Below are 142,603 nucleotides of genomic sequence, written 5' to 3'. Positions count from 1 at the left end.
TGGTTTTAGCTTTGGCCAGGGTAGCCCCAGGGATCTCAGAAACCCAGCTACTGATCCAACAGGATTTTCCAGGACTATCTGGGTTCTAAAGTTTCCTTCATTCAACTAAGGCTGCCGAGTGCCCTCCCTGTGCTGGGCACTGTGTGGGGAGAGTAGTGAACGGACAGACACAGACCCACAGCCCAGACTCATCAGCGAGTAGTGCAGGCCCCATCTCTGGGCCCTGAAACATCCAAGGGTCTAATTTAGAGGGGGGCTTTCTCGTAACATCATGGTCAAGGTGGCCTTCGAGCCAGCCCTTGCAGAACGCAAGAGGGGATGGACCAAGCAGACACACAGCATGAACAAAGACAGGGAAGCTGGGAAGCTGGGGATTCTGGGAAGTAGCACTACACAGGGGTGTGGGCAGCCCAGCTTCACTGCTCACTGTCTTCGGGCTTGGGCAAGTCACTTAACATCTCTGAACTTCCTCATCTGTGGAATGGGGACAATGGTTGAAGCACCAGAGAAGGGCTATCCATTCACTCAACCGAGACTGAGCAGGCACTTTGTGCCCGGCACTGTTCTAGGCACCGTTCTAGGCACCAAAGGTTGATGTGAAAACAGAGGAGACGACAAGTGTCAGCTCTTGAGGCCATGTCTACACACACTGGACACTGGCCTGGCAGGGCCCCCAGGGACTCAGAGTGGAGGGAGCGGAAGGTCCCTTCAACTGAATGTCAGCGGAAGACTGCGCTCTGGAATGAATTGGGGACGGGGGAGCCTCTGGTGCTCGGGAGCACGGGGCCAGGAGAGAGCTGATGGAGGAGGATGGCAGGAGCTGGGAGGCCAGCTCGAAGGGGATCATGGAGCATGGCTGGTGATGTAGTCCCCAGCCCCAAGCTGCATCTCCAGGTAAGAGACACTGCCTTAGCCCTCCAAGCCCTTCCCCCACCCCCCATTCCAGGGCAGGGGCCTGGCTTCCCTTGCAGTTTGCACAGCCAGGCCAGGGTGGTGATGAGGGCACATTCCCCCCCTCCCTCGGACAGGGCGGACGCTCTCGGCATCTCATGCTTTCTGTTGAGCTCATCTCCCTGTCTCTGTTTTCATGTTTTCCTCTCTCACGCTGGCTGTGTGGAGCACATCTCTCAGAAAATACTTGCTTTTGAAAGTTGTTGCCATAACAACCACTTCATTACACGCCAGGCCCAGTATCTCAGAAATGCAGAATCTTTCCTTAAAAGCGTGCGCTGCACATCAAAGGGGAATAGGAGCTCATTATTTTTACATTATTTTGCAGGCAAATAGATATTTTCCAATACACATTTCTTTTCTAAGTTGATTTTCTTGTTCAGTGGAAATGCACATTTCTTTCTTAACGCTTTCCTGCCTGCAGGGTTCGGGGCCTAGAAATCGAAGTTCCTCAAAGCAGGAGGGAGAAGGCATTTCTTTGCTGGGCTATGTATACCTCCCTCTGCCCCCAACGCTGTAGCTCATGAAGGATGGTTTGGTCTAATTCACAATTCAACCGCATCCAGAAATTCTAGAAAAGTCAGAAATTAGTATAGCATACATACACCTTCATTGGTCTGACTTGGTTCAAGCCAAGCTTTCATAACAAGTGAAGCAAATTATTTAAGGAGCCAAATCAAAACCAAACCAAACCAACAAAAATCTTAACCATGTGGGATGGAGATGTGTTCTAAGATTTTATTTTCTAAACCAGAGGACATTGTAGAATGTAATGAGCCCCTTCAAGTGAATGCCTTGCATGTGTCTCCCCGTCACTAGCATGGAAGTCCCATGATTATTGTCTGTTTGGCTTACTGCTTATCACCAGGCCCGAGAACAGTGTCTGGGCACACAGGCATTCAGTAAATATTTTCTGGGACCAATGAATGAATGTGCTGTAAATACTACATCTTATAACAATTCTTCAAAGAAGGGATTATCATCCCCATTGTACAGATGAAGAACTTGAGGTTCAACAAGGTTAGTACAATAACATTAATAATCATAATCCCAGGGGCGCCTGAGTGGCACAGTCAGTTGAGCGAATGACTCCTGGTTTTGGGTCAGGTCATGATCTCACAGTCATGAGACAGCACAGAGTCGGCTTGGGATTCTCTCTCTCCTTCTGCCCCTCCCACTCATTTTCTCTCTCTCTCTCAAATAAATAACAAGTAATAATCAAAATCACAATTAGAGTTAATACCTTACACTTTCTATAAGAGCATACTATGCCTGCAGAAAAGGGCACACATCTCCCTGACTTCATAAACTGAACAGCCCTGAGGAACCAACACCTAAACCGAGAAGCAAAACATTTGGCAGGAGGAAGACTTTCACAGCAGCCTCTCAGGTGGATTTATCACAAACCACTAAGCTGTTTGTTTTATGCGGACTTCTGCATCTGTTCTATTTTACAAAAAAGGCTCTACGCGTCATAGCCACTATTGTGACCTCTAATATCACAGATTAGTTTTGCCTGTTTTTGTGATTTCTGTAGCTGGAACCATGCAGTGGTCCCCTTCAGTGCCTGGCTTCCTTCCCTTATCACAATGTTTTTGCGATTCACCCATGCTGTGGTCTGCATTTACTTCTCTGCTAATAGCAGCGGATGTGTAACGAGCATTTACCATGCGCCCTGTAAGCTCAGGTGATCCTCTCATCACTCTTAAGATGAAGGCTTTATTATAAGTGACTTGTCTGGAACCCCACAAATAGTGAGTGGAGATTTGAATCCAGAACTTTATGGTCCCAAACTCCTGCTGTCGTCAAGAACCTCTTTCCCTGGATGACTCAAGTCTCTTGCTAAGAACAGCACAGTCAATAATGAGCTAGCCAGGGGCACGTGGAGAGCCTTTTGCTCCCACAATGAATGGTCCAGCATGCTATGTCCAGCCTCTTGTGACTGCTTTTATGCTTCTCCAGCCCCTGACCCATGAAGCTCTCAGCTCTTCCCATTCGCTGGTGCCAACAACAGGCATACCAATGGCTCTTCTGTTATTTCTAATTCACCATGACCAGGAAGCCAGAAATATTAAGGTTACTAGAATTATGTGTAAGACAAGAGATAGTGGCTATGAACAAGGACATACTGTGCATGAGTTCACAGACAAGAATATCTGGATGCTGGGGACACTAACACAAGCAGGATGGCACCACCCAGCCTCATCCCCTGGCAGCCTCCTACTCCTTGTGTGCAGCTCTCCAGAATGCCCAGGCCTGGAGAGCGTGGCCCCGCTCTAGTTCCTCATCCCAGCCTGTCTACCCCACCCCCCACCAGGGCCCTCGCTTACCTCCACTGGGCACTTGCTGACTCTCAATACTTATTTTTTTTTTAAGATTTTATTTATTTATTTGACAGAGATCACAAGTAGACAGAGAGGTGGGCAGCTTTTAATACCTTTCTCGTTCCTTCAGAAATTAATAGGTTAAAAAAATCCTTGACATGGGCTAGAAGCAGCAGAAGAAGGAGGAGGAGGAAGAGAAGGAGAACTCTTCCTTTGGGGTTTCACCGTGAGTGTGAACTCAAGTTTTCCTGGTTTCACACTCCCCTAAAACCAGGCTCTGACACCAGAGTGTCTCCCTTCCTGGAAAGAACAGCCATTTTCTTGTTTCCTGACACTTTCCGCAGAAGCCCTGATGGCTGTGCTGTAAAAAGCCACTCCACCCTGAGCCCCTAGCTCACATTTGGCAACTGTGTCCCTTTAATGGATGCGCACGTGTCTATTGTGAGTACAAACATAATGGTTTCCATGGCAACATGGTCACAATGACTAATTAGACAAAAGAGGGTGTTTTTCAAAGCCTTGAAAGACATCATGGATGTAATAAACGAACATCATCTTATTCAATTCATGTATTCCTTCTCATTTCTCCCTAGAAACATCAATAAATGGTCCCTGGTGACTTGACCTTAGATTGGAGTTGGACTCTTCAGCCACTGGTCAGAGCCTGCCAGATTCTCCACTGCATGATCCTGATCCTGGCAAGCATTAAAGAAGCAGCCACAGGGCCACTCATCCAATGCCAGAACTTCCAGACTGGGCCACCCCACTCCTGTCCTACCAACTCACTCTCATGATGGCCACTAAGGGGACCAGGAATGGGCTCTGGGGACCTCATCCTATCCCCTCATAACACCTGCCTGAGTCCTCCACCAGCTGCCCCACGGGGTTCTCCCTACCACCTTCATTTATTCATTTCAGGATGTTGGGTGGGACTCTTATTGCTGCCCCTCCCCCAGCTTTGCAGGGGCAGGGGAGGGGGAAGTTGAGTATTAACTGTCCCACATTCCCAAAGAGAAGCAATCCTTCTCCCTAGGGAGGTGTACGTTAGCATAACGTAATAACACAGTCTCCTGAGTGAGAGAGAGAACAACCCCAGGTATTTTTTTTTTCCAAAGATTGTACACAAACCTGTCTCAGATAATGCTGAGAAATAAGTCAAGAAGTCACACTATACAACAGCAAAAGGAATACCTAGATAGAAATGCCTGGGCACAAGAAACAGATGGCAACTATACAAACATACACTGACCAAGATGCCAAGAAAAAGAATCACCCAAAGGTGAAGAATCCAGTGTAGAAGAAAACATAATCCCAAATCCAGAAGAAAATTTCATGCAAGTGTTCTCTGCTACAAAACTATATAGTAAGAATACAAATATTTGGGGTACCTGGGTGGCTCAGATGGTTAGGCACCTGCCTTCGGCTCAGGTCATGATCCCAGGGTCCTGGGATGGAGTCCCGCATCGGGCTCCCGGCAGGGAGTTTGCTTCTCCCTCTCTCTACCCACCATCCCTGCTGCTTGTGCTCTCTCGCTCTGTCAAGTAAATTTAAAAAAAAAAAAAAAAAAAGAATACAAATATTTTAGGGACACCTGGGTGGCTCAGTTATTAAGCGTCTGCCTTCAGCTCAGGTCATGATCCCAGGGTCCTGGGATCAAGCCCCACATCGGTGTCCCTGCTCAGCGGGGAGCCTGCTTCTTCCTCTCCCACTTCTCTTGCTTGTGTTCCCTCTCTCACTGTCTCTTTCTCTGTCAAATAAATAAAAGCTTTAAAAAAAAATACAAATATTTTAGAGGCATAAATTCTCAAGACCAAATATAACAGAAGATATGACAGCAGAGGAGATGTCATCAATATTTGGAAGATAAAACATGAACAGGTAAGTAGTAATTGACCTAGGAAAAGAAAAAAACTGAGACCTATATGTGGGGTCTACAGGATGGAGAACCTGCAAAGAGAAAAGGAACTTGAGCCCCAGAACTCTGAATCAAGCAGAACACCACTGAAGCCGGACATACAAGAGATGCTGAAACGGGAGTGATCAAGAGTCTGTACAATGAGCATCTCGGACACCAGCTTCCTTCCCTGATCTGCAAAGCCAAGAGATGGTGCCTCCACCCAGCAGAAAGAAGTGGGGAGTTTACTCCCTTGGGAAGGTTGAAGCCAGAGGCTCAAAAATAAACATCAGTCACTGCTCATGGAGGGTATGAGGTGCTGTAATGGCAACAACAGAGTGAAGTGTAAGTGTGCACACTGAAGAGTGGGAGACAGAAGCCCTTTCCCTACTCAGACCCAAAATAGGCTGGTGCCCTGAGGCAGGAGAGCGAACAACTTCTCTAGCCCAGAAGAACTAGCCCAAGAGAAAGGACTTGAAGATATCAACATTTGAGGTCTCCTAGTGACACACCTTGACTCCTGCCCTTTTACCCCAAAGTAGAGCCCATCATCCAGTGAGCACCTTTCCCCAAGGGAAGGCGTCAGGGCCTCCAGAATGTAACCGTTATTTAGAAATACAAACCTAAAGCTAAAAGAAATAGTTTCAAGGGTTGGAAGAAGTTGGTGAGAATGAAGAAAGGCAAGAGGAGAGAGCTGATTTTCCTGGGAAGTACAATTTGACTTTTTAATTCTATGTGCATCTATTCTTTCTTAAAATAGAAATTATTTTTAGAAAAAGGAAAATAAACTTTGAGTAATATATCTTTCGGCATTCTAGCAGAAAAAGCTAATCATCTACAAAGGAGAAGCAGCATCAGCCTGGATTCAGCTTCTCCTCAGTGCTAGTCAAAGTCAGATCTTGGGAAAATGGTGTTTTCTATTAAAACGTGTGAGCTAAGGGGCACCTGAGTGACTCAGTGGGTTAAGCGTGGGTCATGATCTCGGATGGAGTCATGGGATTGAGTCCCACAACTGGCTCTGCTCTCAGCCCAGAGTCTGCTTGTCCCTTTCCCTCTGCTCCTCCCCACTTTCACTCTCTCCCTCTCTCAAATAAATAGTCTTTTTTAAAATTTTATTTTAAATCAATCAATCCTGTGAGCCAAGATCATTCTATCCTGCGTAGATGCTGTTCAAATACAAAGGCAACAGATATTCACAAACATTAGCTAACTCAGAGTGTACCCTGCTTATTAACCTTTCTTGCAAAAACTACTTGATAATAAAATCCAGCAAATGAAAAAATAAATAAAAAGTAGAAGACTCAGGGAGGGAGAGGGAGGCATTGTGGCAAAGGGCCGAGCATACCAATGTTCAGACTGTGATTTCAGAGAAATAACAAATGTTTTAAAACTTAGCAATATAAAAAATGGAGACTAGGAATGAGGTAGGAGGAAGCAGAAGGTTAGTGACCTATTCTTTATTACAAGGAGTCCACGCATCTATCCATACTAACAGGTCACATGATTCTCAGTTTGGAGCCAGTGGCACAATGGATAATGCATCTGACCACAGATCAGAAGATTCCAAGAACATGTGGTTCTTCTCAGGAAAATACAAATTAAAACCACAATGAAATGCTGCTACCTATCTATTAAAATGATCAGATTTTGTAACCTGGCAATGCCAACTGCTGGAAAGGACACAGAGCCCCTGGACCTCTCGCACATTGCTGGTAGGAATGCAAAATGGTACGGCCTCCTAGGAAGACAGTTTGACAGTTTCCTATCCAGTCAAACACTTACCTTACAACCTGACAATCTCATCCCCAGTGGTATTTTCCCAAGACAAAGGAAAGTTTATGTCCACAGAAAACCCAGTATGTAACTGTTTTGCAGCTTTACTCAAGTTGCCCCAAACTGGAAACAACCCAAACGTCCTTTAACTGGTGAGCAAACTGTGGTACATCTATACGATGGACTCCGCAATAAAAAGGAGGGAATTACTGCAACACCCAACATGGTTCATCTCAAATGCACTGTGCCAGGTGAAAAAAAAAGTCAAAGGCTAGCTTCTGTATGAATTTTGTGATTTTCTGGAAAAGGTGAAACTGTAGGCACAGAAAACAGATCAGTGGTTGCCAATGTCCAGATGGGGAAGGAGGGGCTGACCGCAAAGGGACCCAGAAATTTGCGGGGGCAGGGGGCGCATTCTGCATCTTGATTACATGAGTGTGCATTTGTCAAAGCTCACAGGACAGGACTGGCTCTACAGTGCTCTGTGAAAAATGGATTAGGGAACGATTGGAAACGTTAGTCACAGACTTTTCACAGACTATGACCATGTCGTTTGATTTAATGGGTAATTTTATGTGGCTTGCTCAAAAATTCTGCCATTGGATTAATTGGAAGTATTTTATCTGGGAAGAATACCATTGCTAATTGTGCTTATGATAAAATATATGTATTTTTAAAACCATAGGACTCTAACCACCGTATTTTTCCTCATCTCTTGTTAAACTTGGTGGGATCTTTTAGGAAACAACTCCACTTGTGATGAAATACTTGTTCGAGGTTCAGAAATTCCTTTCGTTTCACTTCTTTCCTTTTCTTCTGTTAATGTCAAATGAAATTACATTTAAAGATTTTATTTTCAAAAGTCTCCCATTTTACGAAAAGTATTTCTATCTGCCTCTCCATCTAGAAACTCCACACAGAATCAGTCTGAATGGTAGTTTTTGAGCGCATAAGGGGAAGGTCTTTTATTTATTATCTCTTTCCTTATTTTTTCCATTTTAATGTGAATGCATTTTTATGAAAAATACACATCATTCCCTGACCCCTCCCTAGCTACAATCACAGCTCTGTTGCTTCTCTCTCCTGGCATGCATGTCACTCTCTTACTCTGGAAATGTGGCCACATCTGTCCCACTCCCTTCTGGACTGCACATTCTTGAGGGGCAAGAGCTCTGACTCGCTCATTCCTGGGACTCATGGAGGGCCATGCTCCACACAATAGGTCCTCAGGGCTGGAAGCCAGAATAGAGGAGATCACAGGTAAAGGAAGCTGGGGGAGGAATCCCTCATGACTGTGAAACATAAAAAAACGGTTTTCGGTCCTGACCGCAGGTGATAGTTTCCGACTGTCTACACACAAGAAGAGATATAAAGGGCAAAAGGTGACATGGCTAAAAGCCTAGCTCACAAGAACACTAGGGGACCAGACACAGCCATCTCACTGTCTGACATCTAGTGACATGTCTCTCTTCCCAGTGAAAGACTAAGGCTTTGAGAGAAACCTGGTCGTTGGGATTCTAGATCTCTGCCTAAACAAAGAGAACTTAGAATGAGAAGAGACACAGAAGTCTGGAAGACACCAAGGTCTCTCAAGCAGAGACTGAAAAACCCAATAGACTCCTAGGCATTCATGAAGTCAACAGTAACGATTTGTAAGCCATCCTCAAACACCAGAACATGAGATCGCTTGTTACCTCACTGAGGAATGAATTCAAATGATGCGTACTACAGAACTATGTGCAGAAGGTACTGAAGATAAGAGAAGGTATTGGCTAAGGTATCACTCGTAGCCAATGAGTGAGCCAAGTCCACCACCCACTGCATCTCAACAGGGCCCTGTTGTTCTGTCTTGGTCCTTCTGTGTCCCCAACCACCCCCAAGAAGTGATGAAACTTTGCTTTTGGGTGAAAAAAATAGCACTGAAAATAAATCCAACTGCTTATGTTGGTAATGAGAGTGAAGAGGAAGTGAGGTACCCAAGAAAGTGATATAGACTCTACAATGAAAAGGAATGTCATGCAATGACATGGATGGAACTAGAGGGTATCATGCTGAGCGAAGTAAGTCAAGCGGAGAAAGACAACTATCATATGATCTTCCTGATATGAGGAAGTGGTGATGCAACGTTGGGAGTTTGGGGGGCAGGAAAAGACTAAATGAAACAAGATGGGAGCGGGAGGGAGACAAACCATAAGAGGCTCTTAATGTCGCAAAACAAACTGACGGGTGTTGGGGGGTGGGGGGCAGGGAGAGGGTGATAGAGTTATGGACATTGGGGAGGGTATGTGCTATGGTGAGTGCTGTGAAGTATGTAAACCTGGTGATTCACAGACCTGTACCCCTGGAACTAATAATACATTATATGTTTATTAAAAAATAAAAAATAAAATTTAAAAAAAGAAAGGAATGTCAAATTATACTGTAGGTCGAATCTACCATGTGAATAACTTCAAAACATACTTAACATAGAAACCATGATATGTGACTCAGGAAACTCTCAGCAAGGGTTCCTGGCATGGGCAAAAATGCGTATCAAATGAAAACTCAGTTCATTCCTTCATCCAATCCTTCATTTGAGGTACCTGCCTGGCTCAGCTGGTAGAGCATGTGACTCTTGATCTCAAGGTTGTGAGGTTAAGGCCTTCGTTTCAGGTCGTGATCTCGGGGTCCTGGGATCAAGCCCTGTGTCAGGCTCTCTGCTCAGTGGGGAGCCTGCTTCCCCTTCTCTCTCAGCCTGCCTCTCTGCCTACTTGTGATCTCTCTCTCTGTCCAATAAATAAATAAAATCTAAAAAAAAAAAAAAATCCTCCAATTCAGCCAATATAATAGGTGCCCGGCCACTGGTCTTGGCCTTAAGGATCTAACAGTAAGCAGAGCAAGGTCTCAGGGCAAAGTTCCATGATCACACCATCAATAAATATTATACAGCAGTAAACTGGAAAGGTCCTTAACGAACATCTGGTCTGGGCCTTCTTTTTCCAGATGGGAACATTAAGCCCCAAAGAAAGGAGGAAGTTAGCCAAGACCACATGGTCACCAAGTGGCAAAACCATAGCTAGGGCTCAGGGTCCCTCCAGACCCAATACAAGCTCTCACTTTCTTACCCTTTATGATTTGGCAGAGAGCCCCCCAGGCACTGTCCTGAGCTGCCCCAAGAAGCTTTTAGAGCTCCTGCAAAACGTTTTGTTTTGTATCACACCTGTGGTGACAGCTGAGTTAAACTGAATGTTCACAGTCATTACACACAGAAACCTCACACGAGTCCCATCTACAAGGTTTCAGAATGAATCCAGTTTCCAAACTCTCCTCTCTCCCACTCCTCATGTCTGTATATGGTAACCTTTAGAAAAGGAGTCTAATAATTAGTCATCTTGGCTTAGTTAAAGACAACAGTATGTTCTCCAATTTCACTTTGTTTTTAACGAGAATAATGCCAACGGTAATTTTCACCATGGTTAAAATATGCTTCTCAGTTGGGTCTCTGCAGTTAACTGAGACAGCTCTGCTCCCTGCACCTGCCTGGTACTTCCCCACGGCTTACTCTTCAACCTGGCTGGGCCCCCACCCAGCTACCCTCTCCCTGCTCTCATTCACATCTCACACCATTTGTGTACTGGGCACTAGACTCGATGTTTTGTACTTATCATTACCCTTAATCATCTTTGCAACGTAAACTTTACTGCCTCATTCTGAAGATGGGAAATCTGAGAACCTGAGGGTACTGGTCCCCGTCTACTGCCTAAACCCCACGTCCAGCCACCCTCCCCTTGCACGCCAGCCATGCCAAGTTCTTGAAATTCCTCAAAGGCAGTGGTTCTCACCTCAGGCCCTTTGCACATGCAGTCTCCTCCCACCTGAGACACCCTTCCCCCTGACTCTTCACTTTGTTACTCCTACCTACCCCTCAGATTTCAATTCAAACATAATTTCCTAAGGGAGGAATCCCTTGCGCCCTCCAGCGTTAGTTCTTTATTCACGTAACACCCTAAACTCCTCTTCGCTCAAAGCAGCAATTACAATTTGTAATTTCATATTTGTGGGATTATTTGCCATTTTCTGACTCCCCCACAAAAGCACGAACTCCAGAATGGGGAGGATAGTGTCGGTCTTGTCTACCAACCTCTGTATCCCCACACCTGGAAAGCACATAAAATAGGAGTTTAGTTACTATATTGGACGGATGTTGAACAATGGATGGTTGAGAAATGCTAAACAAAACCCTAAAACAAAACAAAGCAAAATCCAAAACCTTGTTCCCCACCCAGGTAAGAGATGAGGCTAAAATGCAAGCCCTTCTACCCTCCATCCTACTTATTCTGTGTGATAATCCTGTGCTCCCCACTGTGACATGCCACACATATACACCACCCCCAAACTCTGACCCTGGAAGACTTGGCCCACTTCCCTGGAACAGAAGCTCGCAAAACTCTCCAGGCCTCCTAACCTTGCTGTCTGAACCCTCACATTCCCCATCCCACACACCTGGAGCTTCAGAGGTACTAATTCAATGGGTCCAGAAGGGCCCCCATATCTGATAGCAAATCTGATAGTAACTTTGAAGGGAGTGTGTCCCAGACCTCCATTTGAGGGTCCCTAGACTAAGGTGAATCCAGAAGATCCCGTGATTCGGAGGAGGGAACCCTGTCAAGGCCTCCATCCCCAAGGCCGCCAGACTGCTGGAGAAGCTGCCGCTGAAGCTGGAGCCGTGCTGCCCTCTGGCGGTTGTGGTGGCGCTGCAGCCGCTGGGCTTCCCAGAGGAGGCTGGCCACGGGTGTGCCCCTGGGCCACTGTCTCCCTCCCAGGCCTGTCCAGCACCTCCGGCCAGTCATTGACACTCAAAGACCTCTCGGGGACTAATTTTTCTCTTCATAAATGGAACATGGTGTTTCCCAAACGTCAGTTCTTTGGGTAACATCTCTTCAGCATTTTGCACATCTCATATACCTCATTACTTTTACATTTTTCTTCATAATTTTTTTTGAGAGAAAGAGAGAGTGAGCAAGCAAGGAAGGGGGCGCTGTAGGTGGGGAGGGGCAGAGGAAGAGGGAGAGAGAAAGAATCTTAAGCAGGCTGCCCACCCAGTCGGAGCCCCATGTGCAGCTTGATCCTATGACCCTGAGATCATGACCTGAGCCAAAATCAGGAGTGGGATGCTTAACCAACTGAGCCACTCGGGTGCCACCGGAGTTCCTCTTTTTAATTAACTTATCTTACATACATACATTTAAAGAAAAAATTAAAGGGGGCGCCTGGGTGGCTCAGGGATCAAGCCCTCCACGCCTGCTGGCTGTGGAGCCTACTTAAGAAACTCTCCTTCTGGGGTGCCTGGGTGGCTCAGTGGGTTAAGCCTCTGCCTTCAGCTCAGGTCATGATCTCAGGGTCCTGGGATCGAGTCCCACATCGGGCTCTCGGCTAGGCAGGGAGCCTGCTTCCTCCCCTCTCTCTCTGCCTGTCTCTCTGCCTACTTGTGACCTCTGTCAAATAAATAAAATCTTAAAAAAAAAAAAAACAAAAAAAACCACCTCTCCTTCTCCTTCCAGCCTTCCCCATATCCCTCTCACACACACACTCTCAAAAAAAAGGAAGACCAAACATAACAGGTGTCACAATAAATGTGCACAGATTAAATTCAAGACTCAGGATGAATCCAAAACCAAAATCCAAATCTTTAACCAAAAAAAAAAATGAGATTTTCCTGGTGTTTCATGGTAGTGTGCTAGAGGACCCAGAAACATCAAATCCTGCCCCACTATCTTCCCTTCCTTAGGAAGTGCCCAAGGGACACATGCTCCAAATACTAAAGGAAATGGAAAACAAGTTTCCACATTACTGTGATTGGGCTTGAGCCTTAACCAGAGGCTCCATGAAAACCCAAATCCAGAACAAAGTCACCAGTATCTAGGCCGCCAGATACAGCAAGCAAAACAATGCAAGATTGTTGGAGCGCCTAGGTGGCTCAGTGGGTTGGGCCTCTGCCTTTGGCTCAGGTCATGATCTCAGGATCTCAAGGTCCTGGGATCGAGCCCCACATCAGGCTCCCTGCTCAGCAGGAAGCCTGCTCCACCCCCCTCGCCTGCCTCTCTGTCTACTTGTGATTTCTGTCTGTCAAACAAATAAATCTTTTTTTAAAATGCAAGATTGTCCATTTTTTTTAAAGATTGTCCATTTAAATGTGAATTTCAGATAAACACCAAGTAATTTTTTTAACATAAATATGTCCCATGCAATATGTAAATTATACTTGCACTAATAAAGTTTCATTGTTCATCTGAAATTCAAGTTCAACTGGGCATCCTGTATTTTCTTTCACAACCCAGCCCACCATAACAGGTAAATGAGAAAATGAGAGCCAAAGAAGGGGAAGATGGCACACAACCTGCAGCCTGCCACACGATAGCGGATATAGAAGACAAGTCAAGTGGATTTCTCAATCGGCAATCTAGCCGATGCAGTCAGGACCGCCTCCTGGGGAGATGTCAGTGCAAGCAAAGGGCAGCAGCTTTCCCTCCCCGTACTCACATAAATGCTGTTTACGAAAAGCCCACATGCAGTGAAATGCCACATAAAGGTTAAAAGTGAAAGGATTTCCAGATGACTGACAGTGGTATACACTCAACTGCTTTTTGCCAGATGCCAGCTGAAATGGTCAAAAGAAAAACACAGAAAAGTCTGTATTAGTGTATAAACCTTGGAGAAACCCAGACCACATGCTAGAAACCTTCAAGTGAGATATAATACAAGGACAGGCCAAGCGGCAAAGGACTGATAGGGGGTGTGCTGGGGGAGAGCTGGATTTTGCCAGCTCCTTGTGAAACTATTGGTAGCTTGAAATTGGCCACAGTGGGAGTGTTTATACCATGGAAATTGGCAGATGCTACAAATCAGGGAGTTTCTGTTGTTGTTGTTGTTAAGAACTGGCTGTTAAACATTTGTTGGACTTCCCATGAGTACCAAATAAGAAGAAATAGATCTGTGAGTAAGCTAATAGGACTCTTGGGGCAGAAGCCGTCAATGCCCCACCTATATCCTTGGGAACTTTCAGTGAGTTCTCACTAACCTCCAGTCACATTTGTCCATGGCTCCGTAACTGCCCATGTTAGCAGATTAGAAGTACCAAGGAACTCACAAACCCCCTGAAATAGTCCCCCAAGATGAGTCTCTTGGAAGTTGGTATAAACATGCTCCAGTTCCCTGACCCCTTGGGTGGGGCCATTCTGAGCTGTGTGCCTTTTTCCCTATTATTTCCCCAAAGGCCTCCAGATGACCACTGAGGTAGCTAGATTAACCACATACACTTTAACCTTTGTAAATCTTTACTGGTTTCCATATATATTCTTCTAAATATAATTCTTGATTTTTCTTATTATGGAAAAATATATACACTGACAGCATAGAAAGCATAGAAGATATACCATTACAGGGTTTGTCTCACTCTTTTTAAATATTCGTCCCTGCATAGAGACGTGTATCTCACTTCCCTACTCTCTATAGGCTTACCTGCACTTCCTGAAGAAACCACTTGCATCTGAATCCTTGCCTCAGGCTCTGCTTCTGGGAGAAGCCAAGTAAAGACAGAGCCACATCCCCAGCAAGCCTCCATGAAATGGACACGTTCAAAGCAGTAAGGAGTATGGAAACTAATGCTACAGGGAAGCTGTAGGGGACCAATGCTTGGTACTGATGTTACCTCTGAAGCACAGGAGGGCTAGCTCATGGCACTGCAGGCTACAGCCCCACTTCATACCCCCAGCTCTGGCATTAGCATGAGATATGGGTTGTTCCTGTGGGTAGATGCACAAGGAGGGCCCTGCTAACTTAGGCCACCAAGGCAAACTGAGAAACGTTAAGCACAACAGTGAAGTCACTGCCATGTAGCCTCACCCCTCCACTTGGTTCTTCAGACAATGGGGCCTCCAAGGTAACAAAGCAAAAGGACAGCAAACAGTCCAAAAGGACTGGCTGCACTAAGACTGGTACGGCATCCTACAGAGGCACACAGACATTCCCCCATGCCACAACGTCTCTTTCTCTAAAAATGAACAGAGAAGCAACTCAGGACTCATGATGAGCTCAGAGGTCCGAAGGGAGGGGCCTGAGGAAGGAATGAGTACTATGACCTTTCATAAATAACTGTCCCTCAAGAATAAGAGTAAACCTTAAAAACAGAATTCTCTGAAATGTGTTCTATGGAAAACTGGCTGCTCCAGATGGTAAGAGGTGCTAAGAGAAACTGAGGCTTGGTAACACTGAGGTAAGTGATGGTACGCAAGGAGTTTCCCCAAGGACTTCCTGGATCATGCTGACAGACACTGCGACATCCCACAACGAGGACACAATATGCCAGTTCCCTGAGTGATGTGAAGGACTCATGTTCCAGCTTCATCTAATAAATACAAACAGAAAAGATATTTAATTCAAACATCTGCAAGGAAGTGACTGAAACCGATGACATTCTAGGCCACAGGGAAAACCTCAGAGATCCTAATAAGCAATCCTCTTTGGTCACATTTTCTGACCACAATGCAACAAAAGCAGAAATTAAACAAAAAGGATTAATGAAAGAAATTAAATCACTTGAAAACTTATTCCTAAATAAGCCAAGGTAGGGAACAAAACTGCAATGAAGGCCATTCAAATGTAACGACAACTGGATCTCCCCATAGCAAAATTCGTGGAATGTAACCAGACACTGCCTGCAGCTCTAAATGTTTTTGTTGTAAAACAAGGAAAACTGAAAGTAAATGAAGCATCCAACTCAAGAAACTAGAAAAAAAGCAACAAGATAAACTCAGAGAGAGGATTAAAAGTTAAGCCTGGGTGGCTCAGTTGGTTAAGCCTCTGCCTTCGGCTCAGGTCATGATCTCAGGGTCCTGGGATCGAGCCCCACATCGGGCTCTCTGCTCGGCAGGGAGCCCGTTCTTCCTCTCTCTCTCTCTCTCTCTCTGCCTGCCTCTCTGCCTACTTGTGATCTCCCTGTCAAATAAATAAATAAAATCTTGAAAAAAAAGTTAAGGTAAAAGTTAATGAACTAGACAACATAAAAATCAGTAGAACTGCTCAATGCAAGACTCAGCTCCTTGTAAAGATCTGAGGTAGCTAGACTTGTAAAAGCCCAACAAAGGGAGGGAGCAGGAACTGCATGAGAGAGAGAATACAAAAAAAAAATTAGATAAAAATTAGAAAAGTAAAGGAAACTTAACCAGAGAGGAGTTTTCAAATTATAAGAGAATACTAATTGCACACAGTACGCTAGTTTATCTAGAATGTTCAATGGGGAATACATGTGTATTTGTCTGCTTGGACTATGTAATAAAATACCAAAGACTAGGTGGCTTAAACTACAAAAGTTCATTTTCTCACCATTCTGGAGGCTGGAAGTGCTGACAGGATTGGTTTCTGGTGGACCTCTCTTCCTGGCTTGCCGATGGTCCTTTTCTCGCTGTGCCCTCACATGGCCTCTCCTCTGTGCCCCTGTGGAGAGATATCTCTGGGGCCTCATTCTCTTGTTATAAGGACACCAGTCCTACTGGATGAGGGCCCCATCCTGTGATTTCACTTAACTTCCCTAAAGGCCCCTCCGAATATCATCCCATTGATGTTAGGGCTTCCACATATGAATTTAGAGGCGGTAGGGGGACACAAGTCTGGCCGTAACAGCATGATTTTCTAGAAAAATGACAATTACCAAGAGAAGTAGAAAACCACAGAACCAAATTGAACATGGACAAAGAACAATGTCCCAAAAAGGTGAGTCAGAGTTTAGCAGACAAGTTCTTTCAAACTTTCCAAGAATGTTCCTACGCTATTTAACTACCCAGAAAGCAGAAAAAGATGCGTTCCAACTCATGTTTACAAATCCAGCGCAGCCGTGGCACATAATACCAACAGACATAACCAAAACTTCACTTTTTCAAAATCAAGTCTTCAACTCAAAGAGGCTAGCGGGAGCCCAGTGGGCTGAGACCCAGGCAGCCTTGAGCAAGGAGCAGCCCACAGAGGGTGGCGTGGGGGAAGCCCGGGTCTGAGCTCAAGCGTTCAGGGCGTTTACCCAGGCTATCCACACCTGTCTGCTGGACGTGAAGAGAGACACTAGGAGCCAGAAATAGAGTGGCCCGCCCACCCCAGTGCCAATACACACGACATGAGTTTGGCCTATGTGGGATATCCCCCGTCTTGGAGGACAGTGCCAGATCAGAGGACACAGAGGTTACAATGACTGCTAAGGGGTATGAGGAGCAGTTCAACTTGGCTCAGTATAAGAAATCTATAGCAGAACTCTGTAGGGGGTAGAGAGCTCCCTGTCATCATATCACCACCCTCCAGGGATGTTCCAGAAGAGATGCCAGCCCTGAGAGAAGCCATTCTTGATGTCAGGTATCTCTCTAACAAGTTTGTGACTCTAATCTTTTAATGGCTCTATCCCACTCCCTAATGACAACTGCTGACTTAGCTGGCCAAGATATACAATTGTTCATTTTTAGAAACATTGTTGCTGCACGCTCTGAGACCTCCTCCATGCCTGCATTACCATCTGTCTGCTGCATGTCTCAAGATGCTAAGTGTGGGAGGGGAAGGAGCAGACTCTGACCTCACTTGCTTTACTGGTCAGGTAAGTGCATACAGGCCTGGAACGTGCCAGTAAGATAGGTATTTCTGCATCCCTCACTCCTCTTAAGTTGCCATAGTGAGCGACCTGTCAGGTCCCAGGCTCAAGAGCAGGAGCTGGGAGAAGGCTGCAGGCTTGAGGACCATTCAAGACATCCATTAGAAGCATTAGAAGCCCGGCCTTCCCTCTCTCCATAATGGACTAAATATTGGCCTGCCACACTAATGGGCAGTTGGCCACAAAGAAGCTATAAGAGCTAAAGCCTTGTTCCTTATTATGTGGATTTCAATGACTGGTGAAGTGCTTTTATCATCTCCATTTGCACACTTACACATGCCTGAATTACTCAGTGCCTGGGTCAGCCCTGGTCATGAGCATGAAAAAGGCTATGGGACTAAGAACTGAAAAAGCACTGTCAGCATCACCCACACACACTGTGCCAGGCTTTGGGGTTATGGAAAAGCAGATGCCAAATCACCTGTTGACTCCTAGCAGGTCCAATGTCATACCTCATCCAATACTGGGTTGCAGCTTGGAGAAAATAGGCACTCCATCCCATAAATTGTATGGAAGTTACAATTTACCAAGGATACTTTCCCAGCAAAGTATATCAGGATTTATCCCTGGGAGGGATGGGGAATAGGGGGTAGAGGGAGCATGACTCTATGAGTCCCTCATTCCTCACAGCAACAGGTTGGTTGGAGACATTAGAAGGCCTAGAGTAGTAGGCTCCTGCCAGAAGTCAAGAAGCCCCCAGTGAGCACTGACCAAGTTGTTTATCTCCCCAGTCTAAGCTAGGGCTTTGGGCTTTCTCTCTTTGGTGGAGGGGGGAGTATGTTCTGTATGTGTAAAGAAAAGGAAAACAAACACTGGTGACAGGAGAGAAAAGACACTCTTAGGACCTTCTTTTTTTAAGATTTTGAGTAATCTGTACACCCAATGTGGGACTTAAACCTACAACCCCGAGATCAAGAGTCCCACATTCCACCAACTGAGCCAGCCAGGTACCCCTTTTTGGACTCTGGACAAAGTTCCTATTCTCCTCTTTGTGACTACACAATAGGACTGTGCCTCTTTGACCCTGCACCTTAGGTGTGGCCCTAAGACTTGCTTTAGACAGTGAGATGTCGGTGGAAGTGACATGTATCATTTCAGTGGAAGTATGAGAATAAGGTAGAAGCAATATTTGAAGAGACAACGACTGAACATTTTCCAAAACTAATGAAAGACACTAATCCACAGATTCCAGAGGGCTAAAAGTAAAACAAAGAAAGAATAAATAAAGAGACCCGCATGTCAACATCATAGTAAAACTACAGAAAAACCAAAGATAAATAAAAACTCTTTAAAACAGACATATTGGGGCACCTGAGTGGCTCAGTGGGTTAGAGCCTCTACCTTCGGCTCGGGTCATGATCCCAGAGTCCTTGGATAGAGCCCCACATCAGGCTCTCTGCTCGGCGGGGAGCCTACTTCTCCTCTCTCTCTGCCCACCTCTCTGCCTACTTGTGATCTCTGTCTGTCAAATAAATAAGCAAAATCTTAAAATAAAATAGATATGAAAAGAAACAGATTACCTTCAAAAGAAGTTAGGTGATGATGGAATTCTGAATTCTCAACCACAGCGGGAACTGGAAGAAACTGAACTCTGCTTCAGTGGAAAGAAAGGAAAAAGCACAAGTGTACACCATTAAGTCATCCTTCAAGAATGAGGATGAGATAAACACATTTTCAGATAAAACTGAAAGGGCTCATCGTGAAAACGTTCTAAAAAGTAAATTTCTAATGAAAACATAGTGATCCCATGTGGCAGGTCTTAAAACACATGCAGCAGAGAGGAGTCAACATGAGGACAGTTGTCCACCAATTTGGACCATGTCAAATGATAACAGCAATGTAGTCTTAGGAGCTTCTTAAAAATTAGGCTTATGGGGCATCTGAGCGGTTCAGTGGGTTAAGTGTCTGCCTTCAGTTCAAGTCATGATCCCAGGGTCCTGGGATAGAGCCCCACATCAAGTCCCATATTGGGCTCCCTGCCTAATAGGGGGCCTGCTCTCCCTCTCCCTCTGCCCATCCCCCCCCCAGCTTCTGCTCCCTCTCTCTCACATGCTCTCTCTCAAATAAATAAGTAAACTCTTTTTAAAAAATAAAAATAAATAAAATTAGGCTTAATAATAAGTTAAGAGGGAAGAAAATGTAGAAAAAATCCTGTATTATTTGGAAAAAGGATGAAACTATTATGAACTCTAAACCTTGATAAGTTATTTATGAATGTCTTAATTTGTAATCACTAAATGATTAGAGAATGTAGAACTTACAAAATCATGGGGGAAAGGGATTTTTAAAAATTATCTATTTAAAATCAGGGAGGAAAAGAATAAAAATAAAACCAAAGCATTGATTAGGAAGCACAAAATAATATAGTAGATTCAACCCCAAATACATAGGGAATTATATTAAACATATAAGTTTAGAAACAGTTAAATGACAACAGACATGCCACAATTTTGAATGGCCGCTTTTCCCAAAGCCAACCTGCCCCTTGAAAGCAACGGACTAGGAGCCTTTTGCTGATGACTCAAGCTGCCCATTGTGACCTTTCATGACTGCTCCTTGACATCACACAGCATAGCTCTCAGACTCAAGGGCAGCAGGCTTGTACCTTCTTTACCTTCCTGTGGGGCAGCTGTGGTTTTCTGGCTCTTGCTTTATAAGGTTCTTCTGTCTCACCTGCCATTTTTAACCCGGTCTCTGTGCAGCTGCCCCCGACAGTTCCTGTCCTTTTCCTAACCCACCACTCGTGGTCGCAGAGCACAGGAAGCATGAGTTGTTAAGAACGTGGCTGACAGAGCTCTAAGGGCCAGTTCTGAGCAGAGGACAGCTCCATCCTTCTTACCGAAGCATTTTTCCACGAAGGGCATTGCATTTGGACTCTGGTAAGTGAGCTCGTCTGCTTCAAGAACAATTTCTCATGGAACCCGAAGCCTTAGAAATCTGCCCTTACAACCCTCACCACCGAGTCCCACTCAGCAGATTTCAGTACCACCTGGCTTCGTGCAGGAGGAAGAACCCCAAGAAGGCCAAAAAGATGGCCAGCTGCAAATACAATGCCTGCCACGTGGTCCCCATCAAGAAGCTGGAGGAACACGAGGCGGCCTGCGTCAACAGAAGCTCCGTGGAGGAGGAGTTCGGCTTGCGCCCCTTGAAAGCTAGCCTTCCAAGTTCAGAGCAGAATGGAAATGCCCTTCCAGGGCCCCCCTGGCTCCCCAGTTCTGATGTCTGGAATGTCGACGGCACTAATCGCCATCCCATGTTTGTCCTTAAGACTTTTGTTCCCCAAAAGCTTGTCTGTGAAAGCGATACAAGAGAGTCAGAGAGAGAAGCCCACCCCCCGCCCCTGACCACCCCCCAGAAGACCCTCAGACCAGGAGAGTAAACCACCAGCAGCAGAAAGGAGACACTCGCCTTTTAAGTGCCTAAAAGAAGATGCAACTCACCCAAATAAAAGCATGCAAAGTGAACCACCTGGGCTACCTTTTTTTTTTTTTTTTTTTTCCATGTAGCAATTGGTAGAGATTTAAAGGCTGGCAGTACATTCTGCTGGCAAAGACGTGGCAAACAGGCACTTTCATAACACCACGAGAATGTAAGCTGGTAAACCTCTGTGGGGGGCGGTTTGGCATTAGCTGTAAAAATCACCAGTGCGCTCTGCTTCCATGAACTATGCCACTTCTAGGAATTCATCCTGTGAATACGGTCACACTTGTGGAAAATGAGGTAAGTACAAGGTTACCCACTGCCATGTTATTTGTAGCAGTAAGGGTCAAAGAGTCAGAAATGGTCTAAATATCCCTTAGGGGAGGGTCTGATTAAATGAATGATGGTCCAGCCATACAAAGACGTAGTATGCTGCCATGAGAAAGGGTAGGGAGGCTCTTTCCGGACTAGCTTGGGAGGGCTAAAACACAGTGTTTAACTCAGACATCAGCAAACTTTTTCTCTAAAAGGCCAGAGAGTAAATATTTTAGGCTTCACAAGCCAAATGTTCTCTGTCACAACTCTTCAGCTCTGTTTTGGTGGCATGGAAGCAGCCATAGACAGCATGCAGACACATGAACGTAGCTTCCAGTAGAACCATTTATAGAAACTGGTAACAGGCCTGAAGTGGCCTAGCAGGAGCATAGTTTGCCACCCCCTGGTTTAAATGAGAAAAGCCAAGTCTTGAATACTCTGTATATTATGCTAAAATTTTTGCAGAATTGTGAGAGAGAACGTGTATACGTATGTGCTTGTATTTCTATAAAATTTCTCTCAGGGACACACTAGAACAGGTGTCTGCCCACAAAGCCTACAATGTCTCCTATCTGATCCCTTATAGAAAAAGTTGGCTGGTCTCTTCCCTAACAACTTATCATCTCTCCCCAGGGATGAGAACTAGGAGAAAGAGAATTTACTATAAGCTCTTGAGTATCTGGTATTTATTTTATCCACAGGAGACAAAAAAAGAAAAATGTTTAATCCTATGGTTTATGTTACACCTCACTGTGTCTCATGAACATTGGAAACCCTGCCTGCTTTTGTTTTGGAACCTTCCCCTCAGAAAACCACACACCAACACAATGCTATCTGGAATTCTAAGAGGATTCACAGACCAAATTCATCTGTCATTTCACATGTAAGAAACTCAAGACTAAAAATGGAAGGTCCCAAAATGGTAGTGGTATTAACTGTTGAGAAAGATTAAGATGAAATGGTGATGCCTCAGAAGGCTGGTGAGTTCGTGACGGTTGGCCCTCATGACTCTTCCCTCCCTCATGACCCTCAACAAAGGCATACCTCAACCGCACTTTAGCCAACAGTCTGTGTAACAGTTGGGTTCTCAGAGGAGAAAACACTGGAATAGGTTAGATCTTCTTGCTCATATTGTGTCAGACAATTTCGATCATCTGCCACAGAGTGGGGTCTGCAGCCCTTCAGTGCCTTTTACATAGGAATACATATTCTGGCCAAAAAATTAAAATACACTTTCTTAAACAGCAAGAGACTAGCTCTTTTGAAAGCTTTTCAGGATGAAATTTTAACTAAGTTATTTTTAAGTAATCATTACTTTGCCACTTCTGGGCCCTTCAATTCTTTCTACAAAATGTGAAATAAAGATTTGTTCTTGCAAAAAAAAAAAAAAGAAGAAGAAGAAGTTCTAGGTGTTGGCTTTAGAAACACCATATTAATAAAGTACATGAACTAGAAAACTGCCATATAGGAAGCAGGTGAAATAAAGTGATCTGTAGGACGCACATTTGTAAACTACAGACCACCAGGACCAGGAAAAAGAAAAAAGTAACTCGGTTTGGGGCATGAATGAAACAAATTGGTCATGAGTTAATCATTGATGAAGCTGAGTGATAAATTTTACTATTGTCTCCATTTTTATATAACTCTGAAGTCTTCTATACTAAAAGGTCTTTTAGGAGTGCCTGGGTGGCTCAGTAGGTTAAGCCTCTGCCTTTGGTTTGGGTCATGGTCTCAGGGTCCTGGGACTGAGTCCCGAATCAGGCTCTCTGCTCAGCAGGGAGCCTGCTTCTCTCTCTCTCTGCCTGCCTCTCTGCCTACTTGTGATCTCTCTCTCTCTGTCATATAAATAAATAAAATCTTTAAAAATAAATAAATAAATGGTCTTTTTTAAAATGCATGTATATGTATTAAATGCAATGTGGGATCCCAGATTGGATCCTGGAACAGAAAAAGACATGAGTGGAAAAACTGGTGAATCCAAATAAAGTCCATAGTTTAGTTACTGGCATTTTACCAATAGAAACTTCTCCTGTTAAGTGCACAATGTTTTTGTAAGATGTTAACATTAGGGAAAGCCAGGTGGAAAGTATATGGGAACTCTTTGTACTATCTTTGCAAGTTTTCTGTAAACCTAAAATGATTTCAAAACAAAAAATTTAAACACACAGATTTAAACAAATTTTACACAAACAAATTAAACACACACAATATTTAAACAAAATAGCCAGGACTGAGGCCCAGCTCCACCTCTTCCTAATGCTCCATCTCCAGCACAAGCCAACCTTTGTGCGATTGTTTCCTCATCCACAAGGTGGGGATGACAAACTCCCAGGACTATGTGGAGGATTAAGGGATTTAACACATGATAAAATCAGGACAACTGTCTAGCACACAGGAAGCTGTCAACTAATGCTACCTACTAGTAGCAGAAATGGAGGTGGTATTAGCGAAAAGAAAATGTAATGAGGTGTGAGAAATGATGAGTAAGTGAATATTTAAAATATGTACACAGGGGCGCCTGGGTGGCTCAGTGGGTTAAGCCTCTGCCTTCAGCTCAGGTCATGGTCTCAGGGTCCTAGGATGGAGCCCTGCATCAGGTTCTCTGCTCGGCAGGGAACCTGCTTCCCCCCCCTCTCTGCCTGCCTCTCTGCCTACTTGTGATCTCTCTCTGTCAAATAAATAAATAAAATATTTTAAAAAAATAAAATAAAATATGTACACAAAGTTAATCAATGAGAAAATCATCAATTTTTCATTTAAAATTATAAAACAAAAACTCAATGAAAATAGGCCAGGAAAGGGCATCATTCAGAAGAACAGAAACAGTGACAAATATGTATACTGAAAAGTTTTAAATAGCCTCTAAAATCAGAGAAATATTTTTTATGTAATTCAAACCAGGCAAAAGGAGAAAACAGACCAGATTACAGATAACTATAAATTCAATTAAGAAAAAAAGGGGGAAACACAAAATGGTAGAAATCAGTCCAAATATGTCAATAGGTCATATAAATGAAAGCACACTTAGCCCACCTATTAAAAAAACATTCATTTACCTCTCTAAACCAAATACATGTCTATTCTGAGCAGTATCAACCAATAACTTCAAGCCAAAGATAAAGGTAAACACATGAAATGTGCCGCTGCCACCACCTCCCATGCATATAACAGACATAACTAATCAATCACAGCACTTTCCTAAGCCTGGATAATACCTTCTGAATCTTTCCCAACACAATGCTCCAGGATGCCATTATGCATCTCTATCTTGACAGAGCCCTCTGTAGGCAAGTTTTCCACTTGGCCCACTATCCCACATGGCCTGACCTGAGGTGTTTCAGGAAAAATAAGGAATAAAAGAGCTTAAGAAAAACTCCTGCCTGGACATCAGGGAAGAAAGACCACGCAAGAAAGGAATGTCTGTTATAAATTCCTGGACTGGATCTCAACAGCTGTTCCCTCTCCTCAGTCCTCATTCCTTGCCTCTCCTGGGCCAGTCTCCAGAGAACATTGGCTACAAGCCACACACTTACTGAGAGCATCACAGAAACATTTGTTAGCAGTGACGGTGATCACGGCAAGCTAGTGCTGGGCTGGGCACCAGTGGCTGAATCACAAAGGAGATCCCACGACCAGGGAAAAGCGCCCACCAGCCCTGGGCACCAGGCAAGCTTTCCAGGTTCACGTTGAGGAGTCCTGGCAAAGAGGAAGTCTAGTAGAAGAGTTGTGTCCTAGGGCAGAGGGGGCTCTGGCATGACAGAGGAAGGAGGAAAGAAAGAGGAGCTACACTGGGACCAGGTCCCTTGTGGATATTGTTTTATTAAGATCTGTAACAACAGGGATGCCTGGGTGGCTCAGTCATTAAGTGTCTGCCTTTGGCTCGGGTCATGATCCCAAGACCCCGGGATCAAGCTCTGTGTCAGGCTCCAAGAAGCCCCTTCCTCCCTCCCTGTCTATCCCCCGACCCCCTGCTCCTGCTCTCTCAGATAATTAAAAAAATTTTTTAAAGATCTTTGACCAAAAAAAAAAAAAAAGAATAAAAGATCTGTGACAACAGAAAGTGGCAACTATTTTTATTTCCAATATACAAACAAGAAAGTGAGTCTCAGAGAAGCTACATAACATGATTTGGTTCACAAAGCAAGTGATGTAATGAATTTGAACCCATCCCTAGAAATTCCATACTGAATATGTATAAACCAGAAATGTGTAGATGAGCTCACCAAAAGATTAGGACAAGCTGTTTACAACGGCTCTATTTACAATTGCCAATCCAGAAACTTTCCCTATGTCCTTCAGGAGAATGGGTAAATTCTGCAAAAATCCTATCATGGAATTCTATATACTCATGAGGTTAAAAAGCTGTAACTACCCAAATCAACATGGGTAAATCTTATGTAATATGAAAGTCCATTTACACAATGATTTTTTGTTTCTTGTTTGTTTGTTTGTTTGTTTTAAAAGGCAAAACAGGTGCCTGGCTGACTTGGTCAGTAGAGCACAGGACTCTTGATTTAGGGGTTGTAAGTTTGAGGCTCATGCTGGGTGTAGAGATTACTTACAAGTAATCTTTTAAAAATTAATAAAAACTAAAATTAAAAAAAGGTAAACCAAATCTACATGTTTGAGGTGAGGAGGGGGTTTCTGGGGTGCTGGTCATGTACTATTTCTTGATGTGGGTGCTGGTTACATGACTGTGTTCACTCTGTGAAAATTCAACCAGCTCTGCACTTGGGATTTATGATTTTGCTCTCTGTATGTTGAACTTTTACAAAAAAATCTTTAAAAACTGAACCTATGCTAGGGAACCTGGTTGTCTCAGTCCTTTAAGCATCCGTCCAACCCTGGGTTTCAACTCAGGTCACGGTCTCAGGGTTGTGAAGATCAAGCCCCATGCCAGGATCCCCACTCGGCGAGGACATCTGCTTCTCTCCTCCTCCCTCTGCCCTTCCTCCCTCTGCTTGCACACACACTTGCTGTCTCACTCTAAAATCAATCTTAATGCGGTGCTTGGGTGGCTCAGTGGGTTAAAGCCCCTGCCTTCGGCTCAGGTCATGATCCCGGGGTCCTGGGATCAAGTCCCACATCGGGCTCTCTGCTCAGCAGGGAGCCTACTTCCTCCTCTCTCTCTGCCTACTTCTGATCGCTGTCAAATAAATAAATAAAATCTTTAAATAAATAAATAAAATAAATCTTAAAAAAAAAAAAAACTGAACCCATACCTAATGCCTATACTGTTCTGCCCCACACCGCTTCCCCAGCCGGTAACTACGAAGCGGATGGTGACACAGAACAGGACAGACTGAAGTGCAAACCTGCAGGTCAAGACGGGCTAATGCCCTGTCCCCAGCCCTACCTGGGACCTTCCCCTTGGAGCACTCCCCGGAAGCAAGGAACTCCAGGTGACCTCCTCCTATACACGGTTTCTAGAGCATAAGAAAGGGATGACAAAGCATTTTGTCGTAACATCTTAAGAGCCTTAGTTCCTAATCCCAAGGTGTGCCAGTGTTCACTCCAGCCCCTCAGCAACTCTGACAGGTTAAGGATTCTCCCCATTTTATCATGAGGACTCCAAGGCTCAGAGGAAGGAAGAGACATAGCCAGTACCAGCTGGGCTGGGATTCACATCCAGGTCTGTCTGATCCAAAGTCAAAAGAGCCTGGAAGAGCTAGCCTGGTGTCCTGGGGAACACTTAAGACACAGGCAGAGTCGCATGGCTCTGGATTCCAGAACCCTCCCATCGCACTCATTTCCAGCCCCATTCTGGGAACTCCAGGTCTCCTAAGTTCTTCCACCCAGTTGAGGCCAGGGTGCACTATCCATTATCCAGGGCTTTCAAGTGAACACAAGTCTACCAGCTAATTATTTTTTTTAAGATTTTATTTATTTGACAGAGAGACAGTGACAGAGGGAACACAAGCAAGGGGAGCAGGAGAGGGAGAAGCAGATTTTCTGCCGAGCAGGGAGCCTGATGTGGGGCTCGATCCCAGGACCCCGGGATCACGACCCAAGCAGAAGGCAGACACCCAACAGCTGAGCCACCCAGGTGTCCCTGTATCAGCTAATTACCATAATAATGCTGAGTAACAAATCACCCCAGTGTTCAGTGGCTTAGAACAACATTCTTACCATGCATCATTTGGAGGTTGACTAATCCAGGTCTACAAAAAGCTAACAAAAAACCAGGATAGGGATGCCTGGGTGGCTCAGTGGGATAAGCTGCTGCCTTCAGCTCGGGTCATGATCTCAGGGTCCTGGGATCGAGTCCCGCACTGGGCTCTGTGCTCAGCAGGGAGCCTGCTTCCTCCTCTCTCTCTCTCTCTCTGCCTGCCTCTCTGCCTACCTGTAATCTTTCTCTGTCAAATAAATAAATAAAATCTTAAAAAAAAAAAAAAAAAACCCAGGATAGGGATGTCTGGGTGGCTCAGTCAGTTAAGCATCTGCCTCTAGCTCAGATCATGATCCTAGGGTCCTGGGATCAAGTCCCACATGGAGCTTCCTGCCCATCTGCTTCTCCCTCTGCCTGCCACTCCCCCTGCTTGTGTTCGCACGTGAGCACTCTCTCTCTGACAAATAAATAAATAAAATCTTTTAAAAAACAGGCCATTGAATATTTAGTCCACAGGATTAGCATATGACAAAAATAAGACACTGCCCCCAATGCCTGCAGACTATAGATCCTTCCAGATGCATGACAAATTATAAAATTGATCATATGCTTGACCATAAAGCAAGTTTTGACAAATTTTGAAGACATGAAACCACACAGACTATGTTCCCTGACCACAGGGAACACAATTAAGATAAAAAATCAACACAGACACACAAAATGATAACACTTCCCCCACCTCTCTGGTCCCAGCTGCCCAAGGCTTTTCTCACTACCACATCACATCAAGGCAGAATGAGACATTTGCTGAGCACCCACAGGATACTAAGGTGGGCTGCGCTCTGGGCAGGGCACAGGGACTCTTTCCCACAGAGGGGTGACATATTCTCAGCTGTGCCTTTCTAAAGGGCATTTATGACTAAAGCTTTGCTCCTGTCCTAGTCAGACTGTCGCATTCAATGTGTACTTTAGCCTAGATACCTACCAGGAAGCCCTAGTTAACATACAGGTAAAACACCTTCATCCTGCCCAGCTGAGATCACTGGTCTACATCAGTGAAAAGTCTGATCCTTAATTTGTACCAAAACTCGGCTTTAATTACCTTAAAACACACACAGCCAAAGGTGGAAACATAAAACCCATTTAGAGAGGGTTGAATCACTATCTTCACTAAATCTGAAACTTGGTGACCTGTGGGAACAGGACAGATTCGATTCATGCTAGGATCTGCTGAGACAGTGGCTAATTCTGGCAGTCAAGGCTCCCCAGGTAATACTGGCCTATCAGCCACCTGTCCTGAGACCTTGATTTCCCCACAGACCAGCTTCCCATGCACCCTAGTCATCCCTACTTTGGAATTACAAAGGACAGGGGATTTTTCCCTTCAAATAAAGTTTTCTTCCCAACTGCTGTCCAACAATGGAGCTGGCTGCTGAGTAGTAAAGTCACCTCTCGCAGTCAGAGGAAGTGTTCAAGCAAGGGTCAGACAACTACTTGGTGATGATGCCAAAGAGAAGGCCTGAAAACTGAAAAATGCTTCAGGGACTTTTCCAAGACCCCCAATAAACTGCTATGGCTCCCTTTACATGCTGCTGCAAACATACCAGTGGCCACCAGGTGGTGACAGAGTCACACCATGGCTGCAAAAGATTTAGTAACCAGAGCACAACTTCAGGAAATACCAAAAACCTGACTGAAACAAAATTAAAACAACTAAAATTAAAAATGGGATTACCGGGGCACCTGGGTGGCTCAGTGGGCTAAAGCCTCTGCCTTCAGCTCAGGTCATGATCTCAGGGTCCTGGGATTGAGTCCCGCATTAGGCTCTCTGCTCAGCAGGAGCCTGCTTCCCTCTTTCTGCCTGCCTCTCTTGTCTGCTTGTGATCTCTTTGTCAAATAAATAAATAAAATCTCTTTTAAAATTTTTTTTTTAAAAATTGGATTACCTTGTTAGTGTATAGGAAAGCAACTGATTTCGGTGTTGATTTTGTATCCTGCCACATTAAAAAATTGCTATATGAGTTCTAGTAATTTGGGCATGGAGCCTTTTGGGTTTTCCACATAAAGTATCATGTCATCTGCAAAGAGAGAGAGTTTGACTTCTTCTTTGCCAATTTTAATACCTTTTATTTCTTTTTGTTGTCTAACTGCTGTTGCTCGGACTTCTAGCACTATGTTGAACAACAGCAGCAAGAGTGGGCATCTTTGTCGTGTTCCTGATCTTAAGGGAAAGGCTCTCAGCCTTTCCCCATTGAAAGCGATATTCACTGTGGGCGTTCATAGATGGATTTTATGAAATTGAGGAATGTTCCCTCTATCCCTGCACTCCGAAGAGTCTGAACAGGAAAGGATGTTGTATTTTCTCAAATGCTTTTTCTGCATCAATTGAGAGGACCACATGGTTCTTCTCTCTCTTATTAATGTGTTCTATCACACTGATTGATTGCGAATGCTGAACTACCCTGCATCACAGGGATCAATCCCACCTGGTCATACGGTTTCACTTACTTGTGGAACATAAGAAGTAGCAAGGAGGACATTGGAAGAAGGCGGGGGAAATGAAGGGGAGGAAGTCAGAGGAAGAGATGAACCATGAGAGACTATGAACTCCGGGAAAACAAACGGGGTTTCAGAGGGGAGGGAGGTGGGGCAATGGGTTGGCCCCGTGATGATTAAGGAGGGCACGGATTGCCTGGACCACTGGGTGCTACACACAAACAATGAATCTTAGAGCACTACATCAAAAACAAATGATGTACTACTGTATGGTGACTGACATAACACACGCACGATATTATGAAAGCCAAAAAAATATAGCATTACCATGAGTATACAGCCAAAGGGACTGAAAGCAGTATCTCAAGCTACATGTATAGCCATGTTGACAACAGCATTATTCACAAGACAAGAGGTGGAAGCAACCCTAGGGTCCGTCCGCAGAAAGATGAATGTGTAACTAAAACGTGGTCTTTCTGTGCAGTAGAATATTATTCAGCCCTAAAAAGATAGGAAATTCCGACCCAACCTCCAAGAGGGATGAACCTTGAGGATATTATGCTAAGTTAAATCAGCTGTCACAAAATGACAATACTGTATGATTCCACTTTATACGAGATATTTAGAGTAGTCCAATTCATAGAAACAGAAGGTAGAATGGCAGTTGCCAGAGGCTGAGGGAGGGGGAAATGAGTTGTTTAATGAGTACATTACAATTTCGGAAGCTGAAAAAATTCTAGAGATCTGTTGCATGACAATGTGCATAGAGTTAACATGGCTGAATTGTACACTTAGAAAAGATTAAGACAGCCCTGATATGAGGAATTTGAGAGGCAATGTGGGGGATTTGGGGGGTAAGGAAGGAAAAAATGAAACAAGATGGGATCGGGAGGGAGACAAACCATAAGAGACTCTTAATCTCACAAAATAAACTGAGGGTTGCTGGGGAGGGAGGATAGGGAGAGGGTGGTTGGATTATGGACACTGGGGAAGGTATGGGCTATGGTGAGTGCTGTGAAGTGTGCAAACCTGGCGATGCACAGACCTGTACCCCTGGGGCTAATAATACATTATATGTTAACAAAAAATAAAACAATTTTTTAAAAGGTTAAGATGGTAAACTTTGTTATGTATTTAACCACAATCAAAAAAAAAAAAAAAAAAACTGAGTCTGGCATGTAGGGACCTAGGATTATCAATGTTCTGTAAACAGACACTAGGGTTGCTTCCACCTCTTGTCTGTTGTGAATAATGCTGCTGTCAATATGGGTATAAGCTAGAAGCGGAGACTGGGAATCAGGCCTTCGGAATCACTTTAATCTCCGAGCATCCCAGCACAGATGAGTACTGATGGAGGAAGGCCTGCATCTGGGAAGCAGTGGCATGACTCTGGGAAGGGTCTCTGTCTGGGTGGGTGGGATGGAAGAAGCCGTGGTCTGTCAAGATGCACATACAAATCTTGGATCATGGATGCTTTTTGGTCAGTCCCTGCAGACACACAGCAAAAATTCAGGTCTTCCTTTGGTCTTGGCAAGAGGACAACTCCATCTTGATCAGGGCATCTGCGTGGCTCAATGAGTTAAGCATCTGCCTTCAGCTCAGGTCATGATCTCAGGGTCCTGGAATGAAGCCTCACATGGAGCCTTCTGTTCATCAGGGATTCTGCTTCTCCCTCTCCCAACTGCTTGCACTCTCTCAAAATAAATAAATAAAGAGATAGATAGATAAAAGAGGACACCTCCACCTTGAATAGTCCAACAAGAGATCCTTAGCTCGTGAATGCTCAACAATGGCCAGAGCATCACTGATCCCTCTTGGTTTTCATATTCATCCAAGAAATATTTGTTGAGCACCTACTATGTGCCAGGAACCTATGAGTGCTGGGGAACAAGCCATGCACATGGCAGGTATCATCGCTGCTCTCTCGGAAATTATAGGCAAACAGGAGTCATACAATAAGCCAGTACAACACAGGTGTAACTGCAACCAGACAGGCCCTTCCCAAGCGGATGTCCCACTGCCTGAGAAACGCAGGCAGGTGGAGGGGACCCAGGTGGCTCTCACCAGAGAAACCACATGGCACAGACTGCCCTGCATCTGCCAGGACTGAGTTCTTTGCGTGAGTGAAAGGGAGATGCTGTGCACCCTGAGGAAGAAAAGATAGCAATGGCCCCAGACATCTCATTGATTTTGATCAATGGAACGATTAGTACCGCTAATCTCTGCTTCTCCAAGTGCAGCTCCCCGACTCTGCATCACCTGGAAAACTTGTTAGAAAGGCAGCGCGTGGGGGGCGCCTGGGTGGCTCAGTGGGTTAAGCCACTGCCTTCAGCTCAGGTCATGATCTCAGGGTCCTGGGATAGAGTCCCACATTGGGCTCTCTGCTCAGCAGGGAGCCTGCTTCCTCCTCTCTGCCTGCTTGTGATCTCTGTCAAATAAATAAATAAAATCTTAAAAAAAAAAAAAAAAGAAAGAAAGAAAGAAAGAAAGGCAGCGCGTGGAGCCCCACCTGAGAGCCTTCCAGACCAAAGTCTGCATCGTAACTGGATCCCAGTGCGATTCAGGAGGCTCCGGGAAGTACTTTATTGGACCCTGAGTGGTGGTCACCTCCGAGGAAAATGGGGGTGGACGGACGGTCTGCATTTTAATCCGTCCACTTCTGCATCACTTGAATTTCAGGCCGAGGCTTTTACATTTTAAACAGAGACAAAAAGGTATTCAAAGCATCTTAGGAGACGATTCCCTTTATTAAAGGGGAGATATAAGATGCAAATAAATACTAAGTATCTCAAACATCACACAGACGCTCTGTACCTAAACCTAGGTCCGCATCGCTTCCCACGACGTCCACCCACCCCACTCCTCCCCCGGGGAGCCTGGCCTGCCTCCCACCCCCAGCAACAACCTGGAGCTGAGAGCACCTCTGTCCCATTCGGAATGCTTCACGACCCGGGAGAGCGCTGCTCAGGGCCATGCCCTGTGCCTCCAGCCTCGTGCGTGCGGGTCCAGCCCAGGCTCCAACCCTCGGCGGCGGCCTCCCGCTCCCTGAGGGCCGCACACCGGTGTCCCAACCATACAAGTATCCACACGCCCTGGTTCCCTGTGACAGCATCTCCATCAACAAACCACCCCCACCCTGAAATGGGACTTAAAACAAGACCGAGTTCCTATTGCTCCTGAGTCTGTGCTCAGGCGGGCAGTTCTTCTGGACTGAGCCAGATCCGGGCAGGCTGGATGGCTCAGGATGGCCCGGCTCGCGCGACCAGACTCATTAAAGCAGCTGGTCATTCCCGCCTCTCTCGGCAGGCTCTCCCACAATCCCTCGCGGGGCACTGAGGAGGTTCCCATTGGCCAGAATAAGTCACGTGACCTCCCCACGCGGGCGTGGCTTCCAGGAGTAGCTGTCCTTTCGTGGTCGTTACGGGAGCCCTCTCTGCAGACTCTGTGCCTCGGACCCTCTCTCCTTCGCTTCCAGGCCGTGTTGGCCACCGTCCGGGTCTTCTCAGAACGCTCAGCTTTGCCATCCTAGCTGAACTCCACCCTTCCCTCCTGCTATCGTCCCCCCGTACTCCCTCCCTGAACTCGGGTGCTAGGCATCAGCGCACCTACCTCCGTCTTCCTTGTCACCCTGGCCTAGGAAACACTGGGCCCTGGATCATCCCGGATGACCCACGTTCCTGAGGCCAGCCACGGGCTGCAGAACCCACTGGAGCATTCCGTGCCCCCGTACTCTCAGTCAAACCGCAGAGGGGCTGTCAGCGCCGGTTCTGGCAACCAGTACCCCTGCCCCTGTGGATTCTACCTCCTGGTCCCCATGGTGGCCAGACGCTGCAGCCAGCCTTCTCACTCAAGCCTCCCTTTCCTCTTAGCAGGCGGCCTGGCGCCCAGGCCACTCATTATTCCTCTGCGTTCTCTCTTAAAAGCCTCTCTTAACTTCTGGCATGTTGTGCATGGGTGCTGGCTGGCTTATAGCTTGTCCATCCTCTCTAGAATCTAAACCCTGTGAGAATAAGGTTGTTTGGGAGAATCTCGGGGTTAATTCTTGTATCCTCAGCACCAGAACGATGCCAGGTACAGAGGGACCCTGAGAACAGCTCCAGTGCAGAGTTCACTGGAGGTGGCAAGTTAACGGGTTTGCAGTTAACAGGTGCACAGGAAAGAGCCTCAGGACAAGCCATGGGCTGTGGTGGGAGAGGCACCCAGGAGCAGGCACTGGCGGAAAGCCCCTGGTGGGTTGTAGGCGAGCTCACTGAGGTGCAACCACCCATCACCTGCCTAGGAATCACCCCTGGGAGCCTCTGATCAACTCCAGGGTGCAAGGTCTGGAGGGCAGGTTGTCCCAGAGACTTGCTGTGTCTGACTTTAATGTAGGTGTTCTACAGACTGAGTTCCCTGTGAACTCTTGGGATAAAGATCCCCAGTTCCCCACCCTCACTAGAGTCACGCATCAATGCTGATAGCCCTGCAGGAACAGAGATAGAGCCTGGGCCCTGCATGTCCCCAGAGGGCTGGGGGTGGGGGACAGAGGACAGAAGTCTAGGCCAGGAAATCAGCAAAGGCACAGGGCCATGTGGCAGCTGTGTCCTAGCCATGAACTGACGGGAGCGTCTGGCTCAGCCACAGGATCTCCAGGAAGGAGAGTGAAGCCCTCGTCCCTGGTCTCATTCCCAGGCCTTGGCTCTGGAGCAGGAACCAGCACTCAACCAGGCTCAAATGGGGCACAACTGTGTGTGACTGGGTCGAGGGCCACTTGGGGAGGGCTGTGCCACACTGACAGGACCCAGTGTGCAACTTCAGCTGGGCAGGGTTGTGTCAGATTTGAACCCTGGTGTCCTACCTCCCAGTCCTCTATAGAGGGGGGTCCCCAGCAAGAGGATCTGTCCCCAAGTCTCCCTTAGAAATCAGAGGCACTGCAGCAAGAGTCTAGAAATGGGTCCCAGGCAGGTACCCATCCTGTGATGGACTGAGACCTCAGCCCCCGAATGGTTGCGTGCCAAATCCCATGAACTCTACTGCTGAACATCTCACTCCCTAGGCCAGACCTTGTCAAACCTGGCACCCATTCGGCTTCAATCCCCAGCTTCCAGCCAAGTGCCAGGTCAGCCCACGGCACCATGATCCGGGTGGACCGCAGCGCAGGCTCTGACTGCTGCCATGGCCTTGGCAAGCTGAGGCCACTATGGCCAGAAGTTCTGCTCGGCTGCTGGTCCCTCCTTGTTTACCGGTCTCACCTGGCGGCTGGGCTCATGGCAGGCCAGGTCCACCAGCCTTAGTAAGGCCAAACAGGGTCCTGATGCACGTTTCCCTCCCCGCTAACAGCCAAGAATCCTCGGAGCTTTGAGACGGCCATTGGGTGCACATGAAACTGCCTGCAGCACCCCGGGCTGCCGGGGGAAGGCATCCAGAGACCGAGACCTGGACTGTACAGACAAGGCTGTGCTCTAAGGAGGAAGGCCCAGGTCTCCATATCCCTAAGGCCCCAAGGACAGTCACCAGGGTGTCAACCCCTGACCAAGAAGCCACAAGCAGGGGACAGGAGAAAAGTGGAGTCTACAAGAGCATATGGAAAAAGGGAATTTTATTTTTTTCAAGAAAACGTACTAACAGGTTGAGGGAAGGAGCACACTGGCCACTCCCCTGTTCTAAGCAGGGGTCTGAGATGAGGCCAGACCTGACCAGGGCTTGAGAGGAGCTAATGGGACTCCCTGCGGCTCTGGGGAGAGGACCAGGCAGGCCCAGGGGTGGGACTTTGTTCCGTTAGCACCAGGAACCGCCTGCGCCCATCACTGGACTCAGAGGACAGCGGGAGGCCCCGCTCTGCCTCCACCTGAGCAGTCTGGGGAGGGGCTGGTGGCAGAAGGCTCCCTGCAGGTGGTCATCTGAGTGTGATGCTCAGACTCACAGACCAACCTCGGTCCCCCCAGCCCCCTGTAAACATAAGAATGAACTCGTAACCACCAAGCCCCTCAGGACAAGATGAGGGTCCGAGACGTGTGGCTGGGCTTCAAGCGTCCCAGGAGCTGCCGGGCTTTCTCTTGCATGAAGAGCTGGTCCCTGGTCCCCCCGCAGGCCACTGTCTTCCAGGCGCTGGTCATCTGGGAGGAGGCAAGAAAGTTACCATCCAGGCAAGGGCAGCACTCCCCCAGCAAACGCTGTGAGCATGGCCAGGAGGAGAGGGGAGCGTTTCTACGACACTCCTCCCTTTTGAAGCCACAAGCCTTCTTGCGCTCCCTCCACCTTCCCAGCAGCCCTGGAGAAGCTGCTCCTGTTTCTGGGCTTCCTCAGATGTAGAGCAAGGAGGCTGGACCAGGCGACATGGCCGTGCCCATGTGGCACCAGCCTCCTCATGGGGAAATATTACAGCCAAGCAGGCTGGTGGGAAGGAGCAGCAAGAAATTCAGACCGACAGACAGTGAGGTGTGAGCAGCCAGGGCAGCCCCTAACCCTGAAGACAGACACAGGCTAAGCAACTAAATACAGAGACAGTAATTAATTACAGTAAGACCACGCCATGTAAGAGGGGCTCGTGGGGGGGATGCTTTCCAGCACATGGGCTCCCTCCTCGAGGGAGTGGTGTCCAGACAGAGATCTGAAGCGTCTGCTAATCAGGCGAACAGAGCCTGAGAAGGGCATTCAGGCAGAGGCAACAGCCCGTGCCCAGTCCCCACAGGTAACACCACGCTGGTGGCTGGCACTCACAGGGGCAGGTGTTGGGAAGTGGCTTCGGGGCTTCGGGGCTGCCACCGGCTTCTCAGGCTTCGCCTGCAGGAAGCCCTCGTTGAGGAGGCTGGTGTCCTCTTTGATGCCCGGCACCATGAAGCTGGAAGAGCTTGACAGGACATTTGTCGGCTGAAATGAAAACGGAGGCAGACTCACTCTTCTGCCACAGGCGTGGTGGGAAAGAAGGAAACCAGTCGCAGCCCAGCAGCTGCACCTCCGGCCTACTGGATCTTGGGTGGACATGGACTTCTCTGTCAAGTGCCTGTTTCAGAGCCTGGCACCTAAGAGATGCCCAGTAATGCCAGTCCCTTTTCCATGGAGCTGGGTCAGCGCCCCCAGCCTCTGGCAAGTCCAGCTTCTCCTGGGACCAGAAATCTCCACAAGCAGCCACAGATGCCAGCATCAACCGGCACACACAGAGCTGCACAAAGTACATACAGCCCGGCCAGCCTCCCAGTTCTGCTCGACCTTTATTCTCCTAATAGTATGCGGGGCTCAGTGCTCTGATAGGCAAGAACCTGAGGCTTGGGACAACTAAGAGATCCCAGAGAGCATGGGCTAGTGTCGGAACTCCACCAGGCTCACCCCACCCCAAATCCCATGTTCTAAACTACTTAACCACACACCTTTATTGTTTGGCAAATATTTTATGTGCCCAAGACAAGGCCTGTTGCAGGTCTGGCTGCACGGTACTAAGTCCCCAGCCTCGTGGGGCTCCCTGCCCAGTGCTTCTCTGCAGCAGTCCTAAGTCCCCAGATCTGCAGGATCTTATCAGGCAATCCTTTGTCTCTCCCCCCTTTCCCCCACTCCTCTGGCTGCCTCCCACTGGCTGAGGCACCCCCCTGCCAGCTGCACGAGATCCACAGTGTGGCATGCTTTCTGAGCACAGGCTCTGTGTTGACAACAGCACCCTTCCCAAGCTCAGCCTGGAACCGACAGCATCCTTCCCAGGGCTGATGTGGCCCAACCACCTGCCTGTGCTTCACTGAGGCACGTCACCAACCCTCTCCACATCACCCCAATAAGTAGAGTATGAGAGAAGGTGCTGGGGACCCAGATTCATGGTTTTCAAACATGTTCTAGCAATGCAACTCTGGCAACGCAATAAACCCTTCTGTGAAAGACATGTGCAGAGCTGCCCCGACTGGAAAGCCCCACTTTTTCCATCAACCCCTTATGGCTGAGCCTGACACCCAGAGCCCAGACACCAAGAAGCACCAGGCAGGTCTACTGCCAGGGTCCCCTCATAGCTTAAGTGTTCTAAAAGCAGAGGGCCTCCAGGAAGACTCCCTTCTCCCTGCAGCAGAGGAGCCTTCTGCAGTTCTGGGCAGGGGGAGCAGGTAAAGGGGCGGCTTCTCTCTGACCCCTTACCAAGGACAGCACCTTGGGCAGCGTGGACATCACCAGCTTCACGTCCTCATCCACAATGTCAAGAGCCAGGGACTTGCGGACCTTCTTGATGGGGCTCCGCCGCAGCTAGGGGTAGGGAGGAGGGAGATAGAGCAGACGTTTGGGACTCCCCTGAGTCACCAGCAGCAATTTGGAGACACTTGCCCCAACACCCTGGTCCCACACCACACCCTGATGCAGTGGGGCCTTCAAGCCAGGTCCCCAGCTGTCAAGGATTGGGGTGGGGGTTGCAGATAGACCAGGAGAACTTGGCACCATCACAGACTCCATGCCCAGGGCAGACCATCCTGCCCTAGGCAACCACAGGGAGCTGAGACACAAACACCTCCACCCAGAGACCCATCCGTCATCCCCAAATGGACCATGCACAGCTCCCAGACCTCTACCACGCCAAACACACCCCTAAACAGGCCCCAAAGAGAGTCATCCAAGTTACACCTCAAATACTCACCTGCAGATGAGAAACAAAGACACTTAAAACCGAGGGATATAGGCCTGTTACAGGAACACCCAGCCCCACACCTGCGCCTCTCAGCAGCAGGCCAGGGGTCAGCTCTGGGACTAACTAACTCAACCCCCAACCCAGCAGTATGCTCATATTGTACCACCAAGGCTCAGAACCACCATCTGACATGGAGAAGCCAGGGAGGACCCTGGGTCAAGTTCTCTAAACCCATGTACCCAGGGACCCCTGCTCCATGGGCCCCTCCCAGACTGACTGCCCACCTCCCCCACACACCTGTCTGGCACATTCCCATCTTCCCACCTCTCCCCAGAAGAAAGCATCTGCAAAAAAAGGGGGACACGGAATCCATCTACTTTTAGGAAACCACACATGTGATGTAGCAGGGGTGTGGCTTCTGGGCCGGCTTGGGACAACCCCAGCCCTGCCCTCTGCACCCAGGTGTCCCTGACCTGTGTCCCCGCCAGCTCTCTACCTCACCTGAAGCAAATGTCCCCCACCTGGCTCACACAGCCCAGATGCATGGCTGAAGTCGTTTGAGGATGTCCCTTTAAATCCTCTCTTTGTGCCCCTTTCTACTTACTCCCTTACTGCCATGTGCGTCGGAGGGTCACTGCTGTGTTTGCCTAGTATCTGCCTCTGCCCCCTAAACTCCAGGAGGAAGTGACCATGTCTGGGTCTGTGTCACCATCTTATCCACTGCACCCAGCCCAGAGCCTACTTTAGAAGGTCCAAACACAATGCTGCTTAAGGGCCTAACTCAGAGGAAGTAAAGGGAGGGTTGCGAGCACCAGGAGCCCGCTTCGGTGGGTTTTGCATGGGCTGCAGCTCCACCCCCTCTGCACGATCTCCCCCTCCGCATGGCTCCGCCTCCCCCGGCCCAGTCTGCCCAGCCTGGCAGGAAGGGGATCTCCAGCCCCACTGGCCACTCACCCCAGCCTTCCTCTTCTGCTTCTCAGGCCTCGCCTCGTCCTCAATGATGAGCTCGATGCCGGCCTCTGAGCGCAGCACCTCTTTCAAGTCCTCCTCCAGGTGCGGGGTCTGGGGCTGAGGGTGGGGTGGGGCAGCCCAGGTGAGGCTCCACAGCCGGGCTCTAGGAGCCCGCCACACCCCGGCCGTCCTAGGCAGTGCAGGAAGGAGGCCTGGCGCCAGGATGCAGACCTCACGCTCAGTCCCGCCTTGCAGGACAGACCAGCAGACACTGACCTCAACTCACTGAGGGCTGTCATGAGCCAGGAGTATTCCCACATCACCACAGCGACCCTCACACAACCCCGTGCAACAGCTGCCATCTTCCACAGGGGAGAAATGGGAGGCTCAGAGAGAGCAAGCGCCTGGCCCAAGGCCCAAGGTCAGAGAGCTGTGGGGTCAGAACCTGCACACGTTCGAGTGCTAACCCCCTCCCTCTTGGTTCCACACTAATGGGGACTCTTGGTTCCATTTCCCACTCTATGGGTCTGTGGAGTTCCAGGAGACCTCTCTGGCCTCAGGGGTAGTGGACAGCAACCCAGCAAAGACACTCAAAAAGCCCCTACAGGCTTTAAATTCAGTTGCCAAGGCCAGATGTGCGCTCTCACCATTGCCTGGAAAGCACACCAGTGTCTCAGTGTCTGCGACCCATATCCCCACCTGAACTAGAGAGAGCAGCGCTAACTAGTGCTTCACTGGGCTCAGGAACCCCATTAGCTCATCAGCTCTGTCCCAGGGCCAGCGAGACCACAGCCAAGAGAACCCCACACTGTGGCAGCAATGGCAGGAGGAGAGACACACCACAGACCCGGTTTACAGGCCAAATGCCTCTTGACAACCTTTCTCTCACCTTCAAGTCATTTCTAGAACTCCTGCCTCTGTTTCAGAAAGCCCACTGTGCCAGCTCTGTTTCCACCGGGGAGAGCATGAGCATCCCACTGCGAGGAGTGGGGAGAAGGGCAGTCTGCCCACTGTTGGAAGCCGCCTCCTCACTGGCCCCTCAGGCCCCCCCACAAGGAGGCTTTCCCGTGTGTGAGAGAAAGCACCAGCCGCTGGTCAAAGGCTTCAGTGTGCGGAGCCTTCAGCCACTGCCTCCGAGCCAGGCCTTCTCCATTACAGCCCCTGCCCATCTGCCCCCTGGCACGGACAGCGCACCGGAAGCGCTGAGCTCTCCGGGCACCAGCGTGTCATGTCGCCCCCCGACCCACCACACGGAGCTTCAGCAGGATGCCACTGCATCTCAGCACCAGCCAGTGCCCACCCAGCACGTCGCAGGTACTCAGGAAAGGTCTGTTGAATTGGCGCCTCGGCCTCGGATCCCCCACTTATAAAATGGCATGTTTGCAACTCCTCAGAGCTGTCGGGAGAGTCCCGTGAGGTCTCAGAGGGGAAGGGCTGTGTGAGCTGTGCACGGCATGGCTCCGCGGGTCCGAGGGAGCCCACGTGCACACCCGCCCGGCTGCACCACGTACCAGGGGCTTTAGTGGTCCGTACTTCTCCAGGGCATTCTTGAACGGGGTTGGCGTGTGGGGCGTGTTGTCCATGGAGTACTTCTGGTCTGGGGTTACAAACCTGTCAGGCAGAGGAGCCAGAGCGATGGGCTAGGCGACAGATACCAGCCACTCTGCCACAGGGTGCCCAGGACTCCCACCGACCCTCCACCTGACCTCTGGCCTCTGCAGCAAGGAGGAAACCCCGGGCATATGGTCTCTACCCATGGCACTTCCCTTCCCATCTTTATACACCTGAGGGTCGCCATCGGGCGCTTAGAGGAGGGGCCAGCCTCAGAAAAGGGAAAGAACAGGACATAGACTAAGAGGGCCCTGGAGCCCCAGCCAGGTGGCAGAATGTTTGAGGATGTTGTTAAGTCGTTAGCTGATCGATGACGGGTCTTCATAAACGAGGTAGGCCCACAGCCACACTGCAGGCACAGCAAGAGAAGGGTAGGGGAGCAAGGAGAGACTCCAGGAAGACCAAGTCCCTTCCCCAAGCTCTCTCCAGACAGCATGTGCCACAGGGCGAGCATGTGGCAGCAGCTTTAAGGGAAGACATGTGATGCGAGATGGTGAGGCCAACACATGTACTTAGCATACCGGAGTCCCCTCATAATGACCGCAGCGGGGACACAAACTGGGGAGGGAAAACTTTAGCAGACAGAAACCTGGAAAGGGTCTGGTCCATAAGCAGAGATACTAAAAAGCTTCTATCTGACTGTGATGGGGAAGCCTGCTGGGGAAGGCCCAGAAGGGCACCCCCCCCCCCCCCCCCCCCCCACACACACACTGCAAGCTGGCTGTGGGCAAACCAGCTCTCCAGCTACACAAGGCCGGCATGACCTCTATCATCTCGAAGTACCATCACAGCTGACTCCCAAGCCTTAATGGGGCTGTCGGAGGATGTGAGAAACACCCAGGTAGTCAGGAACTTGGGAGCAAAGGCCAAGGTGGACACAGCTACTGGGACCCCACTCCGGCCTCCTCCGCTGGCCTGGCAGCATTCCACAGGGGATAAAGGCTGGAACAACAGCAAACCATTCTTCATTTCCTTTCTCGGGATTGAGATTAGACAGGGATCCACTCAATCTCTTCCCAAATTCTTGTTATCTCCCACAAAGGACACAGAGAGGCCTCCCCGCCCCCAGTAAAGATGAAGAATGACAGATAAGTACTGGTCAAATGTAAACATCTCATGGTTCGAACTGTAGCTCAAAGGAATAGGAATCAGAGTCTCAGGACCTCTCTAATTCACAGTATCTGCAAGAACTAAGAATACACGCGTGTTAGAACATCAAGGGAGGCCAACTTGAGAAGGAAAGACAAAAGACTGCTTGAGATGAAAAAACTGCAACTTGGGGTGCCTGGGTGGCTCAGTGGGTTGAAGCCTCTGCCTTTGGCTCAGGTCATGATCCCCAGGGTCCTGGGATCAAACCCCACATTGGGCTCTCTGCTCAGCAGGGGGTCTGCTTCCCTTCCTCTCTCTGCCTACTTGTGATCTCTCTCTGTCAAATAAATAAATAAAATCTAAAAACAAAAACAAAAGCAAGAAAACCCTGCAACTCTGTAAGCTGGAGGGCTCAGCAGGTGGGAAAGTACAGGAGCAAACTGGAGAATCAGAAGACAGTCCCACAGCATTCTTGCGGAGTTCGAGTGGCTTAGGACAATGAACAGGAAGATGAAGATGGACAGAGACAAAGCAACCGGCGAGACTGTGTAGGGAGGACCTAAAGATAGAAGGCAAAGGGGCAGATCACCAGAGGGAAAAAAAAAAGTGTATTTTCTTAGCTCAAAGTTTGCATTCTAAGGTTGAAAATCAGGGTGGTGGGAGTTAATAAAGAAGCAGCACATCTATAGCTAGTTTAGCAAATTTCAGGAATTAACTAAAAAACAAACCAACCAACAAACAAAACCATAAGGATCCAGAAAGAAAAGATTTGCTACAAAGGAGTAACAGCGGGTTAGGTATCAGATTTCTCCACAACATAAATGCCTAAGAAACAGAACCCACGGTTTGGAGTCACAGCTATTCTCCCTCAAGACTTCTACGTTCAGCTCCTGTTGGTGAAAAAATGTAGACAGACAGCCCAGGCATTGGATGGCAGAGACCCCACACCCTCCTCATTCATAGTCTCCTCCGGGAAGAAAACTCAAAAAAGCACTCCATCTAACCCAGAGAAGAATCAAATTTTAAAACCAGGAAGGTCTATGCTTTATGAACCAAGTAAAATCTTAACAGCTCGATGTGGCCCATCCCCACAGACACACAGGTCTGGTGACCTAACTTCTCCCAACCATGCTCTACACCCAGCTGGCTCCAAACTTTGTGGCCTTCTTTTAGTTCTTTATAACACAAAAAAGCACCTTTCTGTCCTTTGCGTTTGCAGTTCGATCTGCCTAGAGTTCCTTTTTCTCAAGATTCTGCAGAGCTCTCCCTTTCTGAAGGGCCATCCCTGATGTTCTAAGTTAGAAGCTCCTTGCCGTTACTCTGTGTTCACCCCAAGGCCTATATAACTCCCCTCACGGTTTCTAGCACCATGAGAAATACACACTGAGTGTGTTTTGTTTCTTGTTAATGAGCCTCCCTTTCAATAAACCATAACTTCTACAGGGGGAGGGATAAAATGGGGAAGGTGGGATATAAAATCAGTGGGAACGTCCAATCTGGAATAAAGCCCAAATAACTGTTGCCTACTAAGACCTGCATATGCCCAAAAGAATTTCTGGAAGAGGAAGGAGGAAAACCAAAACAGTTTTTTTGTGACAAGAATCTGGATTTAAAGATGAAGCAGCAAGATCTCCACTCCACTTTGGGCCCAAGTGGGACATCAGGGCCAGATTTCCTCTCCTGCCTCAAACAATGAAGCAACAACACACTGTGGAGGATAGGACAGGCTTCAAGACCCTGGGCAAAAGGCGGCTGAGGAAAGGGACCCAAGAGACGGAGATAGAAAAGGATGGCTCGTGGGCACGGCACAGGGAGGGAAGTGCAGGCGGAGCCTGGCATGACCTGGAATGGAAGAGACAAGGTCAAGTGCTCGGGGAGACCACAGCAGCTCAAGTTTGCATGGCACAGCGTAACCAGAGAAGAGAGAGTTGCATAGGAGGGAACCTCAGACATCTGCAGATGGGCCAGAGTACCCCCGGGGCGCTAACTGGTACAAACACATGAGGAGGCCACCTGAGATCAGGGGAGAATGATGCAGAAACACCAGAGGGAAGAGTACTTCATGCTCACACAGGGCTGGAAACAGTGCTTAGTCCCACTGACCAGACTACAAATCCTCAACACTCACAAGCTAAAGGGTAGAGCACAGGAGGGTCCTGAACTCACCACTGCTGTGGTCCCGCCTGATAAATCTTAAAAACAAGATCCAAAGGATCAAATTATTTCTAAGTAATTCAACTGTATCCCAAAACAAGGCTCTAAAAAAAAGTCTGAGAATACAAAAATATATAGCACTTAGCAAAAGTGGAATTCACAATGTCTGGCATCCAACCAGATGTCACCAGGCATACACAGAGAAGCAAAGCAGGAGCTAAATATCCAAGCAAAACCCACAATGAAAAGAAAAGCCCATCTATTGAAACTGACCTGAAACTGATACAGAAGCTGAAATCAGCAGACAAGGATAGTAAGACATTTGTTATCATTGTATTTCATATGTTCGGCAGCCAAGTTGAGATGGAGGATATTTTACAAGATCTGTTAATATCTGGAGACAGAAACCACAATGCCTAAGATGAAAACACACACCAGATGGGATTACCAGGGACCGGATGCCGCAGAGGGAAAGATTAGTCACTTGAAGACAGGGCACTAGAAACCATCCAAAACTAACCAGAGAGAAAGAAGAGTGAAAACAAGAGTAATAACATCAGTAAGCTGTGGGACAGCTCCATGTGATGGAATATGTAATTGTGGAGTCTGTAAAAAGGGCTGCAGGGTGGAAGGCCCAGAAAGACTATTTGAAGATGTAAGGGCTGAAGTGTTTCCAAATTTAATGAAAACCCAAAGATCCAAAAAGCTCAGAGAATACCAAGTATAAGAAACAAAAAACAATCGATCATGGCACACCATAATCAGCTTGTTCGAATCCAGTAATAAAACAGTACAGGACAGATGACAGGTGAGCAACATCCCTAAAGCTCGAAGAAAAAACCCGTCCGGGCAACTGGGTGGCTCAGTTGGTTAAGTGTCTGCCTTTGGCTCGGGTCATGATCCCAGGAACCCTGGGATCGAACCCCACATTGGGCTCCCTGCTCGTCAGGGAGTCTGCTTCTTCCACTCTGTATGCCCTTCTCCGCTTTTTTGTGCTCTCGCTCTCTCACTCTCTCTCTCTCAAAATAAAATCTTTAAAAAAAAGGACAAACCTGTCAATCATGAGTTCTATACCCAGCAAAACTACCTTTCAAACACTAAGGCGACTTTTCAAATACAAACTTTCCAGATTCACCAGCAGGGCTCAAACTAGTGTTAAAGATGACATTCAGAGAGAAGGAGCATATTACCAGCTGAAAACACGAATCTATAGAAGAATGAGACCAGTGGAAATGCTTCTTCATGTGAAAAAACCCAGAAAGGCCAGAGCAGCAGCAGATGAGGAACAGGGATGAGAAGGAAAAGGAGCAAGAACCATCGATGCCTTTTGTGGTGACAGCATATCCGCTTAAAAGCTGAGATCTGAAAAACTCTGGCTTGAAGAGAGACTGTTCCTCATGCCACATTATCTGTTAAACTCTAGGTCAACTGTTGAGAGACCGATTTCTGATCAGGGGATTCATAAAGCTTTCCTAAAATTATGTATCATTACAAGAGCTAACACTTCGGAGCTGATTCCTGAATTAAACAGGTTACTCAGGAAATAACAAGGCAACACTCTCCTGCAGCAAAGGCAACAGGCAGAAGCACAGTTAAGCCACTGTCTTGACCTCAGGATGACGCAGGACGCGCACTCCCATGAAAGCACTTCCGTAAAAGCAGACAGGCACGTGCCCTGTACAGGTGAGACACGGAGCTTCGGAAGGTCACAGCCGGAACTGTTCCTGACTGAGCACCACAGAGACACAGGGACAACCAGGCCACTTCCGTCCTGCATGCTAAGGTTGCTCAAACCCAGTGGGTTTGCACTTGAAACACAAAATGGGGGGATTTTTTCATGGCTACTTGGACTCGAGTTCTGAGATTAGAAACCATCTAATTAAAACAGAAGATGAAGAACAGCAAAGATGAAGCTCCAGACAATCCTGAAAAAAACAAAGGGCTGTGGTGGCCAGAAGGAGGCTGCTGTCTTGAAACAGTCCCAGGTGTTTTTCCAAAGGAAATCCCAGTCCTAGCTTGGGAAGGGGGTGAAGCCCAAACTCCTGGGCCAGCAGGGGTGGGTGGGCACAGCACACTCACGCTGCATGTTTCTGGTGCAGAGGCGTCTTATCCCGGTGCAGGGGCGTGGTGACCACCACCTTCTGGCTGCACACCGGGGTGGACGTCAATGAGGGGCTCTCCAGCTCCAGTGTGTCCTGTTTGTTCCAGAAGTTCAGAAACTGCCAGGGAAGAGGAAACAAGACAAAGTGACAACCTGCAGAGGTGGGGTGAGACACCGGACAGCCCCTGTCCCCACCCCACCCCCAATATGGCTGCTCTGTGACAGGGGTCTCCCTCCTGACCTGGAAGCACTCCCCGACCAGGCACTAGAAAATGAAGACCAGGATAGGTGGACAGGACCCACCAGCTAGGTTCACGTAGACCTGTGGAATTGTCACTGCCCCCAGCCCTGGCTTTTGTGAGGTCGGGGAGGGCCATCCCCCATGCCCACGCTCACAGCACTGCCAACCGTGTGGTCAGGGCGAAGAAAGCTGGCAGTCTTCAGAGCAACTCTTTTCAGAAGACTAGCCCTCACCCAACCTGAGGACAGGGACAGTGACAATGGTGCTGGTGACGTGAACATGTAGAACAACTCCTCACACCAGGGCTAAGCATTCACACCAAGAATTCCATGTAGTTTTCACAGATCTTCTGCGATGTAGATGCCATTACAACATCCCAATTTACAGATAAGAAAGCTGAGGCTAAAGAGGTAAAGGTTCTTGTGATGAGTGCTAGAGACAGGACACAAATCCACACCTGAGCCAAGTCTGTGGCACTACCCTCCCCCTCTGCCCTGAAGGTGCCCCAGCAGCCCAGGGCCACGAGCAGACCTTGGGTCCACAGCCCTGGGCAGAGTCCCCGTCACCCCGGGCTGTTTGTTGGGCAGCTCAGGGCTCACCGTCCTCCTTCTCTCATCAGCTGGGCTTATTTGGGGCCTGCTATGGGCTGAATGGTGTGGTGTCCTCCCAAATTCCTATGTAGAAGCCCTGACCCACAGGACCTCAGAACATGAATGTATTTGGAGACAAGAGACTTCAAAGAGATGATTAAGGTAAAATGAAGTCATAAGGATGGGCTCTCCCCCAACATAGCTGGCGTCCTCAGAAGAATCTATGAGAAGCAGGTTAAGATATTATAAGAGAAAGGAGATCAGAACACAGATGCACACACAAAGGGAGTCCATGTGAAGACACAGAGAAGACAGCCAGCCATCTACAACCATGAGAGACTCCGAAAAAAACTGAACTTGCCCACACTTAATCTCAGCTTCCAGAGCTATGAGATTAATTTCTGAAGTTTAAGCCTCCTGGTCGGTGGTACTTTACTGTGGCACCTCTAACAACTAATACAAGGCCTCTGGCAGAAAAATACCACTAATCACCCCCGACACAGGCCTGGCCTCAATCCTTGCACAGATGATGGGAGTAGCTTCCTAAAACATGCCTCCTCTGGGCCTCTCTCTCTCCCACATCCTCAGGGAAAGGGGCAGACGTAGTGAGACCCCCAGCCTCCACCCACCATCTTCTGGTCCAGGGATGTGGAAACTCCAGGGTCTGCCTCTCAACCGCCCCTCCATTCCACCTCCCAGAGACTGCCACCCCGCTGGCCCCCAGGGCACCACACAGCACTTGTTTACACCTATAGCCCTCCAAAGCCCCTGCCTCCTCGCCCTGGCTCTGGACTTCACACCGAGTCTCCCTCATCTCCATGCCTGTGTTCAGGCTGACAAAACCCAGCTCAAACATCTCTCGGAAGCTCTGAATGCCTCCCCGACATGGAGGGAAGACAGGGTCCCACCTCAGCTCCCCCTAATAGAACTTTCATTACAAACAGGTCAGTACCCAGGACATAACAAGCTCCCATCAACCACAGCACCTTCCATACTACCTTCTGCTCAAGGAATTGCAAGCCTGCCCCCAGCACTCGCTACCCTCATCAAGGGCAGGGATAGGTCACCCTCGCCGTAGCACCCCAAGGCTGGCGAGTCTGCTATGAGCATATATGCAAAATGAGACTCCTGTAACAAATACTGAGTCCCTTCTCCTCTTTGCCCAGTTACCACCTACTATTTCCAGCTAAGCAATCCCTCCTCCTCATGGAAGCCTTCCAGAGGACACCTTCCCCCCTTGATGCCCTCATAGCTCTGTAAGACTAAGACAGCAGGTGTCACATTCATTTGTAGCTTTTCTTATTAGCTGGTTTTCCCACCAGAGCATAAGCTTCTCAAAGGCAGAGCCAGGCCCAGTTTTGCTCCCCTCTATGCCCCCAGCACCTAGCACAGGGCCTCACACACAGCAGACGCTCAGGGAAGCCTTGCTGAATGACGTGTGCCGGCATCCAGGCCCTGTATTGGGCACTGGGGGTGTACACCGAACCCAGCGAGCGGTCGGGGTGGGGTCCACACACCTGGGAGGGCGAAAAGGGCAGGGTCTTGACAGGTGTGCTCTTGGGGGTGAGGCTGTTACAGGAGTCCAGGAACGACAGGCTGGCGCTGTTCTCCGTGACAGGGGACAGGGCGACACGCCTCTTCTTCTGCCGCTTGAGCACCGAAGGCGGCGTGCCGATGCCCAAGCCCCCCACTTCAGTGCTGGGGGAGATGGGGATCAGCTCACCCCGACTGCTCCGGCTCAGGTCTGAGATGGTGTGGCCGTCCAGGCGGTACTCGGTCACACTGGGCACCAGGGCAGCAGGCTGGCGGAGCGGCAGCACTTGCTGCTGCCGTGATGGGGATGGCTGCACAGGGCTGTTGCTGCTGCTACCCTCTGCGGACGGCTCCTCGGGCAGGTCAAATTTACTCAGGTCACACCAAGCATCAGGGTCCTGCCCAGAGAGGGGGGGGGTCAGGAATAACTGCATCACCCAGCTTTCCCAGCAGATACAAGATTCACTCATTTAAGGACAATATACAAGCATCAGGCAGGAGCCCACAGCCCAGGAGTCATCACCACGAGCGTTTTCCTGCATTTCCTTGAGGCTTCTTCTACATCCATATCTCTATCTGCAAACATAGCTGAGGTCACATTGCTCATACGGCTGCTTGCTGTTATTTTTAAAAAGCAATACTTAAGACAGACAAAAAGCACAAAGAAAACTCAAGACACCCATCAAGGAGCCTGGGAAATAAAACCTAACCCACTGACGCCCCAGGTCCGGCTCCCCTAGCTCCCACCCTCTGCCTGAACTCAGTATTTACTGTCCTCACACATGGCTCTCAGTTTACCACTTACATGCGTCCCTCGAGGACAGCTGGGAGTCTGTGTTTTTAGCCTTAGAAAAAAATCATTTCTATATACTGCTTTTTATCCATTTAAAGTTATACTACTAATAATAGTGCTTAATTCTATTACCTACGAGTTGGATGTTTACTATTAATAAATATCAGTTATATGAAAATTTTCCAACTTTTGTAACACATTTTATGACTGCGAAATATTCAATCATATGAATATATTAGTTACTTAACTATCCCCCTCTTCTGCTGGGACATTGTTTATTCCCTTAGTTTTTTGGTTTTTTTTAATATTTTATTTATTTATTTGACAGAGAGGTCACAAGTAGGCAGAGATGCAGGCAGAGAGAGACAGAGAAGCAGGCTCCCTGCTGAGCAGAGAGCCCAACGCGGGGCTCGATCCCAGGACCCCGGGATCATGACCTGAGCTGAAGGCAGAGGCTTTAACCCACTGAGCCACCCAGGCGCCCAATTCCCTTAGTTTTTAAAAATTAAAAATAACATCTTCGTGAACATCTTGGATACAAATCTTCTCCTAGAAGTGAAGTCTTAGGCCCAAGGCTGTGAGGCCAGGTTTACGGGTCCTGATCTGCATGGCCACACTCCTGGAGAATGGGCTCCGCTGTGCTCCACGCACCTGTCAATCACAGAGGCCTCCTGGGCCACTTCACCTAAACCGTCTCCAATGCCACAAGAACCTGCCAGACAAGCGTTACCTTCTTCCTTCCCAGGCCAGAGATGGTGCAATCTACCCAAAGTCACTTAAGTTTCTGGGAGCATTTCTGAGTCATACCCAGGTCTTCCTTCCTTTGCCCAATAAATTACAACCAAGCCGCAAGGCTGCTAGAGAGAGAAGCTTCTGCCTTGGTCCCTGGAGATCTGGCCCTGAGTAGGCCCAGATCCCCCTGATGCCTGCTGGTCCTTGGGACTCGCAAGAGCATGGGCAGTTCATCCCCAAGGGTGGACACCAGCTCAGGGCAGTACTGACTTTGGGCCCACACTTCAAACAGCAAACCCCAGCCTCAAGGAGGCCCCAGACTGATCCTACAAGCACCGTCTGCAGGAACAGACGGCAGTGTTTCCACAAACGCGGTAACAGAGCGTGGATATTATTAGGTGGCAGGTAAGGAGCCTGGCCTGTGGTGGGCGTTCACATGTCAGCTGCTGGTTACTAATTAAGCATTCGACTGGGCATACAGTGGCCGCTCAAAGCACCTGAGCTCCGCCTGCCCCTCTCTGGGTCCATCAAGTAGAAGAGCCAGAACAGTGTGAGGATGAAGGCAGGTAACACCATGAGAGGCCAACGGGGCCAGGCACAGAGTGTGTCCTGCATTCATCTAACTCTCCCCTTAGGGCCCAAACAAGGGACTGCCCCTGGCATCCAGGAGCTATTTATTGAACGTATTGAGAAACCAATCAGACCTGCTTCTTGGGCCACTCTGAAATTTCCTGGAGTGGAGGGGACACCATAGCTAGATGCTGTAGCCGGGACCAGTCCCAAACTCTGGAACAAGAGGTGGTTAAGATAGCCAAGACCTGGATGCCTGGGTGGCTCAGTGGGTTGAGCTGCTGCCTTCGGCTCAGGTCATGATCTCAGGGTCCTGGGATCGAGTCCCGCATCGGGCTCTCTGCTCAGCAGGGAGCCTGCTTCCCTCTCTCTCTCTCTGCCTGCCTCTCCATCTACTTGTGATTTCTCTCTGTCAAATAAATAAATAAAATCTTAAAAAAAAAAAAAAAGATAGCCAAGACCTGTTAAGACTTGGCTGAGTAAGAAGACTGAGCTTACTCTGTGTGACCACGGGGACACTACTTAACCCCCCCGAACCTCAGTCTCATCTAGAAAACACAAAGAACATACCTCATAGGATACTGTGTGGATTATACACGAACCCAGAGCCTGGCACTTAGATGCTCGACAAACAGTGTCGTTATTCACTGAGCTGTCCTTGGCGAGGTTCAATCCACAGCTAAGGCGGCCTCCAGCAGGGTTACTGGAGTTACCAGAACCAACTCTGCACACCAAACCCCACCCACTTGGCACACCCAACCCCGCCCTACATCCAATGGGGCAAGCACTAGGCTCTTCCCTGCGGTGTTCTGGGCCTCAAACACCCTCCCCTCATCACCCTTGAGGTCTCAGGACAGTGCCACCTCCTCTGGGGAGCCCTCCCACCCCATGTGCACTGTGGCACATGAGGGCAGGGACCGCATGGCCACCCTCTGTGTCCCCAGGCCCTGGATCCCAGCTGGGCACTCTGCGTCAGCCCAGGAGACAGTCATGGGATGACGGAGTGAACAGAAGGATGCCTGCCCATCAGAGAAGCACTCCTGGTTGGCAGGTGCTCTATGCCCACTGTGAAGTGCCATGACCAACATTACCGACTCGATCAAGTCCAGGGCTTCCGAGAGGCTGGACCCTACGGCAGGGATGATGAGGTTTGCAGCCTCCACCACCCACTTATAGGGCAGGCTAATTTCTGGCGAGGAGCCGTCCTGGTCTTCACGCTTCGGGAAGTCCTCCAAGGGCTCCGGCGTCCGCACTCCATCCAGGTGTGCAGGAACAGCTCCCTGCTCTGTCGAGGCGGTGGCTGCCGTGGCCTCCTCCTCACTGCTTTCCTCTTCCTTCACGGCAGGAAGCACGGGGGGCCAGCTGGTCACATTTCCCTGTTGGACACGAGGGCACGGGGTTCTTATTATGAGATGGACGCTGTGTAGTACTCTAGGGAAAAACACACAACCTGGGGCGGCTGGCTGGCTCAGTCTTAGAGCAAGCGACTCTATCTCGGGGTCCTAAGTTCGAGCCTCACATCAGGCACAGAGGTTATTCAACATTAAAAATTTAAAGAAAATAGGGGCACCTGGGTGGCTCAGTGGGTTAAAGCTTCTGCCTTCAGCTCAGGTCATGATCCCAGAGGCCTGGGATCGAGCCCCACATCGGGCTCTCTGCTCAGTGGGGAGCCTGCTTCCTCCTCTCTCTCTCTGCCTGCCTCTCTGCCTACTTGTGATCTGTCTGTCAAATAAATAAATAAAAATCTTAAAAAAATTTTTTTTTTAATTTAAAGAAAATAAAATTAAAATGTACAACCTGATCTAATAGGGAAACTAGGATGAATCTAAATTGAGAGACAGATGGGAAGCCAGGTGGCTCAGTCAGTAAAGCGTCCGACTCTTGATCTCAGCTCACATCTTGATTTCAGGGTTGTTCACAGTTCAGGCCCCACGCTGGGCTCCACACTAGGAATGGAGTCACTTATACATAAACAAGTAAAAAGAGAAAGACAGACAGACAGAAGGAAAGACGGACCGCAAAATAACTGGCATTAGCCTATACTTCTAAGATATCAGCATCACGAAAGGCTAAGAAAGGTTAAGGAACTATTCAGATAAAATAGACAAGAGATATGATAACTAAGTCTACTTCTAGACTGTATCGTGGGCAGGAAAATGGAATGGACTGTAGATTTGTTCGAAGCCCTGAATCAGGATTTAAAATCCCTGAACTGAACAAAAACATACATATGAGTATGTAAGCCAAGGTCCTTATTCTTAGGAAACACAGACTCAGTGTTATGGGATAGAGAAGCAAATGGCTCAGATAAAATAGTGGTACCTGTATACAGAAAAATAAAGCAAATCAGGCAAATGTTAAACACTAACAAATCTAGAGACGCCTAGCTGGCTCAGTCAGTAGAGCACGCAACTCTTGATCTCAGGATTTTGAGTCTGAATCCCACATCGGGTGCAGAGTTAACTAAAAACATTTTTTTTTTAATCCTTAAAAAAAAAAAACAACTAATGAATCTAGTAAAGAGTATTATGGGAGTTCTTTGTACTATTCTTGTAACTTTTCTGTATGCTTAATATCATTTCAAAATAAATGTTTGGAAAATGAGTGTATACTAATTTTGTGACCAAAAAAAAAGATGAAAATCATTTGAGGCATTAGCTCTCCTGGCAGAACCCTGAAACTAAGGTTGACATGTTAACCTTACATATCCCAGTGTAGCCTTGAGAAGAGCACATGTGATCAACAAGGCTTCTCAAGGGCAAGGAGCGTGATCCCACATCCCTGAGGAGGGCCAAACGGCATCAGGAAGAGTTATGCAGGCTCTGGATTCAGCCAGAGCTTGGCCATTTTAGCTGGCCCACCTTGAGCAAGCTGTGTGGCCTGTGTGTGCATCAGCTCTCTTGCCTGTAAAATGAGGACCCTGAGGAGGTCAGCAGCGAGGCCAGCAGCACCCAGCATGCACCGTGGCTATTACTGCTATCACTGTCAAGTGAACAGGATGGAAATGGTTTGTGATCCAGGCAAAGGAAGTAAAGGATTAGATAAGAATAGATTTGATTGAAAACTTGTAACTGCAACGATTAGAGAAAGGGGAAGAATGCCATAAACGCTACTGAAGGTTCTGAATGTGGGAATCCCACTTCAGAAACAGCTGTGTTGAAAAATGGCTTGGTGATTTTATTTAAAATTCGGAATACACTTACCATATGACCCAACAATCCCAAACCTAGATGTTTACCCAAGAGACATGAAAACTTATGTTCACACAAAATCTTGAACGCAGATGCCTATAGCAGCTTTCTTTGGGAACAAGCTAGAAACGATGACCCTCAGCTGGTAAACAGATAAAGAATGGTACTTCCAGACCAACAGACTGTCACTCAGCAGTACAGAGGAACAAATCACTGACAGTCGCAGTCACATGGGTGAATCGTAATACATTAATAGCTAAGCGGAAGAGAACAGTCACAGCAGAGTAGGGACTGTGTGATTCCGTTGACGCAACATCCTTTTGAAGGTAAAACTACAGAGACAGAAAACAGAGAAGCAGCTGCCAGGGGCTGAGTGCTTGGGAACTTCAGGGGGTGTTGGAAATGTCCTCCAGCTTGATTGAGGTGTGGGTTATATTTGTCAAAACGTACAGAACTATCTACTAAAAGGTGCATTTACTGTCTATAAATTACACCTTTATAAAGTGAAGGGATGAGAAAGATCTGAGTTTCCCAAGCTAGGAAAAAGGAGTTACCATATGATACAGGGTAATATCCTAAATACATAAATAAAAGTTTATGAATGACCAAAACAAACAAACAAACAATTAATTTGGGTAAAGGAAAATCAATAAGCTAAAGAAAAATGGTAAACCTCACAAGTAAAAGAAATCAAACCCAAATGATAGTCTGTTGTTGCTCATAAAATTGGCAAAGTTTTTTTGTTTTGTTTTTAATGAGAGGGAGAGAGAATCCTAAGCAGGTTCCACATCCAGTGCGGAGCCCCGAACCAATTCAGGCCTCGATCTCACGACTCCGAGAGCATGACCTGAGCAGAAACCAAGAGTCAGATGCTTTACCAACTGAGCCACCCAAGCATCCTGGCAAAGATATTTTCAATACAGTCACAGCCAGTCACAACAACAGTGTGGGGAAACAGGCAGTGCCATATGCTGCCAACAGGACAAAATGGTACCAACACTCGAGTGGCGATTTGGTGATGCTTATAAAAATTTCATGTGTCCGTACCATTTGACCTAATCATGCCACATCTATAAGAACTAACCCACATTAATAAGTACATGCACAAAGAATAGGAACAATGATGTTCCCTGCAGCGTCTTAACAGAAATGGTGACAAACGTTCATCAGCAGGTCATGAAAAGACAACAGATTCAAGAATGGTGTAAAGCTCTGTATGCACAAAATGACATGGAAAGATTTCAGAAGAAACTGTATGGCAGTAAGTTATCATAATCTCATTTTCAACATATTGCCCTTAATTAGAAATGTTGGCAAACACATTAAACAATATATTGGTTCTCTCTGGCAGTTGAGATTAGCAGGCTGTCTTCTGTAATACTCAGTTCTGTAAAGTTTCTAACTCTTTTTTTTTTTTTTTTTAAAGATTTTATTTATTTATCAGAGAGAGAGGGGGGGGAGAGAGCGAGCACAGGCAGACAGAATGGCAGGCAGAGGCAGAGAGAGAAGCAGGCTCCCTGCTGAGCAAGGAGCCCGATGCGGGACTCTATCCCACGCTGGGATCATGACCTAAGCCAAAGACAGCTGCTTAACCAACTGAGCCACCCAGGCGTCCCAAGTTTCTAACTCTTTACAGGGATCCTGCATTGCTTTTGAAGTATGGGGACAAGAACTACAATTGCAAGCCTGACTGGTGAGTGGGGAGAACAGGAGCTGGTCCCATAGACACATTAATAGGCAAACCTTTTCTGGCAGACAATCTAGCAAAACATATTAGAAATTTTTCAAGAAGGCTCAGTTGGTTAAGCAACTGCCTTCTGCTCAGGTCATGATCCCAGAGTCCTGGCATCAAGTCCCACGTTGGGCTCCCAGCTCTGCGAGGAGTCTGCTTCCCCTTCTGACCTCCTTGTCTCTCATGCTCTCTCTCAATCTCTCTCTCAAGTAAATAAATAAAATCTTAAAAAAAAAAAAAAAAAAAAGAAAGTTTTTCAAGAAATGTGTCTCAATCCATCTCCAGGAATTCCTAAAGAAATAACGAGCCCATGCACAGTGATTTAAGTTACAAGGATGGTCGTTGAAGTTTTGTTTCTAATTTTATTTATTTATTTTTAAAAGATGTTATTTATTTGATGGAGAAAGAGATAGCAAGAGAGGGAATGCAAGCAGCAGAGGGAGAGGGAGAAGCAGGCTTCCTACCTAGCAGGAAGCCCGTGGCTCAATCCCAGGACCCTGGGATCATGACCTGAGCTGAAGGCAGATGCTTAACCATCTGAGCCACGCAGGCGCCCCTGGCTTTGTTCCTAATTTTTAAAATTAGATATAACCATAATTACATAAACAGCACAAGAGAACCATGAAAACGATGCTGGAGATGAAATGCGGCTGAAAACAATACCCTCACTGATCCCCGGGGCTCATTCTGGCCCTGCACGGCCAGCGCTCCAGAAGAAAAGTGCCAGAGGCAAAAGTGAAGTCAAAACACTAACTTTCAGCCCAGGATTTTCAGAGACCGAAGAAGGTCTGCCCACTTCCCCTCCATCCTAAAAAGTGACTATGTCTGCTGATGATGCCCATGGTTTCTCTTTGTGGAACGTATGCTTCTTCTTCAACCAGAAGTAAAAGGCTTGAAAATATGTTACTTAGATACTCAACAAAGTATGAGAAGCAGACTCTGCTGGTTAGGGGATGTGTGGGGAACCCAGACTAGAAGAAGACAATTTACTTTCTGTTCAAGATCTTTCTCTACTGTTTGTTATTCTACAGAAGCATTCATACCAGCGAATCAAGAGATACTCTCTCAAGTTGAAAAATTGAGAACCAGAAGCAAGAATGTGATGCAATGCCACAGCAGAGAGTCACAGCCCTGGAGGGGATGCGGGTCCTAGTGAGCCAGTAAGAATAGGGAAGGGGGAGCGTGAAGAAAGCTTAGTCACTAGTTCACAATCCCAGAAGAGACTAGAACACAGCACAGGGGGAGTACGTTACCTCCCATGACTCAGCATTGTCCAATCCTCATTCTTTGACACATTTCCTTCAAATCCTTTTTATTTTTATTTTTTTTAAAGATTTTATTTATCTATTTGATAGACAGAGATTACAAGTAGTCAGAGAGGCAGGCAGGGAGAAAGAGGAGGAAGCAGGCTCCCTGCAGAGCAGAGAGCCCGATGTGGGGCTCAATCCCAGGACCCTGGGATCATGACCTGAGCCGTAGATAGAGGCTTTAACCCACTGAGCCAACCAGGCACCCCCCTCCTTTTTTTTTTTTAAAGACTTTTTTTTAAGTATCCTTTTTGAGAAAAAGAGAGAGCATAAGCAGGGGAAGAAGTAGGCAGAGGGAGAAGCAGGCTCCCTGCTGATCAAGGAGCCCAAAGCGGGACTCAATCCCAGGACCCTGAGATCATGACCAGACCTAAAGGCAGATGCTTAACCCACTGAGCCATCCAGGCGCCCCCAAATCTTTTTAAGTTTATTTATTTACTTTTGTAATCCCTATACCCAATGTGGGGGTGAACTCACAACCCTTACATCAAGAGTCACAAGCTCTTCTGACTGAGCCAGCCAGGTACCCCAAATCTTTATTTGTAAAGAATAAATCACTGGGGTGCCTGGGTGGCTCAGTGGGTTAAGCATCTGCCTTTGGCTCAGGGCATGATCTTAGGGTCCTGAGATTGAGTCCCAACGTCAGACTCCCTGCTCAGTGGGGTGACTGCTTCTCCCTCTCCCCCTGCCTCTACCCTCTGTTTATACTCCATCAAGTAAATAAATAAAATCTAAAAAAAAAAAAAAGAAGAATAAATCATTAGAAAAAATAGTTTTGAAATTTCAATAAAAAGTTTGCTCTGGGGGTGCCTGGGTGGCTCAGCAGGGAGCCTACTCCCCCCCCCCCCCACCGTCCTCTGCCTGCCTCTCTGCTTACTTATGATCTCTCTCTGTCAAATAAATAAATAAAATCTTAAAAAAAAAAAAAAAATTTGCTCCGGAGTATGGGGTGGGAAATGCTAACACCTGCATACTGTGTTTCGTTTTTACAATTGTAAACCTAATACCATATAACTTCTTTGTATGATTTTCTAGAAAACTGTGTGAAATTATAGACAGAAAACAGACGAGGGATGCCTGGGATGAGGGAAATGCGCTGATGAAAAGGAAGACAAGGGAACATGGCAGGTGATGGAAAGGTCTGTATCTCGATGTGGTTTGGTAGTTATCGGACAGTATATTTTTTGTCACGACTCAGAACTGTACACTAAATGCCATGGATTTTACTCTAAGTGAATTAGACCTCAATAAATAAATTATATTTTCTTCAATTGCCAACCTGCTTTAAGTATGAAAAGCCTAGAAAGGGCGACAGGTAGAAAGGAAGCTGTTGCTAAGGACAGAGGAGGCTTAGGACCTCTTCAACCCAACCCTCCATTTTATATGTCAGCTTGTTCTGTCGTCCTTCACCTGCGGGCAGACAAGTGTCAGGTCTGTGCAGAGTTATGGGACAAGGAAGGGCCCTGGTGAGGGAGATGCAGCCCACAGGAGACCCGGTGGCAGGAAGTCATGAACAGCCGTGGCGAAGATGAAAAGCCAAGAACAGGTGTTAAATGAGATGGGCGGGGCTAAATACGGAACCCAAAGCTGGGCACTGGGGCTGAGCGGCCTCAGCAAGCCGTCTCACCTGCTCCTCCACGGGGCGGGCACTCTGGCAGTCCTTGTCCTCGAGCTCCAACAGCAAGTACACAGGGGGCTTGCAGTCTTTGGACTCACTCAGGAAGCCACCTGTGTCCACCTTCCTTTTGATGGTGGAGTTCCAGTGATTCTTCACAGCATTGTCTGTCCTGCGGGGACCAAGAGGGGACCTTTCAACTCAGAAGTGCCACGAGCCATGTCACGGACCTCCCTGAGTGGAGTTCCCGCTCCCGTAAATGAGGTCAACCCAATGACTCCACGGTCTCTTTTTTTAAATAGGTTCCATGCCCAGCGTGGAGCCCAGTGTGGGGTCTGAACTCACGACCCTGAGATCAAGACCTGAACTGAGATCAAGAGTCAGATACTCGGGGCGCCTGGGTGGCTCAGTGGGTTAAGCCGCTGCCTTCGGCTCAGGTCATGATCTCAGGGTCCTGGGATCGAGTCCCGCATCGGGCTCTCTGCTCAGCAGGGAGCCTGCTTCCTCCTCTCCTCTCTCTGCCTGCCTCTCTGCCTACTTGTGATCTCTCTCTGTCAAATAAATAAATAAATAATCTTTAAAAAAAAAAAAAAAGAGTCAGATACTCAGCTGACTGAGCCACCCAGGCACCCTGACTCTACGGTCTCTTAGCTCTAAAATGAAGTCACACATGCATCTAGCCCTCTGTGATTTATACATATTTCCACTAACCTCAGCAAAATAAGCAGAGGTTTTATTCAGCCTATGGTTAACACTCACACAGCTGAAATGTTTTTGAAGCTCGCATTCCCTTTTCCACTCACTTTGCATCTGCAGAAACTAGAAGCAAAGCCCTGGCTGCTAAGCTCCATCCTAAGGCTCACGGTGACCTTGAACGCAAGCCCTGGTCCTCCTCTCAGATGGCAAATGGCCACAGAGGGCAGAACTGGATGGCACAAAGGGTCTGACATGGGTCACTCTGAGCCTCTGTTACTTTATCTGGAGAATCAGGAGATGACTTCATACTCCATCACTTACTGAAGAGTAAATGGGGAGACACATGTATTACAAGCAGAGAGCAGGAGGATGTTACAGGAGCAGAGTACTAGAGTGTGGAAGTGGAGAGAAGTGCAGGAACAGAAAGCACACTGGTACAGATAAACCAGCAGAGCAGGAGAAAACTGTACGGTGGTATGCAAATACAGCCCAGTACAGCGGCACCAAAATACAACGTGTAGAGAAGCAGGTGGCAGTTTGGAAGTATCAGAGTAGCACACAGCAAACGCAGTAAGCAGCATGTGCAGCCGAGTATTGTAGAACAGGGCAGGAGAGGCCTACAGAAGCCCACAGCAGCACCCGCTGCAGGACCGCGGGGAGCAGAGCAGCACAGAGCACAGACCAGCGCAGCACCACGGAAGCGTGCAGCAGCAGAGCCGTAGAGAAGAGGGTAGGAGAGCAGCCCAGGCGCACATGGCAGAACAGCAGCGCGGCCCATCAGATTACAAGACAGAGACGCAGGCACGTGGTAGGCGCTCCCTACTGCAGGAGTCCAAGCACGGTGCTCTTCCCCTGAATTGTGAATGGCCATGATGCATGGCCGGACTGAGCCGCCAGTCAAAGAGGTGGGTCGGCATCTCGAAACTCTCCCACCGTGGGCTGTCCTGACCGGGCAGGGGTATGGGCAGTATGGGGAGGTCGCTTGGGACCAACCGCAGTCTGGAAGACAGACAGACACCCCCACGAAGGACTAAAGGACAAGTGTGTTGGCTACACAAGGGGCACAAGCAGTGTGCATCCCAGGCCAACGGAGGAGAGCACCAGGGGGTTCTCAGAGGGAGCTCTCCATGTTTTGGGGGCTGAGAGGAGGGCAGACAGCTAAAGTCCAAGGGGTAAGCAAGGGTGACAGTACGTCAAGGCCAGGCTGGTGGCATCAGGTTCACAGGGAGAGAGACCCAGGTCTTCAACCCAAGCAGTAGGAGAAGCAGTTAGGATAACACACTCAGGTTTGAGTTTTGAAACTAGACCATTCCAGACTTCAGAGGAAAGACACCGTCTGGCATTTTATCGCCTCTCCCTCCCAGGACCACAGTGTCATGACAAAGGAGTAAAAATTAAACTGAATAAGGGAGAAATGCCTAAGGACAAAGAGAACAGGGTAGAAAACAGCCACAAATAAAGAGGCTTATTTAAGTTTTCAGAAGACGGAAAGCACTTAGGGGAACAATAAGCAACTTAGCAGAGGGGAGTTGACCCTGGAGGAAGATTCTGGCAAGAATGGAGTCAAGTCTTCCTGATGCTCCCCCAAAGCCCCCAAGAGGCTCTTAGAGGGACCAGGCACAGCAAGGAATAGAAAGCAGAGCAGTGGTTTGGATGTCTAGATCCTGGCCCTGACCACACAGGCAGGAATAAGACAAGTTTATTCTCTAAGAAAAAGGACAAAGCAACCCTGGCAGAGGGCAGGGGTGGTGCACAGAGCTCCAATAGGGATCAGAGGAAAATCTGTACACAGAGTAGGAAGCCCCCAGGTTCTTTCTCCATGCCGGGGTCTGGAACTGCCTATAAAGCCAGGTCCGGGCAGCCCTAGGCAAGAATCTGAAGGACTCCTTCATCTCGGAGAAAAGTGAACAACTACAAAGAAATGGGACTGACTCTTGGACTATCCCCCAAGAGCCCAGTGGATGTCCTCACTCCCTGGGAACATCCCAGCCTGCCCCAGCCCCCGGCCCCCGGTCCGCAGCGCCCAGCTGGCAGCTCACCTCCCCGGCAGCATCTTGGCGATCTCGGCCCAGCGGTTGCCGAGCACCTTGTGGGCCTCACAGATGATGCGGTCCTCCTCCTCCGTCCAGCAGGACTTCTTTACCTCGGGGTTGAGGTGGTTATGCCAGCGCTCACGGCACTGCTTCCCCAGCCGGCCCTTCAGGTGCTTGGCGATCAGCGTCCACTGCTTCGTGCCGTACTTCTTGACCAGCTCGATGACCTTGGAAAAGGTCTCTGTGAGGCCAAGGGCACTCGCCCCCCCCTCGCCCCCTAATAGAACAGTGCAGTTCCTTCCACATAAGCCTCATCTCACCGTGGCCTGGAGAGGACCAGCTGGACACCCTTGCCCACCCCCAGGACAGCCTCACCATCCCTGGATCTGCTGGGGTGCAGGAAGACCCACTGTGCGCAAGGCGCTGTCCCAACAGATACCTTTTGATCCTCCTCTTTGGTCCATGGCCCCTTGACGAGGTCTGGGTTCAAGACCCTCAGCCACCGGTATTGGCACTGCTGGTCAGTGCGGTTCTGGGGAGAGAACAGCAACCTGTGAGGACTCCTATGACAACAGCCTGGGGCCCTGGCTGAGCACTGGGTTCAAGGGGCCAGGCCTTGATCCCTTCACCTACCACACACTACACTCCCACATGCTGGAACACACATGGCTGCCCTGTAGGAAGCTTCCTCCGGCCCCCCAGTACAAGGAGGGAGCTATAAATTCCTATAAAAGTTTGTGGCGTATGTGAGGGATCTGTCCTTGCTTCTGGGAAAGCATTATTTCCCTGAAGGTTTCAGATCTCACAGAAGCAAGGGAAGGTGAGGTAGAAAGGGTCTGCTGACTTGGTCCCTGAGCTGCAAGCGACTTGGGAGATAAGGCAGATAGCAACTCCTGACACATCCCCTCCCTACCAGATACCTGCAGTCCTGGGGGCGGAGATACGGGGGACCTGCAACCCCAGGAGGCTTCAGCTGCTCTGGGGGACCTCAGCAGGAAGCCTGCCCAAAGTTATCACTTCCCCTCTATTTCAGTCTCGCTCTTCAGATTGCTTACATTTCTAGCAGAAAGAAATGCAAATGTGCCACTGGTCACATGCTCCAGATGGCACAGAGCCCGAAGACCACCATGCCTGCCAAGGCTGCTGTGTGGAGATGTTTATGAATGGGAGACTCAAATTCTGGCTTGGGAAGGAAGGGTCTAGGAAGGCTGGTGTTTGGGCGGGGAGGGGGCAGCTTGGTAAGGAACACTGTCTTCTCCTTGGCATAAAGTCTGTCCTAGGCACAGTCTGGTCACCAGAACCTTCATCTCTGGGGTAGGAGGCCACCGAGGGGCTGCACTCACAGGAAAGTGGCTGGCCAGGAACTTCCAGTCTTGCTGTCCGAACTGCCTTACCAGGGTCCTCAGGTGCTCATCCTGCCAATGCCAGAAAGAGAGGGCTCAGCTCGCACACGTGCGGAAAGCACGATCACGATGGAGGAAAGGGCAAAAGGACCACCGCCTCCAGGCAAGCAGTCATGAAGGGAGCACCTACTACGTGCCAAGTACTACAGACACAGCAACGGGCAGCGACAGAGCTGCCCCGTCTTGCAGGAATCATGGCCCAGAGGGAGCTAATCAAAGGCTCCCACAAACGAGAGTGAAGCCAGCGGACAGGAACATGGTGACTGCCTCTTCAGGGAGACCAAGGGACAGGCTCAGAGGAAGGCTGGTGCGGCTAGAATGCAGGAAGCAAGCGAGAGGGGGATGCACGGTGACTTGGGAGGTCACAGCAGGCGCCGGACCACACACAAGACTGCTTGGGCCTCTGCATCACATGAAGCCACTGAGGCATTTGAGCAGTGGGTGGTCACGATCCAACGTGCATATTATGCACTTCGCCTTGGCAGCTTCAGGGAAAGGGGCTGTAAGAGGGCAGAACAGAGGAAGGGAGGCCATGAGAGACGCACAGGCCAGAGAGGACAGCGACTGACGGGGACGTGCGGCATGCAAACAGTAGGTGTTACAACAGTCTCCTGAAAATAAACTACAGACGCCCGCAACAACATGAAATCTCAACATCATGAGGAAGCCGGGCATAAATGAGTGCACGCTGCATGATTCCATGCATAGGACATTCTAGAAAACGTCAGTGAAGCTATAAGGACAAAAAGGCAGTTGGTCGTTGTCTGAGATCAGAGGTGAGGGAGGGAGGGACAGCAAAGGGGTGCAGGGCTGTTCAGAAGTTAATGGACGTGCTCTATAAGGTGATCCCTATATCCCAGTGCAATTAAAAGCACTGAGCTGCACTGCGAATGGCTGTAGTTCACTGGATGGAAAGAACTTCTCGATCAAATTGATTTTTTTATATTTTATATACATCTACATAAAGAGAATGTGGTATATCCATATAATATACAATGGAATGTAATATAAAATGGAATGTTTATTCAGCTTTAAAACAGAAGGAAATTCTGTTCGAAGCTACAGCAGGGATGAACCTCAAGGACAGAGGTAAGATAAGCCCGTCACAAAAGGACAAATACTATAGGATTCCACTCATATGAAATATCTAAGGGTGCCTGGCTCAGTGGGTTAAAGCCTCTGCCTTTGGCTCAGGTCATGATCCTGGGGTCCTGGGATTGAGCCCTGCGTCGGGGAGCCCTGCCTCCTCCTCTTTACCTGCTTTTCTGCCCACTTGTGATCTCTGTCAAATAAATAAATAAAATCTTTTAAAAAATTTTTTTTAAGTTTAAAAAAAAATAAAACTAGAAAGCAGACAGACGGTCATCAAGAGCTGGGGGAAGGGCATGAAGAATTTGAGCTCGGTGGGTATATTCAGTTTTGCCAGACGAGAAAGTTCTAAAGATCTACTGCACAACGGGAATGCACTTACCGCACTGAACTTGAATTGCACACTTAAAAATGGCTATGATGATACATTTAGTGTTGTAGGTTGTATGTTTTTTTAATACACATACACAACCCTGGACAAAAGAAAAAGGCCATTACAGAAATTCAGGCCCTCAAGTGTCGTCCAGCACTGGCTGGGGCAAAGTCCCAGTAAATCGTGTAGCTGAGCCAGCGCCGGACACCGTGCCCTCCTCTGCCACCCAGCCTGGCCGGGCCAACACCAGTCCTCCTATGTGCCCACGTCCATACCTAGCACCGCCTTCCTCCCTGACAACCGGCAAGGATACTGGGCTCTATGGTCTCCATCTCCTCCCAGGCCCCAGGGGCCTCTACCACCTCAGTTCCATCCCTGCCCCAATAATCTCTCTACAGCAGCCTGGAACGGCACCCTCACCCCATGCCCTGGGCACCACCAGTCTCTCAGTCCCGGGCTGCCACCAAATCTCTTATCCATTCTACACACAGCAGATTAGCTGCACGGAAACCCCGCTACATGCAGGTCACTCCTCTGCTTTAAAAAACTTCAGGGGGGTGCCTGGGTGACTCCGTCGGTTAAGCATCCGCCTTCAGCTCAGGTCATGATCTGGGGATCCTGGGATTAAGCCCAAAATTGGGCCCCCAGCTCCATCGGGAGCCTGCTTCTTCCTCTGCCTCTGCCTCTCTGTCTCTCATGAATAAATAAAATTTTTAAAACAATAAAATAAAATAAAAACCTCCAGTGGATCTACCTTGCCAGCTGAACAAGCCTACACTACTGAGCCCGACATTCTAGGCCTTCCAGGATTTGGCCCAGTTGATCTTTTTGTCCACATCAACCATTCTTCTTCTTCAAGAACCCTTCCCTTCAGCCAAACCAAGGTCCCTGTACTTGCTTTTCTCCACCTACAACCTATTCTATTCTATTCTATTTGCGTATTTCCTAATCTAATATACCCACCATTCTTCCCTGACTTGATTTCCAAATCCTTATCCAGGAAATTTTCCCTAACCTCTTCAGGCAACAGTAACAGTAAAGGAAATACCTAAAGGTATTTCAGCAAGGACCCAGGGCCTCCTGTGTGATGGGAGTCCCAGCACAAGGACCAGGGATGCAACGGTGAGCACACGTGGACACCGAGGATCGCCACAGCATGTCCGTAGACCCGCACAGCATTCTCGCTCCACCCCAAGCAGAGAGTGGCTCTGGGGTGGGGGACCCCAGCCTGTTTGTTCTTCTAGGCCCACAAGAGCTAAATACAGTTCCTGGCCCACAGCGGGATGAACAGAAAACCGGGCTTAGCATTCATGATTTTAAAAAGTTGTACAACTCAGGGAGTGCTTGGAGGCTCAGCCAGTTGAGTCCACCTCCAGCTCAGGTTATGATCCTAAGTCCCAGAATGGAACCCCTCAATGAACCCCTCATCAAGCCCCGGGGCCACCTGCTCAGCAGGGAGCTTGCCTCTCCCTCGGCCCCTCACCCCACTTATGAACATGCTCTCACTCTCTCAAAAAAATAAAATCTTAAAAAAAAAAAAAAAAAAAAAAAGTTTTGGGGCACCTGGGTGGCTCAGGTGGTTAAGCATCTGCCTTTGGCTCAGGTCATGATCCTGGGGTCCTGGGATGGAGCCCTACATTGGGCTCCCTACTCAGCAGGGAGTCTGCTTCTCCCTCTGCCTCTCTCCTGCTTGGGTCTAGGATGGAACAAACAATTCAGAAAAAGGTCTGGTAATTTCGATAAAACTAAGCATACACCTACCCCTGACTACACATAAGTATCTCCCCAGAGAAATGAAAACAGAATACTCAAAAAAGATTTATGCAAGAATCCCAGCAGCCCTATCCACAAAAGCCAAAAACTGAAACCCGCCCAAAGCAAAACATACTGTGGTCCATATAATGGAATGCTTTTCAGCAATGAGAACGAACAAATTGCTGAATCAAGCAACTATTTTGTTAAGCAAAAGCAGTGAGATAGAAAAGAATACAGCTGTATGATTTCATTTACAGGACATTCAAGAACAGACAAAACAAACCACACTAAGAGGCATTACATCCGCGATTGCCTGGAGCCAGGAAAGATGGGATCACCAAGGAAAGCTTCTGCGATAATCAAGGTGGTGCTTCCAACTGTTCACTTTAAAAAGGTGCATTCGATTGTAAACAAAAAGAAAACTCAGAGCTTGATGTCTCAAGACACAATTTTTTAAAAATTATAATAAAGAAGAGGGGCAGCTGGGTGGCTCAGTTGGTTAAGCAACTGACTCTTGATTTCAGCTTAGGTCATGATCTCAGGGCTGGGAGATGGAGCCCCGAGTGGGGCCCCGCACTAGGCATGGAGCCTGCCTGGGATTCTCTCTCTCCTTCTGCCCCTCCACCTGCCAATATGTGGCTGTGTGTGTTCTCTCCCTCTGTAAATTATAGTAAGAATAATAATAAAGAGGAGGTTGCCCATTAGGTTAATCACCCCAGCAGTTAAAAGGCAAAAAGCACAGTTAGTGCCCATGAGGCAAAACACACCAGCTTCCGAGAGACACATTCTCCCAGGAGTCCTCAGTGTGGAGCATCCCTGAGATCGCTATGAGAACAGGCACAGGGGGGAACCAGAGGACCCACCCACCTCTTTCACCAGCTCCTCCTCCTCATCACACCCATTGCGGCATCAGGCACACACACACCCCAGGCTCAGTTCTCCGACCAGCCCCCACGCTGCCATCAGCCGCCTTCCCCCCAAACATCTCTCAGTGTCACTCACCTCCTCGTGGGTCCATTTGACCTTGCACTTGCTGTCCCTCTGCTCTGGCACGTCTGAATCTGTGTCCTGGTAGTGCAGCTCATCCAGCTCCTCACTGCAGGGACAGCAAACTAAGGGTCAAGGACATGTGTCTGCACAGGCTGCCACATGATGGAGGGACAGCGTGTGGGCAGTGGCCCGTGAACTCAAGGCAAAGGCTTGAGGGAGGCAGCCTTTTACTTTCTACTTTTGATATGTCCACCCTCCTCTTTTTTTAATTCTTTAATGAATTGGGGTGATGGATTATTGTTATTTTCTTTACCCTTTTATTTTCACAAACAACCCAATGATTTCAAAAGCTGCAAGAAGGGACGCCTGGGTGGCCCGGTGGGTTAAGCCGCTGCCTTCAGCTTGGATTGTGATCTCAGGGTCCTGGGATCGATCCCCACATTGGGCTCTCTGCTCAGCAGGGAGCCCGCTTCCTCCTCTCTCTGTGCCTGCCTCTCTGCCTGCTTGTCATCTCTCTGTCAGATAAATAAATAAAATCTAAAAAAACAAAACAAAACAAAAGCTGCAAGAAAAAAGATTTCACCAAGAAGGGACGCCTGGGTTGTTCTGTCCATTAAACGTCTGCTGCCAGTTTAGGTCATGATCCCAAAATCCTAGATGGAGCCCTACATTGGGATCCATGCTCAGTGGGGAGCCTGCTTCTCTACCTGCCACTCCCCCGCTTGTGCTCACAGGTGCTCTCTCTCTTATTTATTTAAATAAATAAATATTAAGTAAATAAAATCTTTAAAAAAAAAGATTTCACCGAGAATATTGTGATATTCTTGTGATATTCAGACACGTAGACATGTGTTTAGGATTTTCTTTTCTATAGGCAGAACTTTTAAAATGTTATGGTTATTTTAAGGATTAAATCTGATGATATACACAGTTATCAAGCACATATTTCAAAAAATACTGGTTATTTGAGAATAACGCTTTAAATATGTAACCTCAGTAACTACGTCCATTTTCCAGTTCTTCCCTACATACAGGCATGGTTTATGGAGAGAAAAATCAAAGTACAAGCAGCCTTAACTTCTGGGTGTTATTTTCTAACAGGCCCTTTTTTAAGTTCCTCCAAAATCTTCATATCTATCAGGTCTAATAATTACAAAAATGGGGGGCACCTGGGTGGCTCAGTGGGTTAAAGCCTCTGCCTTCAGCTCAGGTCATGATCCCAGGATCCTGGGATTGAGCCCCGCATCGGGCTCTCTGCTCGGCAGGGAGCCTGCTTCCCCCTTTCTCTCTCTCTGCCTGCCTCCCTGCCTACTTGTGATCTCTGCCTATTAAATAAATAAAAATAAAATCTAAAAAAAAAAAAATTAAAAAATGGAAATCGCGCTCTCCACCTCCAGGAATGTCAGATGCTGGGGCCACTCCCAGCTCCTCGTGGTGGAATGCCTCTGGTCACCAGTCAGGCACATTCCTAAGTCAGGCATCTGTAAGTGGGAAAAGCCACCTCCAAACAAGCAAGGCAAGCACAAGCCTGTTCCAAAAGGACAAGGACTTCCTTTCATGTCTCCTTCCCCCTCTCCAGGGCTCAGCATCTTCCTAGAGTCACTCCTGAGCTCCCACACCTCGGAAATCCTCCTGTCTCTCAGAATGAAGGCCCTGAGGCTTCGAGTGCCTGTCTCCTTGACAGGGACAGAGGTCAGCTCCTCCTTCACATCCCCAGGTCATGTGGGGGTTGCCAGCAAAAGGCCTTGAATGTTTGCTCAGGGAATGACCGGATACTTGAATTAACGAATAAACACGCAGTGCTGCTGCCTATTGGTTGATAAGAAATGCTAATAAAATAAATCTTTTAAAAGTAGAAAAGGAAGGGGCGGACAGCGTCTAAACCCAGCAATACATGGGTCACAGAAGGAACTGGAATTCAGCCTTGTCCTATCATCTCTGTCCTCATTCATGGAGTTCTCCACCATCACAAAGTAGGAGGCAAAAGCTCTACAAGATACAGAATGAAGCTGGTTTTAAAATCAACTGTCCAGGGCGCCTGGGTGGCTCAGTGGGTTAAGCCTCTGCCTTCAGCTCAGGTCATGATCTCAGGGTCCTGGGATCTAGCCCCGCATCGGGCTCTCTGCTCAGCAGGGAGCCTGCTTCCTCCTCTCTCTCTGCCTGCCTCTCTGCCTACTTGAGATCTCTTTCTGTCAAATATTTAAATAAAATCTTTAAAATAAAATAAAATAAACTGTCTCCAGACTTCTTCCTGACGGAAACCACCTTTGGTTCCCCAGCACCCAGCTCTGATAGAAGCTCAGCAAATGTTCCTTCAAGGATAAAACAGTGTTTCTGTGAACACTCTCTGGTGCTCCAGGGCATTAACAGGGACAAGCAACTCAGCTGGGAGATACACAGTATACAAAATACACTTCTATCATCGACATGGAGCTAACCATCTATCTCACATGCATCCCCGTTATCCACATTTAAGAGATGTGGACACTGAGGCTGACAAAGGTTATGCCCCTTACCAAGTCGACAAGGTCAGGCTCCAGACCTGCACCTTCAAGCCCTCACCCTGTAATCCCAGCTGAAAAAGCAGAGCCCAAGTCGGTAGCGGCAACCACGTGTAGGTCCAACACACCCTTTCTGTGCCCTTCAATGTTCTTTCTGGGCTCTGCTCCAGGCTGGGTGAGTCAGAAGCTGAGCGGGAAGTGGGGCACTGGTGCAGAGGAGAGTTACAGCGAGTGGCCAAGAATTGAGTGGAGGGCTGTGGTGTGCCGGTGCACAGAAACCATCCCTCCCATGGCAGGGGATTCCTCCACAGAGCTCCAGGAGCAAAGCAGCAGATGACGTGGGGCTTTGTCATTTTCTGGGGCTTATCATGCCCTGGAATAATATTTCTTGCACCAAAAATGAGGACAGGGTCCACTAAGTGCCTGACCAGGAAACTCCTCCTGGGAATTGGAGCTGCCCTGGGAAATAGTGGCCTGAGGAAGAGAGAACCTGGGCCAGGCACCCTGACCACGGCCCAGGGATCAGAGGCTTCCTTGCGTAGAGGAGCTCTGGGGAAAGCCCAGCAGTGAGTGCTTCTCAAGTCTATATACCCTTTTCCTGAGAAGGGGGACACCAAGGGAAGGGGGGTTAAGGTTATCTGGGCTGCACCCATCCAGGGAGGGAACAGGGCAGGCAGGCCCCCTTGATCCTCGGACTCCCAGGCTGATGTAAAACCCAGAGGTCAGGCCACCAGGCACACGGGTGTTAAGACAGGGTACTGGAACCCAGAGACCAGGTTCCAGGCTCCACTCTGCCCCTCCCTCCCTGGAGGAGTGACTAAAATGGAGCCTGCAGTTCCTGCCTTGGCCCCAGAGCAGTCTAGATAGTGTCTTCCCCTCACCTTCAAACCTAACTACCTCCAACTCCTCATGTGGAACAGGAAGACGGGTCTCTGAAACTAAACCAAGCTGGGGCCCGACACCCAGGTTGGGGAGACGGGGAGACACACAAAAGAGTCCCCCCACCCCCAGCACCCTTCTCAGGCCGGAAAGAGTTTGGGGAGTTCTGTACTTCCCGGAATATTTGAGAAGAAATGCCCACCGCCACATAGGCAACCAAATAGGTTTGAACTAAAAGTCCTCTAGGCTTTGGCTAACCCCCTCGCTGCGACTTGAAGGAAAAACCACTTTCCCTCTCCAGGGGTCGCCTCCCTTCCCGGTAAAGGCCCTAGCAGCTGACACCGCCGTCCTACCCCCACCCCGCAATTAGGCGGGAGACAAAATGACATCATGCAGGGCTTGGCCCGGGTCCCAGGAGACCCGCCCGCCCGGGCTCCGAGGCCCAGCAGGCCTGGGGAGCGGAGCGAGGGGCCCCCAAGAGCCCCCCGGCTTCGCGCGCGCCCCCTGCCTCGGGCGACCCGGGACACAGCAATTCCCGCGGAAGCTCCGCCCCGCCCGGAGGGGCCATGGCGAGGGTAGGGGTGGGGTGGGGGACAGGGGTCAGGGTGGAGGAGGAAGGGAGGAAAGCCCTCGGCCGCCCGGCTCCGCTCACCCGCGCGTCCGCCGAGACATCCCCCCCGGCCCGGGCCGCGCCGCGCTCGCCCGCCCGCCGGCTGAGCCCGGAGCGGGAGCCGGGCCGGGGTCAGGGTGAGGCTGCTCCGGCCGCTCCGGGCCCCGGGGCCGCGCCGGGAGGCGTCAGGTTAATCCGCGGGTCCCGCCGCCGCTCGCAGGAACTGCGGCCGCCGCCGGCGCGCACAGAAGCACTTTTCTATCTCCCGCCAAGCGCGACGGCGCCGCCCGGGCCTGGCGCGCGGGCGGGCTGGTGTGCGCGGGGCGGGGCCTGCGGGCTGCGCGGGGGCGGGGTCTGGGGGGTGGGGCCGGGTTCGGGGGCGGGGCCTGCGGACAGGCAGGCACCTCTCGGGCCCAGAGCGCTGGAGTACCAGGGCTGCTGGTGAGCGGGCCGCGTTTGGGAACTTGAGGAATTGAACCCACTGTCCTTTGACTGAGGCCGGACCCAGGCCAAGTGTGGGTCCGGGGCGGGTCAGGAGTTGCCCACCCAGCAAAGACTGAGGAAAGGGAGTGAGACACAGGGATTGGGGAGTAAGCCTAGGGAAACCGACTGTGCAAAAACCCCCACGCTACTCTGAGTCTCTCCTCTGTCCCTACAACCCCCACCCTATGGACCCGGGCTGTGCCTTCGAACTGTCTCCCTGCTTCATCTCCAGCTTCGAATTCGTCGGCTCTCGCACCTGGGCTCAACTCCTGGCAACCCAAGGGAGCTTTCTAAAATGCAAACCGGATCTTTCCTCTCCAGAAGAGAAAACCTCTCTCCTCTCCCTCCCGTTAAAATAATCAGGTCGATAGGATTCTACCAGATCCACCACCCACCCCGCTCCTAGCCAAAAGAAACTAGCTAGTTTCCTTGTCTTTGCGTGGGCCATTATCTGGCCCAGAACGCTTCCCGCCCCTCCCACCAAATTCCAGTCTATCCTGTGCTTCTCTGTCCATGATCTGCTCTTTGATTAGCCGTTTTCCTCTCTGAACTATAGGCACGCTGAGGTCCAAGGGGCCTCAATTCACCGCATTGTCCCCAATCCCCGAATTACCCATGTGTTTAGGCTCCTAGAGGCTTAGTTTTCCATTTTAAGTTGCCATTTGCTAAGTACCTCCCAAGAGTGAAGTCACCCAGGCCTCCCCGGGAGGAGTGCTGAGAGAGAGGTAAATAAACTGCAAGATAAGTGCCTGGGGAAATGTGGTTGAACCCCAGGCTCTTAGGCCCTGCTTGTGTTTCAGATTCCTCTTCCTGAAAGGAGGGGCCACCTTCCTGACCACCTGGGGACAGCCTAGCCAGCTGCTGCAAACTTCATTTACCACAGCAGAAGGAACACTGAAGTCTTAAGTGCCAGAAGCTTCCACATCAATTAATTCAGGTCTTCCCCCACCCACTTCCTTCATAAAGTAATTCATGCAGACATCCCCTCTTCATTACTAGAGCATGATATTTAAGAGTGCAGACTCTGAAGCCAGACTTCTGGGGTTAAGATTCCCAGCCTCATCATTTACATTACTAGTTGTGTGATCTTAAGTAAATTACGTAACTCCTCTATGCCTGTTTTCTCATATGTAAAAATTAGATTTATCAAAAATTGGCTTTTATTATGTGCAGCCATTATTCTTTAGGCTTTATAAATCATTTTATGGATGCCTGGGTGGGCATCTACCTTTGGTTCAGGTCATGATCCCAGGGTCCTGGGACTGAGTCCAGAGTTGGGCTCCTTGCTCAGCCCAGAGCCTGCTTCTCCCTCTGCCTACCCTGCTACTGCTCACTCTCTCTCTCTCTGAAAAATAAATAAAACCTTTAAAAAAAAATCATTTCAATTCATTTAATCCTCATTACAAAACCATGAGGAGGTGGTGTTAGTATGATCCTCTGTTGGCAGATGGAGAAACTAAGACACAGCTCCCTCCCGCTCCCTCACCCATACGAAATAGCAAAACAGGGATTCAAACCTGGGCCTGGGCTATCTAGTTCTAGAATCTATACTTTTTTTTTTTTTAAAGATTTTATTTATTTGAGAGAGAGAAAGTGTGAGCATGAGGGGGGTAGAATGGCAGAGAGAGAAAGGCATACTTCCCACTGAGCGGGGTGCCTATTATGGGGCTCCATCCCCGGATCTGGAATCAAGACCTGAGCCAAAGGCAGACCCTTTTTTTTTCCTTTTAAGATTTTATTCTTCATTTATTTGTCAGCGAAAGAGAGGGAGAGAGCATAGACAGGGAAAGTAGGCAGAGGGAGAAGCAGGCTCCCCACAGAGCAAGGAGCCCAAATCAGGACTTGATTCCAGGACCCTGGGATCATGACCTGAGCCAAAGGCAAACACGTAACTGAGTCACCCAGGCATCCTTAGAGTTTATGCTTTTAATACTACACTGGTACGTACTTTGTAGGGTAGTTGTAGGATTAAATAAATCAGTATGTGTAAACCACTGAGAATAATAACTGGCCCTTAGTACTATTTTACTTTTAGTTGTTGTTGTTGTTATGATGATGATGATGATGATAAAGGAGAGTCGGAAGAAAGACACACAGAGACAAAGGGTCCCTGTCCTAAGAGGAGACTACCCTAAAAAGGAAAAAGACCCCATCCTGTTATTCTAGACTTTACCCAGTGCCCCAGGTTTAAGTTGTCTTACTGGGAAGAAGTATTACTGGCTCTGTGGGGAGCCTCCTTCTGTGACAGAAAGGAAGGGAATGGCCTTGGTGTCCTAACCCAGGCCCAGGGGCCAGCTCAACAGCCAGCAGGATATTTTTTTTTTTTAAGTTTTTATTTATTTATTTGAGAGAGAGAGAGAGCATGAGAGTAGAGAGGTCAGCCAGAGAAGCAGACTCCCTGCCGAGCAGGGAGCCCGATGTGGGACTTGATCCCAGGACTCCAGGATCATGACCTGAGCGGAAGGCAGTTGCTCAACCAACTGAGCCACCCAGGTGCCCCCAGCGGGCTATTTAAACAAAGAGCTTGATCGGGCATGACTTGTCTTAGGTCAGTGGTGGCTACTGCCTTCTTGATCCCTGAGGCTATGAAACATCACCCTGGAAGAAGCCCTCAACCCTTTTCTACCTAATAGGTAGATGAGCTGCATGAACTTTCCAAAAGCTCATCAGCTAATAGGGTAAATGAGTAAGCAGACAATTAGATATATTAAGGTAAAGATAAACTTCAGGGGCTCTGGGTACCCACCCAAAAGGGTCACTGAAGGCTCTTCAGGCCTTGGTGATTTAGGAATTTGCAAGATAGCCAATGTGTAATAGCACTTCTGGCAAAGGGAGTAGCCAGTGCATACCAGAGAGAAGAAATATTAATAGGTCCTCAGGGATTGGCCAGAGTTGCAGTCATTTTTGACTCCTCTCACATCACTTACCTGATCCATCTGCAAATCATATTGGCTCGATCCCCAAACTTTACCTTAAAATATATCCAGGGGCAAAAGCACATAAAAAGATGCTCAATACCGTGTCATCAGGGAAATGCAAATTAAAACCACCCAGTGATATGGAGCCAAGAAAAAATGAGTGCATATGTCCACACAGAATTTTACATAGCTTTATTTGTAATAGCCCCAAAGTGGAAACACCCCAAATGTCCATCAAGATGACTGGATAAACAAATAATAGATATAAAATAAATATATCTACACTGTGGGATATTACCAAACAATAAAAAAGAATTATTGATACAATACGAATCTCAGGGCGCCTGGGTGGCTCAGTGGGTTGAGCCGCTGCCTTCGGCTCAGGTCATGATCTCAGGGTCCTGGGATCGAGTCCCGGGTCAGGCTCTCTGCTCAGCAGGGAGCCTGCTTCCCTCTCTCTCTGCCTTCTTCTCTGTCTACTTGTGATCTCTTTCTGTCAAATAAATAAATAAAATCTTTAAAAAAAAAAAAACAATACGAATCTCAAAATAATTTTGCTGAAAGAAGCCAGAGTGAATACTATATCATTTACATACAACTGTAGAAATTGCATAATAGAACCAATTAAAAGTGAAAATGGTTGCCGAGAAGGGATTACCATGGTACACAAGAATTCGGGGGGAGTAACTGATATGTTCTATTTATAAGATTCTAGGGGTCCCTCTTCTATCACTAGGAGACGTATGGTGTCACTGATCACAAAACAGGGGAATCAACTCTGGGTTTATCATGATCACGCCAGTCCCTGCTGTCCTCATTTATGCAACTGCATAGGATGAGAGTTTGGTCTCTCTTAGAAACCACCTAATCCAAATTTCTTTAGTTCCCGTAAGGGTGAGGAGACTCTGAGACGAGTGCCAGGGCTCTGGGCTGCTTTATACACACACCATGCGCTACCCACACCCCTGACCTCTACCCTGGGCTTCCCCGGCATCAGGAAACTTAGCTTTCTTTTGCAAAGTGGCCACTTGTCCTGGAACCAAGCAGGGAAGGAGGACTCGCAGGTTAGGGGGTTCCCGCACAAAGTTAGGGATGGAACCGCCTAGGGACGCCGAAGCCAGCGGACGTGGAAACCACCTCCAGAGCCTGGCCACAGACGGCACACGGCGGCATCACCACCCTCTTCTGTGAAAATGGAAGGAAAATCAGGCTTTGGAGTCCACCTGGCAGTCTGTCGCCGCCGCTGTGATCCGGAGCGAGTGACGCGACCGGTTTCCAGGAGCCCCCTTCGTATACGGGGTCGCACCAAGGTCCAGGACCTCTGACTGCCGGGGCGCGCGCGTAGTTTCGGGCGCGGCGCGGAGCATCGCGGAGTCGCACGGCCTGACGTCACCAGGGGGCGCCTGCGCTCGGGGTCCGCTTGTAGACTGGCTGGCTTCTGGGCTGTGGTGCTCATCTTCTCCCCGAGCGGATTCCTCGCGCGCGGTCCCCCTAGCGCCGCGCTTTCGGAGGTGTAGTTGCTGGAGGACTTCGCCAGACGCCTGCCGGTTCGGGTCGTGCGGAGAACGGGTGAAAGAAAGGATCAGGGGCTGAGAGGGAGCGGGACAGATGGGCGCCCTCCGACATCATGGCGGCCGTGGAAGGAGGCGTCCAGCGGGCGCCACGGCCCAGAGCCGTGTTGACTCGCTCTGCTGCCCCCCGGCCCTGACTCCCCGAGTTGTTCGGCAGCGCTGGACAGGCTCCGGACGCTGCAACTTTCCTTCGTGCTACTTGTAACCGTTTGCGACTCTACGAAGTTAATTTTCTCGCCCTCATTAGCTTGTGACCTGCGCTAGGATAAAACGGTGGTGGGTTTAGCGGTAAAGTGTGATACAAGCAAAATACAGTATTCTTTTCAAAGTAAATATTTCTTCTTGTCTCTTGAAGTCAGCGGGATTAATTGATAACATTGGTTGCAGAAAGGGAAAATTATAATGGCTGAAGAGGGTGAAATTCTTTTCAATATCCGTCAGTTCCGCGCATAGGTATGACCTGATTTTTAAAAATTTCATTAGGGCATACGTAGCGCTCTAGAACCTTTTAGGGAATGGGAGTTTGAATAAAACCCCTCATATTTGGCTTTATAAACAAGAAGTAATCTAGCAAAAGCCGCACTGTAGATCTGTGAATCATAAGAACCACAGATTTTCCTTCTTGGTCTTGGGGAGAGAGACATTTGTTCCCAACACTTTTATCTCCCCATTCTCATTATACCTCCTCTTCGTTTTGACACTCAAGTTTCTTTGAGTAGAGACTATTTGAGTTCAACAAATAAAATTTCCAAGTTATTTTTATGCTGTTACCTGCTAGGACTAGTATCATCACTGTGTGTGTGTGTGCGCGTGCGTGTGTACTTGAAGACACTTGTTCAAGTCAGTTAACTTTTCATGTTGGAATTTAAAAACACCCCTGCTCACTACCTTAACCAGTCAGTTGAACTTAATTTCACTAATAGAGGACCAATCTGACATACACAGCATCAGCTATGAGATATTCTTGCCAAAAATGTGTAATTCAAAGCTAGTCAAGCATTTAAACCTAACTTCCAATTTGCAGAAAAGGAGATAATGGAATACTAGACACCTTGAGGAAACCATCAGAAAAATCCAGAATGTGGGACACCTAATTAAAAAAACTGGGGGGGGGGGGGGCGGTGGCACCTGGGTGGCTCAGTGGGTTGAAACCTCTGCCTTTGGCTCAGGTCATGATCCCAGGGTCCTGGGATAGAGCCCTGCATCGGGCTCTCTGCTCAGCAGGGAGCCTGCCTCTGCCTACTCGTGATCTCTGTCTGTCAAATAAATAAAATCTTCCCCCAAAAAATTTTTTTTAATGGCACCTTTCCTACAACAGCAACAGGTCACATCCCCATTACCTCCTCTTGGGCCTATATCACACTGTCCATAAATGGCCTTCCTTCCACAGTTCCCATCTTTATAGAACTCACTAGTTAAGCTGTTCAATTGCATCACATCCCGTACAAAGGGGCAGTACTGCAATCTTCTGTCTGGCTTTCAGGGTTCCCTAAAGTTGGTTCCCAGTATAACCAGTACACTGCATTACCTCATCAGCTGCACCAGTCAAGCAGGTACAGTCTCCCATTGTCCTTGGGACAGATGATCGTATTACAACCCAAATGATGACAGAAATCAGTGCTTCAGGAGTTCAGAGGAGGGTGACAAAGTGTGGGTAGAGATGACAGTCTCCAAATGGTTGTGTCCTGTGGACGGCTGGGAGCTGAAGGGGTGAATGATCCAGTAAAGAAGGTATCGATCTACTATTTTATCTTTTTCATTAGGCACATGGGGCAAACAGACCTTGTTTAAGTTTGTTTTTATGCTTCTGAGCTAGTCCAAAAGCTGAACAATATTCATAAGCTTGACACTTATATCTCAGATAAAGGAGACTCAAATTCAGAACTAGAGGCCAAAGAAAAGACTTCAATGAAAGACTGTTTCAAAAATTATAAAAGTAAAGATTCAGTCAGATTTAATTTTAAAAATGGAATGTATCTTACATAACGATCTTGTTAGAAATACCTATCTGGGCACCACAGGAGATGCAGACCTACAACTCACTGGGTAAAGAGTATATAGACAATTTTGATAAAGAGTTGAAGAAGAATTCAAAAATAGTTTACAAAGAAAATCAGGAGGCAGAAGATGCTTCAAGAGGCATGATCCTCAGAAATTGTTCTGGAATGCTGGTTCACTTGTATCAATGTCATGTTCCTGGATGAGGGAGTAAGACACAGAATTTTAGTATTTCAGTATGAAATGGGAACTCCGGTGTTTCCCACTTTAAGATTCTGAATCATTAATTGGGACACATAGGTAATCTCTGACTTGAAAGCTGAATCCAGCTGAAGGATCAAGTTTTCACTATCAAGACAAGGCTTCTGACTACTGCCCACCATCCACAATGGGTAGGGAGCAAATAGAGTTGAAGGCACCAATGCAAAGACCACACCAGACTTCTTACCCTGGCCTTGTAGGCCTGTGTCTGCCCTGCCAGCAACAGGAGTACTTCGAGAACTGACCTGAGCCCCGACCCACATTACAGTGCTCCAGCAGTTATACCAACTCCCATCTGGGTTCCCTTCATGGCATTATTCTCAGAGCACTGTAACTGCCCATATAGTATTCCTGTCTCCCCCACAGCTCATGGCTCAGAAAGAGCAAAGGCCACATTTTTCTTGTTCACTACAACAGCCCCAACATCTACCATGAGTATCAGCAGAGCCAGCTCCTGCCAGCAGAGGATCTAATCTTTCCAATCAGCATCTAAAATCCTAACCATTTACATATGTATGTAGGATGAATGGCATATACATATACATACATACATACATATACATATATATATAATATATATATATAATATATATATATAATGGACTTTTCTTCTTTATACTGTTTTATAGCCCTTCCCCCCTGCAACTCCATTTACTATATCCTGAATGTCTTCCAAGTCCTTAAACATTCTAAACTTTTTTTTTCTTCCAAACATTTTTAATCTTATGAATGTATCCTAGGAACTTACCCAGTTCCCTACTGATGAAGATTCTTCTTCTATTAAAACAATGCTATATTGAGCATGCTGGTTGGTAAATCTGTACACATTCAGGATTATATTACTATGGCAAATTCTGAGGATTAGAATTATTGTGTCAAAGATAAATTTTGGGGGCTTCCAAAGAATATTATAAAACACATCTCAAGAAAAGTGGGAAAAATTTACTCTCCCATCAGTAGTATATAAATGCCCATTTACCAGCAGTGGTTGAACATTTAATTTTAGAAATCTCATCAAGGGATAGACAAAATGAAGACCAGGCATAACTTTGAAGTACTTTGTCCTCAGTCCAGAGAAAGATAATTTCTGACATAAGATGCTAACCTCATGGCTGGCTTCTCTACCCTTTGTTCCGGTCTCTCTAACCACACTGGCATCGCTGCTATTCCTCAAACATGTCAAGCAAAGCCCAGGCTCAGGGACTTTGCATAGGTCTTCCCTCTGTCTGGGACACTTGTCTTACAGCTACCTGCATGGTGAAATCCCTCAACACCTTCAGGTCTTCGCTCCAATGTCACCTTTGTAGTGAGATCTACCCTTAAACACCCTCCCTATTTAATACTGCCACATCAGCACACTTGATACCTGCTTTACCTTTTTTACACCATCATCTTGTAGCATACTATGTTAGTCTACTGTCTAGCTCCTCCAACTAGAACAGAAGTTCCTTAAGTGCAGGGATGTTTGTCTGTTTTGTTTACCTAGTAGATACTTAATAAATCCTTGCAGAATGAATGAATGGCATAAAACACGAGAAGTCCAATTTAGGGAAGGTACCCACAATCGAAAGGCTCCCACTTCAGTGGGCTTTCTAGGCTCTACCTGGTTCAATTTCTTGAACTCCACCACTTGGAAGAAGATGTGCTCAAGGATGTGTTTGGCATCTTGCTGGTCCTTTGGTAGTTTACTGGTTACTCCAAGAATGTCACCACACTTTCTGACATAGAATTCCAGGTCTTCTTCAGTACCTAGGCATAGTTGGGGCAGTTAGATGAACCCTCATGTCCTGTCCTTCCCCAATACAGACTTACTGTGGTTTAGGCATCCCCCCGTCAGGTTCCTATACCTCTCGAGATCACTCACCTCTTCCTAAGGTAATATGACTGCAGGACTTAAACAATAACAAACTGAAGAGATCTCTGATATGCTGCTTTTATAAATTAGGACAAAAGTAATTAGAATAAAGCTGGACTAGATCTGGCTTTCCTACTCCCAGAGCCAACATTCCTACATTACAAAGAACAGGAAGAACTAGTAGGAAATCAAATTACCATTCTCTGAATGCAGCAAGGACCATTATGAGAAAGGCATATGGGTATTTTAAACAGCATTTATTACAACAATATTATAGAAAAGGAAATTAAAGAAGAAAAAAAATCACTCATAATTTCACCCATAACATATCTCTCTGTGCAGCTATCCCCAACAGCCTGATACTAAGGATGGATAACCATTACAGCCCTTCTTAAACTGCAGTGTAATTCCTTTCTTTGTTTCCCCTTCTGATGTGCATTTATTTTTAAGTTATGACATAAATGTAAGTTTTTATTAAAATATTCAAATCAGGGGCGCCTGGATGGTTCAGTGGGTTAAAGCCTCTGCCTTAGGCTTAGGTCATAATCCCAGGGTCCTGGGATGGAGCCCCGCATCAAGTCTCTGCTCGGCAGGGAGCCTGCTTCTCTCTCTGCCTACTTGTGATCTCTGTCTGTCAAATAAATAAATAAAATCTTTAAAAAATAAAATATTCAAACCATACAGCTGCAAAATTCTCTTGCTCTAACTCTATCCCCACCAATACCACCTAAGGTAATTACTCCCATGTGCACCTACATATTTACGTATGTGTAAACAATTGGGATCAAACAATAATAATTTGTAAGTTACTTTCATCATTTAACGAGGTATCACAGACCTCTCATGTCAAAGCTTATGCTCTATATCTTTTAACAGATCTATGTAGAATATTCCACTGTATTTCAGTGGGCCTACTAATAGGCCATTAGAACACTGATGGGCCATTAGACTATTGCCAATTTTTTGAATGCTACAATTAGTATCTCTATAGCTATATTTTTTGTTTCACATTTCTATAAGGATTTCTATAGGATAAACTGCTAGGAACAGAAATGCTGAATCAAAGCATCTGACCCTTCACACGTCTCTTATTCCTTCTGGACCAATCACTATGTCTTGCTAATTTTTAATTGCTCAGCACCTACCACAATGCCTGACACGGAAGAGAGATGCAGTGAAGGTGCTTTACATTGAAGTATTTTCATTTTTGCACATTCCTTCCTGGTCTTCGGGCACACAGAGATGTTGTTGACACAGTTAGGATCCTACTGAACATGAAAGTTTCTATCTTGTCTTTCTTCACTTAGGGTTCTCACTTAAGATCTATCAGTGTCACTCCCTGAACTTTGGAAACCTTTTTTATAAGGACATGTTGTCCCATCAAATGAATGTGACACAATTCACTACCATTCTCCTGCTATTGAGCACCAAGTCCAATTGTTTAAATAATTTTTATTCCCAATCTCAAAAATAAATAACAGCAGTCACCTGTGTACCTTCCCTTATCACCTGTGATTAGATTCCCAGAAGTGGGGTCACTGCCTCAAAATGGATGGTCAGTTTTATGCCTCTGAGCTCGTGAGTGCAGCCCCACTTGCTCTGCTGGAAACAGGGCATCTCAGGAGGAGAAGTGGGCCCAGGGTCAGAAGAACCACTCACCATGCAGCCGTGTGGCCTGGAGCTTCAGGTCCTCATCCACGTGTCAAGGCGAGCACACACAACTCCCTCCAGGATCCCTTCCAATTCCAAGTCTCTGTACTTCTTTTGGCCCTGACTAAGGTTTCTTACTTAACTGCTCCTATGACCAGTGACCTAGATTTGCTAAGTGACAGCCAGGGTCAGAATCCATCCTCTGGTTACTCAACAGGTCCTAAGAACTAAGGACCTACAGGGATTAAAGCTGAGACCTTGGGGGCGCCTGGGTGGCTCAGTGGGTTAAGCAGCTGCCTTCGGCTCAGGTCATGGTCTCAGGGTCCTGGGATCGAGCCCCACATCAGGTTCTCTGCTCAGTGGGGAGCCTGCTTCCTCCTCTCTCTGCCTGCCTCTCTGCCTGCTTGTGATCTCTCTCTCTGTCAAATAAATAAATAAATAAAATGTTTTAAAAAAAGCTGAGACCTTGGCTTCTGCTTTGCACCATGCTCTAACTTACTGAACTAACTGGCCCAGAGAAACAATCAGTTACGTGAAACAAATGGAAACTCATTTTATGCTGCCTTTCGTGTTTTGTTCTCCCTGAACAAAATCTAGCTTTCTCTCATGGCAAATCTCAGAAGTTCTCGATTAAGTAAAACTTATTAAAGAAAACAAACAAAATTCGGCCAAACTTACACTTATTTGTAATCTGAGCAAGGCGGGCCTTCTCGGAAGAGAACGTCTCATCTAAGTCAAATAGCTCCAGTGGAGGAGGTGGTAATTCCCTGAAACTGGGAGGGAAAACCTAAAAGGAATAAGGTCTTTCATGAAACAACATATGCAAAGCCATACCTGGCAGTGATAAGATGGAAGGGAAATGAGAGGCCAACTCAGCTCTTCTCTGGGATGAACCACCCAAATGCCCATCATCTCTTCCTGCCCTAACCCATCAGACCACATCAAGTGAGACAACTAGCCCAATGCACACAACCAAACAGAGCCAGCACTAAACCAAAACACAGCTAAACCAATCAAACTGACATACTAGTGCTCATTAAGTAGTGCAAGGATGAAAGCTTAGGGCTATTTGTGTTGAACTGTACAACATGTTTCTCATTTAACCATGAGATCATTAGGGACAGAAATTGGAGAAGCAGATGTTGAAAGTGCTAAACCTAGAGCCAGAATTCGCAGGTATGAGCCAGAGGTATGCTGAAAAATGTTTCATTATCAGCTTTCAAGACAACAGAACGTAGGCCTGCTCTGTGCTTTGTCATTTTCTACGATGTAAATTCTCTCACCACGGCCAATTTGAAGCTACCAAAATGAAGCCGAGTGGCTCATAACGTTCCAGAATGTGGTGGGATAGGACGATTTTAAAGGTGGGGAGAGGGCGCCTAGGTGGCTCAGTGGGTTAGAGCCTCTGCCTTCAGCTCAGGTCATGATCCCAGAGTCCTGGGATCGAGCCCCGCGTCGGGCTCTCCGCTCATCGGGGAGCCTGCTTTCCCCCTCCCTCTCTGCCTGCCTCTCTGCCTACTTATAATCTCTGTCTGTCAAGTAAATTTAAAAAATCTTTAAAAAAAAAATAAATAAAATAAAAAATAAAGGTGGGGAGAGTTTTGCTGGACAGGAATGTTGAAAGTAACCTGTGCACACATGCCCCACCTCCCCGGGGGGCTGTGAATCTCTGCCATGAGCCTGAGTACCTGCTGCCTGGAAAACTGCAGCACAAAGCATTTCCTCCTTTTCACCCAGGATTCCTCCTCTCATATATGCCCTCCAACGATACAAGATGGGAAACGCTTAACAGCCACAGAAGTCCACACCCTTGATTTCTCAGTTGGGAGCTACAGCCAACGGAAGGCCTTATAGAATACTAATGGTTTGGCCTCTGCATGTTCAGAGCCAGAGAAACGTGACTTTGTGAGAACTGCCACACACATAGAGTATACGTATGTACATGCTTGGCGGAAGGACCCACATGATGGCCCAGTTGGCAAGGTAAGGGCAAAGAGCGGGGCTCTGGAGCAGGATCCCCCAAGCACACCTACTCACCGCTGGCTGAAGGGCCGGCAGGGGTGTCTCAAACTGAGGCTGGATGAGCTGGAGAGGTTCATGTTTCACATTTAGCTGTTCATGGGCCCTGTGGGAATAAGAAGACAAAAGTAGGGATCAACATGAGACTTTGTGCAAAACGCATCTAACTGACCACACTGTGCCCTTCTCCATCAAATCAGGGGTCTCAATGCTTTTGTAGAAAAACACACAGAATGCATTATTTATAGGTAATGTAAGGATCCTTTTGTGAATCTTCTCTACTATGTCGTATGGTATTAACTATGTCGAGAACTGAAAGGGAAAGTTCTTTCAAGTTTCGTATCAGGCTTCACCTAAATGGGGTTTTTTATCTTTACCCAGTGGATAATGTCAGTCTTGTAATTCACTGTTTCCTTGTTCTTACAACCAAGGGATGAGAATCAAATCTAAAGTCTGTTTCTGGCAACTGAACAGATCTGTACAGCATACACATCTTTCTTTTTAATCAATTTATTTATTTTTCGTCCTCTTGACACCCAGCATGGAGCTGAAACTCACAACCCTGAGATCAAGAGTCTGCATGCTCTTCCGACTGAGCCAGCCAGGCGCCCCTATAGTGCTCCTGGCACCCCTGAGTGCCCATTCACTCAGCAAGTATTTACTGGACATGTACCATGCACCAGACAGTTTTATACCCAGGAGAACAGCAACGGTGAAAACAAGAGACCAAGGCAGCCCTTGTGAACTTACATGCTCCATGAGGACAGGCACACAATAAACACAACCCAAGGTGCCAGGTATTAATAGGTATTGAGAAGAAAAACCAGGAGAAAGGGTTAGAGTTAGGGAGGAGGCATGGGGTACAGCCTGTCAGAGAAGCCCTGAGTGAAGGGGAGGAGGAAGTCATACACTTACTTTCACAAGTATCCCAGGCAGAGGCAAGAGCAAGGAGAGCAGGAGTAAGGGTGTGAGGGGTTTTCACAGGACTGCAGGGCACCCAGCATGGCCACAGCAGGGGTAGAGTGCTAGTGAGGAGTTCAGAGTCAAGTACTGACCTTACCCCTGCGTAAGGTCTTTCTTTTTGACTGTGGCTTCTGCTCTGCCTCCATTCTCTCAAACGTTCTTTATCTTTTTGTACTGTACCTAATTTTGTAAGCTGGCTGAACTCCTCTGGGAATGAGGCAAATTAAAATATACTCACCTAATTTAAACTATACACATATTTGTGACCTTTTTTTAAAAAAATATTTATTTATTTATCTGACAGAGAGAGAGATCACAAGGAGCAGAGAGAGGGTGGGGGAAGCAGGCTTCCCGCTGAGCAGAGAGCCCAGTGTGGGGCTCAATCCCGGGACCCTAGGATCAGGACCTGAGCCGAAGGCAGAGGCTTAACACACTGAGCCACTCGGGTGCCCCCATTTGTGACCTTTTAAAATTAAACTGAACAAGCAAATGCCAAAGGGTGTAGACAAAGTTTATGCCTGCTTCTACAGATGGGTGACTTCAGAAAGGAAAGAGGTCTGTGACTGCAGAAAGGTATTGAGCTGAGCTTATTACCATGACTTCCCCCACTATTCCCAGGTGCCTGGGGAGAAGCTTTCCTGGCAATGCAGCAGATCCCTCTGGAGCGAACAGAAACAACTTTCCCTGAGTACCTACTGCATGCCACACATTGTACCAGATCCTGTGCCAGGCACTTTAACTTATTTCAAATAATAAATAACTTTAACTTATTTCACTTACTGCTCAAAACAACCCTGGACAGTGGGTATAATCCTCTATAGAAGAGGAAGCAGATGTATCAAGATGAAATAGCTTTCCAAGGTCACATGGTTAAGAAGGGACAAGGACAAGATTAGAACTCATAGCTGGCCAATCCCTGCCAACCAGAGGCCCCAGGACTCAGTCTAAACTGAAGGCAGAACGCCGTTAATGGCAGCATCTAAGCTAAAAGTCCCAACACTGGCACACAAAAAATCCTGCTGTCAAACCCTGACCTCTGCCATTCCAGCCACAATTTTCCGCTTTCCACCCCCTGACGGAGCCAGCTACAGGGAAGCCCCGTGTGAATAATGGAACCAACCCCATTGCCTCGACCTTCTCTTGCTCAGCTCACCACCTCCCCAAATCTTCCTTTTGCCTATTAGCCAATAGCAAGCACATACCTGATGAGAAACTCATCTTAAAACCAAGAAAACCTAATTCAGAAAGCTATTTCCAGAACATTCTGGACTGACCTCTGGCACTGTGTTTTTATCACCCTGGTCTTAGTCCCCAACCCATCAGCCCAGGAACTCAGAAGGCAGGGACTCGCCACACACTCTGTCTTTACATCACCCCCACAGGCATCAATAAATACCGGATGGACAAATGAAGTCACTTCAGAGCAACATTCTACAGACAATATAAATATTTAAAGACTAATCGAATTTTTACTCAGAAAATTTTACTGCATTGGGACGCCTGTGTGGCTCAGTCGTTAAGCATCTGCCCTCGGCTCAGTCATGATCCCTGGGTCCTGGTAGGAAGCTTGCCCCTTGCCCACTCCCCCCTGCTTGTGTTCCCACTCTCACAGTCTCTCTCTTTGCCAAATAAAATCTTTAAAAAAAGAAGGAGAAGAAGAAGACACTGTGTTCAAAAGACATTACTAGCACTACAAATACTTAGGAACACCAAATAGAAACCAGCCTGTAACTACTGTCCTTTGCTATGGTATGAACGATAAATACAATTCCACGAGCTCCAAAATATCTACTCTACTTGACTCTGCTAACACTAAATTAACAGACAGCTCCAATACGTCCCGCATTCAGCGCTGAAGCGATCACAAAGGCCTGATCTAAGCCACATCAGAAGAGAAGCAGACACTAAAGGCAGAAGCTGGGTGGACTCTAACTGGCTGGTGGGGCAGCAGAGGTGCCTTTTGTTATTCTGAGAAAAGTGCAAACTGCAGAGAAGGAGCCGCAGGTCCATTTCCAGACCACCCCGCTTCCCTGTCCTTTTGCCTCACTTGGCTTCCAGGGACTCTGCTGCCTCCCATACTCCCCTGTCCCTCCGGCAGCTTTTCCCCAGCTTGTTTTTTTTTTTTTTTAAAGATTTTATTTATTTATTTGACAGACAGAGATCACAAGTAGGCAGAGAGGCAGGCAGAGAGAGAGAGGAGGAAGCAGGCTCCCTGCTGGGCAGAGAGCCCAATGCGGGACTCGATCCCAGGACCCTGAGATCATGACCTGAGCCAAAGGCAGTGGCTTAACCCACTTAGCCACCCAGGCACCCATTTCCCCAGCTTGTTAAAGGCCCTCCTCTTCGGCCTCAAATGCCAGGGCAGCTGTGAAACCCTGTGTCTAGCCCAATCCCCCACTCCAGTGCTGTCCCTGAAGGTCCCAGCCCCTCCCCCCACTTCTCTAATCACTTTATCATCTACACTAGTGGTTCATCATCTATACTGTTGGCTCAGCCTACACTCTTCACAGGGCAACCTCTCAGTCACAACAGATGGAGGCAGAGCAGAACCCATTTCTGTCTCCTCTCCCCACATCCTGAGCGCCAATCAGCAGCACTGCCAGGCGCCCAGACCCCCAAGGGAGAAACCCCTGTTCCTGATCTCGCCATCGCAGCCTTCCATGCCTGGCCCGTGGCTCCTGATTCTTTCTTACCAAACACCTCTTGAAACCACACTGACTGCTCCCACCAGTCCCATCTCAAACCTCTCAAACTTCCCATCTGCTGTTAGCAGTCTCCCTAGTCGGTTTCTTCATTTCTACTTTTCCTGTTTTCCGATCAATTGTACAAATTGCTGCAAGGCATCCTTTCATCTGGTTTCAGGAAACAAAGATTCAATCATGACCCTCTTCTAGAGGTCTTTACTAGCATCCCATTCACAAATCTGGCCTCTGCCCTGAGCCTCAGGCTGTTGCCTTGGCTTCTTATTTCGGTAATGCTCAGGCTGGGCTCTGCAAGTTCTGGCTGGAGAACACAGGATAGACTGTTGCAGGGGACTTCAGGGGACCAAATTTTCAACTATTCAGCTGGCCTTGTTCAAAGTCAAGGGTACACGCAGTTCAAAGGGCAATCAGGAATAACCTTCCTTACTTGGATACACACACACCTATGAGTATGTGTGCTTTGCCCAAAGAAGCTACATCATTGCCCAACTGCCTCTGAACATCCCCGCCAGCTCCTGAAGCCTCTTCACCCTGACAGTGGAGCTCCTAGCATCCTGACAAGCAGACACAAAGCCCCCCAAAAATGTCGAAATAATCAATGCCTAGCTAAAGGGCCCCTTGTTCGTAAAGCCTTCCCTGCTCACCCTAGACAGAGTCAAAATCTCTCTCTTCATTATGCCCATGGCCTCTAGGTTAATATTCCACATTTGGCATTAATACAATAACCTCGCCTCACAGCCTCTGTCCGTCTCCTCCGTAAAACCATTAACTTTGGACACAGGGCCTGGCACAGGAGGAGCTCAGTCAGTATTTGTGGAACTTGAGCATAAAAGCAGCAGTAGGAAGTCAGACACTCAGCCTTTGGTTTATTCAGGTGTAGACCCCATATCAGGCCAAAGATGCTGAAGAATAGTGGCCCCAGTCCATGTCTCTGTCCCTGTTATCAGGAATGGACAATGATGAGCAGACAATCAAACAGAGGAAAGCCCAGGTCTGCAACGCACTCAGGCTCCCACCTTGGGAGAATACCTGACTCTCTCTAAACTGGTTTCTTCAGCTGGAAAACCGGCTGATTCAGAGGAAAATGAAGGATGACGTGAGGTACCAGCGTGGGGAGCCTGCAGGGTGCCTCGTCTACCCAACCCAGTTTACTGAGGGGCATGGGACTCTCCATGCTGAAGCCAGAAAAGTCCCAGGCAAACCAGAACACGTTGGTCACGCTAAATGCCTGAGAGAGAGCCTGGAACACAACAGGCGACTGACGACTGCTGGCAGTTTCCTCTCCATCGGCCCCCACCCCAATTTTCCCAGCTGTCTTTGCTGGCCTCATCAAAGATCTGAGAACATGCTGTGCATACCACATAGGCCATGACCCTAACTCCTGTCCCCAGGCTCATGTTTTCAAACCAAACACTAGGAATGGAGCGCAGGGCAGCTCCAAGAGCTACAGGTACTGACTTGATGACCTTGGGGAGGGAGGTGGTATCCAGCTGGTAAATGGACAGGTCGAAGAGGGTAGTAAAGTCTCTTGGGTTCTCATCGCCCTCCTGGAGACACACTCGAAGCCGCTCTGACAGGGTGGCTGTGTCCGGCAGCATCATGTAGTCGGAAATCTGAAAGCCACAAGAGGGTTCACACAGCACGGTGGGAGTTAGAATTTTATCTGTCTAAATCTGCAGTATTTCTACTCTCTTATCAAGAGATTTCACCGTTCCTGGTCCCTAACAACTAAACCTTAAGTAAGACACTTCATGTGGAAAGAGGAACAAAAGTCACTTGGTTAAACCCCAATGCTGACTAAATCCCACTCTGTAATTCCTCATGTGTTACAGAACACAGCTGGAGAAACAAGCATGCTGACTGGCCTCCTTTTAATTTCGTGATCACCGATCTTGAGTGGTCAGCAATTAGCTGTATTTCTTTAGTTCATTCACTTCCCATTGTCCTAAGCAATACCTTCCTTTGGTCACTTCAGCTATCTCAAACAATTTTCCCTTTCTTAATTTTGGTTGTTGATCTTATTTTCTATTTCAGTGAGAAAACAGAAGCAATCATAAAAGACAGTCCACGAGCTCCCACTAGAGCTGCTGTCTTCCCACCAGCATCTAGGCCACACACTCGCCTTCCTTCTGCTGTTATACGTGTGACCCGCCTGTGACCCCAGCACAGATGACCCTTGCACTCGGACACTGGATCCCAGTCCTTCTTTTTTTTTTTTTTTTTTTTTTTTTTTTTAAGATTTATTTATTTGACAGAGAGAAATCACAAGTAGACAGAGAGGCAGCCAGAGAGAGAGAGAGAGGGAAGCAGGCTCCCTGCTGAGCAGAGAGCCCGATGCGGGACTCGATCCCAGGATCCTGAGATCATGACCTGAGCCGAAGGCAGCGGCTTAATCCACTGAGCCACCCAGGCGCCCCGGATCCCAGTCCTTCTTATCTAGCCAAGGACATGCTTCCAGCACTGCTGAAAGCCCTTATGATGCCACATGCTGTGTGCTGGTAGCAGTATAAGACCAGGGAAACCTAAACATCCACCAATAGGAGACTAGTTAATATACTATTATCAAACAAGGGAAAATACAGTCCTTAAAAAAACAAAACAAAAATCAAAAGAAAGCTCTTTATGTATAAATAAGGAAACATCTCTTAAGACATATTGTTAATTTTAAAAACTAGGTGGTGGGGAATACAGTGTATATAGTGTCATTTGTGTAAAACAGGGAAGAAGGAGATACATGCATACACGTATTTACTTATATATGCATAAAATATCTCTGGAAGAACATATTAGAAACCGCTAAGACTACTGTCACTGGGGAGAGGAACAAAGCGGTTGGGCAAAGACAGGAGGGAAACTGTTCATTGGGTATGCTTTTGAACTCCAAACTGTGAATCCATTACTTACTCAAAAAGTGTATTTAACTTTTAAAAAATGCATGCTGGCGGGATGCCTGCGTGGCTCAGTGGGTTAAAGCCTCTGCCTTCGGCTCAGGTCATGATCCCAGGATTCTGGGATCGAGCCCCGCATCGGGCTCTCTGCTCAGCAGGGAGCCTGCTTCCCTCTCTCTCTGCCTGCCTCTCTGCCTACTTGTGCTCTCTGTCTGTCAAATAAATAAAATCTTTTTTAAAAAATGCATGCTGGCAATAAAAAGTTTATCTGTAACTGCCTTCTAAGGCCCCTGCAACGATGTGTTTTCCAGCGCCAGCACGGGAGGAGACATACCTGAGCATTACAGAAATAAGCCTAGACACACAGGCTCACTTTTTTCTATATTCCAAGTCAAAAAACTCCCCTAATCTTCAAACTTTTTTTTTAGATAAAAAACAGGAGAGGATATAAATACATAACTGCTTTTCCCTGTAATATGTGTCTGTGTTAGAGGCTTCGCCCTGCTAACAGGATGGGCATTGAAGGTGAAAACAATTAACAGAGGCGCTGACCGTGTCAGGACATGCACCCACACGGAGCAGGAAGATGGGTAAGGGCCCAGCAGTCCCAAAGGTCCTGAGGCTGGTTCTAATCTCAGCACAGAGACCTGCTACACAATTCTGCCTCAGGAAACCATCAAGGCCTTCAATGTCCAGACAGAAACGTAAGAGGACTCCCAAGACCACTGGTCTTCATGATTTCCTGGCAGATCTGGAGGTCAAAACTTGTCATGGAAATCCTCGCAGCTCTTTATTGAGCTACCATTTTATTAAGTATCATTTGAATCTGAACTGTTGTTTGGGTCTGAAACCCATTCCAACATAAGATTTGATCTGAAGGGACGCCTGGGTGGCTCAGTTGGTTAAACAGCTGCCTTCGGCTCAGGTCATGATCCCAGCGTCCTGGGATCGAGTCCCATATCGGGCTCCTTGCTCAGCAGGGAGCCTGCTTCTCCCTCTGTCTCTGCCTGCCATTCTGTCTGCCTGTGCTTGCTCTCTCTCCCTCTCTCTCTCTGACAAATAAATAAAATCTTAAAAAAAAAAAAAAAAAAGATTTGATCTGAAATCCTAGGAAGTTTGGACTTTCAGAATTTCTTTCTTTGCAGAGCTACTGGGTCCAGCATTTTCCTTTCCAAAGCCTTACAACACAAAGGACATTTGCGCTAGGTCTCCTGTGCAGGAAATACACGAAACCACATGACTTTAGAGAAAGGCCTCGGTGACACCATCTTCCTCTGGCACTCTACTGACACTCCCCTCTGAACCAGTCCGGTGTCACAAGCGGTGCACAGTGAAGAGAGCGGTAGAAAAGGCACAGGCTCCAGAATCAGCCTGAAATGGACATTAGTAGTGGCAAGGCAGCTATCAATTTTGGCGGGGACCTTGAAGAACTTAATTACTTCCACTTCCTCAGCTAGAAAACAGGAATGACAGACACTGAGTAAGAAAGAGCAAGGCAGCCGCACAGACCAGGAGCAGAGGTGGCATCTCAGTGCTGCTTTCCCAGCCCCCCGACACTGACTAGAATCAGCAGCTGACCAAGTCGCCATCCCTCAAGAGTCGGGTCCTGTGAGATCTGAAAAGTGAATTCCTGACTGTCCTCCAGTTCTTTTACTTGGGAGGCTTACATCACTTTTCAGGAGAAATTTAAGCAAAATAGCCTTATATTTCAAGTTTCCATATGAGGGAATATTTTAGACACGAGGCTCTCCTGTTTCCTAACCCAAGTCAGTCCGTGGGAGACCACATCCTCTGCTGAGGGAAGTAGGAGGCAGTAGGCCACCACTTTGAACATCTCGCCCCCTCCCTGCTACCCACCCACAGCCAGGAAATCACTTTCCTGACACTTCAGAGTTTAAGAAACAGAGAAGCAGGGTGCCTGGGTGGCTCAGTCAGTTGAGTGTCTCTCGATTTTGGCTCGGGTTGTGGTCTTGAGACTCTCATGGGGCTCTGCCCTCAGCAGGGAGTCTGCTTGGGACTCTCTCTCCCCCTCTGCCCCCTCCTGCCTGTGCACCCTCTCTCTCTAAAATGAATGAATAAATCTTTAAAAGGCAAGAAAGGAGGGAGGGAGGGAAGGAGGGAGGGAAGGAGAAAGAAAAAGAAAGGGAGGAAAGAAAGAAAAAGGGAGGAAGGAAGAAAGGAGAGAGGGAGGGAGGCAGGAAAGGGAGAGAGAAGCAATTACAGAACAAGCAGACTTCGAATCAGGAGAGCTGGGTTTGGGTCGCAACTCTGCAGCCATTCGCTGTTTGGGCTTACTGCAATTTTGGAGAATTTCCATTTCTTCATCTCTAAAATGAGAATAAGACCATGACCTTCCCAAGGCTGTTGGAAAGATTTCATAAGATGATCTGTGGGAAGATATAGGATACATGGTGCCTGCATATAATAAATCCAAGAGTTGTAAAGAGTCTGACAGCTGCATCGCTTCCTACACCTTTTTATTTAGTAAGTCAGTCAAAATCTATTAACTGAGTCCTCACAATCATCCTGTGAGACAGAGAGAGAGCACAGGTACTGGTATTCCCGCTTCACAGATGAGGAAACCTGGATGAAAAGGAGCTAGAAACAGGCCACTTAAGGTCCAAGGGCCAGAGTGGAGCAGGACCGGGAAGGCAGGTTACTGACCCTATTCCCACACTGGTCTCACTCTCCATCATCTGATAAATAGGAACCTAATGCCTTTGTTGTTCCTAAAGACATCAAAATTATAGTTTAAAACTTAAATTCTGATGATCTTTTATTCACAAAGAATTATTTTTATACCCTTCATATTTCTGACAGAAGTGTTTCTCTACAGATAATGATTTTGAAAGTCTGGCCAGGGAGCATACACACAGAGAGAGATACCCATCCCAATTAATTCTATATTTTCTTTTCTTTTCTTTCTTTTTTTTTTTTTAAAGATTTTATTTATTTATTTGACAGAGAGAGATCACAAGTAGGCAGAGAGGCAGGCAGAGAGAGAGGAGGAAGCAGGCTCCCCACTGAGCAGAGAGCCCGATGCGGGGCTAGATCCCAGAATCCTGGGATCATGACCTGAGCCGAAGGCAGAGGCTTTTAACCCACTGAGCCACTGAGGCGCCCCAATTCTATATTTTCTTAATTTATTATTTTTATAACATGGCCTTCATTACCCCCCAAAGCCATCACTTCTTTCCATCTGTCTTACAGATAAAGTAAGAGATACGCTTTCCTTTGAAACTGCTGGAAGGGGTGCTGAGAGGCTGGATCCATCTTTTTGCCTCCAAAGTTTTTTAATGATTCACAGCCCCTACCTCTGGGTCCTCGGCATCAATCTGGTTTAAATGGATGTCTCCCGTCGTGAGCCACTGGAAAACAACATCCTGGATTTAAAAAATAAACACAGAATTAGACACCTTAATTATTTGAGAAAATCAAGACAGGGCTAGAGAATTAAATCAATCAAGAAAACAATGATAAAAAGAAAGAGACTACACAGCCGTGTTTCAAAAAAGAGTAGCTCCCCTTCTCTTGGTGAGATCATACGAAAACATCGAAGTTTCCCTAACCCTAATGTCACTTTTCCTATTGAAAACTGAGCATTTATCTTAGAGCACTTTCACTTTTAATAACAGGACAAAATGTACTAAAACTTGTTCACGACCCCAGAACAATCCCTGTTTACATGTGCCGATGACAATGTGAACTTAAACAGCAGACTACATCTAGATGCCCCTGGAATGTGTCTAGAGACACCAGAATTTCTTATGCATTCTGCAGAAACAAGATCTTAATTAATCTCTCAATACAGTAACAGTGCAAAAGGATGAAGGAATTTGTTTCATTCATGAAAAAGTTCAGAGGGACCAGCAAGTGAGTCATCGAATCCCACCCGTGTCCAGCTCCGGCATGCACCAGGTGTCATCCTTCACAGGACATGTTTCCTTCACACTATGCAGTGCCTTCACCTCCTCCCCCACATCAGCCCGCAACCAGTCCCATTATAACCCCTCCCAGCACCACCTGCCGGCCAGCCCCTCTCCTCATTCCCACCTTTGCCGCCTTCACTCAGGTCATCGTCAGCCCCTCTTGGCTGGCTGATTCCGCCAACCTCCTACCTGGCTCCAGGTTGCCTCCTCCCTCTCATCTTCCACATGCCTGACAGAGGACTCTTTCTGAAACGCAGATCTGACTATGCCCAAGGCTGCTGGACACTCTACAAGGGCTCTCCATAGCTTCCTGGAGGCCTTCCAATCAAGTTCCTGGGCTGCCTACATGAGGCCCTGGTTAAGCATACTCCTCACCTCTCCTCCGGGATTGGCTCCCACCCCAACATGGCATGCTTAAAAACATCCACCACATCCTTCTAAATTTACATCTCTGTCTCTCACACTCTCTCGCAATGTACTATGAATGTTTTCTTTTTTTTTTTTTTTTAAGATTTTATTTATCTATTTGACAGAGAGAGTGATCACAAGTAGGCAGAGAGTGGGGGGAGAAGCAGGCTCCCCGCTGAGCAGAGAGCCCGATGCGGGGCTCGATCCTAGGACCCCGGGGATCATGACCTGAGCTGAAGGCAGAGGCTTTAACCTACTGAGCCACCCAGGCGCCCCAGAGAGTCATGTGCTCTTCTGACTGGACCAGCCAGGTGTCCCTGAAGATCTGGTCTTAAATGAATAGATGACCTTAGCAGTATTTTTTTTAATGACATGAAAATCATACACATTATACCTTAATGTGGTGAAAGAGAAGAACCTACCATAATTTTGCTGTTTTCTTCTTTATCCAAATATTGGTCATTGAACATGTGACAGGAGCCAAGCACTGCCAACTTCCCACCTTGGTTCTGTCAATGACAAAGTAGTATTAGATACTCAGACCCCAAAATGCACCACATGCATCCTAGTACCCAAAAACTTACCATCAGAATCATGTGAGCAACTGTCTATACTCACTACCAACTGACATCAGGATTTTAATGACCTAGAAATATCAACTATGACAGCAACTATATTCCCAACTGCTTCTCATTTTAGACACCTCTATATCCTTCTACTTGACTTTAACAAAAAGCAATGTGAATTAGATTTATAACATTTTCCCTGTTAACGTATAAATGAAGATTATAATCCTAAAGGAAAAAATCCAAAAGCAATCTATAAAGATTTAAAGATAGTTTATGAGTATGAAAAGACAGTATTTAATGGGTGCCTGGGTGGCTCAGTGGGTTAAAGCCTCTGCCTTCAACTCAGGTCATGATCTCAGGGTCCTGGAATTGAGCCCCACTTCGGGCTCTCTGCTCAGCGGGGATCCTGCTCCCCCCCCTTCTCTGCCTGCCTCTCTGCCTACTTGTAATATCTCTCTCTCTGTCAAATAAATAAATAAAATCTTAAAATTAAAAAAAAAAGACAGTATTTAAGATCTAAACAAAAAAGTAATCCACGAGCATGAAAAATTCACAGAAGAGGGCACCTGGATGACTCAGTTAGTTAAGTGTCCCAACTCTTATAGGTCATTTGCAAATATCTTCTCCCATTCTGTCAAGTGTCCAACTCTTGATATCAGCTCAGGTCATGACCTCAGGGTTGAGAGACTGAGTCCTATGTCAGGCTCCATGGTGGACGTGCAGCCTGTTTAAGATTCTCTCTCCCTCCCACCCCTCCCCCATTTCTCTCTCGCTCTCTCTCTCAAAAAAGAAAAAAAAAATTCACAAAAGAAATAACTGCTCAATAAGAAAAAATTTAATTTGTAGTTAAAATCAAAACAAAGTATTTTTGCCTATCAGATTAATAAATATGAAAAAGATGACTACAAACAGTGTCAGATTTCAATGAAATAAGTTCTTTTACACATTGCTGAAACTGTCAATGTACTCAAGAAAGCATATAAAACTCTATGGACAATTTTGCAGACATAATCACAGAAATTCAGAAATAAATTCAAATGTTCAGCCACAGAAACAGTAGGTTAAGAATAAGGGGCTCTCCTGCAGTCGTGAAGCTATATGTTACAAAGCGCTTTCAGTAACCCAGAAGAAGGCTTCTATCATAACATGAGGTGCTTTTTTTTTTAAACATGAGATTTAAAAAAAAGTACACCATAAATTGTATAGCTACCCTAGGTTAAAGTCCATGCGGCAAATATACAAACATGAGCTGCAAAAAAAAGTGGGAGAAAATGATCACAATGTCAGTTCTGTAGTGAGAAATTCTTTTTTTTCCCCTTCCATCTCTGTACTTTTCAATTTTTCTACAATGAGCATAAGTTACTTTTATAATGAGGAAAATAGTACAATGTAAAACTACAAAATGAATTCAGTTTTTCCTGCAACGTCACATACAGAAACAGGCCCAGTGGAAAGAACTACTAGAAAAGAACTACTCTCAAGCCAGAGATGTCAAGAGATAAAAATACACAAATTCCATAAATAAAACAAGATTTGCAAAATGTGACTTATGCCACATTAAAAGCAAATGGCTTATAGGAAAAATAACACTATTACTATAAAATAACCATTGAAAGCGCACCATTTACTGAGAACAGTTAGTGAATCTGGTGGAATTCCAAAGAAAGAACGGAGGAGTGCTGATCGAACCCCGCTGCGATTTGAACCCACATATGTAAGTAAATACAGGATGAGAAAAGGACTTTCCTTCTCACTACTATCCACAGTTTGGTCTATACTTTTTCTTTACTATTCATTTTTTTCCCTGCCTCATTTATTTCAGATTATAGATCTTCCTTCAATCTTTTTACTCTGGACAGAGATTCATTCTACTGTTGTCTTCAGTTTCGTTTTCCATCTTTTGTCTATGATTTGTTCCAATTAAAGAAGAGTCTATCTACTTAAGGACTGATTTGCTCCTTCAATTTTAATGAGTTGATCCTGTAAATGAAAGACCTAGAAAGGATCCTGACAAGCTCAAGAAGGCAATGGCCCTGGGAGAGGAGGCAGAACACACCCCCCATCCCAATCCCATGTTAGCCTCACCCTGCTTGGGGTTTCTAGGAGTATGGGAGTGGCCCCTCTCAGGCATTACTGGTTTATCTCACCAGCTTAAAAGTGACAGGTAAAAACCTCTTAAAGATTGTGTTTCTAAGGCAGGACTAAAAGCTTGGTAGGAGGGATGCCTGGGTGGCTCAGTCAGTTCAATGGTTGACCATCTGACTCTCAATTTCAGTTCAGGTCACTATCTCAGGGTCCTGGGATGGGCCTGTAGCAGGCTCCCCCACCCAACAAAGAGTCTACTTGAGAGTCTCTTTCCTCCCTGTGCCCCTACCCCAGCCTGCACATGCTCTCTCTCTAAATAAATACATAAAATCTTTTTTAAAAAACTAAAATAAAAGCTTCTTAGGAAAAGAACATAGGGGAAGGGGAAAAAGGAAGCAAACCCTTTAAATAGCTTTCCCTTTTAAAAAGCAAACCTTTTTAAATAGCTAGGCAATGAGCAAATGATAATCTCATGAGTTCTAGAAGAATCATCAGTTAGCACAGAACTCTGTACCTAATAGATGTTTCATAAAAATCCACTGAGGAAGCTAGGTGAAGTCTCTGTGCACAGTTAAAAAATAAAAAATCATAGGGGTGCCTGGGTGGCTCAGTCGGTTAAGTTTCCAACTCTTGATTTTGGTTCAGGTCATGATCTCAGCATTGTGAGATAGAGCCCCAGGCCATATCCCTCCATGCTGGGCATGGAGCCTGCTTGAGATTCTCCCTCTCCCTCTCTAAATGAATAAATAAGTAATCGAAATATTATACTACCAGATGCCCCTAGTTGTCTCATTACTTTGGTGACTATAAATTGACAGTTTCTATAAACTGATTATTTCCACATTTTGAATCATTTAATACTTCACTCTAATTTTAAAACTGTATTTCTAGGTGTTTGGGAGAAACTAACTACCATAATAACTATGGAATTTTGCCCAAATCTATTCTTTCAAAAACAGCATAGGTATTTATTTACTTCCTAATAAAATGAAGCCAGACCTTTTAAATATGGGAGAGAAAAGTAATACCTAAATGTCACAAAGAAAAATAAGATGTGAGGAATTAGAGGAAAACTGGGAGGTCAGCTGGTGAATTCTAAGTCTCAGTAGTTGCATAAAGGTGAATACAGCAAAACATGAAAGGCAACGAATGGATGGGGCCCCTGGGTGGCTCACTCAGTTGAGTGCCCGACTCTTGATTTAGGTCTTAATCTCAGAGTCATGAGCTCAAGTCCTGCACTGGGCAGTGGAAAAGTGGGGTCACGCTGAGAGGCACTATGTCCTCTGGCATCATCTACTGCCACATTCTGTGGGGTTTCCAGGATGAGAACTGAGCAACTAGTCTTCTGATACGTTGCCCTGAGACAAACTAAAATAACAGCACAACTGTGTGGATTTTGGCATTGTGCGTTAACTCACCCTTTCCCTGGACGGACTCTCCGCTGAGAGTGAGAGCCTGTAGTCATAGACAGTTCTCATACAGGTAGCCTCATGCTACCGTGCAATAGCTTTGGATTTAGAATGGTAAGAACAAGGTTTAGGTCTCGACTCCATTGATTACTGGACCATCTGCTGTTTCCCCATAAATGAAGTGAGTTAACTGAAATACTACCCACAGGGCTGGTGTAAAGGTCGGTGAGAAAACACATGAAACTCCTCTGGAAGTAGCAGTTTTTATTATTTCAATAATAAAAATAACATATCCACCCACATCTAAGAAAGGCTGTACCTTCGAGTGATAGAACGCCAGAATGGGTCTGTTAAGCGGGAAACAGACGGAGCCTGTGGACAGAACAGCCACTGCGGGTTTCATGACACTCAGTGTGGCACCAAAAGGGTAGACAAAGGTGAGAGCCCTGAAAGAAATTAAAGAAACACTCAAATTAAAAAAAAGAATTAAAAAATTTTGAAGATGATTTCAGTGCCTCTTGAACAATTTAAGATCAAACACAAAGGTTTTATTGTGGGGGGGGGGGGATAGTCAGGAGTAAAAACCCGACGTTTTATTACATACACACAGAGGCCCAATAACAAAATTGAGACCCAAAGAAATGACCAAGGCAGGCAGTTTCTTAACACTTTTTATACAGAGACAATAAATGTGTGAGGGATTGACAGGATAAAGAAAACAGGGGCGCCTGGGTGGCTCAGCGGGTTAAGCCTCTGCCTTCGTCTCAGGTCATGATCTCGGGGTCCTGGAATCGAGCGTGGCATCGGGCTCTTTGCTCAGCAGGGAGCCTGCTTCCCCTCTCTCTCTGTCTGTCTCTCTGCCTGCTTGTGATCTCTCTCTCTCTCTCTGTGTCAAGTAAATAAATAAAAGTTTTTAAAAAATTAAAAAAAAAAAAAGAAAAGAAAACAGGTATTTGAGGACTTTAGTTAGGAATTCTAAGTGGAAACTGGGCCGAGGTACTAGACCAGTAAAAAGGCAGCAAGGTTTATTTCTATAGCTTCCTCGAATTTAAGTTCCCTACATCTGGTGATAAGGATATCTTTTACTTCTTCCTTTTCTTTTCTTTTTCAATTTTTTATTTAAATTCTGGTTAGTTAACATACAGTGTAATATCGGTTTCAGGAGTAGAATTTCATGACTCATCACTTACAGACAACAGCCCGTGCCCACCATAAGGAGCGCCGTCCTTAATGCCCATCCCCCACCTGCTTCTCTCCATCAACCCTCAGTTTGTTCTATATCACTGAGAGTCTCTTATGGTGGGGTGCCTGGGTGGCTCAGTGGGTTAAGCCTCTGCTTTCAGCTCAGGTCATGATCCCAGGGTCGTGGGATCGAGCCCTGCATCGGGCTCTCTGCTCAGCAGGGAGCCTACTTCCCTTCCTCTCTCTCTGCCTGCCTCCCCGCCTGCTTGTGATCTCTCTCTGTCAAATAAATAAATAAAAATCTTAAAAAAAAAAAAAAAAAAAAAGAGTCTCTTATGGTTTGCTTCCCTTTTTCCCTTCCCATATGCTCATCTGTCTTGTTTCCTAAATTCCACATGTGAGTGAAATCATACAGTATGTGGCACTCTCTGACAGACTTATTTCACTTAGCATGATATACTCTAGCTCCATTCACATTGATTGCAAATGGCCAGATTTTATTCTTTTTGATGGCTGAGCAATATTCCACTGTGTACATACACCACATCTTTATCCATTCATCATTGGGCTCTCTCCACAGTTGGGCTATTGTTTTTTTTTTTTTTTTTTTTTTTTTTTATTTATTTGACAGAGATCACAAGTAGGCAGAGAGGCAGGCAGAGAGAGAGAGAGGAGGAAGCAGGCTCCCGCCGAGCAGAGAGCCTGATGTGGGACTCGATCCCAGGACCCTGAGATCATGACCTGAGCCGAAGGCAGAGGCTTTAACCCACTGAGCCACCCAGGTGCCCTGGGCTATTGTTGATAATGCTGCTGTAAACATCACAGTGCCCTGTGATCACCCTGGAATCAGTCATTTCTGTATCCTTTAGGTAAATACCTAGTAATTCAATTGCTGGGTCATAGGGTAGTTCTTTCTTTAACTTTCTGAGTAACCTCCATACTGTTTTCCAGAATGGCTACACCAATTTGCATTCCCACCGATACTGTAAAAGAGTTCCCCTTTCTCTGCATTGTCACCAACATCTGTTGTTTCCTGTGTTGTTATTTTTAGCTGTTCAGACAGGTGTGAGGTGGTATCTCATCACAAAACTTAAAAAAAAAAAACAAAAACCCACAAAATTTGCTCTAAGCTTTGGTTTGTCAACTCAAAAATTGGTATAACTCTAGCTACTAGTTTAATAAAGCATTTTACAAATCTGAATGCAAATTCACAACATAATCACATGTGTAAATGGTTGTAACTGGAAGAACTAAAGAAATCCCTATGGTGGAGGAGGAAGAGGGGCCCTTATCTTACAGCTGAACTGGAGGTACAAATGAGCCTACTCTGTATGACAATGCCTTCCAAGCAAGCAGCTCCCTCTTCCTTACAGATCTGACTGGTGTCATCTCCAGGAATGAATGGCTGTCATTAGAAGGCTGTGTTTCCAGTCCAGCGCTTTTAAGAGTAGTCGTGACATCAGACACTTCTCCACACACCTGCCTTGGCCTCCTTCCCCCTAACACACACTTAAGAGTATCTGGAGTGCATCAGTCTGACCTGGGGCAAATTACTCCTAAAAAGGGGTAAGGGAAGGGTGCAGACCCAGGGCTGTGGCCAACCCCTCCAGGAGGGGTTAAGGCTTAACTGAAAGCAAGATGGAGCTCTGCAAAGGTTCTTGTTTGAAGGAAGTGCTCTCTAAATGAAGAAAAACAGGAATATTATAACAAAGTGTAAAGTTAGAAACCATGAAGAGCTCTCTATGAAGCTAATGTGAATTTTCTTTTCTCTTAGACCATGAGAAAATTCCTTATAGCTTACGTTTAAAATTATTTCCTTCCAGAGTTAGGTTCCCCCTCATTCAGTCAATCTCACCTACCCCTCTGCCTTCCGTGTCATATGGTGGGTGAGAAGTGGCACTGGCCCCACATTCTCTATTCTCCCCCTGGCACCCTGTTCCAGCAGCAGCCCAGGAAAGGGGACTGTGGCCGTGAGTCCCACACCAGAAACAGAAAGAAAAGAGCAGCTGTCATGGAGGAAGAAAAGGGATGTGGGAGAAATAGTTATATGGATGTGAGTGCACATCCTTGCCTCACACTTCCCCCCAATGCACACCAAGGAGGAGAGTCTCAAGGAGGAAGGGAGATGGACACTTGAGTCATACAATGAAAACTGTCAGCTTTATTTCCTCCACTCCTTTATTATTACTAAGAAAGCAATCAGACTGACAATTTGATAGGATTTTAAGCGTAAGACTATACATCCACCTAAAATCCAAAAACAGGATTTTTCTAAACTACACGTGAACAAGCAAGACTGGCTGCGGGAATAGCTGGGAAAGTGTATTCCTGGGAAAGGGAACAGATATGTCCTGGCCCTAAGGTGGGAATGAGCTCAGCATATTTAAGGAACTGAAACAAAGTCAGTGTGGCTACAGCTGAGTGAGAGATAGGAAAACGGACATGACAGAAAAGTAGGTTAAATGAGAACCTCAGACTTCAATAGGTCAAGAGTTTTCAAAACACAAACAGGACTAGGTCTCTACATCTCAGAGCCTGCCCAGAAACCGCTACTTCCAGGATGCCCCAGGAAACAGCTGCCCGTCACCACAATTACAGAAGACTCAGTAACACAACAGCAGGTAGGTACTACACCACACGGCTTACAAAGCACCTCGAAAAATATGGTCTCAGTGGAGTCTCCCAGTAACTTCATGAGATTCATTTTGTCTCCATTACACAGACGTGGAAACAGAAGCTAAGAGTAACTTGCCTGGGTCACCCTGCAGGTTAAGACATGAAAATAGAAACTTCTACTGCCAAGTCCACGGTTCTTTCACCTACACCACTGGATAAGCTGACACGAAGCTTAAGAATTAGGTTATGGGGGTGGGGGAGGGGTGAAACAGATGCCAGGGACTAAAGAGGACACTTCTCATGATCAGTGAAGAATGTTTGGAAATGCTGAATCGCTATATTGTATACACCTGAAATTAATGCAACACTGTATGTTAATTATACTGGAATTAAAATTTAAAACTTTCTTGAAAAAAGAGACTGGGCACGGAGCCTACTTAAAAATAAGTAAGTGGGGCACCTGGGTGGCTCAGTTGGTTGAAGCCTCTGCCTTCAGCTTGGGTCACAGTCCCAGGGTCCTGGGATCGAGCCCCACATCAGCCTCTCCGTTCCTCGAGGAGCCTGCTTTCTCCTCTCTCTCTCTCTGCCTACCTCTCTACCTGCTTATGATTTCTGTCTCTCAAATAAATAAATAAAATCTTTTAAAATAAATAAATAAGATTATGATTCTCGGGGCACCTGGGTGGCTCAGTGGGTTAAAGCCTCTGCCTTCGGCTCAGGTCATGATCCCAGGGTCCTGGGATCAAGCCCCACATCGGGCTCTCTGCTCAGCGGGGAGCCTGCTTCCTCCTCTCTCTCTGCCTGCCTCTCTACCTACTTGTGATCTGTCAAATAAATAAATAAAATCTTTAAAAAAAAAAAAGATTATGATTCTCGAATGTCAAAAATGTTAATTCTATGATGTATGTTGCCATACGTTTTTCCCTTTTACAACTTTACCTTGGTTTCATCCTAAGAAAGGTCTTCCCTATTTTAAGGATTATAAAAATTCACCTACTTTTAGAAATTTTATGATTTCATTTCTTTTAATATTTAAAATTTTAATCCATCTGAAATATATTTTAGGAGTGTGCTACAAAAATGGAAATGTTTTTTCAAATGGTTAGCCACAATTATGCCATTTATTCCCCAATAATTTAGAAATGTCACTAATAATTCTCATTTTTCATATACAGTCTAATTCTAATTTATTTATTTCTCATTATTTCTGCATTAGTACCACATTATTTTTACTACTAGAGTTTTATGATATTCTTTGACTACATAAATATTCAACTCCTGAGGCACCTGGATGGCTCAGTTGGTTAAGCCTCTGCCTTCAGCTCAGGTCATGATTTCAGGGTCCTGGGATCGAGCTCCGTGTCGGGCGGGCTCTCTGCTCAGTGGGGAACCTGATTCCCCCACCCCCCCGACTCTCTCTCTGCCTACTTGTAACCTCTCTGTCAAATAAATAAATAAATAAAATCTTTTTAAAAAAAAGGTTCAACTCTTATGAGGTGAAATATCTCAAAGTTGAAAGGTAAAGCAGAAAAAATATAATACATGGAGGTCTTATAAATGAATAAAAAAAGAAAACCATCAATAGAAAATGGGCAAAAAGTAGTCAACAGGAAATTCACAGAAGAAATACAATCAGCCAATAGGCTTTAAAGGCCATCCCACTCAGCCATAATCAAAGAAATGCAAATTAAAATAAAGAGATATCATTTTCACTAGAATACTCCATGCTGGGAAGAGAGGAAAAAGGAGCATGTTCACAGGGACAGAAAGTGCTACGAACTACCTGGGGGGCAATTTAGCGATGTACCACATTTGGCAATGCAACAATTGGAAAACTTCTGACCAAGAGATTCTAATGCTAAGAATCTAATCTTGCTGGCATAAATGCACAAAAACTGCACATACAAAGACATTCACTATGTCTGTCATAAAGTAAGTGCTCAATAAATGTTAGGTTTAACTATTAAAACAAAATATCATAAATAACCTCAATGTTAAACAATAGGAGACTGTTAGATAAATTAGGATAATTCCAGTTTAATCTAGTCATTTAAAAGGATATGGTACATCTCTCTCTGTTTATATATGAAAAAAAAATCTAGAAATCTAAATACCATATTGTTAAGAGTCATAATCCTTGGGGAAAAGGATATACATTTATAGTGTAGGACTTCTATTTTCTTCCGTTTGAACTGTTCAAATTGCGTGGAGTTGTTTTTGTTTTGTTTTGTTTTGTTTTGGTGAGAATGACATTTGTAATCAGAAATGAAAACTCTTCACTTCAAAAAAGAAAACTCTTCAAAATGACAAAAGCAACCTCTTTAGGGAGACTCAGAAAACACACTCACTGGGCATTGTTTCCACTGCTTTCTTCATCGATGATTCCAGGCACAGCCTTCCCTGCAGCTCGGCTAATTTCCCTTGAAGAAAAAAAAATTAAACCTAGTAAACAAAAAAAATTTAGGAATTTCATACTCCATTCATTAGTAGTAAGTATGAACTAACTGCAATGATTCTGCAGACTTATTCAAAATACAATTCTCAGAACTTAATTAAAGATACACCTACACACCTACACCTCTTCCTGTAGCTTGAAAAAGTTAACATTTAAATATGAGGTTCAGCTCTTCTTTCTTGAGTCCTGAGGGAAAGATCAATATACTAAACTACATTCTAGACGAGACAGACATTCTAGTCCTATATTCTAGACTCTGTATCACCAGAACCAGGAGAGCACCTGGCATATAACAAACTCAAGTGTGGAATGAATAATTTTGAATAAAGGAAAAAACGCACAGAGAGGGCACCTGACGTTGCTTCTCTCACACATTCATTTCCCACTTCTCCAAAGGCCCTAATTTAGCCCTTAAGATCCAGTGAAACAGAAAAACTTGACTTCACCTCAGTCTCCGGGATAGGGAATATGACCTAATTATACCATCAGGACATTCTATGCCCTCTGCCACAGCGACCAGTTCAGGATGGGCATGTGGCCCAAACCAGCTCAAACACAGCAAATCTCAGGACTACTCTTGCTGAGAATGCTGGGACCAAGGCAGGCTCTCTTGCCCTAGATGGTGTGGCATGCCGATATAAATTTGGGAACTGCTAAAACTGTCCAGCCCATAGACACAGGAGAGCAGAGCCAAGAGACCTACAGAGCAATGGGACTGGAGCCCTAACAACATCATGAATTTTCAGTTAATCCACACCCAAAGCCTGCCGTATTTCTGGGCTTTTCAATTACATGAGTTGATAAAATCTCGTTATTGTTTCATCTCATTGAGAGAATAGGGTTTTCTATACTTGCAGCTGAATGCATTCTGACAAAGAGTGAATGTGGAATACGGTTTCAAAAGATGGGAGGAATATAATTTGAGGAATGAGAAGTAATATAATAAACTAAACTATAATATAGTAAAATAAAAGAGTAACAAAGGAAGAAAGGCTAGTGAAAAGAATGTGTGAGATGAGAAGAGAGAAGATAGGAATCATTTGTTAAAATATTTCTGCTTTTGGGGCACCAGGGTGGCTCAGTAGGCTGAAGCTCTGCCTTATGCTTGGATTATGATCTCAGGGTCCTGGGATCGAGCTCCGCATCGGGCTCTCTGCTCAGCGGGGAACCTGCTTCCCCCCCTCTCTCACCTGCCTCTCTGCCTACTTGTGATCTCTCTCTGCCAAATAAATTAAAAAAAAAAACTTAAAAAAAAAAATTCTGCTTTCAACACACTCACCTATTCAGGACTCCATTGGAAACTAGAGCTTCTTTTGGATGGAAATACTTATAATATACATTTCTAACCACAGCATCTTTAGAGGAAAGGAGAGGAAGTTGCATCTTAGATTAGAAATAGGTTTGATATTATAAACACATATAAAATTTTACGTGTAAGAAATCCTGGAACTCTGTTCCCATTCCTCCCATTTTAATACCATGGAAGAAGCCCCAGAAGGCTCAGACTGCCACTGAGATCAGAATGCTGGACCATGCACCCTCAGCCCAGGGCTCTTTCCACTGTACTACTGGGTCCAGAGGGCTACAATATGAATAATAAATGGGAAACAACTGCTTCTACTAAAATAACAATAATCATAATTACCACTATTAACCATGATTCCATATTCTTCTAGAAGAAAGTTAATATTGGTGTCGAATCTGGATTCCCCACCCTCTCCCAGCATCACAAGGATATCACCACCACCATCAAGGTATTTCTTCAGGACTTCAAACTACACAAAAGAAAAAAAAATCTATGAATATACCCAAAAGACTTTTGTCCAAAGACTTTAAGACCTTAACTACCTGAAAAATAAATATAAGCCACTTAAATATAAATGTATATAAGATAACATAAAAGTTACTCTCTACATAGAATTTCAAAGCTTGTCTTTAAGCATAAAGTTCCAAACGGAATTCACATTTTCCACCTTGACTATCTGGAAAGCAAACCAAAAGTGGAAACAAAGCTCACAGGTCACTGAGCAGCAGCCCTGGTCTCAACCCAGTGGAGATAAAATCAGCCCTGGCTGAAAACGATTGCTCTGGACCATACCTGCCCCTCCCCGCCAGCTACCAACATCAGGATGAAGACATTGCATACCACCCCCAGGGAGGAATTCTGTTCCAGTCATTCATTGACTGATCAACCCGTGAGAAATGCATGTTATCTGCTTATCTCCTGGGAATCTCTCTCTTGCTTTCCCAAAGCTGGAGAGGAAAGAAAAATCTAAGACTGGTCTTGTTGACCCAGCCTGAGAAAACCTGGTGGGGTGAGTGGTCTAGACCAATAGTGTCTCAACTCTCCTCAAGCATCCCGTAAGAAAATGTGAACACCCACTCTGATATGTATATGAAGTATGTGTATTTATAGAATTATAAAACATCCTCTTAAGAAGGGAAATTCTGAAGGATAATAAAGATATGACAAATGCAATTTCCTTCTGGCACCTCAGTGATTCACCATGTACACCCCACTTTGGACACCACCACCTCGGTCCAGCTCTGCAACAGCAAAGCCCTTGCACTTGCACACTCCCTAGATTTCCTTCTCTCCTTCAGCCCCCTAAATATAGAAAACATAGTTCAATGATTAACATTGCCAAGGTGGCTTGTTCCCAAATGAGACTAACTCCATAGATTCTGGACTCTCCACAAGACTGCCCCATTCATGGGGATCCTAGTATTTTTAGCATTTGTTTCAAAATGTCAGATATAAAGAAGTGCTCTAGTGTATGTGTACTACTGACACTCCAGTGTAAACAAACTGAAATATACATACTCTTCTAGTGCCCATGTGCCCAAACACTGACAATTTGAAGTATACACACTCTTTCATAAGTCATCTTCCTTTAACCTCTTTACGTTACAGTTAAGACACTTTTTTTTTTTTAAATGGTGGTGGGTACTAATATCTAGCCTTCTCGATTCAGAATAAAGGTACATTTATAATACAGACAGTGATACCTGGGTGGCTCAGTCGATTAGGCATCTGACTCTTGGTTTTGGCTCAGATCACGATCTCAGCACCATGGGATAGAGCCCCACATAAGGCTCTGCTCAGCATGGAGTCTGCTTGAGGTTCTCTCTCTCTCTCCCTCTATCCCTCCCCCTACTTGCTCTCTCTCCCTCTCTCTCAAATAAGACAAATAAATAAAATCTGTAAAAATTAATATAGATAGATGTTGATCTGACAAGGTGGGGATACATGGTCTGGGTCAATGGGCGGGAAGTGAGTATCCCCACCGGGCAAATGCTTAAGCCCATGTGGCTGAGGTGGGAGTAAAGAAAAACTAAAGTCAGTCTAAGTTCTAGCTTGATTCTCACATCTAATATCAGACATATGATGTCCTGCCAAAGAAGTTTCTGGAGGACAACATCAAAGACAGATCATATAGTCTATGAGGGGTGAACTGACCCCTTTACTGGTCCTAGGAGGCTAGCAGCAATGCCCAGAAAGGCAGTGATCTATGCCAGGAGGAAGACCTCTGCTAACCATTCGAATCCGCTTGATGTAAGAATAAAACACAAGGGAACGCTGGTACCTTTTTTTCTTTTTTTGAAGATTTTATTTATTTGACAGAGAGAGAGAGATCAGCAAAGGGGAGCAGCAGGCAGAGGGAGAGGGAAAAGTAGCTCACCCTGAGCAAGGAGCCCGATGCGGAGCCCAATCCCAGGGCCCTGGGATCATGAAGGCAGATGCTTAATGACTGAGCCACTCAGGTGCCCCAAAGGAATGTTGGTTCTTAGAAGTTCAAAGTTTTTCTGCCTTTCCTTCCCATGTCACTCCACCGCTAAAGAGAAGGCACAGTGCAGGAGATGGTCTGGTGGGAGAACATTTTATTAGGCTAACTATGCCTCTCAAGGGAGTCTATGTTTTGGAAGCCACTGCCGTCTATCCCTAAGAGCCTGAACGTTTGACAGAGGACTGTTTCCTGTTTGGAAAATGATCAGACAGGCACAGGTCTCTGATGGATGCCCTGGCTTTTCTGAGGCTGGCTGTTCCTCAGCAAAGACCGGATTACCTCTCTCTTTGTATTTGCTAGGTGGAGAAGAGCGGTAGCAGGGGAGAAACTATTGGAGTGAGACCCTCAGGGTCTCATAGGGTGGAGGCAGCTGGCCAAGTCCATGTTCTTAATAGGAATTCCGGCTCCTTCTCTCAATTAACCTGATCAAACACTTAAGTCTCGCTCCATGGCCAATGGCCGCAATGCAGTCAGGTCAACAAAATAAAGAACAATAGAAATGCTTCCCTGTAGACCTCCTCCCTGTGGCCCTACCCAAACTCAGAGCAGAAGACCTGGACTGCCCCAGTCTAAGGACCACACCAGTCCCACCCTGCCTCAGCCTCCCTACTCTCCACAACCCTACCTGAGCACCAAAGCACCTGCAAGTTTCTATGAGAAAAGCTCTTGCTGTGTTTTGGGGTTTCTGTTTAGTTGTGGTAAAGTACAAGTAACATTTACCATCTTAACCATTTTTAGGCTTACAGTTCAGTTATTGTGCATCTCCAGAATTCTTTTCATCTTGCAAAACCGAAGCTCAATACCTATTAAACAACTTCTCATTTCCGTCCTCACTCTAGCTCCTGGCAACCATGACTCTAACTTTATATGAATTTGACTACTCTAGGTACGTCATATAAATGGAATCATATAGCACTGGTCTTTTCATAATTGGCTTCTTTCATTTAGCATAACATCCTCAATATTCACTCATGTTGTAGCATGTATCAGAATTGTCTACCTTTATATATATATATATATATATATATATATATATATATATATTATATATATATATAATATATTATATATATATAAAAAATATATATATATATATATATATATTTTTTAAATTTGACAGAGAGAGAGAAAACGAGAGAGGAAATACAAGCAGGGGAGCAGGGGGAGAGGGAGAAGGGCTCAAACCCAGAACCTTGGGGTGATGATCTGAGCCAAAGGCAGATGTTTAACGACTGAGCCACCCAGGCGCCCCTAGCATTCCCTATCTTTTTAAGGCTGAATAATATGTATATACCACACTTTGTTTATCCATTCATCTGCTAGTAGACTTAGGTTGCTCCTACCTTTTGGCTATTGTGAATGCTGCTGCTATAAGAATGTACAAATATCTCTTTGAGATTCTACTTTCAATTCTTTTGGATATATATCTAGAAATGGGACTACTGGATCACATGATAATTCTATTTTAAATTTTTTGAGGAACTGCCATTCTGTTTTACATAATGTCTGTACACACATATTTTACCTTTCCACCAACAGTGCACATGGGTTCCAATTTCTCTACATCTTTGCCAATACTTGTGTTCTGGGCTCTAAATTTAACATTGTCTATTCTATGAAATAGGATTAAAAACAGCTTTACTTTAAAAGGAGTTTTCCCCTGGGCACCTTGGTGGCTCACTTGATTAAACGACTGCCTTCAGCTCAGGTCATGATCCTGCAGTCCTGGTATCAAGTCCTGCATCAGGCTCCCTGCTCAGCAGGGAGCCTGTTTCTCCCTCTGACCTATCCCCTCTCATTCTCTCTCTCTCTCTCTCTCAAATAAATAAATTTTTAAAAATAAATAAATAATTTCTAAAGATTTAAAAAATAAATAAAATAAATCAAAGGATTTTCCCCCTGCATTGGGCTCCCTGCTCAGCGGGGAGATTGTTTCTCCCTCTGCCTGCTGCTCTCCCTACTTCTGCTTTCTCTCTCTGTCAAATAAATAAAATCTTTAAAAGTAAATAAATAAATAAATGGAATTTTCCTATTTTCAAAACAAAAATATGGCAAACAGATATGGCTAGTTTTTCATTAGCCTCAACTATGTGTCTGGCACTTGACATGCATTAGCTCAGTTAATGACCACAACTCCATGATGAGGAAGAAAGTGCTTACCTTAAGGCAACACAGTGTATGGTGAAGAGGGATTTAAATCCAGAATTTAGAGCGCATGCACCTAACCATCTTATTATAGTTCTTCTTTCTGCATATTTCTTACCTCAGCTGCAGTAAATTTTTCCCTTGGTCCAGCTGTAATCCACAGTTTCACCCCAATTAGCTTTTCAGATGTGATTTCATCTTTTAAGCTAGAAATATGATTTTTAAAGTGTTAGATCCATAATTTAAGCCAATTTAAGAATTATTTTAGCCTCTAGACTATATGGAACCAGAGGCCACAGAGGCCCAGAGATGAAGGGACTTAGAGGTACCTGGTAGAGCCTCTTTCCCAAAGTAAGAATCCCTTCCATAGGCTTGTCCCAGAACAGTCTCTGCTCAAATACTTCCTATAGGCCAAGATGTCCAAATTAACCCACACAAGAGTATAAAGAGTCCTCCAACTACTAATTTAATCAGCTCTGCCATTAGCTGGTATGATATCCTCACCTTATTAAGAAAAACCATTTAGGGGTGCCTGGGTAGCTAAGTGGGTTAAGCCTCTGCCTAAGGCTCAGGGTCCTGGGATTGAGCCCCGCAATGAGCTCTCTGCTCAGCAGGGAGCCTGCCTCCCCCTCTATCTCTGCCTGCCTCTCTGCCTGCTTGGGATCTGTCAAATAAATAAATAAAATCTTTAAAAAAAAAAAGAAAAACCATTTATACACGCACAAAGAAAGGTATTCTCATCTTTCCTTTCCCTAAACTGAAGTATTGATCCAAGTTAAAGTATGGAGAAAGACTCTAACCTCTCAAAAAGTTGTATATGTATAATTAGAATAACTTTTTGGTTTGTGATTTGGGAGACAACTTAATATGCTAATTGCCATTTTTTAAAAGAAATCCTTTAGTTACTTCTGAACGATCCTTAAATTGAACTCCTCCTACCTAAACAACTGTTTACATAAGAAAATAAAGACTTTCCAATTATTACCAGCAGGCTATTATTATCACTTAGAAGGGAAAACAATATACACAGTCACCTCTGAATCTTCCAATTACTCCGCAGTCTTTTCTGCATGGATTTATAGCCATTGTTGGTGGTAAATATTTCTTTTTTGTATGCATTGAAAAGAATGGTGCTCCGAAGTTCTTTCTCCATGGTTACCTTATGGGAAAAAAGAAGGGATCAGAAAAAGGGAAATAATAAACAATATTCCAAAAGACCCTAAATGGAATAGTCTTCTGGCTTATCCAAAAAGGGCATACAGCTGGAACCTAGCTATGAAATCCCTAGGATTCTCAAAGGTTGAGAGTGAAATGCATAATCACAACCACAGAAATGTAAAGGCCAACTCTGGCTTTTGCCTCCTGTTTCTTTTTTCTTTTTTTGTACTGAGATCTGGTAGATATTCTTTTTTTAAATTAATTATTTTTATTGATATATAATGTATTATTTGCCCCAGGGGTACAGGTCTGTGAATCGTCAGGCTTACACATTTCACAGCACTCACCATAGCACAGACCCTCCTCAATGTCCAGAACCCAACCACCTTCTCCCTAGCCCTCCACCCCCCAGCAACATTTCTTCCTTCCCTACCCCTCAAACCCTCCACCCTGCCTCTCAAATTCCTCATATCAGGGAGATCATATGATAATTGTCTTCCTCTGATTGACTTATTTCGCTAAGCATAATACCCTCTAGTTCCAACCACCTCATTGCAAATGGCAAGATTTCATTTCTTGTGATGGCTGCATAGTATTCCATTGTATACATATACCACATCTTTATCCATTCATCTGTTGATGGACATCTAGGTTGCCTCCCACTTCTTGCCCTGGCCTTTCTACCAGCCTCTTCTCACGACCCCACCCTACCATCACCCTATCTTTATGCCCTTAAACCATGTTTCCCACTTGATTTCTCTCTGCTAACTACTGTTAAGCGTGGGGCATAGTCTTCTAGATCCTTTTTATACATGTGTTAACTTATAATTTTTTTATGATACAGGATCCTATAATATGCACTATTCTGCAACACACTTTTTTCACCTAACCTTGTATCTTTCCATGTCAGTACGCATGGATCTACCACCCTAGGATCCCAGGATCATGACCTGAGCAGGAGCAGACACTTAACCAACTGAATCACCCAGATACCCCAAAACTACCTTTTTGAGGCTGATTTGAAATACCACCTTGAGGGGCATCAGGGTGGCTCAGAGGGTTAATACCCTCTAGTTAATACCCTCTAGTTCCAACCACCTCATTGCAAATGGCAAGATTTCATTTCTTGTGGATGGCTCTTCCTTCAGCTCAGGTCATGATCTCAGGGTTCTGGGATCGATCCCTGCATCAGGCTCTCTGCTCGCCAGGGAGTCTGCTCCCCCCTCTCTCTCTGCCTGCCTGCTGTGATCTCTCTCCCTCTGCTACACAATATTGCCTTTACAGATGTACCATAATTTAACCAGACATATAGATGAACATATTCTTTCAAATTTTTTCCTAGTAAAACAATGCTACAAACATTATCCTTAAACACAATGTTCTTCTGCACTTTCCATATATTTTTAAAGATTATTTATTTATTTATTTGACAGAGAAAGATCACAAGTAGGCAGAGAGGCAGGCAGAGAGAGAGGAGGGAAGCCTGCTCCCCGCTGAGCAGAGAGTCTGATGCGGGGCTCAATCCCAGAACCCTGAGACCAAGACCTGAGCCAAAGGCAGAGGACCAACCCACTGAGCCACCCAGGCACCCTGCACTTTCCATATTTTAGACTAAATTCCTACTTGTTGAATAGCTAAGTAAATTATTTCCAAACTGCCTCCAAAAATTGTACTTTTTACTTCCACTAATACTAATGTATTTATATGTATATGATCTTATTTCTAATCCTTTTCATCTTTGGTAGTAAAGTGAGCAAAAAAAAAAAAAAAAAAGACCTCACTGTTTTAATCTGCACTTTGAAATTAGTATGGTGGCCATCTTTCACTGTGCATATTGGCCACTTGTGTTTCTTCTGATTATCTTGCTTATGTATCTGTTCATTTTTCTCTTGGGTTTAATATTTTTCTACCCGATCATTAAATAGTTTCATAAATGTACTTGTCTTTAGATTTAGCCTCTAATAGCTCTTTTGTTTTGGTTTAGTGGAATTTTGCAGGACATACAGAAGGTTTTAAATTTTATAGAGTCAAAAGTAGTAATCTTTTCCTTTCTGGCTTCTGCATTATATGACATATTTACAAGAGTTTTTGCTGTGCCAAGATTACAAATACACACAATGCTTTCTTCCAGTATTCTGTTGTGTTGGTTTTTAAGATTTAAATTTTGGCCTATTTGGAATTTATTTTAGTCATCAAAATGAGGTTCATTATTTTTTTTTATTATTACTAGAAAGCTGCCTGACACCAAACCACTTTTTCTTCTTCTTCTTTTTTTTTTTTTTAAGACTTTATTTACTTATTTGACAGAGAGAAAGAGAGAGAGAGCACATGCAGGGGGTGGCAGGCAGAGGAGAGAGAAGAGGCTCCCATGGAGCAGGGACCCTGCTCCAGAATGGGGCTGGGGTTGGGGGCTCAACCCTAGGATCCCAGGATCATGACCTGAGCAGGAGCAGACACTTAACCAACTGAACCACCCAGGTACCCCAAAACCTTTTCGAGGCTGATTTGAAATACCACCTTGAGGGGCATCAGGGTGGCTCAGAGGGTTAAGCCTCTGCCTTCAGCTCAGGTCATGATCTCAGGGTCTGAGATCGAGCCCCACATCAGGCTCTCTGCTTGTCGGAGAGCCTGCTTCCCCCTCTCTCTCTCTGCCTGCCTGCTGTGATCTCTCTCTCCCTCTGCATCAAATAAATAAAATCTTTAAAAAAAAAAAAAAGAAAGAAAGAAAGAAAGAAAGAAAGGCCACCTTGACTACATAATAAATTTCTGTAAGTACCTGTATTTGGATCTATTCTGAATTCCATTACATTCTATCTGCATGTTAAGTTCCTGCTCAGTCCATACTATTTTAATTACAACTTTTTTTTTTTAATATTTTATTTATTTGACAGAGAGAAATCACAACTAGGCAGAGAGGCAGGCAGAGAGAGAGGAGGTAGCAGGCTCCCCGCAGAGCAGAGATCCCGATGCTGGGCTCGATCGCAGGACCCCGGGACCATGACCTGATCCGAAGGCAGAGGCCTTACCCCACTGAGCCCCCCAGGCGCCCCAAATTACAACTTTATTAATTTACAACTTTTATACTATCTGGTGGTGCTGCAGAGCTTATCCTCCTTATTGCCCTTACTTTTTAGAATTTTTCCTGCCCAGCCTCACATATTTTTTTTTTTATTCCAGTTGAACTTTAAATTTTGTCATCTTAAAAAATAAAAGGTTTGGGGCGCCTGGGTAGCTTAGTGGGTTAAAGCCTCTGCCTTCGGCTCAGGTCATGATCCCAGGGTCGTGGGATCAAGTCCCGCATCGGGCTCTCTGCTCAGCAGGGAAACTGCTTCACCACCACCAACCCCCCCCCCGCCTGCCTCTCTGCCTACTTGTGTCTCTGTCAAATAAATAAATAAAATCTTAAATTAAAAATAAAATAAAATAAAAGGCTTATGATTACAGCACCACTATCTTTTCATGTTCCAACCATCTGTGCATACTCTTTTCTTCCCAATATGTAGACACAATATTGTATCCAGTTTTTACCAGTTTCCTGAGGGGGTAAAAAAAAAGTCTACTAGTTAGGCTAGTAGGTTGTATGCACTCTTGCGTAGTTATGCCATAATGAACTCAATCACCACCTTTATGGGCATCTTTTCAATGAGTCTGCCATCGCAAACACACTGGAATTTACATACATCAGCTTTTGCCATGATTTTTGCTGTAGGACAAGTTCCTAGAAGCACGATTCCTAGGAAAAAGGCTTGAGACTAGATGTCACCATTCCTAGGCCAATGCTCTTTCATACTCAGCAAGACGACTAAAAATCCGCCCAGTCGCAGGCGATGGGGATTTGAACCCAGTGTGAGGTTCGGAATCCCGGCCTACATCCGCGGCCCCAGTTTACTTTACCCCAACCAATCTCGATTTTCCACGAGACTGGCCCAAAGGCCTCAGGAACAGGCCGGCGCGACCCTCGCCAGCCCTCAGGCGGCCCCAACGGCCCGGCAAGCTCAGCCCACTCGGAGGCCTTCTTACCTGAGGCCCAGTGACCACCATCTTCACCTGACACCGCCCAGCATCCCGCGGCCAGGTATCCAAGGCCTCTTAGCAACGGCGGTGCGAGGCGGCGCGCCGGGCAGGCGCACTGGGGCGGGGACCTGCGCCGGAGCAACGTAATGACGACAGTAACAGGAAGACGCCATTTCGCCTAGAGCGTCACGGGGCAGGAGATCAGGGGGCGGGGCTACTAGGGGACTGTACCATTATGATGGCTGAGGGGTAAACCCAAACGGAACGTGAATTAACTTTAAGCCGAAGAAAAGCCCACCTCGCTTCGTCCTTCAATGCCAAGTATTCTTAGAGACTGATAAAAATGGTAGGACCCTAGGACCCAAACTTCGCTCCACCCTGAGGGAGAAGAGTGAAGGCTTCCGATGGGGTGGGGACGGGGGAATGCCCCAGCCTAGACCCCAAGGGCGCAGGTGCGGAGCCGAGGGGCGGCTCGGACCCTGCGTCGGGGTGCGGGTTCTTCGAACGCAGATTGGGGGCTCCGTGCACTGCGTGGAAGGGGCTCAGGGTCTTGGGAGCCCAGGAAGGGCTTCCTGGGAGAGGGTGGTTAGGTTTAGGGGTGCGAATGGTCACTGAGATCGTTCTTCGTTGATGAGCCCAGCATCCCTGAGGGACCCTGCGGCAGGCCCGTGGTGTGGTCGTGAGCCCCGCCCTCTGGGCCTCCCCGGACAGGGAGTTAGAGGTTGGCCAGATGCTACAAAACAGTGGTAATATAAACTGTATTATTACGGGAGCTGTGAGGGCCCGGAGATGGTCTGAAAGGCGGCCCGTAAGAGCAGAGATATGATTAATATTAAGTAGAGTAATATTCATGAAGGCAAAGGCTGGAGAAGGAACTGCTCTGCCAAAAAGCCAAAGCCACATAGAGGTTGCTCTGCCATCGCCTTCAATATGAAAAGCCAGGCACCCGTGACCACAAACAGGCCATCCTTCGCTCCAAGGGAGCGCCCCTTGCCGGCCGTTGAGAGAGTGTGGACTGCAATGCCACTTCCTCGCTGGTTCAAACCAAGAGCAGAGAGTCAACCAGCAGTTTGGTTTTACATATATGTTTGTCAATAGGTACACAGTAGTAGCGGTTTTAGGAGCTTGAATCACACAACTCTCTTTTGCCTTAAACTACTGTCACTGCAAAGTTAAAAAATGGAGAAGAGGATGAGGATTCTCTTCATGGGGATGCTGCATTTTGGTGCAAAATTAGTAAGATCGAAGTGATGTATTCCCATTAGAGAGGGCGCAGGCTGTGCCACTTGAGGCTTTGGACAGGTTTGGAGTTCTGCCTGATGTACGGTCAGTGTTTGCCAGAAACCTAAAGGAGGGCGTGCTCAGAGCACTTCTCCCACTGCTGAGACCTGCAGGAGAACAGCGGGTTTAAAAATCAGCAACCACCAAGTTCATTTCCCAGCTGTGCCTTGTACCTGCTGGGTGACCTTGGGCAAGTTGCTTAATCTATCAGAATGAATGTTTCTTATCTGTAAAGTGCGGTTAATAATTTCTAAATGCTGGTTTATTTTGAGGATTGCAGATAACGCATGCAAAGATCAGAAAGTGCTCAATAAACATAGATGAAGCATGATCCATTCCATATCATAGTTCTCCATTTTTATTCTCTATCCTGGTGAAAATTTTGTGACTTTACAATCTTAGACCACATGTGTTTCACAACCCATAATAGCAGGTTGTGTACTTTTGACAGTAATATCATGTTACTGACAATTACACTCTTGCTTTTCGCTTTGGGAAGTTGGGGGAATGGGGCTCTCCATCATGTTCCACATTTGTCAATTAACAGGTGCTGTTATGATAGAAACCAAATCAGAGCGTTTCTTTGAAAGTTCTCAGCACATGTCATAGGGTAACAGTAACTCTTCCTGATACAGCTTTCAGTAGGTCAGTGTTAGTGTCATTGGTGTGTTTTCCAGCACCATCCCCTGTTATTTCTGGGGCAAGAAGCTGAGGGGGAAAAAAAAAAAAAAAAGGAAGAGAAAGCAGTAAAATCACCAGCACACACTGATGTTAAAGTTCCCTCCTTGTCCACAAGCCAAAAAGCCAATGAGCCCACCCTGAAGTAGCTGATGAACCACAGGTCTGTGGGGGACCAAAAAAAAAAAAAAAGAAGAAGAAGAAGAAAGAAAGAACCACTTTGCCACGGAAATAAGGCAATATGATCCATCCTACTCGGTTTTGTGGGTACTGTTACCACAGTTACCACATGAAAGGTTCTAGTCCCTTTCTTGAGTCAAAATATGGCACAGGTGCGTCCCTGGGCCACATGCCTGGCCCTCACAGCAGGGGAGGCTGGGAAAGTCAGTTATCTAGCATTTTCAGCCACTGTAAGTAGAGGTAATTACTGCCCTTCATCGGGGCTCACGAGCTAGGAGATTCTCTGGACATAGGAAAGGATTCAGATGTCAGGCAGGCAAACCTAAAAACAAACGTCCAATACCACCCACAACAAAGAAAAAGACACCATCAACAGAGAAAAATGAGAGCATGCTGGGGGATAGCCTAGAGGTGACATATAAAATGACATCTCTGTCATTTTACACGTGGAGATAAAAATCCAAACACCTAGAGATCCTTTGGTAGAGAGATGCTGGTTGCCTACCCCACATTTCTTAGCATCAGAGCCTGTGTTTTTAAGGGTGGTAATGTGCCCAGCTAATAAACCACATATCCTAGCCTCCATTGCAGGTAGGAGAAGCCATTGGTGGGTGCTTCTGGGGAAGCTCCGTAAAGGTGCTATTTTGCTCTCCCCTCCTTGCCTCCATTCTCCTTGCTCAGGACACAGAAGCAGTGACTATAGAGCTCTAGCAACCACTTTGTGGCAATACAGCAATCCTAATATTGGAAGCCAATTGCCGAAGACGGCACAGCAGAAATACAGAAAGCCTCAGTATCTGAAGACCTGTCCAACCAGCCTTGGACCACCTAACAACATTCTTCCTTTATGTGCTGGAAAGATATATGTAACCTTATGTAAGTCCTTGTTACTCTGAGTCTCTGTTACTAGCAGCAGTAGGTAAGGAAGATAATTCCTGAAGGATACCAGCTGTCTTCAGTGGTTACACTAGTCTAGGAACACTTCTCTTCTAGTAGTCCAGGATGGCCTCATCCTCTGGTGCATAGGAAAATCCCAGGAAGGCACTGGAGGCCCCAGAACTACTGGCCACATTGTCAGGAGTACAGCCAATGGACTTTGAAACAGCTTCTTGGGTGAACTCGGGGTCAAAGTGTTTCAAGTCAGCAGGTCCTGCCTGTGAATAGAAACCAACAGTGAGATGGGAACACGGGAGTCCGAGCTGTTTAAGGAACCCACAGACCTGCGAGGGCTATTAGGTCTCCTTCTGAGGGCCTTGTGGATACTCACCTTTAGCTGACAGTGACACATGTGTTTGTTAGTAATTTTATTTCGTGGCCCACTAGCCATGTATCAGTGCCTCTAACCTCCTGGCATCCTGCCTGCTCCACACCAACACTCAGACAAGTCTCGTCAACACGCACTTACTGAATGCCTACCAGGCACTGTTCATGGCACTGGAAACAGGAGAGAACAAAACAGAATGGGCCCCTGCTTTCATGGAGCCTGTATTATGCAGAGGGTAGGAAGACTGATAATGAACATGTACATAAATAGACAAATAGACAATCTGGGGTGCTGACAGACCTTGTGAAGAAGATAAAATAAATACGGTAGAGAGTGACTGGCTGTTTTTGCCATCGGGGAAGAAGACCTGGGTGTGAGATCGTAAAAATGGTCACACATCCTCCATTCGCCATTTGGAGCTGGAGTCCAGCTCTCCATACCTTTAACACAGGTTAGCCATGCGACTTGTTTGCGACAATGAGACGTTACCAGATGGGAGGCAAGCCAAGACTTGAAAAACACACACTGGAAGTTGTTCTCTCCTGCTGCCCTTGGAACCCTAGGCCACCATGTGAACAAGTCCAGTCCAAGTCCGAACAAGTGACGTGAACAAGTCCAAGTCTGCTGGAGTAGCAGAGGCCTCAGAAGAGAATGCAGTCAGATGCTGGCCAACTGCCCTGCATTTGGGTGAGGCAGTTCTAGACTACTGGAATGATAGAGCCCAACAGAGACCGGCTGGCCTGGCACCGGCCCAAAAAACTCACCCAACCAACCCACTGAACCGGGATGAAATACAAAATTGTTTGAAGACACCTAGTTTCCTGGGTGGCTTGTTAGACAGCATGAGCTAAATGAACCATCCTCTTTGTGAAGAAGGCACAGCCTCTGGAGAACACTAGTCCACCAGGGTTTTCTGAAATGAACAGGTGAGCAAGGGGAAGGGTCCACAGATCTGCTTGAGTATGCAAGCCTGAGGCTGTAGAACCAAACGAACCATTGTGTCCAGCTTCTCAAAAAGGCCACAGGGCACAGGGGTCCCAGCTCAGGGACCAGGGTTCCAAGACCAGAGTGTGGATCCTGGCCCTGGCTCTTGATAGCTGTGTGGTCCTAGATAAGACAGATGTTTTCTCTGTTTTTTACAAATGATACTGATGTTAAAGATATGTATTCAAGGGGCGCCTGGGTGGCTCAGTGGGTTAAAGCCTCTGCCTTCAGCTCAGGTCATGATCCCAGATTCCTGGGATCGAGCCCCACATCGGGCTCTCTGCTCAGTGGGGAGCCTGCTTCCCTTCCTCTCTCTGCCTGCCTCTCTGCCTACTTGTGGTCTCTGTCAAATAAATAAATAAAACCTTAAAAAACAAAACAAAACATATTCAAGGTCTCCCAGCTGTAGACAACAGAACCAGGAATCTACCCCTGGTATGTCTCACTTTACAGTCCACTCGCTGCATTCTATTTCCGCCCTGTCTACCATTTTTTACATTATTCTCTCTCCAAGGTGTACATTCAATATTATCGTCAGGGTCTTTTCCACACCCCCAGATAAAGAAACTTTCCAGGTACCTGGACTCAGAGTATCCTATCTGACTACTTGTCAGGACTCTGATGCTCAAAGAGACGTTTGTGCATAGGTAATTCAAAAAAGGCGAGGTGTAGATAGCAAACATTGGCAGTGTTGAGGTGTGCGAACTACAAGGATGCAAGCAGTGTGACACTGCGGGACGCTTTGCAAGCAGTTGAGAGAGCCTCCAACGTCTCCTTCAAATGGGGCTCCTTTCATGCACACTGCCACCGCTAATTAATATCAGCACTAATTAACACTGCTAATTAAACACTAAACACCTTCACTATAAAAGAAATTAAAACAGGATGAGATGCCATGTTTTACTTAACAAATTTGCAAAGCTGAAAACAGTAACAATTGCACACATTGTAGAAAGGAAGATGAGAATTCTCCAGCAGACCCTGCTGGCAGGAAGTGGATTTTACTCCCCGTCGCAGAGTTAGGGAATCAAGAGCCTAGAGGGTGTCTGGCTGGCTTGTCAGGAGAGCAAGAGACTCTTGACCTCAGGGTCTTGAGTTCAAGCCCCAAATTGGATGATTACTTAAAATGGGGAGATTACTTAAAAAAAGAAGAAAGAAAAAAACAGGTTCACATTCTCTGACCTGGTAACTCCCTACCTGCAATCCATCTTAAGGAAATAACTGGAACCCGGGGCAAAGATACACACTTAAAAGTGTTCATCAGTACTTTTATGATAAAGAAAGAATGATAATAACCTAAAGCTCACCATTTAGAGCATAGTTGAATACATTATATCACCAATGGAGGATTAAAATCTTATGTAACCATTTAAAATTATACTTCTAGGGCGCCTGGGTGGCTCAGTGGGTTAAGCCTCTGCCTTCAGCTCAGGTCATGATCTCAGGGTCCTGGGATCGAGCCCTGCATCGGGCTCTCTGCTCATCGGGAGACCTGCTTCCCCCTCTCTCTCTGCTTGCCTCTCTGCCTACTTGTGATTTCTCTCTCTGTGTGTCAAATAAATGAATAAAATCTTTTAAAAAATGAATAAATAAATAAAATGATACTTATAAAGTTTTATATGATTTGGGGGAAATAATGACATTGGTTTCTAGCAAGAAAAGAAAGGTAAGGAGAGAAGATATCTATATGTATTAAGTATAATCTATGTAAAAACACATAGAAAAAGACAGGAGGGAATATACCAGCAGCAATTTCTCTTGGGCAGTGAGATAATAAACTTTTCCACCTTGCTGTTTTAAACTGTTTTACACACTTTCTTTCTTTTTTTCTTTAAGATTTTATTTATTTGAGGGGCACCTGGGTGGCTCAGTGGGTTAAGCCTCTGCCTTCGGCTCAGGTCATGGTCTCAGGGTCCTGGGATTGAGCCCCGCATTGGGCTCTCTGCTCGGCAGGGAGCCTGCTTCTCCCTCTCTCTCTCTGCCTGCCTCTCTGCCTACTTGTGATCTCTCCCCGTCAAATAAATAAATAAAATCTTTAAAAAAAAGATTTTATTTATTTGACACAGAGAGAGAGAGAGAACAAGTAGGCAAAGCAGCAGGCAGAGGGAGAGGGAAAAGCAGGCTCCCCACTGAGCAGGGAGCCCGATGTGGGACTCCATCCCAGTAAACTGCGATCATGACCTAAGTCGAAGATAGATGTTTAATTGACTGAGTCACCCAGGCGTCCCTACACACTTTCTATAATGATTATATGCCACTTTTATTATCAGGGGAAAAAAAGAATTTTACAGGGCTTGGTTCCATCTGGGTGTGCTATGTGACAAAAAGGGGTTTATTTACTTATTTTTAAATTTTTTTTAAGGATTTTATTTATTTATTTGATAGAGAGAGAGTGAGAGAAAGCACAAGCAAGGGGAGTGGCCCGCAGAGGGAGAGGGAGAAGCAGGCTTCCCGCTGAGCAAGAAGCACAATGTGGGGCTCGATCCCAGGACCCTACGATCATGACCTGAGTTGAAGATGGATGCTCCACCAACTGAGCCACCCAGGTGCCCCATTTTTTTTTTAAGACTTTATTTTTTTTTTTTAAGATTTTATTTATTTATTTGACAGAGAGAGAAATCACAAGTAGGCGGAGAGTCAGGCAGAGAGAGAGAGAGAGAGAAGCAGGCTCCCGCTGAGCAAAGAGCCCGATGCGGGGCTCGATCCCAGGACACTGAGATCATGACCTGAGCTGAAGGCAGAGGCTTAATCCACTGAGCCACCCAGGCGCCCCTTAAGACTTTATTTTTAAGGAATCTCTATACCCAACATGAGACTCGAACCTACAACTCAGAGATCAAGAATCATGTGTTCCACTGACTGAGCCAGCCAGGAGTCCCCAGAGAGTGCTTTAAACAGTGTAAAGGGCCCTGCAATGAAGGTTATTGGTGCTGAGAATGAAGGGGTGGGGGACAGTGTGGCTCTGGCAGTCAGGACTTCTGGGGCTTAGACCCCGTTTTGCCTCTAACTTACCATGTGGACCTGGGCCCCTGGTTATCCCACCTGTAGAAAGAGAGTGGCCCAGATCTCTCCCACCAGCCCCAGAAAACCAGAATATGGAACACAGTGACCTCTTACCACATTTGGGTTGAAGGGTGGAGTCAGCCTCTTGTGGTACAAGTCATCCCAGTTTATGGGGCTGAAGAATACATGATTCTTTATCTCAAGCTGTAGGAAGAAGGTGCTGATCACAAGTAGCCCTCCCCACGGCACTCCTCCCCCACCCCACCCCCTGACTCCTCATGTCTGGGCGCTCCAACTCTACGGGCAGCTGGCTGTTAAGCTCTAAAACCTTTACTGGGAAAGTAACTTGTAATTCCAGCTGGTTTCATGGGACAAAGGGCTGTTCTGCAGCCAGGCCTCTTCCCTTCACCATCATCTAGAACCCAAACCCTCCTCCCCTATAGCATTCATTCATTCCTCAACTATTTACTGAGCACCTACTCTATGCCAGCACCATGGAACATGGTGGTGGTATGTCAGTGAACAAGTGCAGAACCTGCCTTTGGAGTTCCCAGGGATCTTCCCACCCCATCCACCTGCCTCAGTGCATCTTGATTCTTCTAGAATGCAAACCAGAGAAATAGACCACCTCTGCTCAGTAAGGAAGGTAACGGAAGTAAAGCCCCAAGAAAAACTGCAGTTTCCTGGAGACCAGAATTTAGGACTCAGCCCTGGGCCTCGTTCACTACTTCTTTCCTAATCTAAGCCAATGTCAGCATCAAGTTCCTCCTATCCCAGCAGGACCCTCTCTATTCATGTTTGATAAGGAATGATTCTCCAGCTCCCTACATCATAAATGTTCCCCACCCCATGCCCCGTGTAGGTGTTAAAGAGCCGGATCCAAAAGATCTTGACGACTCAAGAAATGGATTAACACTGGTTGACTATAAATTAAGGAACTAGGTAACTAAAGGGTCTTTTTCTTAATATCCTTTGAGTTTTGATCTATGGGAATGTATCCCTTATTTGAAAAATCATACATATTTTTAAGATGCAAATTTCCACTTGAAAGAAGGGGACTAGTCTTCATGAGAGTCCCCTTCTTTAGCTGGCCAGGGATGGGTGGAAAAATGCCCTAAATGTTTGTTACACTTCATGGTATCCGGCATGTGGGGCTCCGGGTACCAACACTTAGCACTGGCCTAAGGGCTTTGTATATATTAATTCACATGATCTTTATAGTAGCTGTGATCTAGGTGTTATCACTGCAGATGGGGAAACTGAAGCTTACAGAGAGAAGTTATGCAATTTGCCCAAGGTTCTGCAACTAGGAAGGACGAGGAAGGTGGAGGAGGGATCTGAACCCAGATAGTCTGTCCGTGTATCACAACCACTGTGCTAGAAGAGAAAGCAAACTTCCAGGGAGAAAAGCACTATGGTCTTTCTTTTATAAATTCAAATTATCTCTTGTTGACTAGAGAATATAAGATTATTTTTCAAGTTCTACTTTAATAAAAAAAAAATCCTGAATTCATTATAGAAATCAAGAGTGAATTACTCATCTCTGTATCCTGAATGCCCAGCCTGGCACTGGCAAAAACCAAGTCCGGTCCTCTCTCTGCATAGAAACCAGAGGAATATCTTAAAACTGAAATTGGGTCTTGCCAGAGCCCTGTTCAAAATCCAGCAAAGTGGACCACTCTTCTTGTTCATGCCACAGGACTTTGGTACATGCTGTGTGCAAAAAAGGTGTTGTCCCCTCCTCGGAGTAGACCTACTTCACTATGCCACTGTAAATTCACTCCCTCCCATTATTGTCTATCTTGGCTCACTGTTCATTTATTTCCTGGTGCTTGTCACACTCTGTAATCATATATATCATAATGTTTGTTTGTTGTCTGCCTTCCCCAATCAACTTAACAAGGGCATAGACCCAGCCCACTGAATCGCTACAACCTAGCTCAATGCCTGGCACGTAGCAGGTGCTCAGTAAACATTGGATGAATTCAAGAACTAGAATAAAGGAAGTAATGAAGCAGTAGTAGCAGCTGTGAATTTCCAAACGAAGGAGTTTGCAATGCCCGGTTTTGGAGGGGAGCTGGATGCCCATCACTGTGCATCTGAGCTGCTTCTGCAGGAAGCTGAACACCCCCCTCAGGGACTAGTGCTCTGCTGGCAGTTCACCTACAAAGTCTGATTTGGAGCCCAGCCGCTGCCTCTGGTCCTTGTGGAGAAGGCCTTGCAGGAGGTCGCAGGCAGCCACAGTCTGGCCCCCAGGGATCTGCAGCGGCTGGTGCAGAATGTTCTCATACATCTGGGACATGTCTTGGCTGTAGAATGGTGGCTGATGAGAGAGAGAGAGAGAGAAGCTGGAGGCTCATCCATGCTAAAGTGGGGAAAGGTCTCAGGGAGACTTGGCTCAAAGCCAGGTAATGGAAGGATTCAGCCAGACTGCGTCTTGTGCAATGGTTCACACCACAGACTGGAGAGAAACAGAGACCTCACTTCCGGCATAGGGGAGAGGGCCACTGGGAGGGCTGAGAGGGGACCGCCCAGGAGCATCCCCTATCCCAGCTCTCTTAACCCAGCTTAGGCACCAAATCTGCGCTTTGCAAAATGAACACTTTTTTTTTTTTTTTTTTTGCAAAGTGAACACTTTTGCCCTCGTGATTCCAGCCTAGCCGCACAGCCGTCTTTGGAGACAGGTAGTGATTTGTTGGACGAGACAAGGCTCAAGAGATTGAGCCACATGGCCAGGAAGAGAGCCAGACCCCGCTCCCATGCCCAGAGCCCACTCTTTCCTGAGACTCTTTATCCCGCCTCCTGCTTCTGCTGCTTCTTCCTGACTCCACAGAACCCATCTCTCATATCCACCATGTTCTGCTAGAGAAGCTGGACCAGAGCAGTGTCTGCCAGGGTAAGTCTACACAAGTGTCCCTCTGAGCAGGCAGCCCGGGGCTGGTTCCACAGACTTCCGGCACTGCGACCTTTCTGAGCCTCAGTTTCCCTCCCTGTAAATAAGAACAACTCCATTTCCTCCAGTGGCAGTCTCCCAAGGCTGTTTCTTGCTGCCAAAGGGGTCATAGATGAGATGGTGTGTTGTAAAGGGCTAACTAACCTTATTGAAGAAACATCCATAATCCAGACATCATCTTTTTGAGCTTGGAGTAGAAAGATGGCTCATTCAGTTCCTTGAAGAGCCGGAGGAGGCAACACAAGGGAGAGACCCACCCCCATCTCTTCCTGGAGCCACATGTCCCTTGAAGATGCTCACAGCCCACTCACCAGGCCTTGCAGCATCTCGTAGAGAACGGCCCCCAAGCACCACCAGTCCACTGCCCGATCATAAGGCTCTTTACGAAGCACTTCTGGAGCCAAGTACTGTTGAGGAGAAAATACATTTATCTGAAAGACACTCGGCCTCAGTCTCCCCACTTGTAAACAGGGCACTTAGAAGAAAAGATCACCAGGGGTTGATCCTGCTGTGATATGCATGTGCGTATGTTCAATCATCATCCATCTGCCAAAGGCCTACTCTGTGCCTGACCCTTTGCCAACGTGCAAAGGTAGACTTACACGGTTGTATAAGTGGTGCACAATACAAAAGTACCAGCCAAAAGGATATACAGAGTTGTAAGCCTGGCAGTGATTAACTCACCAAGCCATAACCCTAGTATAGGGTTATATCTTGCAACTTTATTAATGTTTAATAGAGTAACTCTTTCTAATTAATGTGCCCAAGGGGGTGCCTTTATCTAATTTGCACAAAAGCATCCTATCAGTGTCCTGGGAACCAGAAAACCCTGTGAGTACTCACAGTGCACTGGGGAGACTAATGCTGAAGTGGAAGTAAATGCGGCACATACTTGTACTGGAAACCTCAGTAACAGAGAGATGCATAGGAATCAGGAAAGAGGAGTTCCTAGTGACAGATGAATGCATGCCACAGAGCTGTGCCTTCCAACAAGATGACTACCTGAGGCAGATCTATGCTTTCTGCCAAACCCAAGGGTGGGGTGACCCCTTTGTCTGGCATCTCTGCCATTGAGTCTCAGCAACGGACAAGAGCCATTTGGAGAGACTGTGTGGATGTGGGAGGGACAGGAAGTTATCCAGATCTGAGCCCCAGGAGGGGCTCATTTAACCTCCCAGAATCTTGATTTCCTCCTCTGTAAAATGGGGTTGCAGGATCCCTCCCTGGGGGCTGTTTTAAGGCTATGTGCTCATCTGGGCATAACAGGACATGTGTGCAGGCCTTGAACAATGGGAGCAACCATGGGTACTCTTGTCTGTGCTTCCCGGCATCACAGCAGTAGCTGACTTATGGAAGAGGTGATGTGTTGGAGCCCCATGTCTTCTCCACAATCCGGGATGTCCTTTGCTCTGCTCCTCACCCCTGGCAATGTCCACGGAAGAGATAGCTGGGCTGTCAAGCTTGGGGACACCAGCTCTGTCCAGTGGACACCCTGCCATATATGCAAACACAGACAATGGCTCCTGCTCAGAGAGATCACCTAATTCCATCAGCTGCTCCAAAACCAAATGGAGGAGGCCCAGCCGAGATCTGAGATCCAGATTTTCTAGCATACCGAGAACAACAGAGCAGATAAAAGTCCTGTCCCATGCCAGATCAGGAGGCACTTCCCAGTCCTACAGCCTCTGCCTCCCAGCCCCCACCCAGATTATCAGTCAACTGGGAACCCCGTTGGGTCCAAGGTCCAAGGGTCAACACCTTGTTGGGAGTCCAGGGAAAGGTTTTCACCTGCAAGGCTCCCGGGAAGCCCGGCAGGACACACAGACATGTATGGATTACTGCGGAGACCCACAGATTTTAGCCCCCCAGGCTCTTGGCAGCTGGAAGAGGGGAGTAGACCAGCATTTTGTATTCGCCAGCCCTGATCTTAACTTGTCAGGCCAAGCCCTCCTGCCACACATGGACTTCACCCTGTAGGGCAGGCTGTCCAACATGACAGCCACTCGTTGCACATGGCTACAAGAATAACCTATCTCAACAACTTCATATTGATTGTATGCTGAAATGACAATGTTTTGTATATACTGGGTTAATTAAAATATATTACAAAAATGAATTCTGCCTGTTTCTTTTTACTTTTTAAATGTGGCTGCTGGGAAACTTTACCTTGAGTATAGAGTCTGCATAGCTATTTCTCTTCTTCTAAGACGGTATTGCTGCAGAACTTCCCCAGCAGCCCCCAGAGCTGGTGCCCCCATTAGACAGATGAGGAAATCAAGGCAGAGGACCAGCCAGCTCAGGGCAAGGGCTTGGGTGACAGGACTGGGCCTCCCCCAACCCGGTGGAACCTGTTGGCTCTAAGCTCAACTGCTCATGGCCTGACCTCTGACCTCTCTTACAAGGTTTGGCTTACCTCAGGGGTGCCACAGAATGTGGATGTGGTATCCTCAGGCTCTACCCCTTCCTTGCAGAGGCCAAAATCCGTCAGCACCACGTGTCCCTGCAGAGGAGGGTGAGTAGAAGCTGGAAGGTGGTCTAAGCTAAAGGGATGGTCAGGCCTAACCCCAAAGCCCAGATGTTTTACCCCAGGGCAGCAGCTGGGGAGTCTCATGCCTCTGGCATAGGCTATAGGCTCCACTTAGAGACCCATAGCTCCTAGACTGGATGCAGGAGCGGTACAAGGGGCAAGGTTGGGGGGTATCATTCCACTGTCTGCCCGCCCCCTCCCCACAGCTTATCACAGACTTAGACCCATGCCCTACAACATGGCAGCTCCATGAATATCGTCGCTGGAGGGGACTGGCGGTGGCAGCTCCCTTGACAGAGAGCTGGTGTTTCAGAAAACAACCATATCGTGTGGCAGCTGGATGGCTGGTGGAGGTCTTGGAGTGAGTGGATACTCTGCTCAGCTCTCCCCTTTAGGAGCTGTCACGCCCATACCCCACTTCTGGGACATTCCTCTTACCCCAAGTTATGTTCCTCCCAAGGGGCAATCCACACCCAGTGACCGGTCAGTTCAAGGGCACAAAAGCCCAGATTTCTTGCCTCAGTTTGGAACGGTTCTGAAGAGTCACCCCAGCCTGGACCCTCCCCACCCCTGTAAGATCAGCCAAGGCAACCTCATTTGCAACCACAATGCAGGTGGGCTTTCTCCTGTGCCCAGTCCTGCCTCCTCATCCCCTTAAAACTGGATCTCTTAAAAGCATTCCCCAATAACCATCTGCACTCAACACTCCATCTGTTTCCAGGGGACCCAGTCTAAGACACGGAGAAACTACAAAGTCCAAGAGCCTCCACTTGCCCCCCGCAAACCACACACACACACACACACACACACACGTGCACACATAACTGAATGCATCCCTATCCATAAGCACAAGGCACAATGCTTGCACACATGTTCATAAGCACACACATATAGACACACACACACACACACACACACCGACCTGGCAGTCCAAGAGAATGTTCTCTGGTTTCAGATCCCTGCAGAAAACAAGAGAAAAGAGCACTGTGATGTCTCCCTTAGTGAGGAGAGCAGGAGACCCAGGATCCTGGCAGGCAGACTGCTCCTGGAGGCTCACGGAGATGTGGAGGGAGAGCCCAAGGAGAATGGGCACTTGATGCCAGAAAGGAAGCTCCTACTCTACCCCCACTGCTGAGCCGTCCTCCTTGGACAAAGGGCCAAGTTCACCAAGACCTAGGGGTCCACACGACCCCTGGCATTTGTGGCAGAAGGGCCAGAGCTGGCTCGGAGCCACAGGTGGGACTCACCTGTAAATGACGTTGAGGGAGTGCAGGTAGCCAATGGCACTGGCCACCTCGGCGGCGTAGAACCGGGCCCGGGGCTCCAGGAACCGGCGTTCCCGCTGCAGGTGGAAGAAGAGCTAGAAGGGGAGGAGGTGTGTGAGAGAGGGTCTCTGGGCGGGGGCTCCAGCTCCTAGAGAGCAGCGTGGGGGGCAACTGGGCGAGTCACCCGCTCGCTGAGCTGCAATGTTCTCAGACGGACAGGGGCATGCTTGGGGAGCCTTGGGGGCTCAGGCCTTGATCTCAGAGTTGTGAGTTCAAGCCCCACATTGGGCTTTATGCTGGCATGGAGCCTACTTAAAAAATGCTGGCCCCCACACTACAGAGCAGTCGTGGGTGTCCAGAGTGTCAGCAGGAGAGATGAATTCACATGGATTGAGCAGCTACCAGATTCCAGGGTCAAAGCCAGACCCTTTCACATCTCTTACCTCATTTAATTCTCTTGACTACCTTTAGGGTATCAAATAGGATGCCAGTTTCACCTAAGAGACAACTGGAAGGGGTCAGGTGACTTGCCCAAGGCCAGGGAGCGCATAACTGGCAGAGCTGCCATGGGACCCCAGGTCATTTGATGATGCATCTTCCCTTGCCCCAGCAGTAAGCTGTCAAACTGAGCCCAGCCTAGATCTATCCGGGGGCCAACTGCTTTGGTCTGTTTTGCTGGCCTGGGAAAGGCCTTTCCTCTACCAGGGGACTTAGGGATCCAGAGCAAAACCCACCTCTTGGTATCAGGCCAAAAGTCATGAGGTCATACAGGTTCAGTCTGGGATCACCTGCCCAGACAGACAGTCCAGGATGGGGCCTAGCCGCCCCCTGCTGTGCTTCTGGGTCACCAGGTGGCCTTGGGTCTCTGTTCACCACAGGGACCCATTACCCCCCACCCCGTCCCCGCAGTGGCCTATGGTATAAAAAAGAGGGCATCGGAATTCTTAACCACGGAACTCCACTAACACTGACCTTGCCCAGGTGTGCTGAAGTGAGTCTGGGCAGCCTTGTGTGGGGGCAGTCAAGAAATGGGGGGCTAAAAAAAAGAAATGGGGGGCTGGGAGCCAAACAGACTTGCATTCAAATCCTGGCTCTGTCAGGGACAGGCTGGGTGGCCGTGAGCAAGGGAGTTACCTCTTGAGCCTCGATTTTTCAGCTACAAAATGGGTCTGTTGTGAGGATGAGGTGCTATCATTCCAGAATCTGGTACACGTACCAGGCATTTAAGAATCCTCCCTAGGGGTCCACCCACCTCTCCCCCGTTGACATAGTCCAGCACGAAGTAGAGCTTCTCAGGCGTCTGGAAGGAGTAGCGCAGGCCCACAAGGAAGGGGTGCCGTACATTCTTCAGCAGCACACTGCGCTCCGCCATGATGTGGCTCTGCTGTGGGGTCATAGTTAGGGGCGCATGTCACCACCCACACAGCCCCCAGTGCCCTGGCACAGCCCACGTGGCCTCACTCATTCATGGGGTTGCCCTGCCCAGGACCTTCTCATGCCCCTGCTCAAATACCCACTGTGGCTCCTTAGTGCCCTCAGAGCCAGGCTCCCTGCACAGTAGCCAGGATTCTGAATGGTCAGCTTTATCCGCAGCTTTGTGCGTGCAGCTCCAGCTCCTGGGTCAGAAATCTCTGAGCCTCTCTCCAGGGGTGATAAGGAAAGCACACGTGATTACCGTATAAAAGGAGTCCCACTTATGGTTTTGTTCATGCTGTTTTTCCTGCCTGGACACCGCACATTTGAGGCCAACTGCCAGGCCTCCCTAAAGACCTCGGCTATCTGCCCTCAGGATGTCCTTGTTAACATTAATTTCCTCGCCTCAGCCCTCTGATTGATGGTCCTCTCTCCTGGTCTGCTCTGTACCGCTCGAGAGCTTGGAATTAAAGAGACTCAAGTCAGCTGAAGAAGCTAGAACTGTGGGTTGGCTGTGGCTTGAGGGGCTCCAACACTGCACATACAGGAAGGCTGGCAGCTAGACAAGGCAGAGGGGGCTCATCGGCCATGGAGCCCTGAGTTTCCCAGTGGACGGCAGAGAGCTGGGATGGGGTCCTCCCGAAAGCCCTATGGGTGAGCTGGTTGGCTGGGTCCTCTGAAAAGGGTCACCACCGTCAGCACCACCCGGCCCTCTGTCTGCTGTGATCACAGCTGCACCCAGCCCCGTGGGTCCTTCAGCACTGGGACCCATCTCGGGAAAACATCTTAGGCTGGGGTCGAGAAGCAGGAGGGGAAATGCCTGAGCACGAGCTCTGGTACCTCTTTCTTCTTTAAGATGGACTTTTTCTGCAGCACCTTCACTGCGTAGAACATCCCATCAGACTTGTGCTTGGCCAGCAGGACCTGAGCAGAAGCACAAACGTAAGGCCCCACAAGGGATGACTCCTCTGAGCTTTGGATTTCTCCATCAGCCGCTTGCTCTGGCCCTGCGTCCAGGATTCTACAGTTGTGAGCTCCTGCTTTGTGCGTGCAAGCAACAGGCAGAGGGTGGAGAAGGCCGGGGAAGGGAAGACCCAGGTCTCCCAACCTCCCTGTGTCACTCACCTTCCCATAGCTCCCTTTGCCAATGACTCTCAGGAAGTCAAAGTCGGTGGGCCGGGCGCTGCAGGGGAGGGAGAAGAACACATTTGTGGACTTGGAAAACCTGGCTCCTGATAGGAAATCCAGGCTTCTCTTTGACTTGGAAGCTGGGGAACAGAGGGAGCTTTCCAAGAGTCAAGCCTCCTGGTCACTGAAGCATGCCATGTTCTCCCAGCCAAGAGGACTTGGAGGACAGACCCCTACCCCTGGGGAACCACAGTCAAGCAACCAACAGACAAGCTGGGGAGAAAACTGACAAAACTGAAAAGAAGACAAGAACTCTGCTCCCCCCCCCCCAAACCTGAGAAGGGCCTGAAGGGTGGGGAATTGCTAACAATGCAGAGTTTGGGGTGCGTTTCAGGCATGCGACTCAGCATGGGCAAAGCCTGGGGAATTAGTGGGAGATAAAGCTGGGTCCCAGGTGGCAGAAGGTCCTGACGGTAGACCAGAGAACTTGGATCTGATTCCCAAAGAGAGGAGAGCCGGGTATGAAGGAAGCCCAAGGGAAAGTTGCTTGAAAGACCAGAACTCACTTTGGGTTGGCCGAAGGTCCCAGGTTGATGTTCCCATTGGCCCTTGAGGGCTGGTAGACATTGACAGAAAAGTTAGTAAGATCAGCAGGGACTGAGTGTTAGGATCCTCAGCCTCCTGCTTTCCCCTGGCCTAGGCCCTGCTCCCTTCTCTACTAGCCTGCCTGCTTCTTCCTTCCTTCTTTTCACTGGTCTCCCAACCCACCCAACCACCCACCATCTCATCTGTTTCTCCTAACACCCCATTTTCTCGAAGCTCTTGCCCAACTCTGTGCCCTGTTTACCCTGTAAATGGCCCACTTCCGTGAGCTGACAGTGACCCCTGACAGTACCCCACCCCCTACTCTAGGTGGGCCCACCAGGCTGGCCTGAGCATCCCCCGGATTTCCCCTGGAGGAGGAAGTGAGCCCCCTGGTGGTGTGTAGGGGAACCAAGACTCACTCACCAGAGGACTGGGCATCCCAGCCTGGCTAGAGTCCATTCTATGGCAGCGATCAGGTGGGCTCTGAGGACACAAGAGGGACCGGGCATGAGAGAGCTGTGGTTGGGGAAGGAGTCTCACCTGTCTAAGGCTTTAGGCACTGCTGCACTCTCCATCCCTCCCCAACCCCATGCACCTGCCAGTCTGAACACCTCCAACCCAAGGCTGATGACCCCTGCAAGGGACAAGAACCGATACACCCTAAACCCAGCCTCTCTAACCAAACATCTCAAGAAGGAGCCAAGGAGAATGCCCAGGGGTATCCCTCCCAGGCTTAATGTTTTCAAGGATTGGGGACAGCCAGTGTGGCAAGATCCCTGTGAGCCAGGGCGGCCCTGGAAGGCTAGGATGGCCAGGGCTGGAAGGCTGGGCTCCCCAGGCTCCCAGACAGGCACACTGCAACCCTGAATTCCTGGGGACATCCCTGAGCTGGGATCTGTGTTGTGCTGACTGTTATCTCCCTGCCGCATGGACTTCTACTTAATGCCCCTGGAATGGCAAGTGGCCTGGGGGCCTGGGCTAGAGCCACGAAGAGATGACCCAAGCCTGGCTAGTGTTTGTTTGAAGAGTGTGACCAGCTGGTCTCTGCAGCTAGGAGTGTCTTTCCTGCTCCCACGCTGCAGGCTGAAGGAGGCTGTCCGGGCTCTGGCTCAGGATGTTCATGGCATATGCCTGCTTGGAAGGCCAAGGGGAAGAACTGAGATCCCACCTAAGAACCCAGGTGCTCATGGAGGATGTAGGTACTGTACATCCCAGGACCACAGCCTTGACCCACCGGGGAGCCTGGACAACAGCCTAGCCTCTCTGGGTAAAAAAAACCACCCGTCTTTACAAAGGAGGATCCTGGAGCAACCACTCCAGTGATGGCCTTGGGCGCTGACAAAGTCATCCCAGGAGAAAGGAGGGAATCCCCTAGCCCAGGCTGCTCCAAAAGGCCCAGGCCCGTGGGATCCTGGGATCCTGAGAGAACGAGCTTTAGATCTGCCTGATAGGGAGTGTAGCCTGGCTTCAGCCAGCCCCCTGGGGTCCGTGCTCCCTGAGGGCCCATAATGCTGCCACACCCACTCCTGGGTTGATCCCATAGGCCCCTTTGCGGGGCCCAGGCCTCTCTAGCCCCACATACCTGTGCAGCCTGAGGAGAGGCCACTGGAAGAACCGGCAGTTGGAGCCGGAGGACAGGCCGTGGACAAGAGAGCCTCTCTCTGTTCTCCCAACAAGGGCCGAAGTGTCTGTGCCTGGCGCCGGCCCGGCCCCGGCACCCAGCTCAGAACTCCCCGCCGCAGCAGCAACAGCAGCAACAGCAGCAAGGGGGCTGTTAATGTCACGTGGGATCCAGCGGCGCTTAGGATGGGACCAGGGACCTCACCTCCCCCTGGGGGGCGGGTGGGAGGGGGGTGGGCAACAGCTGCGGGAACGCCCTGCTGACGCCTGAGGCTTGTTCGAATGTGTGAGAGTATATGGCTCAGGCTGTGTGTGTGTGTCTGTGTGTGTAGGGGGCTTGTCTGTAAGAAGACGCGCTCCCTGGGGCCTACCGAGGCCGGGCATAGACAGACTCCTTAAGGTTCTAGAGACCTCATCCAAGGCAGCTGAGAGCACTTTGCCTTCCAAGAATCTGTAGGTGTTTCAGGCACAGGTGTCTGGCCCAGTCCAGCCAGCCTTGGTCTTTGCCTGCTGAGCACTTGGCCCTTTGGGCCCTTCCTTGCTCGCTGCTCCAGGACCTTGGCCCACTGTCTCTAGGAAAGGACAGGTTGGCCTACAGCTCTCCAGCTGTGTCAGTGGTATGTGGTGCAATAATTAAGTACTCACGGGATCCCTCCTCTCCCCAGGCACTCATGAGGGGTGTTCTGGGGAATGAAAGAGTTCAAGGGGCCTGACAGAAAGCCCCTGCCTTTCTGGAACTTTCTGTGTGGCTACCGTATGCCACATTTAGTTGGACCTCTGCAATTCACCACAGTGGAGGGACCCACGGGGCCAGGGCTAAGAAGGTTGGCCGGGGAGGGACCTGAGCCCAGCAGCCTTGGGGGTTCTCACTGGGCTCTGAAAAGCAGGGGACCAGTGGGGGGTTGTCCCAGCAAAGCAAACCCAAGTGAACAATATCAGAGCCTTCCATCTTTCAACAAACTAGAAATGTTGAACCAATACACCGATGGGCAGGATGTCATGTTGACAAAACACATACCCACCACAAGGACATTTCTTTTGAATAACAAGACCCTGATGGGACTTTATTCAGCAGCCAGGTGTAGAACAGGAGAATAATCATGAAAGTAATCCTAACTGAAATGGCCTGCTCAGAGCCCCTGCTGGCTGTGACTTTCCCTCTCTTGACCTGACATTCCTCTCCGAGTTCAGTTCCACTTCGGTGTCCTCCCTTTCAGTTAAACGCCTTGAAAGAGTTGTCTGGACTCAGTTTCCACTCTTCCTCCTTTTCTCTCTTGAGCCCATTCCAAAGAGGCTTTAACCCCAGCCCTCCACCAAGACCCTGGGCCGGTGACTCCCACGTTCCAGAGCCAGTGATGGGCTCCTCGGCCCCAGCTCGCCCAGCTTCTCTGGAGGTGGAGGACTGGGTACACCCGGTCTTCCCACTTGGCTTCCGGAGCTCCTGGTTTTCTTTCCATCTCAACCTGCTGCTCTTTCTCCATTTCTGCCGAATCTGCCTCCTCCTTTGCCACTAAATGGTTCCGTTTTCAGACCTCTAGCTACCCTTGCTCCCAAACTCTCTCCTGCACTAAGTCTGTTTTTTTTTTTTTTTTTTTAAGATTTTTATTTATTTATTTGACAGGCAGAGATCACAAGCAGGCAGAGAGGCAGGCAGAGAGAGGAAGGGAAGCAGGTTCCCTGCTGAGCAGAGAGCCCGATGTGGGGCTCGATCCCAGGACCCTGAGATCATGACCTGAGCCGAAGGCAGAGGCTTTAACCCACTGAGCCACCCAGGTGCCCCCTAAGTCTGGGTTTATGTATCTAACTGCACTCTTGGCCATTCACTAGTTGGGTGCCTGGAAGCACCTCACTCGTAACACGTCCAAGAGTCTGGACGCCCATTCCTTCCCCTCCGCTCCGGCCTGCTCCTCTGTCTTCCATCTCCTACCTGCTCAAAGAGTCAAGCCAGCAACTTGGAATTCGGTCTAGAGACACGGAACCTTCCCCCAACTCCAGTCCACCATGAAATCCCAGGAGACTCTACCTTCCCATAGAACCTAGGGAGCACTGCTACCCACCAGAGCATCTGCCCCGTCCCTGCCTGAGCCACTGACACTCATCATTTGCCTCCCTGCTGTCTCCTGATTTTTAGCTTGACCCTCTGCATGTTTCTCCACCCAAAGCCAGAGCACCACTTTTTTTTTTTTAAAGATTTTATTTATTTATTTGACAGAGATCACAGGTAGTCAGAGAGGCAGGCAGAGAGAGTGAGAGGGAAGCAGGCTCCCTGCCGAGCAGAGAGCCCGATGTGGGACTCGATCCCAGGACCCTGAGATCATGACCTGAACCAAAGGCAGAGGCTTAAACCACTGAGCCACCCAGGCGCCCCCAGAGCACCACTTTTACACTGGAAGCCAGACCACGTGACCTGGCTGCTCAGAAACTCCAGTCGCTTCCCATCACACCTTGGATTAAAATCCAAAGTCTGCCATGGTCTGCGAGATTCCATGTGACCTGGTTCCTGTCGCCGTCTCCACTTTCATTCCCATGCTCTCTACACTCCAGCTTCTCTGACTTTCTTTCTGTCGCTCAAACACACTGAGTGCCCTCTGGCCTCCTGGCCCTGGCCCTTCCTTTCCCCTCTGCGTAGAATGTTCTTCCCCCCACCCCCGACTTCTGCATGGCTGGCTTCCAGGAACATCACAGAGGTCTCTGCTCAACTGTCACCACTGAGAGAGGCCTCTTCTCGTTATGCATGACTGATTTTCCTCGTTTGTCTGAGACCGAGGATTTCTAGGGATGTGAGACTCTCGGGGCTAAAGCTAGAGCAGTCCCGGGGCACAGCAGGATGGCTGGTCACTATACAGCACGCTCCCGCCTGCTCCCTGTCCCCTTTCTCTGCTGAGCACGTTCTACTCTGACATCTCGTCATCAACTCTTTCTGTCTTGCGCTAGAACATCGGCTCCACGAGGGCAAAGACTTTTCTTGTTCACGGTGGAGTCCCCAGCACCTAGATAAGGATCTGGTACGGGATCGGTGCTCAGTATTTGAGTGATGAAACAGGAATGAGTTGATAAGATCAAGGAGCGTACATATATCAAATGGAAAATTGCCCAACGGAAAACGATAGATTTGTGAATCAGAATGGGAATGTATGCGTGACACAACGTCAAGCAGAAAAAGGACATTTCAAAATGGTAGGTGTGCCAGGGAGATCATCCTTGTAAGATAATAGAGACACATATGCACGTATACATTTGTGCATAGGCACCAAGAAAGGCTGGACGCTTACAACCCAAGGTGACAGAGGGTTAAGCTAATTTTTATCTTCGTACCTTGGTGTAAAATGTCTCGAGAGGTTGCTGTTCCCTTAATTCTTTGGTAGGAAGGCCTGGGGAGAATTTTGACACATGCATTGCCCACCACCACACTCCCATCACCTCGACTGGAACTCCCACATCGATGCAGCTCACAGCTCCTGTAGCTTCTTTCTTACCTGCACCATCGTCTTCTGATTTTCTGGCCGAAGGCTGGGCATCAATACCTCATCGTGACTATTCAAACCCACAGGGATGCCCGTGAACTTGCACGGTGTGATCCCTCCTAACTGCTGGAGCTTAGACGCATACGCCTCTGGCCATCATGGCACCAACCTGCTCACACTTCCCGAGGGCTGCTGGCTGCAGCGGGGGTGGGGGTCACTCCGTTCCCTCTCTTTGGAGCACTGCCCTGACCATTCTGGTCTGCTCGGCCAGCCCGTTCGCCTCTGTCCTCATTTGCCGTCCCCAGAAGCCTTGCCAGACCTCCTCCTGCACCGCCCCCCCGGATCCCCTAAACTCTTACCCCCTCCTCTGTGTCCACTGCTTCTGTAACACCTGTCTTCACACTACTGTGATTTATTTGCCTGCCTGGCCAGTGCATACCAATGACATACCAATGACAGTGCCACCAAGGGCCAGCTTGGTCTTGTTTTGTTCCCACAGCGCCAGGGGTTAGAAACCACCAGGATCCCTGTTTGAAGGAGGAGGAAACTGAGGCACAGAGAGGTGAAGTGGCTTGACCAAGACACCAAGCTGGCTAACGCTCTAACTGGGATTTGAACCCAGCCCGTGGCCTAGAACTGCAGGGAGAAGTTAGGAATGTAGAAAAGGAAGGAAGGAATTGAGCGGGGTGGGCGGGAGGGTGTGGCTGCCATCAGGAGGAGAGGAGATTAGGGACAGGGAGGCAGGGAGGTAGTTGAGAGGGATGGACGGGATGGAGGGGCAGGAAAGGCATTAGGGAGGGGTGAGGAAGGAAGGGAGGAGGGCAGGAATAGTTACGAAGGAAAGTGGTAGGAAAGGAATTAGGAAAGAGGGTGCTAGGCAGGAAAGGGAGGACATTGGCAGCCCGAAACGAAGACAGCCAGGTGACCCGTTTCTCCGTTTGGCAGCCCGACCAACAGGCTGGCAGGCAGGGGTCCTGCTCACGCCTGAGCCTCTCACCTGAAAATGTGGGGTCTCCGTCAGGTCCTGGGGAGCAGCCCGGGGCACAGCTCTGCCCTCCTGTCTCTCTGCATGGTCCCGCTGACCTGAAACCCAGCCCCGCGGTGCTGGACAACCTTCCCGGTCAGGAGCGACCTGTCACCCACTCACTTGGCTCCCGAGCCAGCTAGGAGCTAGCTGCAGGGCCTTCTGGTTACTAATTAACCTTGGACCTGAATGGAAGACAGCTTCTAGACAGGCCTGGCCCTGGGGACCCTCTGAACTTTAAAGAGCTACTGCACCATTCGAGTTGTGTGACCTTGGACTGGCAACGCCAGCTCCCCGAGCCTCGTGAGGACTACCGAGGATGGCGTGTGTCCTGACCCTCACAGGAAGGGTCTCTGAGTTGCCTTTCAACCCTGTCACGTTTCCATTCTCTGAAATGCCTCCCGCCCCACCTCCCAGGTCCGGCCCAAATGCTGACCTTGCATGGTCTGCCCTGATTCCAACAGCTGAATCACGTCCCCTTTCCCTTAGTGCCTGGAGGACTGACCGTTGAAAGGGCTGGTCTCACACGGTTCTCCCCTGAGCGGGGACCACAGCCTCTGACATGACCCCTTCCCCGACACCTCTGGGAATGGAAAGCTCATTTTATCCTGAGCCAGCCTTGTTGCCGGACACTGCCAAGCCCGAGGCTGCCACCCAGAGCTCACCTGCTGGGGCACCGCTTGGGGAACCACCTCGGGAAGAGAACCATGGCTGAGTGGAGCCCCATGCTCTGCTCTGCCCTTCAGTGACCTGGGGCTCAGGAACCAGGGCTCAGCACTCCCTAGCTTGCACCGAAGGAAGGCTAGCTCCTGGTCAATCTGAAGCTGCCCAGACTGAGGGTTCCAACTCAGGGCAGGGGCCGGGACTGGCGGGCTGCACAGGGTCTGGCTATCATGCTGCCTCCTCACTGCCTTTTCATTAGGATCTCAGCAACTTTTTTTTTTTTTTTTTAAGATTTTATTTATTTATTTGACGGACAGAGATCACAAGTAGACAGAGAGAGAGGGGGAAGCAGGCTCCCCGTTGAGCAGAGAGCCCGATGCGGGGCTCAATCCCAGGACCCTGGAATCATGACCTGAGCCGAAGGCAGAGGCTTTAATCCTCTGAGCCACCCAGGCACCCCAAGACCTCAGCAACTTCTTAATCTTTCTAGTGTGCCCCCGGAGAAGCCGGGCATGCCCTATCCCCCACCTCCACCAACACACACAGGAGCAAATACTTGGCCTCTGCCTGGAGAGGGGCCACGGCTGGCCCAACTGCGCGGAGCAGATTGGGGCCAAGCCCTGGGTCCTGGCCCTTTCCAGAGCCTTCCCGTGTCAGCTCCACTGGGCTCCTCCTCCCCTGCCTTCCCAGAACGAGTTTTCAAACACCCCCCCGCCACCCCGATGGAGTTGCATAAACTGTATTGAAAAAAAGTCCAGTGTACAGAAGAATGTGGAATAAAAAGTGAAAGCTTCTCCTCGACCCCATCTTCATTCTCATTTCCAGAAGTAACCGCTGAGAACTAAACGGGGACCACCCTTCCAGACCTTTGTCTGCAACCTAATCTCCGTATCTCAAATGATTTTTCCAGAAAAAAAACGGGCCACACCACACACATGGTTCAGGAGCTCCCTTTCTCTCACACTCTTTCTTTCCCCGTCAACACAGAGTCAACTTTTTTTTTTTTAATCATCTGCATCACATTGTATAATGTGGGATTAATTTCCCTGTCCCTGTTCCCTGGTTCCTGTTTCTTTGTTGGACGTTTAGGCTGCTACCAATTTCACAGGAATTCTAACGAGGCTTTAGAGAAACCCGTGGTGCTAATAGCTTGTGGCCTGGCGCTCCTGTTTCTGTCTGATAAACTCCTATGGGGGGAGGGCTGGGTTAATTCTGACCTATCTACCAAATTACTGTAGACAGTGGGACCAAATGACATGGCTATCAGCGGTGCTTAAACTGGCCCTTCCCCTCCACGAGGCCCCAGAAAACAGTGAGGCCCCTCCGGCAGAGATGCACCTCCTCCCTGTCCTCCTCTGCGTCCCCACCCCCGGCCACCCTTCCCGTCCCTTCCTCCCAGAGGCTGGCTGGACTCTGCGGTGTGGGCACGAAGACCAAAGACGTGTTCTCAGGGAAGAGAAGGGGAGCCAGAACCTCAACCAACGTGCACCCGCCTCCATGAATATTCCCTCCGCCTTGACATTCAGCCCACTTCCCGCGCTTTGTCGGGTGTCCCGCCCACACTCCCAGGGCTTCCCCCACCTGCACACACCCTCCTCCTCTCACGCCTGCAGGTTCAGCCACAGGCAGAGGGAATAAGGGGCCTAGGATCTGTAAGGACCCTACACCCACACAAGCTGGAAGCAGGACCTTTGAGCCAATGGAGTCCACACATAGGCCATTGATGGGCCCCAGGTTTCTTTCAGAAAAAAAAAATTTTTTTTACAAATGTATCAATGTACAAGAATTTAAAAAATCAAATAGAGAGGGGCGCCTGGGAGGCCTCAGACCCCTCTGCCTTCGGCTCGGGTCGTGATCCCAGGGTCCTGGGGTCGAGCCCCACATTAGGCTCTCTGCTGGGAGGCAAGCCTGCTTCCCCCTCTCTCTCTCTGCCTGCCTCTCTGTCTACTTGTGATCTCTGCCTGTCAAATAAATGAATAAAATCTTAAAAAAAAAAAAAAAAAGCTGCTTCCTTCGGTATTTATTTCCATTTGTCTAAATCGCATGACCATCCTGTTATTCCTTCCTCTTTTGGTTTTGAGCGTTATCAAGCGGGTTCCTTTCTACTGTTGGACTCCAGATCTCACCCATCCAAATACACACTCCGCTTTTCCTAAAGTTAATACTTCCTCCTTTGAGGGTTTGAAACATTGAACACACACACACACACACACACACACACACGACAATTCTCTCTTAAACTCTGTCAGAGCAGGACACATTCTCTTCATACAATGATATGATAGTTTTGGTTCCTTTGTTTGTTTTGTATTTCATCCTTCCGGGAGCCTCTCACATTCTTCTCTTCTCACTTGGACAGCGGCTCAGTTGTCAACCTGGCCCCTCCCTTCTCATCCCTCTGCAAGTTCCCTGCAAGTCTCTCTCCTTGTTGGAGGTCCTGTTTCTTGGA

At 47.4% G+C, this 142,603-nt stretch overlaps 4 protein-coding genes across 8 annotated transcripts; 1 reads left to right on the top strand and 3 right to left on the bottom strand.

The window, feature by feature from the left end:
• Positions 1-20,519: 20,519 nt before the first annotated feature.
• Positions 20,520-20,984, top strand: GTSF1L (gametocyte specific factor 1 like). 2 transcript variants are annotated; one of them, XM_059407982.1, is made up of 2 exons: positions 20,520-20,796; positions 20,872-20,984. In XM_059407982.1, the coding sequence occupies exons 1-2, from the start codon at positions 20,520-20,522 to the stop codon at positions 20,982-20,984; spliced, it is 390 nt and encodes a 129-aa protein (XP_059263965.1). The 2 variants fall into 2 exon arrangements, with proteins under 2 accessions (XP_059263965.1, XP_059263964.1); XM_059407981.1 differs by having other exon boundaries at positions 20,520-20,984.
• Positions 20,985-35,506: 14,522 nt separating this feature from the next.
• MYBL2 (MYB proto-oncogene like 2) lies at positions 35,507-71,344 on the bottom strand. 2 transcript variants are annotated; one of them, XM_059407044.1, is made up of 14 exons: positions 71,099-71,344; positions 67,079-67,172; positions 62,800-62,871; positions 61,896-61,988; positions 61,463-61,683; positions 58,740-58,899; positions 51,974-52,258; positions 48,772-49,185; positions 46,402-46,541; positions 40,980-41,079; positions 39,472-39,585; positions 38,049-38,141; positions 36,645-36,794; positions 35,507-36,040 (listed from the first exon to the last, which is right to left on the bottom strand). In XM_059407044.1, exons 1-14 carry the CDS (start codon positions 71,116-71,118, stop codon positions 35,912-35,914), a joined length of 2,085 nt encoding a protein of 694 aa, XP_059263027.1. In that variant the 5' UTR covers positions 71,119-71,344; the 3' UTR covers positions 35,507-35,911. The 2 variants fall into 2 exon arrangements, with proteins under 2 accessions (XP_059263027.1, XP_059263026.1); XM_059407043.1 differs by having other exon boundaries at positions 38,037-38,141; positions 71,099-71,343.
• A 6,603-nt stretch (positions 71,345-77,947) lies between these two features.
• IFT52 (intraflagellar transport 52) lies at positions 77,948-116,263 on the bottom strand. Its single transcript, XM_059407042.1, has 14 exons — positions 116,129-116,263; positions 111,985-112,109; positions 111,069-111,156; positions 106,663-106,792; positions 106,297-106,372; positions 104,911-104,982; positions 99,084-99,210; positions 95,124-95,210; positions 93,679-93,747; positions 88,935-89,089; positions 83,830-83,917; positions 82,471-82,579; positions 79,891-80,036; positions 77,948-78,224 (listed from the first exon to the last, which is right to left on the bottom strand). The coding sequence occupies exons 1-14, from the start codon at positions 116,147-116,149 to the stop codon at positions 78,177-78,179; spliced, it is 1,341 nt and encodes a 446-aa protein (XP_059263025.1). The 5' UTR covers positions 116,150-116,263; the 3' UTR covers positions 77,948-78,176.
• Positions 116,264-117,647: 1,384 nt separating this feature from the next.
• SGK2 (serum/glucocorticoid regulated kinase 2) lies at positions 117,648-139,628 on the bottom strand. 3 transcript variants are annotated; one of them, XM_059407041.1, is made up of 14 exons: positions 139,465-139,581; positions 138,918-138,994; positions 133,807-133,866; positions 133,365-133,414; positions 132,796-132,853; positions 132,511-132,594; positions 131,510-131,641; positions 130,240-130,352; positions 129,915-129,951; positions 128,879-128,965; positions 126,777-126,872; positions 125,680-125,835; positions 123,627-123,716; positions 117,648-119,415 (listed from the first exon to the last, which is right to left on the bottom strand). In XM_059407041.1, exons 3-14 carry the CDS (start codon positions 133,840-133,842, stop codon positions 119,251-119,253), a joined length of 1,104 nt encoding a protein of 367 aa, XP_059263024.1. In that variant the 5' UTR covers positions 133,843-133,866; positions 138,918-138,994; positions 139,465-139,581; the 3' UTR covers positions 117,648-119,250. The 3 variants fall into 3 exon arrangements, with proteins under 3 accessions (XP_059263024.1, XP_059263022.1, XP_059263023.1); XM_059407039.1 differs by lacking the exon at positions 138,918-138,994 and having other exon boundaries at positions 139,465-139,628; XM_059407040.1 differs by lacking the exons at positions 138,918-138,994; positions 139,465-139,581 and adding an exon at positions 134,966-135,143.
• Positions 139,629-142,603: the final 2,975 nt, after the last annotated feature.

The sequence above is a fragment of the Mustela nigripes genome, chromosome 7 (genome assembly GCF_022355385.1).
Source record: "Mustela nigripes isolate SB6536 chromosome 7, MUSNIG.SB6536, whole genome shotgun sequence".
In the NCBI taxonomy this organism is placed as follows: domain Eukaryota; kingdom Metazoa; phylum Chordata; class Mammalia; order Carnivora; family Mustelidae; genus Mustela; species Mustela nigripes.
Note: the sequence above shows the minus strand (reverse complement) of the source record. Positions and strands in the feature narration are given on the sequence as shown.

Bases quoted from the DNA above. Each gene is read 5' to 3' on its own strand.
- GTSF1L (XM_059407981.1), top strand. From the start codon at position 20,520: ATGGAACCCGAAGCCTTAGAAATCTGCCCTTACAACCCTCACCACCGA.
- MYBL2 (XM_059407043.1), bottom strand. From the start codon at position 71,118: ATGTCTCGGCGGACGCGCGG. The intron at 58,900-61,462 runs GTGAGCTGCCAG...TGGTCCCCGCAG, and splicing joins GCCAAGATGCTGCCGGGGAG to GACAGACAATGCTGTGAAGA. The intron at 46,542-48,771 runs GTGTGTGGACCC...CTTCCCTGGCAG, and splicing joins TGCCCTTTTCGCCCTCCCAG to TTTCTGAACTTCTGGAACAA.
- IFT52 (XM_059407042.1), bottom strand. From the start codon at position 116,149: ATGGTGGTCACTGGGCCTCAG. The intron at 112,110-116,128 runs GTAAGAAGGCCT...TTTTCCCATAAG, and splicing joins TGGTGGTCACTGGGCCTCAG to GTAACCATGGAGAAAGAACT. The intron at 95,211-99,083 runs GTACAGCCTTTC...TGTCATTGACAG, and splicing joins TGGCGTTCTATCACTCGAAG to AACCAAGGTGGGAAGTTGGC.
- SGK2 (XM_059407039.1), bottom strand. From the start codon at position 133,842: ATGGACTCTAGCCAGGCTGGGATGCCCAGTCCTCTG. The intron at 130,353-131,509 runs GTGGGTGGACCC...CTCCCCTTCTAG, and splicing joins ACTATGTCAACGGGGGAGAG to CTCTTCTTCCACCTGCAGCG. The intron at 125,836-126,776 runs GTGAGTGGGCTG...CTCTCTCATCAG, and splicing joins ACGAGATGCTGCAAGGCCTG to CCACCATTCTACAGCCAAGA.